Here is a 144,179-nt window from a genome sequence, read left to right as displayed (position 1 = left end):
TAGAAGTGAGCACACCAGACTTGGTCCCCCGACTTCCTGAGGCACCCCAGCCTTACAGACATGTAAACTGCCCGCTGCGATGAGGACTCTGGAGGGAAAAGGTCACAGGAGAGCCAGGGCTGGGGAGGCTTGACCGGACTGGAGCCCAATGATAAGGAGGGGGGAGCTACAGGTGGACAGGAGAGGAGCCCTGGTCTGGAAAAGGCTCAGCAACCATAAAGATAAAAGAAAGCCAGGGTAGCTGGAGGCCAGAAGCAGGGAGAGGTTCAGGAAGGGTCGGAAGAGGAGGAGAAACAGATCCAGTAAATGATGCTCACAGTTTCCACTTCCCAGCACCCCGAGGGTTTACACAAGGTGACACCCGGGACTGCAGAACCGTCAGATTCGAGAAACCTCACCTCTGCCAAAGCTGCAGAGGCTCTTTGATGAACTCAGAGGCACTCTCATCCCGGACCCTGTCCAGAGCAGCACCCAGAGGTCATTCACTCAAGCGGGTCATTTGTGTGGTTGGGACTAAAGAACAGAAGATCGAGGGTCACAGCACCTAGTTTGGGGATCTGAGCTAGCTGCCTCATTTCTCTAGTCTATTTTCTCATTGGCAAAATGATGGAGGTGAATACTAGGTCCGCCCATTCTATCTGCCTCTGAGTAGTAGAAAAAAAAGAGACACTGCCAAACCCAATTGATGAATAAACATGGCAGAGACACTACTTGCCTCTGAGTAGCAGGAAAAAGAGAGCGAGACAAAGACAGAGACAGAGACTACCAAACCCAGTCGATGAATAAACATGACAGAGACACTACTATTCAAGTGCATCAGACTGGCCCGAAAGCCCTTCTCAAGGAGGTGGAGCCCAGGAGCTCCAGGCATCAAGCAGGAACATAAACTGCCACAACACTGGGAAAGACCACTCTCAGTTTCTAGAAAGACTGAACGCAAAGCGTGCGTGCGCACACCCCCTGTGACTTAGCTATTCCGCCCACGGACATATGCTAAATAAAGGTTCACACATACGCACAAAGAAACGTGGATAAGAATATTCATACCAGCATCCTGAATGACAGAATCAAGCTAGAGGCAGCCTGAGTATCAGCCTCGGAACAGAGAGATGTGGCTTCGTCTGACCTCCCTGTTCACGGCATCTGTACCAAGCATGGACAGATGATTCCTGTCATTATCCCCCAGACAATACAGCAGAGTATCGCTGTTAGGCATTGTCTTATCATAACCTAGAGAAACACTAAAGCAGATGGAAAGTGATAAATTAAATAAGACACTACTTTATCTTGCTCATCCTGGAACAGTATTTTTAGCATTGAAGATAAATTTTGTAAACAAGCCTCAATGAAATAATAACAGACTGAGGGGGGTTGGTGAGATGACTCCATGGGAAAAGACACTGGCCGACCAGCCTGAGTTCAACCACCGGAACCCACACAGTGGAAAGACCTTTACTTCTGACCTGCACACACATGCTGCAACATGCAAATGAAATGCAAAGGATTTCTACAAGAACTTGAGATACTTGTGACATGTTTTTATATTGCACTCAATATGGGAAAAAAGATAGAAAATATTTAATACAGATTTTTTTTAAAAACTTAAGTTTATTAAGTTTATTTTTTAAAAATTAAGTTAATTGAAACATAAAACCTGCACATGTTAACGGGGTATCACATGATGTCTTAACACAGGTACACATCATGCACATGATTATGTGTATGTATTTGTGTGTGGTGTGTGTGTGTGTGTGCATATGTGTACATGTTTGTGCTTGTGCCCGCAAAGACCAGAGGTCAACAGCCAACGCCTTCCTCAACTGCTCCCCATTTTATTTCTTAGACGGGGTCTTTCACAGAACCGAGTTCACCCATTTGGTGGGGACGGCTGGCCAATGTGCTCTGGGACGCTGCTTGCTGCCACTCGGTAATGGGGTTACTGACTTATGTGACCAGGCTTTCTACATAAGTGTTAGGATCCAACGACCACTTTACTGAGCATTCATACTGAACCACCTTTCCACTCCCTACATTGTCAATTAAACATGTTTCTCCTCAAAACATTGACCACTTCTTCACGCAAACATTCACTATCTAGTTTTCCCTGTGTGGTACACAGCTAGTCTTTGGTACCCTGCGGGGCACTAGCACACCGGAACCAGCTCATTATGACCTCACAGCCACAGCTCACCTTTTATCGCTTTAATAACTAAAAAGATGCGCACAGGATACAATGGCTACAATGGTGCCAGATGCAAATAGCAGTCCCCTCTAGAGAAAGGGACAGGAATGTGTCCAGAGAAGCAGCGTGACTTGACTGTACTTTTAATATCTTAAGTGGCAGATGCCCGAATGATGATGATCCGAGTCTTTATCCCTATGGATGTGGAAAATACTCACAACAACAACAAGAAGGGGAGGAGAAGAAGAACAGGCCGCTGAGCAAGCCAATCTTGTCAAGTCAGAAGGAGCTAAATGTATGTAGACACGGTCCCGGGGAAGAGAAGGCTGGGGCTAGATTCCACCAGAGAGCAGGAGGCCTGGGTTCGGGACCAGAGGAGCCTATCACTAACCTGGGTAACATCTGGATAAATGTCCATGCACAGCAGGAGCTGGATGCCCCCCTACAAATAAAGTTTGTAACAGGTGATGCCCAAGGACCCTTCCACACCTAGGGCCTCACACTTTCCTACTGTATAGGGCCTGGTACAGCCAATAGAGGAATACGCATTAAGTTTCCCCCGCTCAGGCCATACTTAATCCATACTGACATTTTGAAACTATTGTTTGCTTAATTTTCTCCACATCTCATGTTCTCTGCACATAGCCCCGGCAGTCCTGGGACTCACTATGTAGACCAGGCTGGCTTCGAACTCACAGAGATCCATCTGCCTCTGCTTCCTGAGTGCTGATGTTGAAGGCGTACACCACCATGGCTCATGTTATTCTCATGTTCACACTCAATAGTGAATTCATTGACCAAGCACCCTAGGCTAAGTGGCTTAAACAACAGCAACAAAAACTCCCCGGGCTCTGGAGGCCGAAAGTCTGAAATCTAGGTGCTCATGGGTTGGCTTTCTGCTTGGCTTGTGGAAGGCTGCCAGGTGCCTGGGACCCCCTGTGGGCATTTATGTCCAATTCCCTCTCGTTATACAGATAACGGTCATGGTAGCTAGGGCCCACCCTAAGAACTTCAGTTTATCTCTGTAAAGATCTTTTCTCCAAATAAACCACACTGTGAGGTGCCAGGAATCTGGATTTGAATGAGAGTACAGTTCAGCCCTTAAGCAGCAAGTCCTTCCTATTGACAGGATTGTTAGAAGGTAGAAAATTTACTGATTTACTAACGTAAAGCATATGTTCTGGAAAATTCTGTAACTTCTACTTCTTGTCACCGAAAATGTTAAATGGCTTCCTACTTACCCTAGGAGGAATGAGCATACGTGGTCAACTAGAAATGGTGGGCTACTAAATGTAGACATACGAGCTACTGAAGTAGGGGTAATTCTTTCTGATGTTGAAATTAAACATGGCTTTCCTTTGAACAAACTCTCATTCACTGTCTAGAACTAACCTCGTCAGAAAATACCACACAATTGATTTCAAGGACCAAAATTTGGTATAAAAAAAAAATGGCACACATATGATTTCCCCAAAATGCTACGTCAATAGTCTCTGGTAACTGAGAGAGAGCGTAGTTCAGGAGTTCATGTTCAGCAACACACTGGGCGCTGTCCAATGTCCAGTTGGCCAGTCTGCTCCACACATGCTAGTCAATTAATTTAGCTCACTGAGTGACAAACTGCATTCTGCTGGCTGGCCCAGGGAAGCCTCGGTCTCTGCTAGCTCACACAGGGCCTCCTCTCTTAAGCCTGTAAGTCACAGGCCCTGAGCCAGGTCTCAGGGAGAAACCATCAAAGGACACCAGGAATCATGGAAGTTGGCCATTTGGAACAGTTGATGGGCTAAAAGCCAAAAATGTCCCCATGTGAGCAGCTGAAGGACACTGTCACTCTAAGACTCCGACAACTATTTTTAACTTGGGGAGACTGTGGTTTTGACAAATTCATACCTCACAGGAAAAGACAGGTGAGTACACCATCAAAGAGGATCCCCAAAGAGCAGGTGGATGTAAAATCTAACTGCCCTTGACAAGTAAAGGGCAGAAGAAACAGACACTGGATAAGACAGTCATCGTAGGTAGCCAGTCTGCAACCCAAAGTCCTCCGTGTGGCTCTAAAGGTATCGGTTATGTTCTTCAAAAATGAAGTTCACAGTCTCAGAATAAACTGATGATTCAGAGGCCCACGATTACCATATCACCCACACCCTCAATAACATCTAAGCAGCCACCTCTTCTTCAAGTGGTGGCTTGAGGGAAAAAAAAAAATGAACGGTCAGTGATCTACATAAATGCTGTTTGCAATGGAATCAGCTGGCTGGGAAATCAGTAAGGAGCACTTCCCTTTACCTTGGTAAGAAAAGCCACTATGGTGATCAGGTTCAAATGAGGGGCGGGGTCTCCTGGGGAAAAGGTGTTGACTGTGGGAATTACCCTACTGATATCTTAAGTCCTTGGTCTTAGCGAGTGGTGAATGGCTTTTATATCCATTATTAAAATGATACATCAAATCTGTCATAATTAAAATGATCCCTGCAGAATAGGTCAGGACAAACTTCAGTAATTAACTTGCATTTTAAGTTAATCACACTTTGTAGAACTACTAATAGTTCATACATTTTTATCAAAGTAGAATAGACACACATCTAGTTACTGTTAAGCTTATTTGCTATGCTCTACAAAAAACGAAAAAGATCAGATCCATTTACACACACACACAGAAAACTCAATGCATACTTTACAAGCCATCCACACTGACTCCATCCCTCTGTCTAGGAGGCCCTTCCTGGTTTTCTTATTATGCTTTAGGCTCCAGCCAATTTGACTACAGCTTCAAAGACACTTTATTAAATGTCCTACTTGGGCTTCAGTAAAAACATTCATTTATTCAGTGTGCACAAAGCACCCAAACTTCAAATAGAAAGTCTCAGGTCACTGGATGTGCCAAGGGGCTTTTAGAAAAAACAGCCTAAACAGTCAACAAAATCACCAAAACGTTTACAGTGTTTAAAAGAACTTTAAAAAATCATGCATGCATGTGATGTTTTAAAAATAGCAGGAATTATGGAGAGAAATGTATGTCAGTGAGATTTGCAGAATATTAACTGAGGGCGGGGTGGAGATAGGGTAAACATAGGTCAGAGGAGCAATTCTTTACAAATAGCTGCCTATGACTAGATATAAAATGGGACCGCCATTTCTTTAAAATTATCAGCATATATTAATTAAACATACCAGCAGGTTTCGTTGTGACATTTTATGCATGTACATAATGTATTTTTATCATATTAACTCCATATTGCCTTCTCATGCCTCCCACACACACATTGTTTCCTCCTCTTCTCAACTAGTCCCTCTTCTACATTTCTGTCTTAATTTCTTTCCCCTCATGGCACTCACTAACTGATATCCAATCAAAAATTCTGGCTACATGGATTAACTGCTATAGATGTGAAGTGCGGAGTCTCCTCCCGACCAATGGGGATATATGCTCACCACAGAACAATGTCACACGGAACCTAGTTTCTCAGAGTCACTCAACAAAAACTACTCAGGGCTTAAGCAATTGCTCAGGGGGTAAAGTGAACTGAATTCTGGATCTTCAGAACCCACATAAAAACCGGGTGGGTGAATCTGTTGCCTGTGAACTCTAATCTCAATCTCCTGGAGACAGGAAAACCCCAGGGCAAGCTGGCTAGCTACACTACCTGGAATTGGAGAGCTCCAAGTTCAGGGAGAGATCTTGTTCCAATAAATAAAGTGGAGACTGAGGAATATACCTGACTTCAACTTTGGGGCTCCATATACCATGTGCACACAAGCACACACACACCTACACAGCCATGTGTGCCAACCCCCTCCCCCAACACACACACAGAGGAGGAGAGGGAGGGAGGGAGACAGAGACAGACAGACAGAGACAAGGAGAGGGAGAGACAGACAAAGAGAGACAGAGAGCTTTAATAGAACCTGGTGGAGGAGAGAACTGGCTCCTGAAAGTTGTCCTCTGACCTCCATATGCACATCATGACACATGTACACCTAAGCCCATGACGAAGTCAACAGATAGTTCAGTGGATCAAAAGTGCCCCAAAGACCCAGTAGATAGTATCAGATATGCTTCCCTTAATGACTCCAAGATCCTTAAGACATCCTTATAATTCAGTAAAAATAAATGAACCCAGTGTAAGGAAAAATAAAAGTCAATCACAGTTTCTATTGGTTAAATAATCATTTATGGGCAATCTTTTAAATTTAATCAATGGTTGTATCACTATGGAGACATTTCAGGTGACTTTCTGATTTTTCTGGTTCTTTCATTGAACTAGAACCTCATGCTATAAATATCTGCATTACAGAGAGAGAGAGAGAGAGAGAGAGAGAGAGAGAGAGAGAGAGAGAGAGAACAACAAAACTCTGGTGTGAAGTATGGGGAATTCAACTCAAACCACCTTAAACAAACAAAATGGGAAATTCATGCAAAAGGTTCTTCCTGCCCAGGTTGGGTCTCAGAAGGCTCTGACAGAAATCCAAACCTCTTTCTCTCCATCCACACCTGTCTCATGGTCCTTTCCTCCCATGTCCTTGCTATGGCATCATACTCCTCCAGGTCTGTGGTGAGAGCCGTGGGCATTCACAGAACATACATTTTTCACATCACTGTTGAGACATCCAGACATGCCTTGGTCCTCTGGCCTCTAGCTGTAATGTGGAACTGGTTTAGGTACCCTCCAAGGGCCAGTTTTGACTGAAGGCTTTGTGCTCAGTCAGAATGGTGCTCCTGGGGACAGTGGACTTTTTAAGAGACAAAGTATAATGGGAGGCATTTAGGTCCTTGGGAGATGAGGCAGTTCTTGGGGGAAACCTTGGGCTTTTCTAAGAGTTGTTATGACAGGTCTAGTCTGGCCCCTCCTGGACTCTCTGTTCAGGGTACATGATGTAATCTTACTGCCCCACACACTCCCACCATTGTTATCCCCATCTTAAGGGGATGCCACTGAGTGCCTTGATGCTATGCCATTTTAGGACCTGAAACTCCGTAACAGTGATCTAAATCAACCTCCTCTTCCTAAGTGACCTGTGTCAGGTGCTGCATTTCAGCAATGCAAAGCCAACCAATACATCCGTGTTTCACTTCAAAGTCTCCATGGAAGAACAGTTATTGTCCTCACGTGGCACTGGCTTATCCTTGGACTTCTCATTGCATCAAGTGGCCCTAGCAAATACCATGTGGATGGCGGGGTGCAAGAAGTGATTCCTGGAAAAGGAGGTGTTAAGAGATGACTCCCACTGCATCTTTTACAGGTTCCACAACCTCAGCACCCCCTTTCATTCACCTATCACATGTCAGCACCACTTCCTGTTGAAAGTTTGCCCTTTGGGCCCATGAGGTGGCACAGTGGGTAAAGGTGCTTGCCGCCAATGCTGATGATCTGAGTGAGATCCCCAGTACCCACGTATGGAAGGAGAGGGTCAACTGACCTCCACATACCCACCATGGCCTGCATGTGAGCACGTGTGCATGCACACAGAATAAATAAATGTAAGAAAGTCTGCCTTTCATATTAAGCCATGTGCTTAAGGAAGGCAGGGTGCGTATTACCTGATCTTCACTCTATTTGTACACTAGGAAAATTTTTCTGCCACTTAGATGTGAATGCATGCCCACACGTGCATGTGCACATACACACGTGTACACACGAGATAGGGTCTCAGACAGCCTTGACTAGCCTCAAATTCACTAGGTAACTGAGCTTGACTTTGAATTCCTAATCCACCTGCCTCTACTTCTCAAGTTCTGGAACTATGGGTATGTGCCATCATGGCTTGTTTTATGTAGTGCTAGGAATTCAATTCGGGTTTCATTCATGTTAAACAAGCACCATACCAATGGAGCTACCTATATTTCTGTTGACAAATGAAATCATTTTTGTTGTGGAATATTAGCTTAAGATGTGTTACATTCGTTTATGCTGTGGAATAGTTGTTTAATGATATAAAGAAGTGTTGCATTCTTGTGTTACTTTGCCTGTCCAAAACACCTGACTGGTCCAATAAAGAGCTGAATGGCCAACAGCTAGGCAGGAGAGGGATAGGCAGGGCTGCCGGGCATTGAGAATAAACAGGAGGAGAAATCTAGGCTCGAAAAAAGAAGAAGAGGGGAGAGAAAAGGTGTTGCTGGAGAGCTTCTCTCCAGGCCCCACCAAGTTCCAAAGTCCCACAACCCATATATAAAATAAACACACAGACGCTTATTCTATTTACAAACTGTATGGCTGTGGCAGGCTTCTTGCTAACTGTTCTTATATCTTAAATTAACCCATTTCTATAAATCTATACCTTGCCACGTGGCTCATGGCTCACTGGCATCTTTACATGCTGCTTGTCCTGGCGGTGGCTAGAGAGGAAAGGATGCCAGGGGCCAGCCACCCAGCTACACAGCCAGCCATGGAGTAAGAAGGAAGGGACGTATATAGAATGAAGAAAGATTAAAAAGTCCAGAGGCAAAAAGATAGACAGGAAAATTTAAGTTAAGAAAATCTGGCTAGCAACAAGCCAAGCTAAGGCCAGGCATTCACAAGCAAAAATAAGACTCCATGTATTTATTTGGGAGCTAGGTGGTGGGCCCCCAGAGAGAAGAAAAAAACACTACACATTTTAAAATGAAATTCTAAGATGAAATCATAAAATAAATGCAAAACTCATTAGAAAATTTTTATGCTGACTAATGGCAGATGAAAAACCCTACCAATCCGTTCACTAATGACCCCTCCTTTATAGGAAGGCACCCGGAGCCCATCAATTGGGGACCTGTAATACTGACCCAGACTACCTTGTCCAAATTTCTGTGTACACGCTTGCCTGCTAAGATCCCCACGGGAAGCCTCACTGTGGGCGGCAAGTTAACTGTAGATATTCTATCAAGAAAAGTGATAGGGTTCAGAAAAAAAAAATCTGCAAAGTGGCCACTCCAGTGACAGAAACAGCAAGGGGCAGTGAGGGACGAGGGAAGCATCGAGTTTACAGCCTGACAAGGGGCTGAGGAGGCCAGGGACTGCGCTACACAAGAGCCTTTCACTTCCAAGTGACCCGGCTTAGCTGTGCACGAACCTGCACTTCGGGTCGGAGTGTGACCTTCACAAGACGTGTGCTTCCCGGGGCACATCCCAGACATAGAAACCCTCCAAACCCCGTACTGCATGGTGACCCCAGATATGACCTCACTTCTCACACCTAAAGTCATATCTCTAATTGGTTACTCAAACTACAATACTGAGTAAAAATTAAAATAATTTTCCAGATTCTGGTCTACAATGTATGTCTATATATTTGAAATCAAATGAAAATTACTAAGTCATATTTGTCTGTATCTTAAAAAACACAGCATATGGTCCTATTTTTATTAGCCCCATTTTCAAATAACTTCAGCTAGTATAGTAGTCCCTCTGTCCTCATCCCTGTGACAACCACCAGGCACAAAGCTCCTTAAAGAAGGAATTACTTCGCCTTACACTATAAGGAGACATGGGTCACTGAGGCTGGAAAGACACAGAGGCCAGGGGCTTGCTCACACTTAGGGGAATTAGGAACCAGAAAGGGGAACTACCAGCACTCCTTCCCACAGCCCACTTACTTCGGGGTGGGTGGGTCCAATCTCCAGTTAGTTAGAACGCACGAGAGACATTCTCACCGTCACCCAGAGGAGTGCCTCCTTGACTTGACATCAGTCAAGTTGACGATGAGGATTTACTATCAATATGGCAACACCCAGAGCCATCGAATGGAGAGGAGGTGTGGACTCAGACACAGAAAATGACTAAATGTGGAGTGTGACTGGTACATGCCTGTGATTGATGGGATGAGGAAGAGTCCGAGGCCAGCCTGAGCCACACAGTGAGACTCGGTCTCAGGAACCATCGGGTCTGTACAGCTCAGTGGTTGAGTGCTTGCCTAGCACACAACGTCACCCTGAGTTCAGTCCCCAGCACCACAACGCCAAAGCAAAGTTAGGTAAGAGAAACAATACTATGGGTAAATGGATGATATTTAAAATTAAACACAGCCAGGAAACCTTCAGCTCCAGACCTATTTACCTTTCCTCAGAGAACAAATATTAGAGCTCTATATGTAAATGCTTAGCTCCAACTCGCCTCTTTATTTTTTTATAACATAGATTGGGAGAGTCAACAAAGTGAGGCCACATACAGCCCATAATTTGCTTTCCTAGTTACAGAAACTGACAATATCCTCTACATGTTTTAAAGGGTTGTAACAACAGACAAAACCCGAGTAGTCAATAGTGTGGCCTGGGAAGACTAAATCACTAACTAACTGGCCTACTGTACTTTGCTAACTTTAAGAAAGGTAAAGAATTGGAAAGAATTGATGCCCGGAGAGTTAGCTATCTCTGAACCATGGGGCTCAGCCAAGACTCCACCTCTAGACTCTGGGCTCTGAGTCCAGAGATACCGCTCACCACCACATGGTAGCATTGCTGACATAGCCAGCCAGGCATACATGGAGATGACTTCCATTTGGAGGTGAGAAAAGTAGCCTTCAGGGTTTCTGCCAGAGCCAAGTGAATAAACTTTAAAATTCAGATTCTACTAGGATTACCTAGGGAATCCTGGTTGAGTAACGTGACGTGGACAGGAAGTATCCATCAATGCACAGCACACCCGACAGCCCTCTCCTCCTCACTCTCACTGGGAGCCTCCAGCTGCCTCCTGAAATCTATTCCAGCCTCTGTCACCCAGAAGTAGGATTTCTTCATGGTCAAGCATCATTCATAACTCGACCCATCCACGCTCACCCACATAAAGCCAAGCCATGGAGCCACGTGGCAGTCCACAACTACCACAGCCACACCATCAGTGGTGAAGGCAACAGTCGGAAGACATTTTCTGTTGTTTTAACTTCGGCACAGTGGCTGCAGCTTAATCTACGGCTACTTCTGCCAGCAGTTGCGACTCTGCAGTTAGAGGCCTGCTTCTGTGGCACCTGCCCGGCCACGCAGGCCACTGTCTGGTGGGAATTCTCTTCCCTCAGGCACCCCCGCCCTGTCACTGCCGCTAAAGGTAGCTTTAACTAAGTCTCTGTTGTTCTATTTCTAAATAAGACATGAGATTCAAAGGCTGGAGTGAAAACCTGCTAGCTGAGAGGCTGAGTAGGAACTAGCTGACCTTCTCTCTTGCTGACATCTCCCAAAGAGAGCATCCTTCTGCTCCACCAAACAAAAAAAGCCACCCCAATCCAAATCCTCCCTACTCCTGGTGCATCTCTCTATCTCTCCCAGATGCTCTCTATACCCTCTGATGCTCTATGATTACTTTCTGTCAACTAGTTGCTAACTCAGTCTCCTGATCCAAGGTTAATTTTATTTAATTAATGTGAATGCAAATTCAGGGTTCACAGTGTGATCAAATATTCTCCAACAATTTTCATGTGGTTTAAATGTTAATCCAGGTCAAAATGACTCTTTTTTTTTTTTTAAATTTAACTAGGTTTCACATGCAATCCATTTACTTTGAGGTCTGTAATAATCAAGCTCACCTTAAAACTGCTAAGAAAAGTTCAAATAGGAAACCCCTCCATTCCCACGACATAAAAATTCCTGACAGACAAAGCTGGTTTCCATGTGAGCTCTGTGTGATGGATGCTCACTCATTCATTCAAAAATCCTCTTGTGGCAGGCAGTTAGTACCAGTCACCAAGAAAGGGTAGTGATAATTTATCTGTCTGTATAAATCATAGCATAGCCCTTATCATCTATCTGGACATTTCTCAGTGCCCATGGCTGTAACTGACCCCAACTGTAAAAATATCATAAACAACATGACCAAAACCTTAAATCACAAGAGGCCAGAACCAGAAAACGAATACAAGTTTTTATAGTGTTAGACTGGTAAATTAAAATAGATTTTTTAGAAATCTACCCCAGTTTTTCCAGAGAAATGCTGGTATGGCATCTTAAATGATGGTCTTCAGTGTTCTTTCCATACTATAATAGTCAGGGTTCGCTAGTGAAACAGAACCAACAGGATGAATATATATTACAAAAGAGATTTATCACACTGGCTTACACTTTACAGGCTGGGTAATTAAACAATGGCCAGCTGCACACGGCAGGGGCAGAAAACTCAATAGCTACCCAGTCCATGAGGCAGGGTGCCTTGCCAGGCTCAGCCTGGCACTAAAGGCCTGGAGGGTTCCTGGAGAGTCGCTGGCCTTTAGTTTACATAGGAAGGAGAAGAAGCTGTGCTCTAATGTCAGTGAAGGATGTAGCAGCAGCTGCCACAGCAGAACAGATGCATTTGTCACCGAGGAGTGAAGGCAGGCAGGCAAAAGCCACGAAGCTCTTCCCTCAGACCTCTTTATAGCTGGGATGTGAAAGGTGAGGTCCACTCTAGAAGACAGCCTTCCCTATTCAGTTAATCCTTAAATACCCACACAGACCCGCCTGATACCTTGTCTTTTAGTCCATTCTGGGTCCAACCCAAGATTAACCATCACTCATGGCTAATTAAAGAAAGACTGCAGGCCATCAAGGCAGCTCAGCGGGTAAAGGCACTTGCTGCCAAACCTGATGACCTTAGTCCAGTCCCTGGGACCTACATGATACAAAGAGAGAACCAACTCTTAAACCTGATGACCTTAGTTCAGTCCCTGGGACCTACATGATACAAAGAGAGAACCAACTCTTTCAGGCTGTCCATTGACTTCCACATGTATCATGCATATGCGTGCATGCTCACACACACACACACACACACACACACACACACACACACACAAATAATACATGAATAAAGAAAAATGCCATTTTTAAAAGGTTCATATAAGAATTTTTTAGTGAAAATTGCAAAAGAGAGGAAAGAAGGCAGGAAGAGGAGGAAGAGAGGTAGGACAAAGATAAAAATCCTCTCCAAGGTGTAATACCTGGCTTTGGAGCCCACTCTATTTCCACAGTTTTTGGACACCCTAATGGTTTTGCTGGTTTGTGAGAATAGAGTGCCTTGGCCTTTGTAGGTGATGCAGAGCAAAGGGCCCAATGATGATTCCTCTCTCTGTAGATCTGCCAGATTTCTAATAACAGATTTCTAATGTGAAATCTTAGTTCTTAGACCTTGCTGTCAAATAAACTCATTTTGCAAGACCTTATACATTTCAAATAATATTTTGAACCAACAAACATTTTTTATGAACATTAACAGTGGGTCTCAAATGTCTATAATTCCTATTTACAATAGGTGAACTTAAAAAGGTATTTTTTTCTATTCTAAATGGAGTGTACTTACTTAGAGAGGCTGGGGATGTGGGTACATGTGTTTATACACAAACTCTCACAGCCCAACTTAATCAGCTAATTCAACTAGTCTCTCTCTCTTTTTTTTTTTTTTCTGTAAAAAGAAAGGTCTCCTTGGGGCCCTCTTAGGAGTAAAACTGTGCACACACCAATAACGACATACTTTTCAGGTTGTCACTCAACCTGCAGCTTAGGAATAACACTGCCATAAGAGCCATGCCATCTTAGGAATGCTCCAGGGCGCAAGAGCACAGTATTAATTTCAAGGTGCTATCGGTATAAAAACATGGATAGAAAGAGAGTCATGCAAGTGTGTAATTTGATCAAAGATAATTCTGGTAAGAGAGGAAATGAGTGGACAGGTCTGGTGTGGCATGGGCAATACACACTCTAGGAACTTGGGTTGGTGATGTTGCTACCCCGTATCATGTTCTAAACACACCAGCCACCGTTGTTTATAAGGGTCTGGTGTCCTGGTTACTAAACAGTGGGTGTCTTTAGAAGCAATAAATATTTTAAGCCTTTTCACTTGGACTTGGCACTGAAGCCATCTGTTGATGAGAGAGGGGCACTCATTTCGTAACTGTATCTTCCGGAAAGCTGACCGCCTAAGGAGCTGGCACGTCACCAACACTTACCATAGCAGTGTGGCACAAGGGTTCAAAGCAAGTTCCACGGAGTGGGAGCTGCTGTTCAAGTCAATAGCCAGATTACACACCAAAGAAAACAATTCCTAACCACCCATGCAATGACGTGTACACGCGGACACACACGCACATGCCTGTGAGCACCACTGTAAAGCACTGTAAAATTACTTTAAATGATGTGGGACTTTGGGGGCAGACATGCGATCTAATCTTTGGACTTACACCACAAAACACCCTTGGACACATAAAAATAGGGTACAGTTGAATATTTGATCAAGTGCTTTTGGATACAAATAGTGCAGGCAGAGCTACAGATGTCCCGTTTAGAAGTGTTTGCGCCTTCTAGGAAAAATAGCACTTTCTGGTAAGAACGCGTGACCCCATTTCCAGAGGCCAGCCAATGAGATAATTTGGGGATAATCATCCTGTTTTTATGCCATCATTTCATTTAATGTGGTTTCTGAAATGTGACTTAATAAATGAGACTTTGGCCTAATGAGATAAATTGTAAGTTAGCAGTAACGGCGTTTCTAAATCTCACTCTTCCTTCTCCTGTCGGGTGTCCCCATCCCAGGCTGTCTTCCAGACCTCAAATTCTGATGAATCCAAGTGTTCAGCTCATCCAATGGGGGAATACATACAGCTTTCTGCTGTTACAGAAAAGATTAACCTGGTATTACAGCTTCCACTGAGGATTTTACATTTTGAAAGAAGAAAAGAAAAAAAAATCAGAAACCAGACATGGTGGCACACGTAATTCCAGTATGGGAAGCTGAGTCAGGAAAACTGCCATGAGTCTAAGACCAGTCTGGGCTATGTAGGGAGTACCAGGCCATCCAGGGATACACAACGAGACTATCAAAATAAAAAAAAGAACCAGTAGGGGACTGTCAGATCTAAGCTTGGACTTGACTCAGATAAAATAAATAGTGTTAGTCAAAAAGGACAGACAAAAATACCCCAGCCAGGAAGAGCATGTGGAATGATTGTTTAAGCATGACACATTAAAAAAAATACTTTTAATCTTCCACAAGCAAACTCAAAAGGTGACATCTTTCCATAGACGCCTTTACAGCCGGCCATAACCTTCAGCATCACAGCAAACTGAAAAGCCCATTCAGTCCCCTGCTACAGAGTTGTTTTAGGAAAACCTCCAGAGCCTGGTGTGTGGGCCAGCATGGTGCCTCTAAGTGGCCTCCCTTGCCTTGGCAAGACATGCTAGACTCCACAGGAAAAGAGCCTTCCAGCCCTAGCCAAGAATCTGTAGACTTCATTTCCTGAGAATCCTAACCTCACCTGCTCCTTGTCTCTTGCTCCATCCCCTGGACCAGCAAGCTCCATCCGTGGTTCTGCCTTTACAGTGTGAGCTGGACACTACTGCTCGTCCATCCTACATCACACTTTTCTTCTTCGGCTAAGTGGACCCAATAACTGCACCCACTGTTAACTCGGCTCTCACAAGCTACCAGACAGACACCTTTCCCCCAGGTGGCTCAGGAAAATGCACCGCCATCAAGCCCTGGTCTTGAATCCAGATGAGACCCAGGTGATGGAAGCTCAAGAAAAAGGGAAACTTGCAATCTAATTATCAAAAAAAGAGTCCAGTGGCGAGGAAGGCAGGTCAGTCGGAAAAGCGCTTGCCTTGCAAGCACAGGGATCTGAGTTGGATCCTCAGGCCCTTTATTCAAAAAAAAAAAAAAAGAACAAAGCAGGTGTGGTGGCACATTCTTGCAATCCCAGGCCTGGGGAGGCAGAGTCGGGAGGACCCCTGGGGCTAGACGGGCAGTGGTGCTAGCCTAATTAGTGAGCTCCAGACTAAAGGATGTAGACCGTGTTCTACACATGCATGCACACAGCACTACCCTCCACACACATGCATTCCAAAGAGGAACAAATTTATCTGTCCTATGCCTTCTCCTATGAACTTAATAAATAATTCAGTGAATTATGAAGACCAGCATTTTAATCTACGTGCTAAATTAACAACAAATGTAGACAACACAAACTACAAAATAATTAATTCATGCTCACATTCTGACCCAACACCCATGGGCTTTTACTTCATTTCACTGTGGATGAATCTAATAAAACAAAACAGGAAATTCTGGACAGAGATGCCTCACCGTCTAAGCCTCTCTTCTGCTGCTGTAACAAAACACTCCAACAAAAGCAACCTAAGAGCGAAGAGGTTTATTCAGCTCACAGTTTCCAGTTACACCCCACCATTGGCAGGGAAGCTGCAGCTTGAGGGAGCCGTAGCACATTCAGAAGCAGAGAGTGATGGAAACATTCACACATTTACTCTCCCCATTTCACACAGTCCTAATCCCTTGCCTAGAGAAATAGCGGCACAAAACAGTACTTGATCTCGCCAACAACAGCACTTGCTGAAGATTTTCAAGGGTAAGTTCACAGGTTTGTCTAGTGCCTTTCCCACCAAATTCACAACCTAATCCATTGCGTAAGATGGAAATGCCCCCACTCTGTAATCTGAGGAGCGAAAGCAGCAAAGCTCAGCCTGGCCAGTTGGCTCAGTGGATAAAGGCACCTGCGGCTAAGCCTGACAACCCAAGTTCAATCCCCACGACCTACGTGGTAGAAAAAGAGAACCACCTGCCACGAATTGTCCTCTGACCTCCGTATTCACACCAGGGCATCTGTGTACTAACTCCCCCCTGCACTCTCCACATCCTTACACCTTCATACACACGACACGCAGCACACACACTACACACACACACACACACACACAAAACATACAACACACACACTACACACCACTACACACATACGCACACGCACACACACACACACACACACCACACACACACACACACACACACACACACACGCACGCACGCACGCGCACACACACACACACAACACACACACGCACACACGCACACACACACACACAACACACACACACACACACACACACACACACACACACACACACACACACGCCCCATAAATAAATGCTTAAAAAATGAAAGTGGTAAAGCCACATTCAGCAAAAGGATGTGGTACTGGCACCAGACAGACATGTGGCTCAGTGGAAACGAAGGGACAGCCCAGAAGCAAACACTGACATTTACAGTAAGGTTGACTTCTGTGAGAGATTTTTTTTTGTTTTTCTATCAAGGCTGGCTAGCCCGCCAAGGGCCAATATTCTGTACCATCCCCTCCTCCATCTTGTGAAACTCTTGTGTTCCTGTTTGCCCGACACCTGGACATTCCTGAGATGTGAATATCCGTCCTCTTCACCCCAGTCGTGAATTAGCCACGTGCATAAGATTGTGAGCTGGAGTCCCACCAATGGGGTGTGACACAGCCACTACCTGTGTTAGGACAGACACTTGGTGAACTTCCTGGGCCAGTGTGTGCTCGCTAGCCCACTTCGGGTTGTGACACTCCCTTTTTTGCCTTGCTGGGGTCACGTTCCTTTTGTACACATGTTTCTTTGTACAACACTGGGGATATTCTTTCCCAAGACCTTCAGCAGAGTGTGTCAAATAACAAATGGCACTTGAAACAAAAACAACAAGGTTATAAAGTGGGGTTTAAAAACAGGTTTTTTTTTTTTTTCCAATAAAGTGGTGCTGGAATAAGGACCTACCCACAAGCTAAAGAACAAGGTTGGGGGCTGGAGAGATGGCTTAATGGTTAAGAGCCCAGACTGCTCTTCCAAAGGACCCGGGTTCAATTCCCAGCACCCACATGGCAGCTCACAACTGTCTGTAACTCCAGTTTTAGGGGACCAGGGGACCCACACACAGACAAAACACCAACGCACATAAAATACAAAATAAATTATTTAAAAAAAAATAAAGTTGGAGCCTTACCTTATACCACATGAAAAAGCATCAACCCCAAGTGGATCTCATGCTTAAACATGAGAGCTAAAACTATGAAGCTCACAGAAGTAAGTAGGAACATAAATGTTGATAACTATAGATAAGGTGGTGGCTTTTTTTTTTTTCTCAAGACAGGGCTTCTCTGTGTAGCCCTGGCTATTCTGGAACTCACTCTGAAGACCAGGCTAGCCTCGAACTAAGATCTGTCTGCCTCTGTCTCCCTCCCCCTCCCCCTCCCCCTCCAGTGCTGGGATTAAAGGTGTACACACTACACCCAGCAAGGTAGTGGTTTTTTAATATGACTGAAATGCAAACATGAAAAAAGCAAAAGATTGACTGAGGTGTGTAACAATAAAACTTCTGTGCTTCAGAGTTTAAGATCCGGTGAGTTGATGACTCACAAAAGACCTGCTTGCACATCACACCTCCGGTGATGGATTTGGATCCATAATATATAAAGAATTCTTACCAATCAGTAATGGAGAGACAGCTCAATATAAAAATAGGCAATGGATTTGAGTAGAAAGTTTTCCAAAAATACACAGATGGCCAGTAAACCCATCAGAAGAACGCTCAAGACCATCAGCCATTGGGATAATTCAAATTAAAATAACAGTGAGAACTAGGCACAGTGTAATGCCAGCATTTAGGAGGAGAGGGCCAGAGGATCAAGTTCAAGGCCAGCCTCAGCAACATACCAAGGCTGAGGCTATCCTCTATCTCAAACAAGCAAGAGAGACCGCTCAGTGGTTAAGAGCACTGGCCGCCCTTCCAGAGGACCCAGGTTCAATTCCCAGCAACCACATGGCAGCTCACAACTGTCTGTAACTCCAGTTCCAAGGGATCTGACACCCTCACACCAATGCACAGAAAATATTTTTTTTTTTTTAAGATTTATTTATTTAGTATACAGCATGTATGAGTACAGGTCAGAAGAGGGCACCAGATCTCATTATAGATGGTCGTAAGCCACCATGTGGTTGCTGGGAATTGAACTCAGGACCTGTGGAAGAGCAGTCAATGCTCTTAACCTCTGAGCCATCTCTCCAGCCCCCAGAAAATAAAACTAAATAAATTATTTTTTATTAAGTTCCACTGCTGTCATATTTATATCATCTTAGGAAAATATTGTCACTGAGGTTTAGCATGTTTTATCACCAGTTTTCCTTACAGACCGAAGTGGGGATAGTTTAATATGTATAAGTGCCACCATTCTTACTGCATTTTTCTTGATCGATATTTACTAAGGATTGGATTCAGAAGCATTCCACTAACTCAAAGTTGAACACGTTAGAAGGTGGTTTTGATGGGTGCTGCTAGGCTTTTATTTAGCATCAGTCAGCCTCAGTCATTGGCATACTCTTCAGTCTCGTGTGTATTATGTATGTATAAAATCTAGTAGTAGTTTAGTGAAGGTTATTAACTGTCTGCATTCACTAGAACATACTTTATTCTTTTGACCATGAATAAATTGAATAAAATTGTATTATTCAAAACTTAAGCTGGGGAAAGAAACTAGAAGGAGGTTGGCATTGCTGTTATTGGAACCATAATAGGTTGGTGTTGTGTACAGGGATGGTCGAGGCCCCTGTTCTCACAGTTCACGTGCTCAGCACTGGTGTTCCTGAGAAACAGTGTTGACCCAGTAGTCACTTTCTCACAGTCCTAGCAGACTTATGTTGAGGTTTGTTGCATTTTTGAGCCCACTTGGTATTCGTTAGAAACAGAACATAATGGGAAAGACTTTCTGCATAACCATCCTTAACTTTTCATAAAGTTGGGGGCTTCAAATACCAACAAAAGATGCTGAAAGATGTTACTTTGGTCAAATTATTATGTATGTTCTAACTTCTTTAATTTTCAGTACCTAAAGTCTTGTGTATTAGAAATATATGTATAAGTAGATACATAATTAAAATGTAACTCAGAAATATGAATTAATAATGGAGTTTGTTTTCTGAAAAAGATAGTCCTATTGTATCAAATTTATGTTACCTTATAATGGCTAATATTCTAAAAAGAATGTTTAAACTATTTAAATTCTTGTGCCTCCTCCAAAGGACATGAAAAAATATGATCTTAGATTAACTTTAAATACCTTCTTCATGAATTTTGCCTTAAACATTGTGCCTCATTTTATTAAATTGTGTTATTAGACCCAATTCTGGTTTTTGTGACAGCATTTTATTCTAAACAAACATTTATTTTAAAGAAAACTTTATAATGCCTGTATTTGGTATATCACTGCTTATATGTTTATTGAATTTATTGAATACACAACTTCAAAAATTAAAAAAAAAAAAAAAAAAAAAAACCACAATTTGAGATATTACTTCACACTCACCAGAATGCTTAGAATAAAAATGACGGATGGACTCTGAGGTGTGACTAAGTGATGTACTGCTTTTATAGTATGCATGAGGCCCTAGGGTTCATCCTCAGCACTTAGAAAAGAAGAGAGATAATAAGAGTTGGACAAATTGGAACTCGGAAGCATGGCAGGTAAGCATGTGAAATTATGTAGCCACTTTGGAAAAACAGGTTGGCAATGTCTCCTATCTTTTATTTTATTTGTTTTTGGTGTTTTAGGGTGGTACTAAGAATTGAACCTACGGCCTCACACACGCTCTACCATTGAGCTACAACCCCAGGAATTTCTTACAATATTAAACAGAGAGGTTCCAAGTAGCCCAGCAGTTCTGTTCCTAAATGTATGTAGATCAAGAGACTGAAATCCAGAGCCACATGCTATTTTGTCCCCAAATGTTCAGAGCATTCTTTATAACTGTTTCAGAGTAAAAACAGAAATGGCAGCATGGCTCAGCAGTTAAAGGTGCTTGCCAGGGAGACAGGTGACTTATGCTCAGTTCCTGGGTCCCACCCTGAGGAAGAAGAGGACCAGCCTCTACAAGCTGTCCTCTACAAGCTGTCCTCTGCCCTCTACACTTACTTGCACAATGGCATGCAGTTCTACACACACACACACACACACACACACACACACACACACACACACACACACACACTAAGTAAACACATATAAAAACTGTGAAAACAACTTCTCTCCACTAACTGATGAACAGATCAATACGTTGTGGTATTCTGATGTAACAAAATTTTAGTGTGAAAGGAGAAGAAACAAAACCCCATGCTGTCTATAACATACATGAAACATTAAGTAAAAGAAACCCGTGGTCATAAAAGGTCGCATACCAATATAATGTATCAATTTCACATGTCTATGCAATGTCCAGGATATGAAAATCTATTGAGACAGAAGTGTTTGTCAAGGGTTAGGGTGAGAGAGTTCTAGGGAATGAAGACCAATGGCTTCATTCTCAAATTAGACAGTGATATACACAGCTGTATGTATGCAAGAAAAACCTCAATAAATTATGTGCTTTAAATGGGTGAGTTTTATGGCGTGTGAATTATATCACAATAAAACTTTATTAAAGGAAAAAAGTCAAAAATCTAGACGGAAGAAACGTTAATTCTCTTTCATAATAAGCTAGGAAGCAACAATGAAATGGTAGGAATTAAGACCTTGCTTGATCTGTTTGGGAGGCATCCAGGCAGTGGGACCAGTTCCTGGGCTCATTGCATGAGTTGGCTATCTGAAACCTGGGGCTTCTGCAGGGACGCTTGGCTCAGTCTGGGAGGAGGGGACTGGACCTGCCTGGACTGAGTCTACCAGGTCGATCCCAGTCCTCAGGGGAGGCTTTGCCCTGGAGGAGGTGGGAATGGGGGGTGGGCTGGGGGGGAAGGGGAGGGGGGCAGGAGAGGGGAGAACAAGGGAATCCGTGGCTGATATGTAGAACTGAATGGTATTGTAAAATAAAATAAAAGGGAAAAAAAAGAGTTAAAAAAAAAAAAAAAAGACCTTGCTTCTAGGCCCCGTCTTTAACACCAACAACTTCAAATGAACTCCTTCTCGTTGACTGTGAGAGGCTGCAGCTGCACTGTGCTCTCTGATAGACTATGAAGGTGTTGGCCCGTTCCTCTACTCAAAGTCCTATGAACACTTTCACGGCTCACGCCTAGCCACGCACGAATTGTGAGCGTGTAAGAACTAACAGGAGCACCGCTCTTATATCACAGACCTCGGCCACTGCTTAGATTTTAGTCAGGCCTTATATTCCAACCCGGAAACTTTTGTAAGCAGAAAAGAAAAACCGCAAGTCAGGCACAGTGGTGAACAACTAAAATCCCAGCACTTGAAAGGCTAGGGGTGAGGCTGAGAGGTGGGTTAGCCTGGGCTACCCAAGGAGCCTGTGTCAGAAGAGAGGGAGAGAAAAAGAAGGCAAGGGAGGTTAGGGGAGAGAACCCCTAATTACTAAGTGGAATTATTCACATTCCCCTATTTCCAGGGGAAGGGAAAAGGATCTAAATCTCCCCAGACAAGGTAAACACAGTTTCAGATGGAGGAGCAGAGACTGGACACAAACATTCATTCCAGCCACCATGAAACCAATGATTTCCTGCCTTTGAAACACGCCGGTTATCTTTCTGAAGAGAAACCGGGCAGAGACCTCAGGTGTCCGTCAGGGTTATCAGTGCCTTTCTTGAGACGGTCCAATTTTCTTTTTCTGGCTTATCATAAGCTTTCCCTGGTGCAAAAATGTTAGGAGAATACAATTCTCACCCCACAAAGAAGCAAAGTCTTTGATTCTTGGGGGTCCTCAGTGCAAACAGGGAACTGTGTGAGCTGATTTAATTCAGGTGGTATAAGAGAAGGGTCCAACTTGGAAGGCCACCCAAGGTCTGACAAGGTCATGATGATGGTAAACATAAGACAGGCCTAGCCGGACATAATACACAGACTCTGTGAGCATGGGCCAGGTAAGGACAGTGCCTCTCCGCCTCTCCCGAGACCCCCAAAATCACCTATCTGAGAACCCCTGGGCTACAACGTCTCTCAGAATTAACCAGCAGACTCATCTCCACCAGACAAGAGGGACAAGTGTTCAAGAGAAGAAGGGGGTCTGGAAGCACCTCAATTTTCCTCCCCGGGACCACCACCTGGAAGCAGCCGCAGCCTCACATGTGTCCTGGAAATCAAGCCAGGAGGCTGCAAAGCGGAAGGGAACTGTGACCCTATTTGACTAGGAAAGTCACACACAGCTTTGAACGTGAGCAGCGGCCTGATCAGGAGAGGAAGCTGAAGGCCATGGACCGAGCACAGCAGGGAACAGGAGTGTGCACTGGGGGCGGGGCTAATGCCCGGAGCATGGGTCCTACATGAACCCAGCCTGGGTGGAGAGAGGGCTTTGCATTGATTTCCCATTCCCTTTTCTACCTAAGGAAAACACTATTGGCTCCTAAGCATCTGACTATCAATGTCCCTATCTGTAGAAAGAAAAATGCAGGATTAGGAAAAAAAGCTATTAGTGATAATCATATATTTTGCAAATCCACAGTGCTGTAGCCTAAGTTAGGATGCTCATTACACATTATCTCATTAATTAACCCTTTCCAGTTCCAACCTGCTGTGACGGAGAGTGGCTCAGTTCCCCTTGCCCACACCCCCTTCTCCCCTCCCCTCCCCTCTCATCTCTAATTATAATTCCTCCTTTGATGGGATATGGTTACTCTTCAGGAACAGCGAGAAGCAACAGAGACATCATCATCATTTCTCCACAGTATTCTGCCCCCTTTCTACTGCCATACTCAACAAGATGAAGGGGCCTCCTTGTCCTTTCCTCCCCTAATATGAAACGATCCCTGGGCAAAGTCTTCTAAGGTTAGCACTGAGAAGTCTGGCCTACATCTATTTTGTACTCTGATAAAATTTGACCCAAGGCAGTCTCCATACATAAAAAACCATATCCACGTGTGTGTGTGTGTGTGTGTGTGTGTGTGTGTGTGTGTGTGTGTGTGTATCTTCACACACACGAAATTTGTAACTTAAATCTAGACCATATCCTTGTAACCAAGCAACTGATACCCAATCATTGCAATGGAGCCTCCAGCCAGTAAGAGGCTGACATTTGCCAAATCATGACCAAGAAAGGCAAGTGCCCGCTGCGGCCAATGCGACTGCCCTAGTGTACGGTGCTTCATTTCCTCTGGCTATAAACGCAACCTGCTCCTCTGCTGGAGGGGGGGCATTCAGAACCAACTCCAGTTTCAGATGCTGCTCCAGTTCCAGAATCTTCACTTTCATTCAAGTACATTTTGTTAATATTAACCTCAGATGCTTTTCCATAGGAAGGACTAAATCGGAGCATCTTAAAAGAAGGCTCTTCACTCAGTATACACACATCCTTAGATATTCTGAGAATGGTTCGGGGCCGCCAGAAGGAACTCACAGGCCGGTCTTCCTAAGACCCACCCCCCTCACTTGCTCTGCATGAGCACAAAGGAGAGCCCAGGACCAGCTCCCTGGGAGTTTTGTCTCTAGACGCTCTCTCCATGAGTGTATCCACTCTGCCTTGTTTTAAACACCGCCTCTGCACCAATGGCTTCAAGTCTGTCTCTAGCCCTGACCACTTCGCCCAAATCCAAAGTCACTCGTTACTTTACCATCTACCTATTGGTGTCTGCTGGGCACCTGCTCAGGCTCCTGGGCTGTCAGAGGACCACAGCCATGTGGATCAACGGCACAGAAATGTATTCCTCACACGTCTGAGGTGAGATGTGTAACAGGGCCGCATCTCCTCCCACATCGCCTCCAAAGCTCTTGGGAGAGCCCTTCCTCGCCCCCTTCAGTTTGTCCTGGCTGCTTTGGGCTTGGAGTAGTTAGTATACACTCCAACCCCTGCGTATCTTCACACAGTCCTCTGTGCCTCTCCGGCTCCTCTTCTTGTATCCTAAAACACTAGCCTTTGGATTTAAGGCTCAACCGAAGTCTAAGATTATCTCCGAGATCCTCAACTAAGTCCTGACCCTAGCTTCTTAACTGTTGCTAGGTAACAACAAAATGCTCGGACAAAATCGACTGAATGGAAGAGGGTGTATTTTAGCTCACAGGTCAAAGGATAGCCCGTCATGGCAGGGAAGTCACCACACCCGGAGCCTGATGCAGCCAGTCACATCACAGTCACAACCAGGAAACAGGGGTGGACGCTTCTTCAGCTCCCTTCCTAGATTTTACACAGCCCAGGACCCCCACTATGATGGAAATGGTGCCAATACAGAGGGCACCCCAACTAAAGCGATCAGGACAATTCCCCAAAGCCATGACCAGAAGCTCTTCTTCTGGGTGATTCTAGATTCTGTCAAGTGGACAAGGAACACTGACCATCACAACTCCACCCCTTATCAACTTCACACCTCAACACGTCATTTTTAAAACACGGTATTCCACCTTTTCTGTCTTTAACCATAGTCTTTAACCACGACAACACCTCAAAGTCAATTGCGAGCGCGTCTAAAGAAAAAAAACACGCGACACATTTCTTCCGTACAATGGCAGAAAATAAACCGTTCCATTCCATAAGAGACAAGTGGGGGCACAACAAAGGTGAGATGAAAACATGACCGAAACTAGACCGGGAAAATGAAACCTTGCTATTCCAGAGCTTACAACACAATTAACTGGGCTCCAAAGGGCTTGGGCAGCCCCACACTTCCAGAGAGTCTACCCGTGTGTCTTAGGTTTTCTACTGCTGTGATGGAACACCATGACCAAAAAGCACGTTGGGGAGGAAAGGGTTTATTTGGCTTCACTTCCATATTGCTGTTTATTACTGACGTCAGGGCAGGAACCTGGAGGCAGGAGCTGAGACAGAGGCCATGGAGGGGAGCTGCTTACTGGCTTGCTCCTCATAGTTTGCTCAGCCTGCTTTCTTATAGAACCCAGGACCACCAGCCCTGGAATGGCACCACCCACCATGAGCTGGGCCCTTCCCCACTGATCACTAACCAAGAAAATGCCTTCCAGCTGGATCTCATGGAGACATTTCCTCAGCTGAGGCTCCTTCCTCTCTGATGACTCCAGCTTAGGTCAAGTTGATACACAAATCCAGCCAGTACACCATTGCATTCATCCCCTCTCTCTTGGGCTGACTCCATTTCTTGCCCACGGTTCTCTGTATTGGGTAAGTCTTGGCATCTCCAATATCCTGGAGTCTCCAATGATACTTAGGCTTCATGTACATTTAGACCTCTCAAAGACTCCATCGGAACTCAAATCTTGCCACACTGTCTTGACTAATCTGATCTCTAGGACCCACCCCATGCCTCATCCTCATCTTTCACATCCAAAACCAGTAGCTCGTGGAGAATGCTGCCAAGTTCTGCCACTGGCTCAGGATGGAGCTTAGCTCCCTTGGACCAGAACTACATCAGGTTCTGTGTCCTGACCCTTGGGGAACACATTCTTACCACCTTAGGCTTTCCTCCTCTAAATGAAGTTGAATCTTCACAAGACAGCACCTATAGATGGATGGAGTTTTGCCCTCAGGACACATTTCCTGTCATCCGGATGTAGTGGGGTAGGGGCGGGGCTTCCCTTCAGTGGTGTGAACTTCTTTAGCAATTACAGCTGGTTCACAGCAAGGGCTTGGACGATCTCTCGTCTGGAAATTTCCTCTGCCAAACAAATTTGTTCATGAAGTGTAAATTCAACTTCACCCAGGTTCTCAGGACACAGGCAAAATGATGCAACATTCTTGGCCAAGCATCACCTGAATGGTTCCTATTCCCATTCCTGGTGGAGTCCTTAATCCCCTCTGAGACTTCATGAGCTGAACCTCCACTGCCCATGTTTCCCTCAGCATTCTTGTCTTCCAGGGTCCCATAAGAACGACCCGTCAAGTTCTGCTCCCAGCATTCTGTGACTTTTCTAACCCAAAGTTCCAAATCCTTCCACATTCCAGCCACAAAACAGTTCCAAAGGCTCAAGGACCACATGGTCAGGTACATTGCAAATGCAGCCCCACTGCTCAGTACTGATTTCCGGGTTAATTTCCTGTCCTTAAGTTGCTGAGTCATCCTGGCAAAAGCAACTTAAGGGAGAAAGGTTCTGTTCTGTCTCACAATCCTAGGTTACGTCCATCACATCGGGGAAGCTGCAGCAGGGGCCTGAGGCAGCTGGTCACAGGGCGTCCTCAGTCAAAAGGCGGAGAGGGACAAATTCAACGTTAGCGTTCCCTTTGCTATTTTATACAATCCAGGATTCCCACCAGGGAATGGCGCCACCCATAGAGGGTGAGTCTTCCTACCTCAATTAACTCAATCGAGATCCTCCTCATAGGCATGTCCAGAAGGTGATTCCTGATTCTGTCAAGCTGACAACACTAACCAGGTCAACACTCCCACGAAAACTCTGTTTGCAAATAGAGCCATATTCTAAAGTCCCAGGTGTACACGAGTTTTTTTCAGGGCCACCATGCAACATTCTACAATATCTTAGACCACCCCAACTCTTGATTGCGCCTTCCAAAATCCAAAAACCAACGACGAACAACAATGCCTGCCTGCAGCAATAGTCACTACCAACATCTGATGAACAAAGGTTGCAAACATTGCTTTCAGATTGGCTTTAGACCTTAAAATATAACGAAAAATCCCTCACCCAGAGTCTTAGAGCTTTGCTGTGTACTTAACAATGCTCAGGAAATACTTAAATGGTAGGAAGCAGTAATATGGCTGCCATGTTTCTTATCTCTTGCTTGGGTAATCAATCAGATGTCAAAACTAAACAATTGCCTGAGACAGCTGTACACACACACACACACACACACACACACACACACACACACCTAATTTCAGTATCCCTGCGGCTGGAGCAAGGGGATCATGAGTTACAAGCTAGCAAGGGCAACATGGTGAGGCTGTCTCAAGACAAGTCCCACGGCCCCCGTCACAGCAGAAGGCAGACCACTGTCAAGTGGTGCTGAAGGCCTGAAGCTCCTTCTCCGCACGTCCCACGGCACCCTTCAAAAGTGTCCGTCCAAGTGCTACTCAGGACAGTCCCAAAGCAGAAACCACCCAATGGAATCACATTTGTCCATCAAAGAAGAGCAAAGTTTTGAAGCCTGCTACCACAGGGATGAAAGCTTGACAGCTTTAAGCCACGTGAAGTGAGTCATGGACAGAAGGACACATATTGTACACAGGGTTTGCAATAGCAGAACAGAGAAGAGACGTTACTGGGGCTGCGATGTGGTAGTACTGGGCAGTGAGTGAGCTCCAAGCAAGCATGGGCTGGGATGACGGAAAGGTTCTGGCGATGGAGAGAAGTGATTATACAACATTGTGAATGGATCCAACACCACTGGACTGTGCATTTAAAAATGGGCAAATAGTAAATTGTATGTCATGTATAGTTTGTCACAACTATAATAATAATAATAGTAATACTACTAATAATAATAATAAACAACTAATCATACCTGGCCATGAGCCCAGCTATCAAGTCAGGACAGCATTCACTCAGTCTGACGATACAATGGCCTAAGCCACATGTCACTGAGGTTGTAGGAAGTACTAAGGAGCCAGGACTCACTCACTTGTATATGCACAAGGAAAAGACCAAGACACCTCCAATTGCCTCAACTCACTAGTAAGCAACTATGGAAGGAAGATGAGGGACATGGAAAGAAACGGTCCTCTGTGTAATCACAAAGGGCTATGTCAGCAGGCCCCGGAAGCCTGTGTCTTTCCCAAGGACTCAGAGTTCTCATCTTCCTGCATTTGGATTGTCTTCCGCATCTGTTGCCCAGCAACCACCTGGTCATCCTGAACCTGGGTACCAACCTCGGATGACTCCAGTCATCACATACAACTATGACCAGCCTGTGTCCACACAAGAGACTGCAAAGGAATACTGTGTGCTTGGGGAGAGGGGTGTTGTTGACATTGTGGTGATTCTGGGTGAGGTAGTGTCAGTTCAAGATGAGACTAGAAAAGCCAGATGGGGAACCAGTGGAAAATGTAAAGGATAAGAGTCTTGGGCAGCACCTAAAAATGTGTGAGTGAGGGGAAGAAAAAACAATGGAATGGTATGTCACAGAGAAAGTGCTCACCCACCCGTGTGTGTGTGTGTGTGTGTGTGTGTGTGTGTGTGTGTGTGTGTGTGTGTGTTGACAGAGGACAACTAAAGATGTATGTATTAAGAAAGAAAAGAACTGGTGAGAAGTGAGTAGAGTCTAATTGATGAGGATGCACCTCAGTGACAGGGCACATGCCTTTAGGTTCAGTCCCCAATATGTATGCATGCATGTATGTACACACACATATGTGTATATACACACATACACACAGATACACACACACACACACACACACACACACACACACACACACACACACACACATAAAGCCAGCCTGTACTCCTGTACTCAGAAAGCTGAGGCGGGAGGATTTTCTGCGAGTTCAAGACCAGCCCCCAACAAACAAAATCCAGAGTTGCTGAGCTGAAGGAAGTAATGAGGTTAAGACCACAGGCAGGGGGTTGGGCCTTGGAAGGAGGCAGACCGAGGAAATGATGGTGACTTAGCCCCTAAGTGTATTCTCATGAAGGCCACCTGGAAGCTGCTCAGTCCCCAGGGCAAGTCATCATGAAGCAGATCAGTCGTGCAAAATAAAAATTAAGTGCCACGACAATAACAAAGAGCCACAGAAAAACCTAAGACAGTGGGCGTTATTAAGGGAATGTCTGTGGTTTCGGAAGAGAAACAAATTCTTGTTGGATTTCCCGGAAAGCAAGAGGCCAGGTCACCCAGAATGAAGGCAGTGTCGAAGTGGATGAAAAGGCTTTGAAATTCCGGTAAGGAGTCAAGGGCAGTAAAATCACACGTCACTGTAACTGAAAAGCTCCATCCCTCTGACCTACGTGTCTTGTTTGTTTGTTTGTTTGTTTGTTTTGCTTGTTTTTAATGCCCTAATGTTTTTTTTTATTTACTTACTTTCAGGTGACAACTGTAGATATTTATGGGATACAGTACAATTCTTAGTTTCTATACCACTGAAACCCCTTTGAGGACCCAGAACACAACCTGTAATACTGCAGTGGCCATGAAGACAGCTGGAGGAGTCCTGAGAGGAGTCCCTGGGTCTGCCGACCTGGGGCTCCGGGGCAGTGTTCTAGGAAGGCTGCTGCTGAGTGCTGCCGGGCATGCTCGTCCAGCCTACCCCAGCACTAGGGTAGGTGAAACAGGAGGATGTGCAGCCAGTAATCTAGTTATGGTCCAGCCTATCACCCTCTGGTGGTTTGAATAAGAATGGCCCCCACAGGCTCCTGTATTTGAATACTCAGCCCCAAATGTTGGAACTGTTTGGGAAAGACAAGGAGGTGTGGCCTTGTTGGAGGGGGTGTGTCACCAGGGGCAGGCTTTGAGTTTCAAAACCCCACTGCCTCTTGCTTACCGATCCAGATCAAGATGTAAGCTCCCATCTACTCTTCCAGTGCCATGCCTGCTTGCCTGCTGCCATGCTCCCCGCCACGATGGTCATGGACTCTAACTCTCTGAAACTAAGTTCCAAGCAAACTCGTCCATGAGTCGACTCGGTCATGGTGTCTTATCACAGCAGCAGAAAAGGAACGATGACAGCCCTTTGAGGACACTCACTAAACTTTGCTTAGCTCTGTGGTGGAGCACAGGTGATCCACTTCTGCTGTGGATATCGCTCTATATAAATAAAACACTGATGGCCAGTGACTAGAGAGGAAGTATAGGCGGGACAAGGAGAGAGGGAAATTGGGGAAACAGGAAGAAGGAGGGAGACACTGCAGCCACCGCCAGGACAAGCAACATGTAAAGACGCCGGTAAGCCACCAGCCACGTGGCTAGGTATAGATTTATAGAAATGGGTTAATTTAAGATATAAGAACAGTTAGCAAGAAGCCTGCCATGGCCATACAGTTTGTAAGTAATCTAAGCGTCTGAGTGATTATTTTATACGTGGATTGTGGGACTGCGGGGCTTGGTGGAACCTGGAGAGAAGCCCTCCAGCAACACACTTCTGTCCTCAGCCCAAAGAGGAGTGGGGTTCCTAATGAAGCCAAAAAGGTTTCTCGCTAAGAAAGTAGTGGGGTTGGAGGACACAAAGATTGCCAGAGAGGGGAGCTGCAGTTTGCAGAGCTTGATACAAGTCCATGGTACACTGACTGGAGCCTGTGCTGGTTACTGTCACCGTGATACCAGCTAGAGTCACCCGGGAAAAGGACCATCTATGGAGGAATTGCTTCCAACAGATTGGCCATGGGCATGTCTACAGGGGCATTTTCTATTAATAATTGATGCAGAAAGGCCCAGTCCACTGTGGTGGTGTCATCCCTGGGAAGGTGGCCCTGGGTCCTATCAGAAAGCAGACTGAGCAAACCATAGGAAACAGGTCAGTAGGCATTGTTTCTCCACGGTCTCTGCTGGACTGGGCTGGGACACGTAAGCCAAGTCAACCCTTCCTTCCCCCAGGTCTCTTTGAGTCGTGGTATCTACAGAAACAAACCAGAATAGAGGTCATGAATCCTGTGAGCTCCTACTTCAACCCTGAATCTTAGTTGTGTTTCTTCTCTTTAAGCAATGCAAATAATATTTATAAGCGTTCCACGAAATAAGATCTACTAAGACCAGGGTTGGGAAGGTTCAGTTTAGCGAAAACCTTAAAGTCCTTGTTTCTTTCTTATTGCAATGATGGAGAGAGCTATGAAGTTTACACTGAACTGTTCTTAGCTCCGGGACAAACACTAATGCCTTGATAGAGGGTCAGAAAACACTGTAAGTGCAGAAAGAAACGCTTCTTTCACAGTGAGGTGGTGTTTGGTGCAGCGAAGCTGAGATGCCTACACAGGAAATGCGTGTCCCCCTATTGCCTTTCAAAGGCCCTGTGCTCTCTAATCAACCAAATACAAATACTGTCGTTTGCAAAACTACCTGTCAATCAGGCTGCATAAAAACGAAGCCAGGCAGGCTCCAGAAATGGAGCTCAGGGGTTCAGTGCTTCCCTGGCATGCTCAAGGCTCTCGATTCAACCCCCAGCACTCATATGCGCACACATACACACATGAGTACTCACACATACACACATGTGTACTCACACATACACACATGTGTACTCACACATACACACATGAGTACTCACACATACACACATGAGTACTCACTCTTACACACATTTCAAAATTCTAGTAACCAGAAAATTATTACAGTAAAGTGGTTCATGGTTTCATTTCACTCAGATGAAAGGTTAGCTACATCTAAGAACAACTCTTGTTCATTGACAAGAAAACAAAAATACAGCCTGAAGAGATGGCTCAGTAACTAACAGCCCTGTCTGCTCTTCCAGAGGACCTAGGTTTGGTTCCCAGCACCCACATGGCAGCTCACAACTGTCTGTAACTCCAGTTCCAAGAAATCCAGGGGATCTGATGCCCTTCTCTGGCCTCCATGGGATTCAGGCACACACGTGGTGCAGATATACAGACAGGCAAAACCCCCATGCATGTTAAATAAATAAATAAAGTATTAAAGAAAGCAAACAAAAAACGGTACTGTTGGACTCTCTCTGTGCTATATCCAGGTCAAACGTTCTTAGAGCTGAGATGGCCGCAATCCCATGCTGTGTGGGCAGAGCTGTGGCTAACACCTATATGTGGGCTTTGGTTCTCACCGAACGACCAACGCTAATTCTACAGTCAGCAGAGTTACCATGTGCCAAAAGAACAGCTATTTCTTTGCATCCCTCTGATCACTTAAAGACTAGAGAGCCTGTCTTCCATCTCCGTGTCCCCGCAAGGTCGTGTCAGGAGGCAATGTCATCCTTAAAATTGTCAGTGACCCTCACTCTCATAAAAAATTAAAAGTAAAGCCAAAGGCTCAATAAAAAAGTATACACGCACACACACACACACACACACACACACACACACACACACATACACACACACACACACACACTCACACACACACACACATGTCATTTCACCTGCTGTCACCCTTGAAAACAAGTTCCTACAGATCCACAGGGAGATCTGGCTTAATTAGAAGTTTCACAGATTTCTTTTCCAGATGGAGAGAGTGAGCAAAACATACATGGGTGCTTTCTCCCTGTGGTCCTAGATGCAAGTTTTTGAAAGACAGTAAAGAACTATTTTTTTTTTTCATTTAAACAGTGAAAATGCAGAATAACAGCTTCAGGTTGTAATCAGTGATTTGAGTCCCAATGGTAGACATCGAGGGAGACTTGGCCGTGACAGTTCTAAGCAGAAGCTTTTGACTGGAAACTGCTGGGAAGATGGAACTATGACACTTAATCCCGACTCCAGAAAAAACAGTCCAAGTGAACCAGAGCTGGCTGCGCTGGTGGACAGCTTTTCTCTCGCGAGCATGGCTTAAGGGAACAGGAGAACTCTGTCCAGGGCAAATGGACGTTAGAGCAGCAGCCGAGTGGCCGGGACAGCAGAGGATCTGTGTGTAGTGAGGAAAGTCAGCAGACTAAGAAAGCAAGAATAAGAAAGTTGTGGAAAGTTCTGGAAAGCAACACAGAGGGAAGTACATCCAATGTCACTCAGTGTCCGATGCCAAGAACGCAGGAAGCTACAAATCTCAAAGGACTCACCCATGGCTTTGCCCCACCGACTTCCCAGGAGGAACATCTGTAAACTCACAGGAAGCCTAAATCCAGAAGGGGACTCAGAGTTTGATTCATCTCTGGCACCCTCATCAAATACCAGCAACATTCCCGTCTCTCGGAAAAGGTGAGTGCATGTTTGCTGATAGTTCTTTACAGTGGTCTCCCTTCGGCTTCATAAACAAAGAGTCTAGTAAAGAAAACATGTGAACACTGTCCAGAGAATGAGCAGAAAGCTAGGATGGGAGACGGTATTTGTAAATCATCTACCCAATGATTGGCATCTAATACACAAAGACATTTTATAACTCAACAGCAGAAAAACATAGCAGAAGCAGAAAGAAGAAGAAAAGAAGATGAAACAAGGAGGGAGGGAGGGAGGGAGGGAGGGAGGGAGGGAGGGAGGGAGGGAGGGAGGGAGGGAGGGAGAGAAAGAGGAAGGAAAACCTAATTCAAAAAAATGAGCCAAGGATTTAACAGACATTTCTCCAAACAGGATACACTAACTGCACATAACCACATAAAGGGATACTCAAGGTCGTTAGACTTATGGATGTACAAATCAAAAGCAAAATGAGATTGCAGCTCACATGCTTTAGGATGGCAAAAGATGTCAAAAGACAGGAAATAACAGGTCCCGGAGAAGATGTGGAGAAAGCAGGATCCTCGGGCATTGCTAGCAGGGATAGAGAACGATGCAGCTACCGTGAGAGTTAGCTTGGAAAGCTCTCAGAGTCAAACACAGAACTGCCATGTGGCCCAGCACCACACTCGAGTATATCCCAAGAGTAGTGAGCAGGATGCAGCCGCTGTACGCCAGCTCCATGGCACCATTATTCACAGTGGCCAAACAGTCACCATCGGATGAATGCATATTTTTGAAGAGATAAACGGAGTTTTCATCTGTTATATACATTCAATAGTATCATATGCACTGATAAGAAGGAAAACCTGATACTTACTACAACATGGACGAACCCCCAAAAGATGTGAAATTAATAAATGAAGCCCTCAAAGGCAAATATTATACAATCCCATTGATATGAAATATCCAGAATAGCCGGGCATTGGCGGTGGTGGCGCACACCTTTAATCCCAACACTTGCGAGGCAGAAGCAGATCTCTCTGAGTTCAAGGCCAGCCTGGTCTACAGAGTGAGTTCTAGGACAGCCAGAGCTACAAAGATAGATCCTGGAGAGAGAGAGAGAGAGAGAGAGAGAGAGAGAGAGAGAGAGAGAGAGGGAGGGAGGGAGGGAGGGAGGGAGGGAGGGAGGGAGGGAGGGAGGGAGGGGAGGGGAGGGGAGGGGAGGGGAGGGGAGGGGAGGGGAGGGGAGGGGAGGAGAGGAGAGGAGAAGAGAAAAGAGAGAAGAAAAAGAGAGAGAGAGAGAGGGAGGGAGGGAGGGAGGGAGGGAGGGAGGAGGAAGGAAGGAAGGAAGGAAGAAAACAAAGAAAAAGGAAGAAAGAGAGAGAGAGGGAGGGAGGGAGGGAGGGGTAGGGAGGGAAGGAGGGAGGACGAGCAAGCCAAAATAGGCAAAGATCTAGGGATGGCCCAGCTACCCTAGGGTACCACACAATTGCAGTAAAAAGAAGAGAAACCCTGCCTCCAACTAAGTGGAAGGAGAGAGCCGACTCCCGAAAGTGTCCTCTTCACAAACGTGCCACCTGCCCCCACAATGTCTAGACCTGGAACATGGTGACAGGTGTTTTTAATATTCTGAATGTGCCAAATGCCAATACGGCACCTGTTTGAAGTCGCTTGAATGGCGTTCTGTTAAAACATTTCACCACAGTGTGAATTATTTTTGAATATTTGAAGAAAAGAGACCAGAATACTGGACGTCCAAATGGGATAAGCAAACCATCTCCCAGCACAACCTGTTAGTGAGATGTCCAAGCAGAACTGCCTTTCTCACGCTCTCCCTCTTCCTTCCCTTTCCCCTGGATTGTCTAGTTTCATACAAATTAACTAGACATTCTGAGGGAGACAGATGCATGCAAAAGTGATGACGAGAACTTGACTTTAAAAATATAAATCACAGTCTAACGGGGCCTGGCAGAACAAGGTAATGGAGAGTGGGGACTAGAAATGACAGCAGGCCGAGCCAGAGGCCCAGAAGGTTCCTATCTTCAGCAGAAGCAGCGGAAGGACGTTCGCCAGCCCTGAATGTGCAAGGCAAAGGATCAGGGGAGTGAAGTAATTCCCACGAGGCTGGCTTCACTGGCTGTGAAGTTCTATCCAAGGAAAGAAAACAGCAGAGTCCAGCTTCCATGCCAGCTAAGGTCGGGGGTCATATCTTGGACTGTCTCTGCACACAGTCTTCCCAACAGTGCACACAGTCTTCCCAACAGTGCCGGTGGATGGGAAATCTACTTAAAACTGGACCATCTGTCACGGGAAAATGTAGTTCACCCAACCTAATATCTCCCACCAAAAAGTAGCCATTGTGTCCAGCAGCAGTGGTGCACGCCTTTAATCCCAGCATTCAGGAGGCAGAGGCACGTGGATCTCTGAGGTCGAGGCTAGCCCGGTCTACAGAGCGAGTTCCAGGACAGCCGGGGCTACACAGAAAAGCCCTGTCTCAAAAAATCAAACCAAACCAAAAACCAACAACAAAACACCTAGCCATTGCTTTTGTTGTTGTGTTTTGTTTGGAGATTTGGGTACCGAGGCTTGAACCCAGGACCTCATGCATGCTAAGCGTGCACTCTACCTCTGGGCTATGGTCCCAGCACCAGAACAAGCTCCCCAAAAGCATATCCTTGTACTTCAGTTCAACTCTTTGACATCCCAAGGACAATAGCACTAAAGACAAATGTTTGTGCTTCCATCTTCTCACTTGATTTGAGAAGAATCAGCTGTAGCTAAATTAAGACCTCAGGCTAGACCCTGCTTATTAATGATTCTTTAAAAAAAATCCATAATGACAGTGTAATGATTATAACCGTTAGAGCAGTCTCCAAAGATGTGTTCCAGTTGTAATTAAAACACGATTGTCCCAGGGCTCCCACTTCATTTTAATTTGTATTAAAATAACTTAGGCAGGCTCTCTGATATATCGAACAACTACCTAAAATCCGAAGTGAGACACTAAGTAAGTAAAAACTACTTAGCGTCTTCCCCTTTTGCAAGGCTTGAGGTGAACAACATCCAGGGATCACACTGACCAACCCGAATGCATTTTCCCCCTGCCATGGCACTGGAGACGGCCATCTGTATGTAGTGAGGCTATTTAAAACAAGGACCACTCAGAGACTGCCCACCAGGGACCACATCGGTGGATCTAATCAAAACGGTAAGAACATTTCCTTAGGAATGGATTGTAATCAGTGTTGAAGAGGTTGGACTCCCGTGGCTTTTCACCTAGTTAGACTTAGGCTTTTCGGTTTGAAGGAGATTCCAAATATCCCCGTGGCTTCTTCTATTCCATTCAGTCCTCTCTGGGCTGTTGTGTCTAGGAAGGGCAGAGCACTCTAGGGCCCTCACCCAACCTTATTCCTTTACAACAGGTGCCGTTCATGACCTGACAGCTTATGACAGACACAGGATAAACGCATCGCCTATTACTGTTTATCACCCCTCTCTTCTAACAGAATATCACCTCCACAGTGCGGGTCCTGCATCCAAATGTGCACAACAGTGCTGGGCACAGAGAGCCTCAATTAAAAACTGTGTCTGTGGATCAGCCAAGTGGATAACTCTTGCCTCACCCTTTCACTTCCACATGAGATCTTTGAGGCCCGCGGGTGTAAAGTGGCACATCCAAGGTCATGAGGTCAATGAAGTCAACGCTGGGTCCCAGGACTGGGCCTCTCTTCTCCCACCCATCCCTAGAAACGGGTGTGCTCCTTGCACTCCGTGCCTTGGCACCCCCACAGTAGCTGTTGCTGAGTCTGATCATGGTGCTATCGCAAAAGTTCACAGACTGAGTGACTTATAATAACTACAGTTATGATGGCTCTGGAGGCTGAAAGGATAAGATGGGGGGGAGGGTAATAGGCTTGGTGTCCGGTAAGCGATGGCTTCCTGGTTTAGAGTGCATTCTCACCGTGTCCCGTATAAGCTGTGTTCCCCAGCTTGGTTAGATAATAAATAAACTTATCTGGGGTCAGAGAACAGAACAGCCACTAGATATAGAGGCCAGAAAATGGTGGCACTCACGCCTTTAATCCTAGCATTCAAGAGGTAGAGATCTCTGTGAGTTCAAAGCCACACTGGAAACAGCCAGGCATGGTAACAAAAGCCTTTAATCCCAGGAAGTGATGGCAGAAAGCAGAAAGGTATATAAGGCGTGAGGACGAGGAACTAGAGCCTGATTAAACTTTTAGGCTTTTGAGCAGCAGTTCAGCTGAGATTCATTCTGAATGAGGACCGAGAGGCTTCCGGTCTGAGGAAACAGAATCAGCGAGGAACTGGCGAGCTGAGGTGGCTGTGGCTTGTTCTGCTTCTCTGATCTTCCAGCATTCACCCCAATACCCAGCTCCAGGTTTGATTTTATTAATAAGACCTTTTAAGATTCGTGCTACAGCCGGGCGGTGGTGGCGCACGCCTTTAATCCCAGCACTCGGGAGGCAGAGCCAGGCGAATCGCTGTGAGTTCGAGGCCAGCCTGGGCTACCAAGTGAGCTCCAGGAAAGGCGCAAAGCTACGCAGAGAAACCCTGTCTCGAAAAACCAAAAAAAAAAAAAAAAAGATTCGTGCTACACCTGCCCAAACATCTCTTCCTCCATGAGCTTCCTCCTGCTCTTTCCTCCTTCTACCCTCCTACCCCAGAAACATCACTCCTTCCTCCAAGGTCTCACCACTGTGACCTCGTACGCCCCACCCTGTCTGTCTTCAGGGGCCAAGTGTGAGTTCTTTTCCTATTAACTATCGACTCCACGGTGCTCAGAACAAACAGCTGGAGCAGCAGTGGGGGGCGGGTCACGGGGGCGACCCTGCCATTCCATGTCCAACATGACTCCTGTTGCCAAATCAGATCCCGCCATCCCAGTTGCCCATCAAAACGACCCAAAGGGGAAGATCTCCTCCTGCTAGAAAGAGAGTGTCATTAATCCTAGCTACACATGATATCGCATGATAGCTACACATCATCAAACATCTACCAGGATGCACTGTTCATCGACAACATAAAATTGTGGGTCTTTTTCAAGTTAGAAACTATGACAAGGGGCTGGAGAGATGGCTCAGTGGTTAAGAGCAGTGACTGCTCTTCCAGAGGACCAGGGTTCAATCCCCAGCACCCATACGGCAGCTCACAACTGTGTGTAACTCGAGTTCCAGGGGGCCTGGCACACTTACACAGACATACATGCAGGCAAAACACCAATGCACATAAAATAAAAATAAATCATTTAAAAAAATATGACAAACATTGTAAGTTGAAGTCTACTGGGAGGGTGCCCCGCAGTGGCGCTAAAGGCAGCTAGGAAACATCATAGAGCCGGTGCCAAACCGCGGTGAGGCAGGGTACCCTAGGTGAGTGTGGGTGTGAAGCTGGAGGCCCAACATGCTCCCCTCCGCACTTCCGTTTTGCCACTTGGCCATTCATGGTGAGGCCAGGAACTGCAGCCTCCTCCCTCCTCCCCACCAGCTCCCCAGGCCCACAGCCTGCTCAGGCTGGGCAGGCTGGAGCCAGCCAATCAGAAAAGGGACGATCCTGCAAACCACCCCTGCCCTTTTTTGATACCTCTCTGAGTGTGCCCTGACATGTCCAAAGATGCCATAGCCAATCAAGGTTAAACTTATGTAACCGGTTCTTGCGTAGCCAATTGTGTTTGTTGGAGATGACCTAACTGTCCCTGGAATTCCCGTAGCGGGGCTTAAAAGGAGCCTGTGAGCTTCTCTGGGGGAGGGGGGCATCACCATTTTGTTGTGTGGCTGACCCCTGCATGCAGGAATTCTTCTCTGGAGAAATAAACTATCTTGCTTTTGCATGTGTGAGTGGTGGCCTTTTGTGGGGGGTGATGCTCGGACCCTAACACTACCATGTCACATCCATGTAATCTATCCCCAAATTGTCATTCCATCCATGCTACGCTAGGGTGCCCAGCACATTTACAGTTAGATGGATTTGGGCTAGAGGATGGAAATGGTACTTTTCAGTAAACTTCATAACACAGGACACAGGTACTCGTTTTCCTTATCCCAGGGTAACCAGGTGGAAAGTGCCACCCTGTTTTGTTCCTCTGTACCCAGAATCAACCAGAGCTATTTGGAACCAACAAAAAGCACAGAAAACAATCAGCTAGAAACATGCCCACAGACCACCGTTTGTGTAATCATTTGTCTTCTCCCCAGTGCCCCTTTAAAAGGTTCCGTTTGTGAATATTAGCAGGTCTGGATTGTGAGTTTAAGTGAAGCATCAGAACTCCCTACCAAAACCGTTGTCCCACAGTTGCCCCTGGGAAGTTGATAACAAACTGATAGTCACTAGGAACCGAGCACGTGCCAGAAAGAAATACTAGACTTGACGCCTCCTAACACAGACATCTTTAAGATATTAATCATTGCCACATTAGAGCCACCTAAACCCAAGGCACGGTAACTCTGTCCACAGTTCACCCACGACGACGACTTAGAAGAAATACATGTTGAAGCGCCCACTTGAATGAGTACCCTCTCTTTTATTTTTGTTATTGTGTACATGTGTTTGTGTGTGTGTGTAAGAAGGCCAGAAGTCATCACCACGTGCCTTCTTCATCACTTGTCACCACCTTATTGTTTGAGGCAGGGTCTCTCACTGAACTTTTTTGCCAGTTTGGCTCCATTGGCTGGCCAGGGAGTCCTAGGCTCCACCTCCCCAGTCCTGGGACTAAAGGCATAAATCACTGTGCCTGGCATTTTTACGTGATGTTGGAGAACATGCTATGCACTTAAGCAATTGAGCCATCTCCTCAGCCCCTAATGTCTAATATTTTAATATGCTTTTCTCAGAATCAAGTAAAGCTACAGGACCTCTGACCCACTTTAGAAGGTAAAACGGCCTAAACAACATTATGAGCACAGTGAAACCACCCCATCCTTGGGTGAGTGTGTGCAGAAAAATCAGTATAGTGGAACGAGCATCACATCCATATGCAATGGCACAGGACAACTGCATGCATTGAACAGCCCACTGGCGGGTGTCCTGGGTCCCCACTTTCCTGAGTGTCCATCCTACAGTCAGGAGTGTCCGGGGCAATGGAGAGCTCAGCTCAATTACTCAGCCTCTAATCAGAGGGGTTGGTCTGACCAGTGATGCCTAGCTGAAATACAACACAAGGCTATGTATATATACCGTTAAAAATTTTCCAATGGACACACTAAAAACCATAGAGATAGCCAAAATCAAGACTAATTAATATTTTATTTAATCTATCACAGCTAAAGTGTTACTATCTCAATGTGTAATGAAGATTTTAAAATTATTAATGGCATCTTTTTTACAGCCTTTCTCATCCCAGTAAACAAGCACATATTTTAGAAGCTGTCAGCACATCTCTTGGGACCCGTGAGGCCATATGCCACAGCACCAGTCTAATTAGCCTCGGCTATTTCTCTCATCACTGCAAGATAGCCTAATAAAGAAGACAACAGATTGACAGACCAGGGTACACTTAGAAATGCTATAAAGTAGTTCTCTTCAAAGTCTAAGCAAAAAAACCAGGGTTTTCTGTCCATTGGAACACTGTTCTTTTTAACTCAGTAGCTGTGTAAACCAGTAAATTATTCGGATCTACTACTTTAACCCAGACCCCCGACTCTCTCGCCACTACCATCCTACAAACCCCCAGGTATGTTAAGAACCTGGAAACAATGTATAAGTGACTGCTGAATCAATAAGACGTCTTAAAAAGTAGCAACAGCAACAACAACAAATAGTAAAATGAGAATTCAATAGGAATGACCAAGAAAAATTACTCAGCATCCACAGAGCGCGCCCCCCCCAACACACACGCACCACATACACTGTATTGTTTATTAGTCCCTTTGTGATCAGAGAGTTGCCTCCGCCAGATGGCGGGTCTGGGATAGGAGTACAATAAGCCAATTGCAGAACAAAGCAGAGCTCGATGGCCTTCCCAGGAACTGAACCTATGACCCCGACCTCATTAACTCTAAAAGACAGCTAACCCATCACAAACACAGACTGGCAGGTGTGTCCTAAAGAAAGCCGGGAAACCCCCACCGTGTCTGTCCCTGGGACACCCAAAGAGAAGAAAGTCACTCGAGATGTATTATGTAAGAATTCCTCAGAGCGGAGAAAGGATGCTTCCCTTGATTCATGTATCACGCAATGTGTTATGTATTTGGGTGGTATTTGCACATGGTACCCCACTATTACATATAATTTGTATGTTTTATGTATCAGTTTAAATCTTAAATAAAAATCTTGAGAATTTATTTCTTAAAAAAAAAAAAAAAAAAAAAAAAAAAAAAAAAAAAGGAGGAGATCCTGAAAGAGTGGTTCAGGGAAGCCTGGGTCACACCAGTGTCTAAGCAGCCCTGCTGGTCCTGTCACAGCATCCTGAAGGATCCTCACTGGAATAAAGGGCTGTGACTATGGGGTTTGGTGTAGCAAGGTTTTGTCTTCTAACAGAGATCTCAGGATTATGGTGTTTCTTTCTTTTCCCCCAAAAGAGGAAAACGCAGGCTAACAATGACATGTAGGATCTTTCACTGATAATGTACTGACTCCAGCTTTTCCTAGACTTAAATAATTACCAGGCAGTCCAGCTTCACCCCCCAGCCTGTCCCTGGATCTCTCTTGGTGATGGTCAAAGCCTCCCTGGTGGGCACATGCAGCCGCTTGTTCCTCCCTGACCCAAACGGAACCTTTTGAACAAGCTGGTCCTCTTTTCTGCTCTCTTGGATGAACTCCTCCTCACAGCTGCTACCCGCTTCTCACTCCCGCTCTCTGCCCCCTGACCCCGTGTCTAAGAGGCCACCGACGTCTTACGTCCTCAAGTGTTTGAGAGATGCAGTTTCTATGTTCTTTCCTCAGCCACGTCCCATTGAACACAGCACCAATCTGAGAAGCAAGTGAACTGAAATTTCCCCTTCGTGAGCATGGACGCATCTGACAGCTCCGACAGACATACGAAAGAGCTGCTGAGGATTCAAACACTCATTTGGAAACACACTTCGCATCCCTGGTGCTTTAACGAACACGCACTTCGGAACTTTCTAGAATATAAAAGCTTACACATACGGTAATGGTCTATTTGGCTTCTTTAACATATGCAGTAATGTCACTTTACCACTGGCTAGCTATAAAATATCTCTTTGAGGCGCCTTCTATTTTTATATTGACGTTCTTTAAAATCAAGTTCCACTTACGGATTAGGGGGTCTGCAACCTTGTACTTCTGGTGTGTGTGGAAATCATACATCTAAACTGCGAATACCCACACTTACATGCTTCAAAGTCATCAGTACAAGAAAATACCCAAAATGATTTAGTGTCTGTCTCTAAGAATTTTCACACCAAGAATAAAAAGGGTGAAATGTAACGACAGCCAAATTTATTGTCTCCCTAAACATACAAATTATAGCAGCTGTGACCACCCAACAGCTAAGTTTCTTTTGTTTGTTTGTTTGTTTGTTTGAGACAGGGTTTCTCTGTGTAGCCATGGCTGTCCATGAACTTGTTTTGTAGACCAGGCTGGCTTCCAACACAGACATCTGTCTGCCTCTGCCTCTCAACTGCTGGAACCAACGGTAGTACCACCATGTCTAGCAACTAAGTTTCTTAATTCTCACAATTAAGGGGTCAAGCATTAGAGAATAAAAGGAATAAATTAATACAATAGGCATGAAACCTTCATTGGTGAGTGAACCATGCCAATGGGCCTGGGCTACTACAATAACACACACTTTCATTAGAGACAAAATCATTTTTTTTTATAGCTTGGGAGCATTTGCTTGTTTTGTTTGTTTGAGACAGGCCTCCCTATGTAGCACAGGCTGCCCTTGAACTCCTGATCCTCTTGCCTTGGTCTCCTGAACACTAGGGCTACAAGTATGTCCAGTTTGCAAAGTGATTTTTCTCATAGCCAACCTCAGGACAAAACTGAAAGTTTAACAATAAATACAACCGTATCTACACTCTGTTATACTAATCTCAGAAGATGATGATAATTGACAAGCAGAAATACACAAATTTCCAAAACACATAAGTCATTAAGCTGCTTCTTCAAAGTACCATCATCTATACAAATTTTGATTTCAAAATTGTCAGCTTTGGGGCCGGAGAGACGGCTCTACAGTTAGCATCTCATGCTATTCCTGCAGAGGACCCCAGTTTAGCTGCCAGCACCCAGCCTGGATGGCTCACAACCACCTGGAACCCCAGTTCCAGAGCAACCAGTGCCTTTAGCCTCTGCAGGCACCTGCATTCACATGCATATACCCACACGGACACACATATATGCAATTTAAACATATATGCAATTTAAAAATCAAAACAGGGTGCTAGAGAGACAACTCAGTGATTAAGAATGCTTGCTGCTCTTCCAGAGGATCCAAGTTCAGTTCCCAACACCCACACAGAGTAGCTCACAACCATTTATAATTCCAACCCCTGAGGACAGAAAGAACCCTTCTTCTGGCCTCTGTGGGCATCTGCACACACATGCACAAAGCACACACACACACACACACACACACACACACACAGAGAGAGAGAGAGAGAGAGAGAGAGAGAGAGAGAGAGAGAGAGAGAGAGAGAGAGAGAGTTGAGCATGCTCACACATGCATATAAGCCTTTAAAAATTATAAGTTTTGGCCAGGCAGCGGCGGCAGCGGCCGCCGCCGGCGCACACCTTTAATCCCAGCATTCCGGAGGCAGAGCCTGGCAGATCTCTGTGAGTTTGAGGCCAGTCTGGTCTACAGAGCGAGCTCCAGGACAGGCACCAAAACTACACAGAGAAACTCCCGTCTTAAAAAAATAAAAATTATGTTTTGATCAATTTAATTTAACAAACTGGTTAAGAGAAGGGTCGGGTGGCACATGCTTTTAATGCCAGCATCTGAGAGGTAGAAGCAGGATGAACAAGGTTTCAGGGCCAGTCTCAGTTACATAGAGCTTTGGAGGCTAACCTGGGCTAAAGAGAATTTTTCTCAAAAAAGGTAACATTTTAATAAAGGGCCTCTTTTGTCAATCACCTTTTCTTTTCTTTTCTTTTCTTTTTTTTTTTTTTTTGTGAGATAGCATCCTTCACTGGATCTGGAGTGCATCATCTGGGATAGACTGGCTGGTCAACAGCCCTTGGGATTCTCCAAGCACTGGATGGAATGCCTACCACAGATGCCTGTTACCATGCCTGGCCTTTTATGTGGGTGACGGGGCATCACTCAGATCCCTATGCCCGCACAGCAAGCACAGTACCCGAGTCACCTTCCCAGCTCCCTAAGAATAGTGTTAAGTAAGAATAGAAGAGTCCTAGAAACAAAATACATTAAAATTAATTCTAAAACACAAGAAATGTTGGTTTAAAATTGAAATATATATATATATATATATATATATATATATATATACTCAATATACTATACATATATAATAGTCGATGACAGTTTCTTACATGGACTGTCTGAAATTAAATACTTTCACTGCCTTGTGATTTTGAGACCAATCAATACACTATAAAGTACCCTCTGTGGCTCTTAAGTCTTCATTTGTGCCTTAACAACAGCCGACATTCATTTGTAATGAGGTCTTTTTATAGTTACACAGCTATTTTGAGTCTCTTCTGAAGATATATTAAACCTTTGAGCGCTCAATAAAAATGACCAATTAATTGACTCTATCACAAAAAAACCTGAGAAGCTACTCCAAAAATATTTACATTCAAGACTAGCCAAGTCAAAATGAATTACTGGTCTCCTGTGCAAGCTCTCGTACTTATAAACTAAGTTAAAAATGGACTCCAAATGAGTCCTTTCAAAGGAAGCTATAAAACATGTGCTATATTAGGTATATTTTAAACGTTGCCACCCAAATTTATGGTTCTATTTAAGGTATGAAATATCTGCAGCAGTTACAGGAAAGGGACCCCAAAAGAGTAGGGGAGGTCAAGAGTAGGGACAAGCCTTGGGGTCCAGCAGGACTCAGTATGAACTCCCACATCATTCCTCACAAACTTTGGGTCCATGGGCAAGTTCATAAAAAGCTCATTGAGTCTTGATTTCAGTTATCAAATGGGAACACAAGGCGGCCTACCTTGAGGACTGAATTAGATAACACACACACACACACACACACACACACACACACACACACACACACACACACACACACGGACTGCTTAGCATGGGCCCTTGACCATGAGAAATACTCAAAAATGCCAATTACAAAAAAAGAAATGTTTAAGAAACACATGTGTGTGGTAATTGGGGGAGACTGGGCACCCTAAGACAAACTGGGCAAGCACTTTACCAGGTGACCCTCTAAGAATGTATTTTTATTTGTAAAATTAATATTCAAATTTCCACTCAAGGAAAGATTTGAAGGAAAAGGGTAGAGGCGACCCCAGTTTTTTCCACGTGCCCTTCACCTGATCATCTTTTCCATGAGTGCTTTCATAAGTACCAGAACCATTTACTGGATCTCAAGTAGCATCTTAAAAATTATATGGAAAACACATGTAGGAAGTCTAAACACTACTTCAAGAGTTTAAAAATGTACCATTGGTGCTGGACATGGTGGTATGTGCCAATAACTCCAGCAGGTGAAAGGCTGAGACAAGACTACACAGGAACTCTTTCTCAAAAGACCATAGACTGGGGACATGACTCAGACAGGATGCTTGCTTAACATCTGCAGGGTCCTACACTCAATCCTCAAAATGTTTTATACATATACATACATATATACATGTATATATGTATATGTATATATACATGTATATGCGTGTGTGTGTGTATGTGTGTGTGTGTGTGTGTGTGTGTGTGTGTGTGTGTGTGTGTGTATATAACACAAACCTGCATAAACACAACACACACTCAGTGTTTGTATTTCAGGGAACATACAATACACCTCTTAATTGAAAGCCACCCTTTTACCTTCCAATAATGAGAATAAAAATAAGCTGTCCTTGAGTGTTTAGCTTGTGTATCTAATATTGTGCAAAGAGTGTGTGCATTTGATCCTCACAAAATCCCTCCAAGAAGAAGGAATCTCACAGAGGAGGAAACCAAAATTTTCAACTACTTGCCACAACAAAGGGCTTTTACCAGGACAGCCAGTTTCAAATTCAGGCCCCAATTCAAAACGTTGGCATCTTTACTTTTTTCCTTGTATAAAATTTATCCAGGACGTAGACTTTTCACAAGGCTTTAACTAGAGTGCCGTTGTCTGGGGGTGCTGCACGTCCCAGAGGAGGCTGTGATTCGGGGGCCGAAGTAGCAGGCATGCGATCCAGCTTCTGCCCCTGGCACAGGTACCTTAGTGGCAAGAGTTGGCAAGTCATTTAATCCCGTTGTGTCTGGATTTCCTTACCTACAAATCGGAATGATAACATCCGCCCTGCCCCTGCCTAAGGAGACTGTGAAATAAGCATATGTAACAAGTGAAATGTCCTGCTGTGTTGTCCAGCTATAGGAAGCATACTGAGTCCACCTGAAAGGCGCCATCCCTCATGAATATATACATCCACTATGATCGTAAAAGGCAGGCGCCAGGCTTTCATGAGCTACACGTGGAAACGCTTTTCAGCTCTTCGTACACAGTAGGTCTTCGGCAAATGTTCATTAAAGTCAGCCAGCGGCACCTGCATGCATATTATATTCATTTGCACTGGTTTATTCTTTCCACCGCTAACTATTGAATGCCTCTCTGTGTCATCTATGGACTGCGGTTCAGCATGGAGGCACGCCCCCGCAATCCCAGCATTCCAGAGGTGGAAGCAGGAGGATCAGGAGTTCAAGGCCATTCTTGGCTACATAATAAGTTCAAAGCCAGCCAGAGCTAAAATGAGACTGTCTCAAACAGAAAAAAAGAAATACAGACTGCAAAAACGGACAGTTGGGACTGGGCAGATGTTGTAGCTGGTAAAGGTGCCTGCAGGGCCAGCATGAGAACCTGAGTTGGGATCCTCAGTACACATGTAAAAGCCAGATGTGTTGAGATGTTGCCGGAGGAAGAGGGGGGGGGGGCTGCTAGTCCAGCCAAATTGATGAGTTTCAGGTTCAATTCAAGGAGAGACTCTGTCTCAAAATCAAGGTGGAGAATAATGGAGAATATCAAACCACGAGCCTCCACAGGCTGCACACATATAAATGGGCGCACACACACACACACACACACACACACACACACACACACACACACACGAGTAGTACACACGTGTACAAACATACATAAAAATGGACAAAAAGTAATTGTTACAAAATTGTATAAAAAGCATAAAAATTCGGCTTTTTTCACCTAGCAGTAATAACTTACACCATTGCAATGCTTTGTGGTTTATGAAGAACTTATAATTTCATTTTTCATAGCAATCACCTAAGTCTATCATGTCAGCATCATTATCTTCCTGGTTCCAAATTCAGTGCTCTGCTTATACTTCAAAGTCTTGAAAGTTTCTCAGTTGTTACAGGTGACTCTAAAGAGAAACTCTGGAGTCAAATTTAACTAACCAATGGTAAATATATATATGGTTTAATTGCAGAATTCTCCCGCGCCCCACACATTTGTGAGGAGTTAACATAATCCATAAAGCAACCACGTTCATAATCTATACAAGATACATTTCCAAATGTTTCTTTTTAAAACTGCCCTTGAATTTCTTTCTTCTTATAGGCAATCTGCTCTTGAAAAAAAAAAGAAAAGAAAAGAAAAGAAAGAAAAAAGGAGAAAAGAAAACCGAGCCAGGCTTCTCCCAAGTAATAAAGGCGGTGGCCGTGAAGGTGCCCTCTCTTTGTTGACTCTTTCAAAATTTCTCAACATTGATCATTGTAGTCAGATGCCCGAGTCACAAACAACGCCAAATGACCGTTAGCCATTTTATTATATAATTTCAACAACTACTGTAGGTGATTTTTATGGGGGGACATTGAATTAACTGACAACTTAATGAATTGCTCATTTGCCACGGGATATCTACTAAAACCTTTCACTAAAATTGCCTTATCCTTTGTATCCTAACCACTCCCCTTCCACCACGGCCGCCTCCCCACCACACACACACACACACACACACACACACACACACACACACACACACACACACACACACCCCTACACCCAATGCCAGATCAGTTTCCCAGCCATTATTCGTAAAACCATATTAAAATTTCACAACACATGGTCACTGTTACTAGGTTTCCTCCCCCCTCCCCCTTCCCATGAATCGGTGTCTTAAAATATACCTTCTCCCTTGAAATCCACAATTCAGAAAAGCATTGCGATGTCTCGCGTGTGAAAACATTGAACATAAAATTCAAATGTCTGCTCTTGGCTGATACTCCGGTTCTTTTAAAAAGCCATACCCCACCCACCGCATCCACCGGGTTAGAGGTCCAATCTTGCCACCACAGAGCTCTGCAAGAAAGGGCGGTTATAGCTGCGGGAAAACCATCGCGATGGGAGAAGATAAGGCGAGCCTGTTTCACGCCCTGACTGCCGGCGTGCGGTCCCCAACTCCAGCCCTGGGAGGGAAACCTTTGTTCGCCTCTGCCATCAAACTGGTGGCTCATCAGAACTGGGGCAACAAGAGTTTGTGCGCATCGGTTCGGCAGAGGTTAAACAAAGCGATGCAGCCTGGGGACCCGGCTGAGCCGGTCCGCGTCCCAGCTCCGGGTTGCCGAGGTCCGGCTCTGCGCGGGGCGGGGGAACCCGGGAACCGGACAAGGCGCGGGAAGGGGCGCGGGGCTGAGCGGGTCCCACGCTCTCGGCAAGTTCCCGGGGTGCAGCCCGTCTGCAGATTCCTCGCGGGGACCCACGGGCGCGCACGCTCCGCACAGGTCCGGAGGACAGGGGACCGCGCCGCGCGCGTGGGGTCGCCGCCCCAAGACCTCCCGCCGGCCCGCCCGAGCCCACGCCCCGGGCAAGGTCGGAGTCTCGCGCGGGCCCGGCCGGAGGGAGAAGCCACCAGCTGCCCATTGTCTGGTCCCGCGACCGAGGGGCGCTCACCTGCGGTTTCACCGGGCGCCACGGCGGAGGGAGGGATGACGAGCGACGCGCGTCCCGGGGACGTCCCAGCCCGCCGAGCCTCGGCTGCAGCAGCCCCAGCAGCAGCGCGGCCAGCTCTCAGGCGCCCGCGGCCTCCATTGCTCTCCCCGCCGCTGCCACCGCGCGGCACTGCGCGCCCAGCCCCGCGCGCCGTGGTCACATGCTCCGCCCGCGCCTCGCCTCGGCCGCTCGGACCCGCGCCCGCCCCGCCCGGGGACCGCCGCGCAGCCCGCCGAGCTCGGATGGCGCGCCCGGGACGGTTCCGCGCCTCGGCTGACCCGAAACCAAGAGTTAGCCCAGGGCACCGGGCATGGCGTGCAGGAATGGCCAGACCCAGGGCTGAAGGCAAGGGTCGAGGCACACCTTGCAAGGGGCAGGAAGCCAAGACCATCAGGCGCTACCCCCTCGGGAGGTCCCGTCAGGTCCCGGGTACTTGCATGAACCGGTGGTCACTAACTCAAGTGACCTAGACCGTGGAGGGGTTTCACCGGGCAGGGTGCAAAGTATCCGAATGGGTCAGGTACTCCTTGAGTCGCACGAGTGGAAAGATGTCTCTCCAGAGATAGAAAAGCTAGATTGCATTGCTGAATCTCTGCATCTGACCACAGTGACATTGGTCATTATTGTCCCCATTCACAATAAAATTAAATATTGACTTTGATATCTTAGGGAGAATCATTATCTTTTCCTGATGTAGGCTAATCGGAAGCGGTGAAGACTTAACTTCATACTTTTTGCCATCGCTGTTTCAACGGAAGCCTTGGAAGTCAGTTCTACCAGCCTTTTGTTGCTATGAATACAATGACACTAAAATTAATTTAGTTTTATTAAATACTAAACAAAGCAGAAATCTTCTGTGTCAGAAGATGTAGAAAGCTAACCCTAACATATTCTCCATGAATCAGAGGTCCCAGCACCCAAAACAGCGTGTGTGACTTAGAAGAAATGGATATTGCAGGTACTAGTTTGTGGTGGCTTATTAAACTGAGTTTTTTTCTGGATAAGTTTTGGTTTTGCTTTTGGTGGTTTTGGCGTTTCGAGAAAGGGCTTCTCTCTGTAGCCCTGGGTGTCCTGGAACTCACTCTGTAGACCAGGCTGGCCTTGAACTCTGGGATCCGCCTGCCTCTGCCTCCTGAGTGCTGGGATTAAAGGTGTGTGTCACAACCTCCCAGCCCTGGATAAATATTTTAATTAAGTGACAGTATAAGATTTGGGTGTGGATTTTTGAGAGCATAAGTGTTGTTTCATTAGTCAGGATTACACAAATCCTAAACCGTATCTGCTTTACTCCAAAAATAAAAAATAAAAACACTGACAAGGGGCTGGAGAGGCTAAGACCTCTGGCTGTGTTTCCAGAGGATCTGACACCCTCACACAGACATACATGCAGGCAAAACACCAATGTATATAAAATAATAATTTTTAAAAAGGAAAAAAAAGAAAAACTACAAGTTTTAGAAAGAATTGAGCAGGTTCCTTTTACTTTGGTTTGGTAGTAATAGAAATGTCTAGAAACTCAAAATAAAATCTGGGCAGAACATGAAATTGGGGTCTTTTTCTTGATGCTTAGGCCAACTGCACAAGAACCACTCTGTAAAAAATCAAATTTGCATAAGTGTAGGTCTACTGACTTCATTTTATAAGACAAACATGGCAGCTTACACGCTATTAAATATCCCAGAGTTGATGCCCTATTAGAATGTTCTAGCGACAGACTTTATGTATCAAACTTCAAATCAGAAGCTAATAGGAAACCTTGGCTCACTTTTGAGCTGTTTGCCTTGGCTTTTGACTATCATCAATAACACCTTGGTCCTTGAACTAGTCAGCAAGGAACTGTGACATTTATACCAGACTAACAGAAACTTTCAGACCAGATCCAACGTGTTCAGGGTGGTATGGCTGTAGACTAATGGAGACTTCCAGCTTGGAAGGTGGCATGTTTGACAGACAGAATGTCTCTCTTCTGACTTCTCAAGCATACTGGTTCATAGGTCATACTAACAAAAGATGACATATAAGGACAGCTGAATATCTATGCGCAAAAGAATTATACAAGATTTAGCTCAAAATACATGTTAAGCAAAAAAGTAAGAGCTGAGAAAAACTCCGAAGTAAAAGCAAGACAAAGTTTCTCACAGGTGAAAGGAAACATTGGGCCAGTCCCACCAGTGAACTAACTCTTTAAAAAAAAAATCTGAATAAAGCCTTTAAAAACAAAACCATGTGTACCTTAAGAATGAAACAGTTGTGAGCCACGCCCGAAGCTGTCAGCATGGGAGAGCTGTCCCCATTGCTCATCTGCCATGTAGTGGCATGGGCAGGAGAGAGGTGCTACCCCTACCCTTCACCCCCATCCATCAGTGCCTGAGTCAGGTGGGAGAGCTGACCCTGAGGTCAGAAGGGCAGGAGAGCTGCCGCTGCCCGCCACCAGCTGCAACACTTGGGAGAGCAGGCCCTGCACCTCGCCTGGGCAGCACAATTGCCAACCCCACTGGCGGAGGTGTGAGTGAGCCAGGCCCGATTTTGTGAGCATGGGAGAGCTGTCCCCATTACTCACCTGTCATGTGGTGACAGGGGTGGGAGAGAGATGCCCACCCCCCATCAACACCCCAGGCAGGTGGGAAAGTAGGTCCTGAGGTCACAAGAACAGGAGAGCTGGCCCTGCCCCTAGTCTGCTGTGGCTCTCGGGAGAGTGGTCCCTGTGCAATGCCTGGACACCACAGTAGAGCTGGCCCTGAAGGTGTAGGTATGAGAGATCTGACCCTGAGAACATGAGGGCAGGAGAGCTGGTCCTCTCCCCTGCTCATGGCTGCAAGGCGTGAACTCCCCATGGTAATTCAGGAGAGCCCACCCTGGTGGCCAAGACAAGAATGGGCAGGCTAACCACCCACCCCAACATCCACCCCATCGGTGATCTGCTGGAGCATGTGAAGGGACTGGTCCTGCAGACCCCAAGCTGCAGGATCTCCACGACACAGGGCAACAACAGGACATCCAAGAGGAGTCCCAGTGAGGGCCCAGCATCGACAGTGTAGCAGAGACCAGAGGCCTCGACCAGACCAACGACTCTCTGCAATGAACACTCGCAAGTAAAGATGATATGGACGAGAGGGTTTAGTGTGTGACTCACTGTGTCACACCACAGCTGCCATGATGAGATTTTGTTTCTCTTTTAAATTTCATCTGAGGGGAGCTGCAAGGTCAGAGGATGGATATGCAGGGACAGGAAGTGAATGGGATCGAGATGCCTGATGTGAAAGATACAAAGAATAAATAAAAAGAAAGTTTGTTGTTGTTTTTTTTTTAAAGAATGAAACAGTTCAGGAAATGGGAAGTGATGGCAGTTGTTTAACATTATGAACATGCTTGATGCCGTTGAACTGTACACTAAAAAATGGCTATTGTTGCATCCTTGTGTGGCTCATGTGTAGGCCGTCGTGTTGATGAGACTTCATGGGCGTAGCTTCTGACATGTCTAAGAGTCACAACTTCACAGCAAACTCCCAGCTCCTTTGAGTTTTACCATCTTTCTGTCCCCTCTCCCCAAACGGTTCCTGAATCTGAGGTGTGGCATTTGTGGCTGGATCCACTGGGACTGGTCTCCACGACTGCATTTTCATTGGCTGGGGTTTTCTATTATCATCTCCCTCTGTTGTAAAGAAAAATTTCCTTGATGTGGGGCGAGGACTACCCTTCTCTGTGGGTATAAGGACACTCATTGAGAGTGTGGTTAGGAATTAGTAGAGCAGTTGCTGCAGGTTCTACTTCAAGTCCTAAGCTTTATGTCTATTACAATAAAAAATAACATCGTAAGTGTTGGCGGAAATTCTCCATCTACACATCTTTTCTCTATTACGTAAGTCCCATGAAGGATTACCCCAGTCACAGCCTAAAGCAAGAGATAGGTCAGAGGGACAAACTTCACACCATTTGTCACCGGTGAGTGAGCCAAGATCTGGCAGAAGGGCCTCCGTCCTCTGAGTTTAGACAGTGTCCTGTGGGCTGGCAAGTCAGAGGCATTAGCCTCAGTGCCCCGCCCAGGAGTGTTCTCACTGCCCCGGAAGCAGAGTGGCTAGTAACCCAGGATGTGCAGAGGTGCTGGCCAGGACAGGCGTCTGGAGAACAATGTGTGCAGCTTTATGATGTACCTAAAGTAACAGACACCAAAAGGGAGGCTTTGTTTCCTGTCAGAACTTTTAGGTACTGAGACAGAATGGGCCATACTTGAGCATCCGGTGTGATCCCAAATCAGCATCCTTCGAGGGGCCCAACTCCATAGCGGTGAATGCTCCTTTTATTCCCAGATCCAACACTGCAGTTTCCTAGCTCATCACATGATGGGCCTGAATCAGGAAACCGCAGTGGCTTGGCATCCAATCTGCTGCCACCACCAACCTGCTGCTCTTCAGGCCCCGAGAACAGACTCATGTGGCCATAACTGTTCTTTAACAATGTTGCTCCCCCTAAATGCTTTGAGTGGAAGGCTCCCAGCCATGGCCTCTGCCTTGCACACCCCCAAACACAGACTAGCATCACGCTTTTCTAATCGGACACAGATTCATCCACTTCTCCTTGCTGCCGAGCTGCCCAATGTATTAGTTACTGTTCTTGTTTCTGCGATAAAATGCCCGACTCCGGCTCACAGTTGGACAGAGAAGGCACAGTGGCAGGAGTCCAAGGCAGCTGGTCATGTGACATCCACAGTCAGGAAGCAGACAGCGAGTGATAAATGCTGGAGTTCAGCTGACTCTATTATTCACCCCAGGACCCCAGCCCATGTAACGGCGTTACCAACATTTAGAGTGGATAGTCCTACCTCATTTAACTCTATATAGAAACTCCCTCCTAGACATGCCCAGAGGTTTGTTTTCATGGTGATTCTAAAGCTCATCAAGTTGACAAGATTAACCATCACACTTGAGATGTATCATGTATGGTTGACAAGGCTAAATTTGGCCAGTGATTGACACTGCCCATGTTTCTTACCTAGACAATGTAATGATGATGTAGAGCTGTTTGACATCACAACCCAAAGGGGAGAGACGTTAGGCTCCATCCTGGTTGTATGAATGATGGTATTCACAACCTCTCCCCACGACAGCTAGTTGTTTCTAGGATCTTGGGAGGTATGACAGAGGTCAATCCTGCCTGATTCTGGGAATCCTATTGCGATAAGTCGTTAATATTGGACAGGTTTGCTCCCAGCCTTTGGTGGCGATATAAGACAGTGTGTCCAATGAAGCAGGGGTGAAGGCCCTCCCTGATGCTTACCCAGGAACGTCTCAGCACTTGTGTTTGTGGTAAGCCTTGAGGGGTGAGGCATTGTCTACAAAGAGCAGGCTTACTGGCACCTGCTAGGAAAGTGATGGGTTTGCAAAGCTCAGTGTAGCTGTGATGTGACCCTCTGCATGACTGATACTTATCTGGACCTCTCTACATGCCTCAAGGGCCTGGGAGTCAAAGAGACCAATGCAGACATGCTGCTTACGGTGCCCACTGTGCCATGAGTAATATGGGCCTTTATTCCTGACCCGGGAATCTTGTTTCCTGCCAGCATCCTTGAAACATTCAGATACTAACACATCACTTTGCTCATAAACTCAAATCCTAGACCCACTGTCTTTCCTGCATATTGTTCCGCCTGAATTTCATATTTCTTATTCTAAATTTCAGCATTTTAAATTTTCTTGGAACTTACCCACTTCATCCATCCTTGGTTTTGTTGATCTTACTTTTTGTGGTTGGTTTTGTGATTTCCTATTTTCTGTCTTGTTTCTCAGCAGGCAGGAGAGGTTGCTGTGCATTTTCCTAACACTGAGGTAAATGTTTACACGTTTGTTAGTGGTTTTCTCCTAGCGGATTTGAAGTTGTGTATCTTCTGATGACGTACCATCTGTCCCCCAGATGATCCATTACCATTCATTCTATGTCCCAAATAATCTAATTTCTTTCATGATTTCTTTTTTTTATTTTGGCTTTTTGAGACTGTAGACCATGCTGGCCTTGTACCCACTACAATCCTCCTGCCTCCGTCTCTTGTATGCTGGGATGAAATTATGCACATTACATTTCATTTGATCTCTTATGATTTCTTCCACCCAAGGGAAATTTATGCAATTTAGTTCCCAAGTGCTATAATTCCCATCTTTTAATTTTATTTAAAATTTTTTATTGTCAGAAAAAAAATAGTTTAACCCTTTTGACTCCTAGGTTTCCTTTGTGGCTTGAGTTGTATTTGTTATTGAGAATTGAGTGTAGGACCTCATACATGTAGGCAAGAGGGCTGCCACTGGGCTCTCAGCCCTGTGGTCTGTCTATTTTATTTTACTTTTTTCAAGACAGGGTTTCTCTGTGTAGCTTTGGAGCCTGTCCTGGATCTCTCTCTCTGTAGACTAGGCTGGCCTCGAATTTGGATCCACCTGCCTCTGCCTCCTGAGTGCTGGGATTAAAGGCATGCGCCACCACTGCCTGGCTTGTGGTCTATCTTTTAAATGCTAGCAGTCTCATAAAAAATGTGTGGTTTTGGTTGGGGTGGAGTTTTACATACATATATGCCTATAAAGCCATATTGTTGTGATGGCTGTTTTCTTGCTCTGTTGTTACTTTTACCAGCATAAACACTTAAAAAATATTTTAGGTTAATATATAAACTAATGGCTTTGTGGCATTTTCATATACATGTATATGAAATATATATATGTACATACATGCCTCATTCTACTTTGTTATCGTCTATTGTCCCTCCCCATCCCTGCTTTGTTCTCTCTTCCTCATTCTTTCTGGTTCCTTTCTTAAAACCCTGACAGTTTTTTTCTCTTTCTGCTGGTGGGTCATGTGAGGTACATTCCCTCCTCCTTGCTCAACTCCTGGAAGACCCATCCTTCTCTTCAGGACTCCCATTCTAGCTTCATCACACACACACACACACACACACACACACACACACACACACACACACACTTTTACACACACAAATATTTATATAGAAATATATATGTATGTAATTTTAAATGTCGATTCTGCACATGAAAGAAAACATGTAGTAACTGAGCCTCGCCCTGTTTAATATGATTTTTAGATTGACTCATTTTTTTCAACTATGACATCATTTTTACTTATGGTCATCGCATACATGCACCACATTTTTATTATTCACTCATCTATTGATGGACATCTAGGTTGGTTCCACATCCTGCCTGTTAATAGTGCAGCTGTAAGCATGGATGTACATTCTGTGGTAAACAGAGTCCTTCAGGCATATGCCCAGGAGTCCAGCTGGGTCCAATGTTGTTCTCTCCTTTTAGTTTTTGTGAGAAACTCCACACTGAAGTGAACACTGCCACCAGCAGTGTGTAAGGAGTTGTCTCTCCCCATCCTCACCAGCACTGCTGCGTTTTCTTGATAGCTGTGCTGACGGGGACAAGCTGGACTCTCAAGGCAGTGTTAACTTCGTATTTCCTCGATGGCTAAGGATGCTGAGCGTTTTCTCAAGTGTGTATTGCCATTTATACGTCCTCTTTCGCGAACTGCCTATTCAGTTCACTAGTTTATTTATGGATGGATGATTTTGGCTCCGAGTGTTGAATATGCGTGGTTCTTTATATATTTTACAGATGCTGCCTTTCAGTTTCCTCTAATCCCTTCAGATACCCTGGCCTCTTGGGCATCCATGGGCCCCACTCACCCCAACTCTCTTCAAAGTAGGATAGGAATATCATCAAATAATGAAACAAGCACCACAAGCCACTGGTTTGATATGTGAATTCTGTACCCAGCTGCTTTGCTGAAAGTGTTCTTAGAACTAAGTTCTCTGGAGTTTTTAGGGATGGGATTATGTTGTTTGAAAATAGGGATCTGACTTCTTCCTTTCCTATTTGCATCCTGTTTGTCTTGTTGACCTAGCTAAGGCTTCAAGCAGGACACAAAATATTTATTCCTTCTACTATTTTTCTTCTATTATTTTTACAGACACTAGATTCTCCAAGCCTTTATTGTTTAACCAGCTCCTTCTTGTATCCTCACAGATTCTTAGGTTTGGTCATTTGACTGTATCCGAGAGGTCTAAACATGTGATCAGGCTTGCTTATTTTTCATTTGCTAATTTTTTTCTTTTAGGTTGCCTTTACCTCTGTCTTAGTTAGATTTTATATTGCTGTGAAAAGAAATTGCTGTGGACTAGAGAGATGACTTAGAGGTTAAGAGCACTGACTGCTCTTCCAGAGGACCCAGGTTCAATTCCCAGCACCCACATGGCAGCTCACAACTGTTTGGAACTCCAGTTCCAGGGAATTTGACACCCTCACACAGACATACATGCAGGCAAAACACCAATGTACATAAAATAAAAATAAATCCATTATTAAAAAATTGCTATGAGAGACACCATGACCACAGCAACTCTTATAAGGAAAACATATAATTGGGGTGGCTTGCTTATAGTTTGGGAGGTTCAGTCCATTATCATCATGGCGGGGAGCATGGAAGCGTGCAGGCAGACATGGTGCTGGCCACATGTTGATCAGAAGGCAACAGGAAGTGGACTGTGTGTCACACTGAGCTTGAGCATAGGAGACCTCAAAGCCCACCCCAAAGTGACACATTTCCTCCAATAGGCCACACCTCCTAATAGTGCCACTCCCTGAGCTTATGGGGACCAATTACATTCAAACCACCACATCATCCTTTGCTGAATGTCTCCCTGGTTCCACCATCTTTTGACATTATATGGATGACTTTTCTCTCCAGCTCCTGGATTGAATTAATCTGCTTCTTTGCATCGCCTTTCAGCACAGTGATTATTTTGACCAGAGAAGTAGGAAGAAAGTTGCAGCTGCTCACCTCTTGATGGGAGGATGGGAAGGAGAAGCTGCTTCCAAAAGCAAGTTCTGCCCCATTCCTATCACTGCCTAGTCTAGGAAACTGAGGTTTCGAGACGAGGTTGATCCAGTTAAAAAAAAACAATGACATCATGAAATTTGCAGGCAAATGGACAGAACTAGAAAAAAAATCATCCTGTGTGAGGTAACCCAGACCCAGAAAGACAAACATAGTATTTACTCACTCATAAGTGGATATTAGCTATAAAGGATAACCAGGCTACAGTCCATAGCCCTGGAAAAGCTAGGTAACGATGAGGATCCAAAGAGGGACACATGGATTTCCCTGGGAAGGGGAGATAGAAGAGACCTCCTGGGTAAACTGGGGGAGGGGTGGTGGTGGTGAATGGGAACATTGGGGATCAGGTTGGGCAGGACAGATGGGGTGAATAATGGAAGAGACATCTTAATGGGGAGCCATTTTGGGGAGAAACGTGGTGCCAGGGAAACCCCCAGGAAAACACAAGGATGACCCCAACTAAGACTCCTAGCAATAGTGGAGAGGGTGTCTGAACTGGGCTTCTGTAATCAGATTGGTTATCTAGTAACTTATGAGTAGATGCAGAGACCCACAGCCGAGCACTGGGCCGAGCTCTGGGAGTCCTGTTGCAGAAAAAGGATTGTACAAGCTAGGGGGGGTCAAGGTCATGACGGAGGAACCCACAGAGACAGCTGACCTGAGCTCATGGGAGCTCACTGACTCCAGACCCACAGCTAGAGAGCCAGCATGGGACCGACCAGGGCCCTTTGCATGTGTGTGACAGCTGAGTAGCTTGGTATGTTTGAGGGGCCCCTAGCATTGGGACCGAAATCTGTCTCTGGCCCTTGAGCTGGCTTTTGGGAACCCAATCACACAACCTTGATGCAGGGGGAGGAGCTTGATCCTGCCTCAACTTGATGTGCCATGCTTTGTTGACTCCTATGGGAGTCCTGTCCCTTTCTGAACAGAAACAGAGGAGTAGTGGATGGGGGGAGGGGTGGTAAGAGGGAGGGGAGGAGGGAGGGGAAACTGTGGTCGTTATGTAAAACAAATGAAAAAAATTAATAAAACAAACAACAACAACAACAAAGAGGTGCATTAAGCCCTGGACCTTTCTCTAAAACAGATCCTGTAGTAGGTCACAAAGCACATCTTAATAGATATAGAAAATTAAAATAAATCCTTCAATTATAGCTGATCACAAAGGAATAACATTATAAATCAGCAGCAAGAGAAATTATGTGTACAAATCAACAAGGTAAAGAAAAAATTTCCTGGAACTGAATGAAAATGAGAAAACCACATGCCAAATTCCATGGGCTACAGTAAAAAAAAGTGCTCTGCAGCTCTTGAGGGAGAATTGTCATCTTCCTCAACCAGGCATGATGTGCCCACAGATTCAACAGCAGCATGACTGCTGTGGGGGAATCCAGTCACTTTCTGATTATAGTTCAGCCCCTCTCACAGGAGCTCGTCCATGCTGAGTCCTGCGAACCTGCTCAAGCACAAGACTGCCCTATTCACGGAAATTCTCATCTATTTGTTGTGGTGTAGGGGTTTTCCTGGGAAGTCCTCCAGGTAACTATAATGTGCAGATCCAAAAGACACTGACATAAACAGACTGATGTTAGGTAGAGCCAATGGTAGAAAGACGCAGTAAGCCATGTGGTAGAAACTTCTAAATGGGGAGAAGGCTGAGCTGTTTGATAAACCGCAACAAGGTGGGAAGACAGGTGGTACAGGTAAGGGGAACTGTCAATACAAAGTATTTACAGTGAGAAGACTAACTATGAACATAGGTTAGTGCACTGTGTTCACAGGGTACCCAACAGGGACTTTGATTTAAAGTCTTATATCTTGAACTGGAAATAAATGAGTTATTTATTTTCTAAATGAGTTATTTAAAAAGGTGGCCGGCACCAAAGTTGAAGGATTTTCCCAAGTCCCACCATGATGAAGTTTGATTTGAGTAAATTTTACTTGATTTTAGAATTAAGAATATTACTAATATAAAATTATAAAACAATTGGAAAGAAAGAGAAGGCAAATTGACTGGTATGTTTATTGGTAAATCTATAGTTAAGCTCCATGATTTAAAATTATTTAAAACAAAAGTAAAAAAAAATCTATAAAAAGAACACGATATTTTAAATTAAAATCATTTTTTAAAAACTGTAGTATGATGGTTATAAAATAACAATTATGAAAATGACACATAATTACAGAAAACATTAAAAATGAACATTTAACACAGTGTGTCTTGCTGCTGCTTTGGGGGAAAAGGTGGGGATGAATATTTTTTTTATGTGCATTTACTAAAAAAAAATTTCCAAATGACATTGCAAATGCTGCCCCCCACCCCCTGGTATTTTGCTATAAAGCAGGAATTTACTCAAAAACAGAGTGAATAAAATCCCAAAGAGGGTGGAGAGTAAGTCGTCCTATACTCAAATGTGCAGGAAAGAATTGCAAAGGGCACATCTTGAGCATCCCAGGCACACTAGATACACAAGGAGCTCTACCTACCTCCAGGTCTTGCACAAAAACCACTTTCTTAATCCAAGAGGGAACAAAACAAGTTGTTCACAGTTGATCTTTCACTTGTCTATGCTGACTTTTAAATTCTTTCTCAATCATAATGAAATCTAGTTTGAAAAGAGGATTTTCTTCAAATGTGAACAGCTGAAACATGATTAGTATTTGTATCTTACATTCTATTTTGTACTTCTCTTCTTTTCTTGATGTTTACATACACCTAATTCTTTAAAATTACAACCCTGAAAGTGAGTTTGTAAGAAGCTGTTTTTAATTTATATGCCATAGGAATGGCATTTCCATACTACTCTGAAAGACCAGGTTAAGTTATACATACTAGAGGCCACAAATGGTGTTGTCAGATGCATATCAGACTTTTAACAAAAATATTTGTTTATGTTTACATTAAATACTTCCATATTTTGAAATTTTAGACCAGTACACTGAAGAATTTAATTAGTTAAAAAATACCCCAAATTTCCACTTTATTATTTTACAAAACTCTGAATATATTTTAATTTAATTCTAATAAAATATTGTATCATGTGAAGAGTCCACATGACAGCCAAAAAAATGTGTATCATAGACAAATGTATCTTTTCCACCAGAGTTCTTCCAGATTGCAATAATTAATTACAATAACTACTTTATCAGGAGTTCTGCTAGGAGGTCACTAGGCACATTAAAAAAGTCACCTCTTTCAAAGGCTCAACGAAAGAAATATCCTATTGGCTAGGGCTCTACATCCAGGGAGACACTTTTCAAAGTTGATGGTAACATAAATAATTTTAAACAAGTAGCCGAACTTCTTGATCTCCAGGTCTGAAACTTCAGAAATAACAAAGTATCTCAGGAAACCGAGAAATGGTATCAGTTACATTTTTGGTTACATCAACAAAACGTGATGGTTTGAATGAGAAACCACCCCACAAGCTGAGAGACACCTCACACCTGGCCTTACTGGAGCAGATATGTCCCGGGGGAGGGCTTCCGGAGCACACAGTTCCTCCCTACCTCCTGTTCATTCTCTGCTCTGTGCTGCAGTAAAGACGTGATCTGGGTACTCAGTTTCCTGCTCCGGCTGCTATGTCTGCCACTCACTGCCATGTGTCCCTGACGGACTTTACCTTCTGGAACGGTAAGTTCAAATAAACTCTTTCTCTTATTAAAAAATGGAGTTCTGCTATTAAGATGATATTTAAATATATGCCCCTGGATGATAGACAGCAAATATGGATTGATGTTATTTAAGAGAAAAGCATCAAATGGACCATTCTCTTAGTTCATCAAGCTATGGGCTATACACATAGGTATGAAAACTGAACACATCTAAATAATGGAAGGATATTTACATGCAGATACTATGGCTCATTAACAAACAGATTATTAAAGCATAATGTGAGTATATTAAATTAATTCACAGTATAAACATTTTAAGAAGCAATTTTAGTTGGGAATAATAAAAATACACATATCACATCAGTTAAGCACTATTATTAATACATATTTCCTTTTTTCACATATATGAAAATATACATGTAGGGCTCTTTTAAACTAAACATTTTTACATAAATATCCACTGATTTAAATAAAGGCTGACAGAGGTAGAATTTGTGTCCATGTTCATGATTCACAGGAACAAGTGCTTCAATATTTCATTTCTCTTGTGCTCTCATAAAAATCCCCATGGGAACTCACTGAAAACCACTCTCTGAAAGGTGAGTGAAGAGAAAAATGATAGTTATTTCACATATTAATAAAAAACTTAAAGTCAATAGTGTCTTAATTACAGTCGCTAATAAAAACTTGTTTCCCAAACCTCTTCACATGTAAGAAGCACCACCCTACTTCCCCAAGACCTGGACACATAATGACGAAAGCAGCAAAAACATGATCTGGGGCTGCTTCCTCCCAGGGTGCCTCAGTGTGCCCGTGTGACCCTGGGTTAAAGGAGAACTACATATTTGGTCTCTGCCCCTTGGACCTGGCACAAGGCTCCCAGGAAGTACCTGAGCAGTAAGAGTGATTCTGAGGATGCTGACGAGAAGACTGATGGTGAGGACTGTGGGGGAGGGGCCTTCACCAGGAAGGCGATGGTGGGTAGAGGAGGAAGGCGATGTTGGGTAGAGGAGGAAGGTGCTGTTGGGTAGAGGAGGAAGGTGCTGTTGGGTAGAGGAGGAAGGCGATGGTGGGTAGAGGAGGAAGGCGATGATGGGTAGAGGAGGAAGGCGATGGTGGGTAGAGGAGGAAGGTGCTGTTGGGTAGAGGAGGAAGGTGCTGTTGGGTAGAGGAGGAAGGTGCTGTTGGGTAGAGGAGGAAGGCGATGGTGGGTAGAGGAGGAAGGCGATGGTGGGTAGAGGAGGAAGGCGATGGTGGGTAGAGGAGGAAGGTGCTGTTGGGTAGAGGAGGAAGGTGCTGTTGGGTAGAGGAGGAAGGTGCTGTTGGGTAGAGGAGGAAGGCGATGGTGGGTAGAGGAGGAAGGCGATGTTGGGTAGAGGAGGAAGGTGCTGTTGGGTAGAGGAGGAAGGTGCTGTTGGGTAGAGGAGGAAGGCGATGGTGGGTAGAGGAGGAAGGTGCTGTTGGGTAGAGGAGGAAGGTGCTGTTGGGTAGAGGAGGAAGGTGCTGTTGGGTAGAGGAGGAAGGCGATGGTGGGTAGAGGAGGAAGGCGATGGTGGGTAGAGGAGGAAGGCGATGGTGGGTAGAGGAGGAAGGTGCTGTTGGGTAGAGGAGGAAGGTGCTGTTGGGTAGAGGAGGAAGGTGCTGTTGGGTAGAGGAGGAAGGCGATGTTGGGTAGAGGAGGAAGGTGATGGTGGGTAGAGGAGGAAGGCCAAGGGCCCAGTGGCCAATGCTGAGGATGCATCAGTTTGCTGTGCCATGTACAGAAGTCTCTGTAAAGGCCCCAGTGGACCTTCCAGAGAGCTGAACACTTGCAGGTTGTGCTTGGAGAGAGAATGGAAGCCGTGACACCTCCCTGTGCCTTGTGCTTGTCCCGCCATTCATTGCTATCTTTTGTAGTAACTGGGTAACCATAAGCAAAGTGTGAGCCCCTGGCGGGAGGAAAACCTGTAGGACCCTAGGTTTAACAGCAGGTAGGTCAGAAGCACAATCTCCTGGGGCTGTATTGGCACCTGGAGACAGGAGGAGCCTGGTTGACCGACCCTTCCCAATGGGGTCTGACTCTGTCTCCAGGCAGAGCAGTGTAAAGAGTAAAACTGTAGGACACCCAGCTGGTGTGTGACGGAGAGTGAATTGCCAGAAGGGTTGTGTGGAGTGGGTGGCACTAGGAAAAACAGGTTTTCCTATCGCCTGTGCTGTTAGTGAAAAGAAAATCAGAGCAAAAATTGGGTTATATATTTTTCCTACTAGAGACTCACTAAACTGAGAAACTGTGTCACGTGTGTGTCGTTTGTTTCTGAGTGCTCAGTGGGGAAATCCTGTCAAGTTAGTTTCAGTAACATTGCCCAGAAACAGCTCCAAAACTGGATTACTGGTTAATAAACAAGTTGCAATGCTGAGAATTGTCAATTATTACAAAATTAAAAGCTGTGAATCTGTTAACAGCTGTGAAGGTTTTCTAACCACATAGACTAGGAGGGGTGTAACTCTGGAAAATGAGTGCTGGTGAGGGTGAGGAGAAGCAGGCCTGGACGGTGCTGATGGGCACCAACAGTGGACTTACATGGAGCATGCCCCGCAGAGGCGGGCTAGCAGGTAAAGTGCTCACCACGAAAGATGAGGGTCTGAATTCAGATCTCTAGCCCCCCTCCCATAAGCGCTGGCCCCTGAGTAACCCCTGAGATGGGGGCACAAAGAAAGATGGATTTCAGGGGCTCACTAACCACACAATCTAACTGAAATGGTGAGCTCCAAGTTCAATGAGACCATGCCTGAAAAAGTAGGGTGGAAAGCAAGAGAGCATCCAGCATTGACGTCTGGACTTCACATGTTCACATACAGGCTAGCACAACACACATGTACACAAACGTTTACTTTAGATGCTGGGAATCAAACCAAGGGCCTCGTTGATGCTTGGTGAACACTCTCCAAAAGTGTGTGTGTGTGGTGGGGGAGGGTCCCCAGCCCTGTTATCAGAGGCTCTTTAAGAAATCCAAGAATCCCTGAGTCCCCAGGAATTTTTAAGGGAATCTACAAATCTGCAATAACTCAAGGTGAAAGAGAAAAATAAATGTTGTAAGAATGTAAACATTAAAGCAAAAAGTAGCAACCAGGCATCTTTAAACCAGGGCCTTAAACACTGGCCTCAGTATGTGAAGCACAGAGTAACCAGTGTTTGTAACCGGACTTTGAGCCTCTGAGGAAATGCTAATTATCTTCCACACACAGCACTTCTATTAAAAGAGGCAAAAAATGCATCACTTTAAAGAAACTGACTCAACCATTTCTGTCAGTGAGTCTGCGTTCTTCGTCACTATCTGGGACAGCCAGGGTCTGACTCAGGCTTCTTTCCTATCTCCAGGGAATTAGTACACCCCTCAACTCTGTCTCGGCCCAAGGTATCCCAATATCAACTACTTGGGATCAGATCCTCAGGTCTATGGAAGCTTGGACAAAAGTGACCTCAGTAATTTCAGTCCTAAGTCTATACTCAGGGCACTCTTCCTAACGACTACCAAATGCCTTTCAAGTGTAGAGTGCAAACCAATGGTGTGTGTTCCCATCAGGGTGCTCCACTGTGCAGCAATAATAACCATCCATAGCTCATGTATCAGTGGCTGAATCTCATAAATGCACCACTGAGAATAAGAAGCCAGAAACGTACAATTTCACTGATAAAATCCAAAAACAAACAAGAAAGATTCTAGGCTTTCACAGGGAAGATGCCTGCTTTTCAGAGCAGAGCCTGCGCCAGAACCAAGGGAGGTAATACGAGTTGTCTTGATGCACGTCAGCTGTGTTCAGTTTATTCCCAGTGAGCCATGCACCTCAGATATGGCGCCTTTTCTTGATTGTCTGTCTGTTTGAGGCAGGGTCTCATGGGTTGGCCTAAAACTCACTATGCAGCTGAGGATGACTTTGAACTCCTGACCTTCCTGCTTCCACCTCCTAAGAACTGGGAACACAGCTTTCTGAACTCATCCTGAGATCCATTTCAAACTCTTCCTGCTCTTTCTATGTCTGGTTCCTACACTTCCTGTGTGGCTCAGGCACAGCTGTGAGGCAGATCCACCATAGACAAGACTCCACTCAAGCTCTCTGGATCCACCCTACAGTGAGGACAGACTCAGGGTCCCTTCTGAGTTAGACTGAAGTCTACATCTGCACGTGACCTCACCGCACATACTACCTTTCAAACCTTTCTCCCACGTTATTTCCCTACAGCCCACGACTCCTGCCCATCTGAGTGCACCCTGCCTCACCATTCTGTCCCTAAGCCTTTCCCTCTCTCATCAGTATTGTTTGTACTTGGTACTTGGTTAATATCATCCTGTGACAGCTCATATTTCTTAGCAATTTGCTGTGGCTTTGATTCCAACCCCGTGACTCCTCTGCAGGGCTAAGAATGACCCCAAGGTTCCTGCATGCAAGGCAAGCGCTCCTTTACAGACCCACATTCTGAACTCTTCCCTTTGCAGTTGAGTAAAACTGACACACAGTGAAATGCACAGATGTCATGATCAGTTGATAAGTGTTTACAAGTGCACAGACCAGGTAACAGCTGCCATGTCCCCAACACACAGAACATCTCCATTGCTCCCGGGAATTCCCCTGAACGCCTTTCCAAGCTACCTCTTTTTCCAAGACAGGGACAACAGTTCCAAAATTTTTACAACTACAGATTAGCTTTACCTGTCCTTGGTATCTGATACATACCTTCCTGATGACTATGCATTTATATGTTCAGGGGACTGTAAAGGAGATCTCAGAGTAGAACTCAGAGGTGACATAGGAAGACCAAGTCGACGCACCTCTTGGATTGCTCGTTCTCTGTGAGTGAAGATCACAGAAGAGATTATATGTAAGCACCATGAAAACTCACAAAAATGGCTACCGGGGTTATTAGTCAATTAAATAACATATGTTAGTACATTGGTGTATTAGTATTCCTACTACCTTTATTTTAGTTTATTATTATTATTATTATTATTTAGTTTATTATTTTGTCTTTAAAATGAGGCCTTACTAGGTTACCCCAGGCTACCCTAGACTACTCGGGGACTCAAGTGATTCTCCTGTCTCATTCTTCCCAAGAAGCTAGACTACAAGTGGATAAAGATGCCTAGCCTAGCTTTATATACGTTTACCAAATCTGCAGGATTAAAAATATATTTATTTATTTTTATTTCATGTATGTGGGTGCTTTGCCTGCATGCATGTCTGTTCATAACACATGTGCCTGGTGCCTGTGGAGACCAGAAGATGGTTAGTTACAGAAGGCTGTGGTCCACTAAGTAGGTATTAGGTCCTCGGGACGAGCAGCCAGTGCTCTTAACCACGGGGCCATCTCTCCAGCCCTCATCTGTAGTTCTTTTTTTTTTTTTTTTTTCCAGGAGTGGGTAAAATATTTCAGTTAAAAGAATATGCATTAGAAGAAACTGTTCAAGGCAATTATGCTATAGCCAAGTCATAACATTAGGACATCAACAAAATAATATATTAGAAACATAATGATCACAATATATCTACTAAAAAAAAGTAGGATAAAGTACACATTCAGAAACAAACAGATCCACATAGCCAGCCAGGGTGGCACATGCCTGTAACACCAGCACTTGGGAGGCAGAGGCAGGAGGAGAGAGACCTTGTCTCAAAAACCAAACCAAAGCAAACAAAAAACTGATATACAACTAGATATTAAACGAAAAATATTAATAGTGACTCTAGGAGAGCTTACCTTTTTCTTTACGCTTTAATACATTTAAAAATGGATTTCTCAAGGGTTCTGTTAACGGCTCTGCCTTTGGTCTGCTTCTGTGGCACTTGGTACAGTCAGCACCTGTTTCACGTCTTAGCCCTTCCTGGTTACCCTCACAGCCAGGTCTTATCTTTACTGGAGCCTCAGCTTCTGCCTATTCCCACACCAGTGCCTTCTCCAGAGCCTGCTTTACGAGGTCTTTAATGACTCCAGCAGAGGGGAAATTCATCCTCCAATAAGTCAATAAAATTTTACACTTGCCTCTGCTCCTGCAGTTACACACTTCTTATTGGCTTCTTGAGATAGGTTAGGGCAGGCTGGCCTCAAGCTCACAATCCTCCTGCCTCAGCCTACTGAGTTCAAGGACTGCAGGTATGCACCATCATGCCTGCATATGCTGTTTACATTTGTTATTGTATGTGTGCGCATGTGTGTATCTGCTCAAAGGCAGTCATTTACACATCTACATAAGAAGCAATCACATGTCCTGTGCATGTCCCTCACTTGTCACTGCAGTCCCCGGCTGAGTACAGTGCTTCCACATTGGAGGCTCCCTCCTCATCTCTCTCTACACCTAACGAGCCTTCTCTGTGCTCAGGTCTCGCAGACGTCAGAGACCAAAGAGCCCTCTTCTCCGTCACATGTTCTATCCTGGTGTCTGGAGTCTGCCGGTGCCCACGGTCTCCTCTGGGGCTCCCCAGGCTCTGGCCCGGGCCTTTTCTTGAGTTACTCAGTACGGCTTTCCTTCCTAGCCCAGCCCCTCCACCCTTTCTTCCCTCAGTATCACGCTGTCAAAGAAACTTTTGGAATACTTGTTCTTTCCAGATTTCTCCCTCAGTCCAAGAAGTGTGAACGAACACCCGGGACCCTGCTAGTGCACTGTGGCCTCTGAGGGTCACGCACTGAGTTACTACATTATTTTGCTGTCTCTTCCCACCCACAAGGACCAGGTTTTGTCTTGAGGGTGGGGTGCTTCTCTTAGTCTGATGGTAAAGAGCAGGGAAGGCATGTTCTTGAGGCCCAGGGATAGGGAAAGGGGATGAGTCTTTAACTCTGGGCCATAGAGAGCGTGACTGAGGGTCTTGGAATTACAGAAAAGTGCAGTTATCATTAAGAAGGAGAAATCTTTTTATACAGCTAACACTCTACCTTCCAAATTTCAGAAAATCAGCACAGCTTTCAGACCAGTGCTGCAAGACAGCTCATTTCTATCTGAAGTCACCACTACTGACGACACAGCAAATCCCCCGTACACTTCAGACAGTAGCCCATCAAGTTGTCATGCAAATGGGGAAGGATTACATCCTTTAAATGACCTAATAGGCGATTTTAGCCTACTTGAGAACAAATCTTGGGTGTCTAAGAAAGAGCAACAGAGAAATACAACTTGGCTGTTGACTTGCAAATTTAGACTTTAATGGTAACTCATTTCTTTTTGGACACTGGTCTCCCAGGCTGGTCTTAAGCTCATGATTTCTCTGTCTTAGCCTCCTAAACGCTGGAACACAGGTGCATGCCACTACATCTGGCGTGGTTTAACTGTTTAAGCAATATTTAGGGACTCAATGTTTTAACATAAAGCAAGTGAACTGAACTGTGAGCATGAACAATGACTAAGGGGCAGGGAATACATTCTAGAGGTTAAGGGCACAGGCTTTGAACTGAACAGATATGTTTGCATCATTACAAGTGTGACTCTAGTTTCCCATCAAGTAGGCATAAGAGACTGGGATAATCGGACACGTGCTGAGTGCCCAGCTCATACCTGCCAGCTGCTCTTATGGTACGATCGTATCATCATCTCATAATAGTATGCATTCAGAGCTTCCGAATGCACTGTATTTGGGGGGCTCTCGCAGGGACCTTTGCTATCTCCCTGTCTACACCGCACTGTCTCCCTGCAGGATGCTCCGCATGTCTACAGCAGCGCTGTCCTTCCTGCAGGGATTCAGTCCTTCAGAATCTTTTACTCTGTGGGAGAATCATCCAAGAAATTCACTTTACATAGTAATACTAAAGAAGCCTGCTATTTGCAAGCCACATGAAATACTCATGGAATAGGAATAGAAGACGCGTAGGAATACTGTGTAATGTTAAAAAGGGATGCCTTACCGTTCATATCTCTCGTTTGAAATCTGCCTTTTCAGAGTATCATAATCTGCCTGCAACTGCGTCACTTTAGTCCGAAGCATGGAGGTTTCTCGGCTCTGGCTAGTCCTTAAGAACAAATGCAAAGATCTCAGAAATAAAAAATGAATGATCTATTTGTAGACTCAAGTGCAAATATAAACAAAGGTGCCGCATAAGAACAGATATGGATCCTGCTTCTTTCACATTCTTCTGGTTTACCGTCAATTATGGAGTTGGTAGCATGCGCTGTACATGCAGCAGAACCCATGAACCAGAAACACAGGATGTAAAATGTCTTCCCTGGTTCTTCCTTGCCTCCTGCCTCAGGAAGAACCCTGTTTTTAATTCCCTAAATTAATTTAATTAATTTAATTCCCCATAAAGATCCCATTCTTCTGCACGCTCTCGAGCCCGGCTCTGCCTTCTAGGATCACCTGGTCCTCAGTCTCCTCGACGGTGATGAACACACTCATGAGGAGCGGATCTCACCTGCTCTAAGCCTCTGCTCACTACAACACGGCTCAGCCCAACATGCTTTCCCCCATGGAGGCCTTTGCTCTCCCCTCCAATTCAGGCTCTCCCCTGCAGCTCACTCCCCCCTCCCACTGCCACACACCACTTAGGGGAAGATGTACACACCTCCAGCTTCAAACCCCACGGCTCCTGAGCTAGTCCTCTGGATCCGGAGGCGCCAGGCAAGAAAGCCGGGTACCACGGTCTGTGTGACACTCGCACACGGCCCTCGCTACCACAGAAGTGGAAAAGGCACCTGTGGTCAACACTCCCCACACAGACTGCTCCCCGACACTTACAGTTTGCTCTCTGAGAGGCTTAACTTCTCCTTCAGCAGCTGGATTTCTGTCTCCTTCTCGTGGGAGGTTAAATGGGAATGAAATTCTTTATCTCTGTTTGTAGCCAACAACATTTCAAGATTTTTAATCGTCTGTCTCTCACTCGTCAGTTGTTTTTTTAACAGTTCTGATTCTGATTTTACATTTTCCAAATCTGCTATTGTCTACAGAAAAAAAAAAAAACAACAAAGATAAATGTAGTAAAAATTTAGGTTTAGTCTGAAAATTACTTATCTCAAAATATAACAGTGATTGACATCAATTGTTTCATTTTTTGAGTAATGGTTGAAGACTTCAAAACATTTCTTTAGTCATAAGAAAAGCATTACAAATTTAAAGCTATCTTTGCTACTTTTATTAAGGGCTTATTTGGCTTCAAGGCATACTTCACCCCTCCGATGGTTAGCACCCCTCAGCCCCCGGGGCCCATCAGCTAATGAGGTTCTCTTGGTCTACGCAGTACCTTACTGTTCGACCACACAGTCAAACTAGTAGTATTTTTACCTCTCAGTATTGTTACTTTAGGCAGTGAACCCTAAAGACATACTCCTGTGAGAACACACACCAGCTTGCTCAAGGTCATGTCTCAATGTGGGAATGGGGAAGTCCAGTAAAAGAGATTTAGTTAACTAAAAATTTAAATGCCGTTAGATTTTTTTTATCAAGAAAAATTCAACTTAGAAAAAACCAAACTGTTTAATCTTTCAAATTTTACTTTGAAACAGAAAAAGAACGGATGTTCCTGATCCACAGTTAGAAAATGCCTACTCCCTTAAGTACCATCTATCCCATCCTTCCTACTTTCTTGCAGCACGGGGACCAGACCCAGAGCATCAGGCATGAAGGCGAGGACTCCGCCCTGGACTACAAGCCTCCCCACCCTCTCGCCTGACAGACAAATCTTGGCAGAGAATCTGTAGGAGAAGGGAACGTAAAGTGAAACCGTGCTTGAAGGGCTCCCCAACGTAATGTGCCCGACCATCTCTCTCAGCACCTACCCTCTCAAGCTCAAGGCTTTTGGAATTCAGCTGTTGGGTCATGAGGTCTTTGCCCGAGTCGAGCTTAATGCAAAGTTCCCGGAGAGATGACAGATCGTGTAAGGCTGTTGCTTTCTCATTTTCAAGATGTCGCAGCTCCTCCTCTAACCGAGACATGGCTTTGGCCATCGATGAGATCTGAGCCTCGTAAGCGTGGTGTGCGTTTATGTGCTGAGTAAAGACAGCAGAACATAAAAGAACATGATCATCACTTCAAGGGCAAGCCTTCAGAGACCGCGTCAGGAACCTGTGTAGCCACAAACTGACTTCAGAAAAACAAGGACCAGTTTTTGCATATGTTAAAATATTCTCAGAAAATAATGTGCTATTTTAAGATGGCCTAGTTAATGCATAAAAGGAAGAGCATATAATTATTAATCATAACTAAATATCTCATGTATACATTTAGAAGATACAAAGATGAAAATCATGCTAAAATAATGTGAATGAGTGATTTTAAAGTTTTCTTTTCTTCATAAATATCCCTTGTTATAATAGTATTTTCTCATCAAATAGCAACATTTTAAAGTATATAAGTATATTTATATATATTTACAAATCACTCTTTTAAATTCTAAATTTTAAAACTAGTGTTTATTTTTATACTAAATACCTTAATGTATATTTAAATTTAGTTTAGTTTCATTGGCCAACTTTGTAAGGTTTTAGTAATTTTGAAATAATGAGAAAAATTTGAAATACTGTTAAAAGACTTTCCTAAAATAATCTACACCTTAAACTTATCATTTAATTTTTACACAATAATTATGAATTTATATAAACTCTACTTTGGGGTTTTAGGAAGACAGCCACTCTTAAAAAGCAAAATGACGCTATTGGAGTTCACAGAAATCAATCAATTAAAAACTAATATTGCGCAATGAACATTATTAGATATCACAACTATGGAAAATAAACAGTTGAATTTCCCAGTATTCGTACACTAAGCAAACAGCAGTTCCCTCAAACAAACTGAAGAAACACATAAAGCCAGGCTAGCAGGGCAGTTCACAGGCAGGATACTTTCCTAGCATGCAGAAGCTCCAAGTTCCCACCTCAGTGCTACAGAAACAAATAAAAACAAACAAACAAAAAAAAAAACCCTATAAAAACTCATTTTGCCGGGCGTTGGTGGCGCACGCCTTTAATCCCAGCACTCGGGAGGCGGAGGCAGGCGGATCTCTGTGAGTTCGAGGCCAGCCTGGGCTACCAAGTGAGTTCCAGGAAAGGCGCAAAGCTACACAGAGAAACCCTGTCTCGAAAAACCAAAAAAAAAAAAAAAAACTCATTTTATATACCATATAAGAATATTAGCAATAATAAAGAATAAAAAAAGTTAAGGAATCACTCCTGAGAAAATCTAAGAGCAGAGAAGCATTTCTTGAATAAAGAACTGTGGTTATTCTATTAGTTTGGAGGCCTGCCATTACCATGGCTGCAAACTGGGTGTGGAGGTGTGATTTGGAGGTGTGATTTGGAGGTGTGATTTGGAGGTCCGCATAGGCTCACAGAGTTGCACTGGTACCCAGTCGGTGGCGCTCTTGTGGAGGCTGTGGAAATGCTGGACGGGAGGCTCCTCAGAGACTGGGACCGGCTGGAGAGTTTACAGTCCTGCCCACTCCCTGCTCAATCTCAGGTGTGACCTTAGCCTCCTGTTCCAGCCTCCTGCTGCCAGGTCTCCCTCAACCCGTTCTGGATTCTCCCTTTGGATCTGGAAACCAAAATAAACTCCTTCTTCCCTAAGTTCCTTCTGGTCATGGTGTTTTATCACAGAAAAGTCACTAATGACACTGAATGTCATTATTTCCCCGTCAGATCTGGAGGCTCAAGCCATTACCCTTTTCTTTCTTTCTTTCTTTCTTTCTTTCTTTCTTTCTTTCTTTCTTTCTTTCTTTCTTTCTTTCTTTCTTTCTTTCTTTCTTTCTTTCTTTCTTTCTTTCTTTCTTTCCTTTTTCTTTCTTTCCTTTTTTCTTTCTTTCTTTCTTTCTTTTTTTTTTTTTTTTTTTTTTGGTTTTTCAAGACAGGGTTTCTCTGTGTAGCTTTGCACCTTTCCTTGGACTCACTTGGTAGCCCAGGCTGCCTTTCTTTCTTTCTTTTTCTTTCATTTTCTCTCTCTCTCTCTCTCTCTCTCTCTCTCTCTCTCTCTCTCTCTCTCTCTCTCTCTCTCTCTCTCTCTCTTACTCTGTGTTGGGGTATTTTGCCTGCAAGTCTGTACATGGTGTGCATGCAGTGCCCACAGGGGCCAGAAGAGGGCATCAGATCCCTTGAAACTGGAGTTACCCACTGTTGGGTACCAGGCATCAAACCCAAACTCTGTGAAGAAGAGCTTAACAACTGAGTCATTCCTCTAGCCCTGCAAAGCCAGATGTTATGTTATCAAGGCTAGCTCCTTGAGGAGACTCTGAAGCAGACAGTTATCTGCCTCTCTCCTAACTTCCTTTGGTGTTTGCGGCAACCACTTTGCCTTGAAGACATCTCTACCTCCTCCAATTTCACAGTGCTCTCCCATGTTTCTCCCAAACCTGCCTCATTTTAGAGACATGGGATGTTCACTGGATTGTGGTCTGCCTTACCCAGCATGATCTAATCTTAACCACATCTACAAAGACACTCCTTCAACAAGGTCACATTCACAGGTAGTTAGGCACTCAGAGTACTTTTTCAGCCGTCATAATTCCACCTGCTCTGAAGGCCTCCAAAGTTTAGGTTCTTCTCGAGCAGAAACACCTCCACTGCATCCAAAATTCTTTTCTTTAATAGGTTCAGTTTTTTTGAATATGTGTTTACTGTGGGGCGGAGGCGTGTGTGGAGACCACAGAACAACTTGCAGTGGTTGGTTGTGTCTCCCCATCGTGTGGGATCTAGGGATAGAGCTCAAACCATCTGGCTTCCTGGCCAGTCCCTTTACCCACAATAATAGCATCACCTCTCACCTCACTTAGGCATCATCTAAATTAGACAGAAATAGGACTCTGGTGCACTTTGGGGTAACATGTTTCTCTAATCAGCCTCTAGTGCTAGAAAACAAGACAAGGAGCAGATGGCTCCATTCTCAACAGGAGAGGAGAGGAATGAAGGGGGCTGGCACTTGTGTGTCAGCTGTCACTCGCTGTGACAAAATTCTCAAGAAGCATCTGGAAGGAAAACTGTACTCAGGCTCTCAGTTGTGAGATTTCAGTCCACAGCCACTTGCCCCACTGCTTTCAGGCTGCGGTGAGGCACTCAGTGTATCATGACGGGAATGCACGGCCAGGGGACTGCTCACCCCATTGCATCCAGAAGTTAAAGGGGATAAGGAAGGACCAAGGCCCAGTATCCCCTCAAAGATGCAGCCAGTGAGCTGACTTCCTCAGTGAGGCTCCAATGCCTTGCAGTAAGTAATATCACAGGCTGGTGACCAAGTCTCCAGCCCACAGAACTGTAGGAGATGTGTGAGATTCAAACCATAACCCTAGTCTAAGGTAAGTCTGGAATCAAGCAGGCCACCTTCGATTTGATTTCAAGTCTGAAGAGTAATAATTATCTGTGACACTAACAGACTGTCCCCTGGGCCTCCCAGGATGGTCTGTCTCACTTTCTTAATCATCAGGGACAGTCACTACCTTTATCCCCAAAACTAGGTCCCACGTCCTCTGCTTCTGGTTGCAGTGGAAAGAAGACCCGCCAGCCTCTGAACTGCCCTTGGGAGCTCCACTGTGGCTTCTGAGCCACTCACAGTCATTCTTCCTTTTTTTGTTTTTGTTTTTTGTTTTGTTTGAGACAGGGTTTCTTTTGTGTGGCTTTGCGCCTTTCCTGGAACTCACTTGGTGGCCCAGGCTGGCCTCGAACTCACAGATCCGCCTGGCTCTGCCTCCCGAGTGCTGGGATTAAAGGCGTGTGCCACCACCACCCAGTTTCTTCCCTTTTCTTAAAGGTGACTAGCCATCAGAAGACAAGTAGCCACAGTGGCCCATCTTCACCTAGTAAGACCCCAGAGACCCAACAGCCTTTCTTCCCATCTCTTCATGTCTGCCCCTTTTGATCAAAGCGGGCAGTCTCTGCCAAGATGGCTGACTAGATCTGTGGCTTCCATCCTGAATCTAGTCATACCACCGGGAAGCCTACAGGCTACTATGTGATGCGGAAATACTTCTGAACGCCATAAGTCCTGGTTCCTTCGCTTGATAGCTCTGTCTGCACCCTCCATCACAATGAGGCTTCCTTCCCCGCTGCGTGGACAGCTCACTGAAGTGTTCGAGCTCGTCTCTTTCCTGCTCTACTGTGTTCCCAACACTGTTCATAGTTTAGCCACCGTCCTCCTAACAGGGTCACCCCTTTCCCAGGGTCCAGTAATATGTTCTTCAACTCTATTTGCGACCTCTTTAGAAGAAATAGTCCATATACAATAACACATGTATTCTGTACCTAAAAACCTTCTCTCCTCTTTTTAAAGTTTACTTACTTAGAGACAGTGTCTCCTGTAGCCCCGCTGGCCCAGAACTGACTAAATCAGTGACGATCTTGAACTCCTTTGAGGTGCTGGGAGAGGAGGCGTGTGCCACCACACCTGCGCTATGTGCTTGTGGGGCTCAAAGTCAGGAGGCACGCATGCCAGGCAGGCATTCTAGCAACTGAATTACATCCACTCCAGGTCAATTTCTCTCCTTTACGAAGCCCACAGTATCAAAACTTCTGGGAATTGTCTCTTTAAACAATCTAGGCTTTTCTCACCACACACCTCAAAGCTTTTCCAGTTTCTGTTACCCAATTCCCCAATTCTAAGACTTCCATATTTTCCAATGTTTGTTACTGCAGTAACCCTCTTCTGGATCCCCAAATCTGAGTGACGTCCTGGGGCTGCAGCAGCAAAGGGTCACAACTTTAGTGGCTTAAAACAGAAATGTCCTCCTCATGGATCCAGGGCTAGAAATGTAAATGTCAAGTGAGTCGGTTCCCTGTGGAAATTCTGAAGCACAATCCACCCCATGCCTGCATCCTAGGTTCCAGAAGGTACCAGCTGGGATCCTAGCATTCCGGCCCCGGTCTTTGCATGGCGATTGTCCCTGTGTCTTTGTCTAAATCGCCCTCATTTTGTAGGGGTATTAGTTTTAGTTATGGCATCGCTTTACTTGATTATATCTGCAAAGACACTACTGCAAAATAAGAGTCTAAGGTTTAGGACCTAAATAAATATATATTTTTGGAGGCTCTAACTTTTTGTACTACAGAGTCATTACTTTCTTCTGAAAGATGAAAATTCTAAAATTATACTAAGAAAACAAATAGGCAATTTATTTATATCAAACTAAGAGTCCTTATTAATTTAACTGAACTCAAAACTGTATTAATGAGCCTAGCGGTGGTGGTGCATGCCTTTAATCCCAGCACTCAGGAGGCAGAGGCAGGCAGATCTCTGTGACTTTGAGGCCAGCCTGGTCTCCAGAGCGAGTTCCAGGAAAGGCTCCAAAGCTATACAGAGAAACCCTATCTCAAAAAACAAAAAAACAAAAAACAAACAAACAAAAAAAATCCAAAACCAAAAACAAAACAAAACACCACCACCAACAACAACAACAACAACAACAACAAAACCCTGTATTAACGAAATTTTGACTTAACTGTCATTACAGCGTAGGCTTATTTCTCTCTAAATGCTGGGCCAGCGACAGTGCTCTTCACTCCTGAGCCATCTCTCTAGCCCTCTGCTCGCTCTTTGTTTTATCACAGCAACCACGACAGTAGCTAGCACACCATGTTAACAGCAACATGCCTATCAATATCTCAAATATGGAAATAAACAACTTCACCGAAAGGTGAATGGCTAAAGCACATTCTAATGTACTCTCAGTCAGCCTCAGGAAAGGACAGGACATGACTCAGGACAGATAAATTCTGAGATTAAGTGAGCCTGGGGAAGACGGAGTATTAGCACCACAGGGTGGAGATTAGTACGGTGTTACAAATGTGTCATGTCACAGGATCACACACTTAAGAGGAGCGAAATGGCAAATCTCATGTCACCCCCTGTAGTGGGTACCTGTTCCACCTATGACCTTGAAGTACCAGCCTCTAGGGAGTGGCCTCGTGGTTAGCTTAAGCTGAGGGGCTTGTATGGCGTGGCCCTTCTCTCCCTAGTGGGCTTGGATGGAGCGGACTGACGCAGGCGGCAGGAGCAGCATGGAACAGGACCTCAGCCCTCCAGGACCCTGTGACAATTTGCCTATTCTGTTTAGTGAGTTGTTTTCTCCAATTTATGTTCTAACAAACTCCATATACCCCATAAGCAGACTCCTTTGGATTTCTTGCTATAACCCACTGTGGGAGTTTGAATGTAACTGTTCCCCATAAGCTCATAGGGAGTGGCACTATTATGAGGTGTGGCCTTGTTGAAGGAAGTGTGTCACTGTGGGAGTGGGCTTCGAGGTCTCCAATCTCAAGCTATGCCCGGTGACAAAGTTCACTTCTGTAGATGAATTGCTAAACAGTCTTATTAAATAAAAAAAACACAGAGCCATATACAGGGGTAAAAACCTGAGAGATCAGAGGAATAGGAAAAGCCACAAGCTAACCTCACCTCACAGACACACAAAACTTAGATTAATAAAAATGGGTTAATTTAAAATATAAGAGCTAGCTAGCAAGAGGCCTGTCATAGACCATATAATTTGTAAAAAATATTAAGCCTCTGAGTGATTATTTTATAAATGGCTGCAGAACCTCGGGGCCGGGTGGGACCGGGGAAATTTCCAACTACACACTTGCTGTTGCCTATGGATCAGGATGTAGAACTCTCAGCAGCTTCTCCAGAACCACGTCCGCCTGCACAAAAAGTTGCCCTGTCCTACCATGATGCTGATGGACTAAACCTCTGAAACTGTAAGCTGCCCCAATGAAATGTTTTCTTTCTAAGAGTTGCCATGGTCAGGGCGTCTCTTCACAACAGTAGAAACCCTGACTAGGACACCCACCTCTTCACTACAGTGACAAAGGTAACGGGCACCCAAGCAAGTTATGAGTGCGGTGGCAAGGCCTTAGCTGAGCTGGAGGTCCGCAGCGGCCACAGCCTCACCGCAAGCGGTGCCTCCAAGTGCGTCACTTCCTGAGTGGTTTCCGCACTAGGCAGCGACAGAGCATTACCTCCTGGATCTCCTTCTCTAGGAGATCCACTCGATCCCGCAGGTGTCTTCTCTCCGTGTCGATGGACAGCAGCTCCAGGCGGACTGAGCTATTCTCGCCCTCGGCTTGCTGGGCTTTGATCTCCCAGTCCTCAGCACGGTTGTGAAGCATCTGGAATCTATCTAGTAGGTCTTTGTTTTCATTTTCCTGGTTTAAGAACAATTACATTATTTCTAAGTCAGTGCTGTCAATGGAACATCTCTATCATAAACACAGACACCCAGACAGACACACAGACATACACAGACACACATACATAGACGCAGACACACAGACAGACATACACAGACACACACAGACACACATACACAGACACACACAGACAGACACAGACACACAGACACACACACATACACAGACACACACACAGACACACACACACAGACCTACACCCAGACATACATACACACACACATAGACACACATACACACACAGACATACACACACAGGCACACAGACAGACATACACACACAGACACACAGGCACACACACACACACACACACACACACACACAGAACGGCTTGGATTTAGGAAACATCAGCATGTGTACAGGCACTATATAAGGTCCACGGGGAATATCAAGTTAGTAGGAAAGACTTCTACTCTCAAACATCTAATGTCTAATATCGAACCTCAAGTGTCCAATATCTAACACTGGAGAAGAATTAAGGACAAAAGGGCTCTCAGAAAGCTCGTCTTAAGTGCAAGCTGAACAGTGTCTTCACCTTCGCGGCCATTAGGCTCTCCCACCGTGACACCTCAGTGATGTACTTGTGGACGCGGCTCTTCATCTCCTCTTTCTCTTGCACTGCTGCTTCCAGTTCCATTGAGATTTCCTGTAAGTCAGCAAGGCAGAAAGGAGCAATGTCAAGTTCTGGTCACGTCCAGCAGAGTCTTTGGGATCAGAGAAGAAACAAAGGGAAAACCTCTACTGTGTGATTTTCACGTATTCCCCTGACTGATCTTGTGTGAGTGTGTGTATGTGTGTGTGTGTGTGTGTGTGTGTCTGTGTGTGTGTGTGTGGTATATGCATATGTGTGTCTCTGTGTGTGTGTGTGTGTGTGGTGTATACATGTGTGTGTGTGTGATATATGGGTGTGTGTATGTCTGTGTGTGTGTGTGTGTGTGTGTGTGTGTGTGTGTGTGTGTGTGATGTATGGGTGTGTGTATGTCTGTGTGTGTGTGTGTGTGTATGGTGTATGCATGTGTGTGTGTATGTGTGTGGTGCATGGGGCACAAGCTCATGGACAGGGAGAGCGTAGAGGAGGATGTCAGGTGTCAGGTGTCCTTCTCTATCACTCTCTCCCTGTTCTCTGAGACAGGCCTTCACTGAAGCGAAGATCCCATTTCAGCGAGGCCAGCTGGCCAATAAGCTTCTGCGATCTGCAGTCTATGCCCTCCAACTCTGCCAGGCATTTTTATGTGTGCGGGGGATTTGAACTCGGAACCTCTTACTTCATCTCCCAGCAAGCACTCTTAGCTACCGAGTCATCTCCCTATCTGTGATCTGGACTTTTAGCAAACTTTTCTACAAAACTCCCGTGACAGTCTTGACCGTGTATTCCATTTTACATCAGGGCCGGTTATGGCCAGTAGTTGACATTAAAGTGTTGACATGTCTACTGTATGATTGATATTCAATAATACTAAGAGTCATTTTCTAAACATATGACATCATTGGTCTTTAGAGCATAGTCCTATAATAAACCAGTACAAACAAAACCACTACCTTACAGTACCTGCCATCTAAAATACTCTTTTATTACTTACAGCTATGTCTAGGACAAGGGAAGTGAGTGCAGATTACTAAGACCTGCCATGGGTGCTTTGTGATCAGAGAAAAGCTGCCCTAAGAGTGACGCTGCTGTCCTCACCAATGCTGTGACAACGACTTCTATCACAGAGAAAGCCACGCTCCTTAGCAACAAAAAACAAATGATATCAGGCCTGTCATTACTACACTTGGGAGGCCAAAGAAGAGGATCAAGATCAGCCTTGGCTACGCAGGGAGTTCTAGGCCAGCCTGGGCTATATATATAAATAAAATAAGTATGAGGAAAGTTCCACTCAAATGGAGACTACAGCTGAGCTGATTCGATGCCCGTGACACTCCATTCTAAAAACTGTCCTTGTTAACACTCAGCCAGCCACCATCCCCTCAAGGACTTACACTGCTTCCATTCAATACCACAGCATTTTAGAAGGAAATATTTAGAAGTTGAATACTTAGCAAAGGAGGAAGTTCTGTGCAAAATCTCTGCCTGGCTTCATACCTGGTTTTCCCTTGCCATTGTGGCTAGGTCATCTTGTAACCTTCTGTTTTCCTTAAAAGAGATCTCTCTCGACTTTCCAACATCATCAAGCTCTTTGTGAGCTGCATCCAGCTGCCGTCGGAGGCTGCTTATCTCTCGGTCTCGGTTAGCCAAGGTGTCCTTTAGCTGGCTGTGAAAGAGTGTTGTGGCAATAATAAAGCATTATGGAAAACTCTAGCTTACTTAAAATAAGACTCTGGCAGTCTCAGTACGTGTGTGAACACAAGAGAGTACAGCAGCTGCCTGTGGAGACTTATTAAAATGCTCAGGTACTTTAGATCCTATCATTCCTATATGCTGTTATATGCAAATAAAGCCACAAAATAAATAGTATTAGTCCACAAGTTAAGCAAACACAACATCTTCAACTGTTAGGAACAAAATAGAATATAAAACTGCATTTAATATTTGGTGCTTACATTTCCATTATTATATAAAACATAAAGGCATGTAAAATAAATATAATTAGTGACTTTTGTTTTTAGATGGCTTAAATTCTTTCTGGAGATCAGACAGAAAATGTAAAATTTTTAGCGTGCTTAGGACAGGTTTAATTAAGAACAAATGCATCCCTGATGAGACGATCGGGACTCGCACAGATGACTATGTAACACACGGAGCACGCAGATAAAAGCACAGGAACAGGATACCACAGGGGCAGAGAGCAGGGCAGAGCACGCCACTGAGAAGGCAAGGCTGCCCCTGGCAAAACCGGGAACGTCACCGGAGCCTTTTCTTCTCGCCAGACTGCTAACTAGGCAAGACCTCATTCACTGAAAATTTCTCAACCACAGACTTCCCTTTCACTGATTACTTACCTCAAAGATGTTTCATACTCTGTGATTGTGACCTTCACCTGGGCAATAGTTTTCTCCTGAAGAAATTACAGAAACATAAAAGATTCGAAGTCATTCATACAGAATCCTCCTTAGCCAAATTTGCATAATCTGCTACATTTAGATAGTAAGTAGTTAAATATACACTTCAATTACATAAATCATACATAAAAGCAAGCTCTAAGTAAACATAGTTCTATATCCATCTGTATGTCACATCTTGGCATGTTTCTACCCACCTAAGAACTGAAGTGGTTTCTTTAAAGTGTGCTGTAATGAGATAAAAAATCACACTCTAGAAATAGATCAAATCCCACCTGAAAGGTTCCAACTGCTAGGCTAGAAGGAAATTGAGATCTGTCGAAGACAGCCGTGGGTCTCAGGCATTAGCCATGGGCTGTAAGAACTGCATACTTCAAGTAGAGAATGACATGTCTCCTGCTGAGACTCGGGAGGACAGGTGACAGACACCTACTTTACTGGTGAGGCTGTCTTGCAGGCTGGCGATCTTCTCTGTCTTCTCATCCACAGTCTCCTGGAGGAAGTCCTTCTCTTTGTCAATCACATCAATGGTCTTCTTCATGGCTTGAGTTTCCTCGCTCTGGGACGCCATCTTACAGCTTAGTTGCTCTACAGAGAGAGAGAGAGAGAGAGCAATGCTTGTTAGGCAGAGGCTACTGAGGCTGGAAAAAGTAAAACTTCAAAAGGCTCACCTAGTTTTTCCTCCAGAATTTTAATTTCTTCTTGGGCTGATTCAAGTTCACCTCTTTTTAGGGCAAGCCGGTGCTGATAGTCATCTAGTGACCGCTGCAGCTGATCGTTGACCATCCTAAATCAGTGGACAAAAACAAATAGCATTCTTTATCTCTCACAGAAACAGCTTTGTTAAAATATTTTGATTTATCTAACTTTCTTTTATTTCTTATTATAAAGCTCTCCAGTGTAATCAATGGTATTTTATTATACAATATTATTCTTGCTGTCCACCATTTTTCTCCAATATGGCTCCATCTTTCAAAAAATAATATGGTATAAAATGAAATTAATTGTATATTCTCTTCTAGAAGTTTCTCGGTAGTAAGGGTCTCCTCAGTTTCCTAACATCAACCCCCTTTTCCTCAAACTCTATTCCTGATAGTGGAGGTGAAAAGAAAGCCCTGTCTTTTTAACCTGGCTGGGCGCTCCAGACTCTTCCTAAGCCTTTGCCATTCTGACCATGTGAGCTCACCATTTGGCTTCTTTGACTCTGAGTGGCAGTGGCTGTAGGGCACAATAAGCTGAGAAGGCAGGCGGGCATTTCTTACAGTGCAATGGGTTAAGACTAAAGGCTGGTTTCAGGGAACTAGGGAAAGGATTTATGGAAGCGGGGGCAGTCCCTGGTAAAGAGTGTCTCCAGTCTGTTACTAGTTGGAAGTGACTCTTCTTCTTCAGAAGGAGCATCCTGTGACAGCACGCCTTGGCTCTCACAGTCACAGGTTTCCAAGTGCTTCTAGCTCTGAGTGGGAAGCATTTACCCAGCCTGGCTGGAAAGACCGTTGGTTGGGAATAGCTTCCTTTGGGTTTCCACTGAGGACAAGACACTGAAGAAGATACTAATGGCCGCTTGACTTAGAGATGCCTAGTGAGGAAGAGGCTGGTTCCCAAAGTAATGAGTAAAATGGGACATTTCTACAGAAATATAGACGTTGTACAGCAATATGGGGTATTCCGACAGAAAACATTCACACTGAGCATTCTCACAGCAAGTGAGACTGAATGGTGATGACTGACAGGCAGGAAGGGCCATCAGACTGGACTGACTTCTGGAGAACTGCACAGCTGAGCCAAACCAGGGAAGAAAGACACCAGGTCCAGGCAGTTTTACTTGAGAAAAGTATCTGCAGTCCACGTGGCTACTCCCAAAACCTAGGGCCATCGTGTGCAGGGACAGCATAAAGGGGAGGGACTGTGTACATGTGAGTTCACTGGTCTGGAGGAGTTCCACTGGGACTATTATCTAAAGCTTACACACAAAAAAAGTCCTTGTCCAGGGTCACAAACTTCCAGGGCAAAGGCAAAGGTGCAATGTAGACTGCCTCATATCGTTTTCTGCTCAGATGCGGAGACCGATGCCTCCAAGCGGACAGGAAAATGGAGTGGCCACAGAGGCCTTGCTGAAGAGCCAACGGTTGGAAGCACTTCAGACTCTAGGCAGATAGCGTCTCCTGCAGACGTAACTTCTGAATGGGGGCTTTGCTCGTGGGAGAGGAGCTGGCAGGGGCAGCGGGGTAACATGGGGACTGACAGAAAGGAAGCCCTTAGTGAGTCCTAGCAATGCTTTGGCTCTCGTGCCCCAGTCCAGAGAAGAGAAGGACAACACAGTCTCACTGAAGTGCCACTGCCCAGTCTTCCTGACAGAAACTGAGAGGGGCGGGTGCTCACGAGGGAGAGCTGAGTCACCGCCATTTTACTCACTGTAAACTCGAAGAGAAACTTTGCAAACCAAGTTGTCGGTAAAAATGAACCAGTTTCTTAGCTTTAAAAGTTACATACACAGAGGAAAGAAATGATCTCCCAGCAGAAAAAAAGCGGTAAAATTGAACTTAATTCTGGCTCTCCATCGAACAGACCTTTGTGTGCGTGGCTCCAGCCATCTCTCAGCCTCAAATTCCATGGTTATAATGATTATGCATTCTCAGTTTACGGGACAAAACTAATTATTTCCTTTCATGACAGAGTACATCTAAAGCATCTTTAAGACATTTCTTAAATGTTCCTTCCTCCAACATAAATGTTTCAAATTCTATAATGAAGCTCCATCTAAGCGAGGTAGGTTTGGAAATTGAATGGCCTATTACAGGAAAGCGATGGTGAGCTTTCTTGGAGGCTCTCCTATGAGACCTAGGTTCTAGCCCATTACGAAGGCTGTGGATAGCATCATGTGGTACACCAGAAGAGGAGGAGAGATGGAACAATTTTATTATTAGCTCCACAAGCTCAGCCACTGTCCTTCAGTAGCAACATTCTTGTTCTCATTGTTAAGAAAATATGGCAGGCATGCCCCAGAGAAAGTTTTAGACATCCCGCACAACCTATGAATCTTCTTTTCCTTATCTAAAATGATTCCTAATTCCTTCACACATATTTCTCAAGGGAAACTAGCTGTATGTATCTGAATATATCTAATATTTCTGAGTATATCTAATATTTTTAACATATCTGCATATTTCTGAATAGATCTAAACAAATTCCAGTAAAACAAATGATACCTATTGGCATAATCACAGATCCACCTAGAGTTCATGGGTCATTTCCAGGAAACTCTTATAGCATGTTTTTAAATAAATAAATAAATAAATAAGTGACACTCCTGGCTTTAACTGATGTACAGAAGGAAGACTAAGGTAGCAGAGGGCTGAGCTGAATGCTCATGGTTCCAGGACTCCAGATGTCGAGTGGGCAGAGCACTTGAGCACAGGACTCCAGATGTTGAGTGGGAGGAGCACTTGAGCACAGGACTCCAGATGTTGAGGGGCGGAGCACTGACTTGAGGTCAAGTCTGGGCAATAGTGACAACCCACAGAATAGTGTCTTGAGAACACTATGACAACTTTCATGTGTCACTGTTTGCCAGCAGTTACAAAGATCAAGGCTGTGTGCTATGGAGTGACTGAGAAAAGTGAGTTGTATAATTGGTCTGGAAAACAGTCTGTCCCCGAGCAAGGCTTGACAAACCATGGCCTAGTGCTTATTTCTTTCCTGCTGCAAAGAGTTTTTATAATTAAGTGAAAAGAATCTCCACAGGAAAACATTTTGTGACATGAGAATTAAATGAACTAAAAGTATCTGTATTATTGGAAGAGAACCATAATCATCAACTTACACATGGTCTACAGTGACTTGCATTTCAGAAGCCGGTTTTCAAAGGTGAGGAGGAACTGCCTGGCCACAGTCTAAACTACTGAGCACTGACAGGAGGCTTGCTGACCCGGGCTCTGGCTGGCATGAGGAGGCATCAACTGCCATCATCCCAGCACACAGACATTTCCTTTTCATATCGTGGCGGTTAGGGTGAGCCTGTACACTGCTAGACCTCATTAAATACTGCAGCACAAGAGAGGCAGGAGTCATTCACATTTTCAAAACTGCTGTTTTAACACTGTCTTCTGATGCTCCACCAAGAAACCAGACCAAATAGCCTCTCTGTCTACAATCAGAGCTGTGCCTGATGCAGGAGGCCTGTTTGGAAGAATGGAAATTTGGTGAAAAAAATCCTAACACACAGGAAGGGAAAGAGAAGATGGTCCATGAGGTAGAAGAGCATGAACCTCGTCCACCTGAGAATCAGCTTCCTGTATGGGACATCATGTGATCGGAGTTCGGAGAATCTACGAACTCCATTGGAAACGGCACAAGGTCTGCTCCGTGTTCTACCTCTGTAAGGGTTTGCTGTGGTTTGTGTCGGGTTTAGAGCTGAATTTGGATCTGACAGCTCGAACTCAAGTCTTATCAGTGTTTACCAAGGGAATGTGAAGACACAGTTCTTAGAGATAGTGTCTGTCTGTCTCTGTCTCACATACACACACAGACGGGGCGGGGGGGGGGGGGGAAGAGGGGGGAGAGAGAGAGAGAAGGGGAGGGAGAGGAGATTTGGTTGGTGTAAAGCAGGGTTCTAAGATCATGCAATATGCCAGGTTATACAGGCAGAGGACAATTCTCATAACCCTCTCTTCCCGCCGGTGACTGAATGTCACGTAGGTGAAGGCAGAGCAGGCTGAACTCATAAGAGAAAAGAGTATTTTCATAGTATCGGAACAAAAACTGCAAAGGAGCTAACCACCGGACTAAGGCATCCAAAAGAGGCCAACCACAGCGGCTGTTTCTAAGGTCATCTGTGAGGAAAAGAAAGAGGTGGTTAGGATCTGAAGGTAAAGAAAAATGCCAGCTCCAGGGAGCCGGACACAAAAGCAAACAGGGCGGATGAGCAGTCCTGCAGGCACCACACCTGTCTGTCCTCTGGAGCTGAAGACCTGGCGGGCGGTAAGGCATCAAGGGAGAAAAGCTCAATGAGGCATCGGCAAGCCTGTTCCTGGTCAATGATAACCTTGGCCTTCCTTCTGCTAAGGACTCTTCCCAGGGCAGTGCTGCTGCTCTTCTACATCCTGCTGTGACTCCTGGTTTGGGATGTGGGTCTGTCTGACTCTCCTCACCTCTTTTCGTCTTTCTGAATTTAGGTGAAATTCCTGAACTTGTTCTTTATTTCCCAACTCAGTTTTCTGCAGTAGCCCATCCAGTTACTGCTCAGGAACCTTCCAATGGTAACCTTAATCAGTCTTTTTTAAAATGACCATCACTGCCCTCCTTTCTGATCGCAGTTACTGCTTCATTACTGAGTTTCATAGATAAAAATTTTGTTGACATTTGAAAATTTCTTCCTAATTTTTATGGTAAATATAATTAAGAAAAAGAGATTGCCCAACTCTTCAAAGCAGAGCCTTTCTGCTGATCTTCACTTACTTTTTGTTCTATTTATTTATTTACTTGTTTATTTGTTTGTTTGTTTGCTTCTGACAGCTTTAAAATGTGGGGGAGGGGGTTGATGGTGGCTAACACTGTTAGCTTTTATTTCTTTAAGTTTTATGTACTTGAAACTAACAAACGGCTAACCAGGGACCTAGTATCCCAATGTATTCATTATGGATTACTGTACTACTATTTTATTCCCATATATGTCACCTTTGGATTTCATGAAAGAAACATTTCTTTTTTTTTTTTTTTTTTTTTTTTTTTTTTTTTTTTGATATATATTTTTTATTTTACAATACCATTCAGGAAAGAAACATTTCTTAAATTTGCCTTTTGCCCTTAAAGTCCATCGCTACTGTCTCAGTCCTCACTGGTGACCTCATCGCCCGTCTCTACGACTCCAAATCCATGCTCTATGTGCTATCAGAGTTAGTTTCCCTACCTCTTGGCTAATTTTTCATTTTCTAAATCAGAAAGGGTTAAAAAAGGACAGAAAACATTCAGAATTTCTATTATTTTAAAAGAGGAGAGAAAAGGGAGTCAATGACTCATAAGGCAGAAGTTCCAGGAGCTCCAGGAGTCCTTCCTACAGAGCACAGCGTCTTGAATATTTACTAAAGAACTTCTGATGACCACATCAACTTGTGAAAGCTCCAAGGCTACGGATACCCAGATCTCTCCAGACTCCCTCAGTAAGTCAGAGCACATGCAGACCTCCCCACATCCTGCCTAAAAGCTCCAGGAAGACTGTCCCATGAGGCCAACTCGGGAAACCACTGTGCCAAGACACAGAGCACAACAGCATGGTTATGAATCTCGCATAACCAGAAGAAGCGTGTCCCGGGGTGAAGGAAATCTTTAGCAGACTTACCTGAGAGAGTTCATCTCTGTTTTCTGATGAGAGGAGTCCCCAGTCACGTGGCTAAGCTTTTGAGCTTGGAGCTTTGACTTGTTATCTAGGGACTCGACTGTTTCTTCCAACAGTAATATTTTAGATTGCAATTCATATTTTTCATTTTCAAGCTATAATTTAAATTGAAAACATTAGTAAGCATATATATGGCAATGTCTTATTTTTCATAGGTACTCTTTACTAATATTTCTAGAAAACAATTATGGAAATATATTCAATTATTAAAACCCTGAACGTCAACTATACTCTTATGAACGAGACGCCAGGATGGGAGCATCCACCTGCCTTCCCTCACTATCACCATGACAACGCAAGAAAACACGTAAACACAATGACAGAAAAGAAACAGGAAGGGAGGGAGACTAGGCAGGATGAAAAATAAGAGGTGCTTCCTAAAACACAAACAAAACCCACAAAAAACCCTCCATGGTAATCTCCAGCTTTTGGAACCAATAGAACCTCTCACCACCACCACCCCCCCCCCCAAAAAAAAACCCTCAAAACCTGCAATAAGTAAACAGGAATTATACAAAAATGAGAGCTGAAAAGAATGTAACCACAAGATGGTCAAGATTTTTGTAGGAAACACAGTGAAAGCTTTCCTTGAGTGCATAAAATAAGACCTGACTTAAGGAGATGGCCAGGCTTCGCTTCTCTGGTAGGAACATAATGCTATAAATGTGCTAAAATTTCACCAAATTATAAATTCAATGAAATGCCAATAAAAGCAATTCCTAACGGATGGTATCTTACACTTTATGCTTAAATTATTTTAGAAGAAACAAAACAAAACAAATTGGGAGTGAAAGAATGCAAATAAATTTACCATAAGAGATACTAAAATAAACAATAAAGCTATTGTAATTAAAACTGGACTTCATGTAGAAATGGACAAGCAAATACACCTAGTTTTCCCATGTAAGAATATGTACAATATGAAGAAATCATAAAACAAAAATAATATCCCTTACGTGGCTTAAAAAATATTACCTGACCCTCCGTGGGCAGGCCTTAGTCGTACCCTTTCTCTGCCACACGAACCCCCAACCCTGAATCTTGTTTCTTTTCTGTTTTGTTTTGTTTTTTTCAGATGGAATCTTGCTATGTTCCACAGGCTATCCTTGAACTGCTCTGCTCAAGTGACCCCCTGCCTCAGCCTCCCACATGGCAGAGTCTGCAGGAATGCACACCGCACCAACCATCTTGCCTTTCTTCAATGCATCACAGTGACACTCCTTCCTAAGCCACGGACTGCTCCGTTTCACTTGTTTCTGAACTTTACACGAATAGACTCACACTGCATGCTTTTTCAGCAACTTACTGCATAGGTACAACATGCATTTGTACTAGTCATACATGTGGATGTTAGTAACTTTCCTATTTCCGCTCGACAGCACTCAGTATGATTTATAATCACATATTTGTTCACATAAATACTCCAGGCTTTGTGGGACCTATGGTCCGTCACCACCACTCCAGGGAAGCACGAGAGCAGATACAGAAACACAACACGTGAGCCGGTCAGTCTGCACTAAAACCCACTCTACAGAGCAGTTAGAGCGTCTCGTCTAGGAACCACAGTTTGCAGACCTTTCCTATACAGTAACTGTCTAGAAGTGAGCTGCTGACTTGGCAGCATGCAGCTGCTATAATGGTGACTGCTGTGGTTTGAACATGTTTACTACAGACTCAGGGGTGAAGGCTTGGTCCCCAGCCGGTGGCACTGTTCGGGGAGGGGGTGGGAACTTCAGGAAGTAGGACCTTGTAGAAGCAAGGAGGTTGCTAGGGATGACCTGGGATGATGCCTCATGTTCCCCGCCTCCCGGCTTCATGGCTCTCTGGCTGTCGTCTGAGCAGTGCTAATCTCCCAGACCCTCTACACCATCAAGTTCTGCTCTGGCTTCAGAGCCACGCAATGGAAGCAGCCATGGACTGAACCCAAATAAACCTTTCCGTGAGTTGCCTTGCTCACAGACATGAAAGGCTGACACACAGAAAAGTGGAGTGGGCTGCTGTGACTCCCTAACCGTGTGGTTCAGAAGCCTTCGGGACTAGCTGATAGAAGTCTGGGGAAGTGAGCTACGAAAACCCACGACTGTTGTAATGCAGAGCCGGTCAGGCAGTTCTGATGGGGGAAGAGCAGAATGCTGCAGGACCGCGGACGGCTAAATGCCAGGTTCATGGGTTTCAGGTGGACAAGGACTCTGGGGAAAAGGACTAGAAGCCATGTGTGTTACGCTGTGGCAAAGAATGTAAGTTCTGTACGTGCCCTGAGACTTGCGATAATGCCCCAAATATCGAGGAGGAAACTGGAGGCTGCCAAGCATGCATGCTGTGGCTTGGTTATTTCCGGCAGTCTTCAGCCAGGTTTGCAGTGAAAGCTGGGAGCAAACACCAGAGTGGAGAGCTTGAAAACCTCTAAGTTCAGGCCAGAAAGGAAAGGAAAGGAAAGCGAGGAAAAAGGAACGGACAGCCACTGAAGAAACTAGCCACACCAACAAGAAGTCAGACTTTGTAACAGGATAAGAAGCCCTCAGAGCTTGGCTGGCTCGCGCTCACCTCTGGCTGAAGGGCAGAAAAGGACGAACAAGTGTAAACCCCTGTGAAAGACTGGGCTTTGGGGGCTGCTTCCCTGTTCGCACGGTGGGAAGTGTTTCTCAGTGGCTGCTGCAGCCAAGGTCCAAGTCAGCCTGGCTCGTGCTCAAAGCGGCAGCAGGCATTGTGTGAACCTCATGCTTCGGCACTGAGGAGCTAGCTGTAAACAATCTTAAAATTTCTTATTTTAAGCCAATTTCTTATTCTTGGTATCTTAATATATGTAGCCGTCTATTCAGGAAAGAACTGCTAAATAATCACTCTTGACTCACTGATCTGGGTTTCTGTATATGTTGGATTCCTTTATATGGATTTTTACATTTGGTTTCATCAGATAAGAACTAAGAATTAGTCCCTATCTTAATTATAACGGCCCTAAACACCCAGTACCAGTGTTCCTTAAACTTCTATGTGACTTTTGGCTCTTGGGTTCTATATAAATCCTGGAATTTCAGAGTAGCCAACTGTAGAAAATGTGTACTATCTAGTTAGTCTAGAGTGGTTGCTTCTGTACTGAACATATACAATAGTTTTCCTATCATTATTTCCTAAACAGCACAGTATAACAACTGTTTATACCTCTACACTGTGTAAGGCATTATATAATTAAAGTACTAAAAGAAATCTAAGTGTGCTTTAAAGAATATGGGAGGATGTATAGGTTATATGCAATATCATGCCACTTTGTACAACTAACTTGAGAATCTTCGGACTTGGGTATCTGGGGAAGTCCAGGAAGCAATCTCCTGAAGAGACTGGGGGCTAATTATAAAGAAAATTAACAATGAGCTTCATTTTGCAGTCTGTCTGTATTCTGTAATTACTTTTATAAGACCAAACCACAATAATCATGGCTAGCTACTACCAATGCCCATAATATTCCAGGACTCTTGAGTGTGGCATGTGTGTTATTCACCCATCACATTTTCACAGAAATCCTGAGAAACGGAAGTGCCAGTCCTAAGTCATAAATGAAAAACACTGGAAGACAGAAGAGCCGAGAAACTGGTCTAGACAGGAAGCTAGATTTGAACCAAGTAACAAGTCTCAGAGCACACACTCCTCCTCGCTGCATATTAGTTTTCAAAAACATACACTAAAAGCATCACTGGCAGTCGGTCATCTAATAAAATATGCCCCAAATCCTTTGATAAATTACCTGGTGATTCATGTATGTCAAATCTTCAATAGTTTTCTCTAATTCTGATTTTCCAAAAACATTCATTTCTTGGATACTCTGAAAGAGAATTTTATAGAAAATGTTCATTTGTACCAAATAATCACAAAAGTAAGTAATGCAAGTTTGCAGAGCTTTGTCTCCCATTTCAAAGACTCTATGAGTATTCTAGAAAGGTCAGACATTTTATAAAAGCATTCTTTCACTTAGAAAAAGTCACATTTCCAACCTTCATGTGCCGCACAGAAAAGAAAATGGAGTGGACTGGTTTAAAGAGACTTAGGTGGATGGACCCTTGTTAACACCGGGGTCACACAGAGAACAGCACACTAAGTCCCAAGTGCGGGAGTGTGCCCTCACAAGAGGAGATGTAAGGCCCCCACCGCCCGTTTACTTTTTACAGTGCTGCTGACTGAACCAAGAGCCTCACGCCAGGTTAGAGCTCTGCGGCCGAGCCAGAACTCAGACGGAAGAAAAACAGACACAAAGAAGAAAACACACGAGCAGGAAGACAAAGGCAACAGCATGGAGAAGACCAGGACTAAGAACTGCCGGTCAGGATGGGAGGAAGGCGCGCTTTCAGCTCCCAATGCTGCCGAGTCAAGGACACACAAGGCAATGGTGACTGTTTGTCCAGGGGAGATGTATGCTCATGCTCACGCTATCCATTAGAAAACTATAGTCGATATGACTGCACATCCAGTTCAAGGGATCAATTAACCAGTGCTGCTATATGCTCTCTACCGAGGACCAAGCAAGGTGCAGCCAGGAGTAAAGTCTCTGACATCATAGATTTGATACAGCCTCAGAAAAAAGACAGACCTAAAACAAGAAACTAAAATAAAGCCATGAAGGCAGGAGGCCAAGAGTTCAAGGTGATCCTCAGTTCTAGAGCAAGTTCAAGTCAGCCTGAGCTACTTGAGACCTTGTCTCAAAATAAATAGATCGTGCTAGAAAGTGCTATGCAGGCTGCTGAAGGGAGAATGACATCCAGAGTTGCAGCCAGTCCTGGACCTTGCATGCTGCAACACTCACTTGCCAGGTAAGATATGATGGCTGTCACAGGGTAACTCCTTATCATCAGAGTCAAGGCCTGCTCCACAGAGCGGAATTGCATGTCTGATGCTGGAAGCCTGATCAAAGGCCCAAGGCTATTGAGGTCAGAGTCTGTAGGATAGAACCTGCTGTTGCTCTAATGTTCTAAATGCCCATGCTGTCAAAGTGCCTCCAAATATTTATGCTCACACCTACACACCTGGGCAGCTCTCTCGACCTTGGTCAGAGAGGTTCCTTTTTGCAGTGACCTCAGTCAATGGAGAGCTGCAGAACTGCCTAAGTGCTGAGAAAAAGAGCCTTACACTGTACATTTATACAGTTCCCCTCCCCCACCTAGGATAAGAGGACATTATAGAGTGGGGGTAGAAAAAATGTGTGAGCTGGGAGATGTGGGAGGGTGCCCCGAAACCCCGTCTTCTGGACATGGCATGCCATCACACTCAGGAACTCACAGCTGCTGGGGTTAGTGCACAAGGCCTACACACACTCAAGCCAGCCCGCACTGCAGCACTGACGGAGTGGATGGTCTCAGGGTCGCACCCCTCACTGAGGACCTACTGGCAGCTGACAGTCTGAGGAGGGAGACCATCGTTTTGTAAAGATGTGATCACTGTAGGACCCCAGGCCCCAGCGGACGGCCCCAAACCATGAACATATGAGCAGCAGTAACTGGAGTTAGTGGGTTATTAAAAAAAAGAGAGGAAGAAATTGAAACATGAGGGGAGTTGGGAGAGGTTAAGAAGAACATGTTTGATCATATTTCATTGTATACATGCATGAATTCTCAAGCATAAAGGAAAATAAATATAAATAACTAATTTTTTTCTAGGCAAGGGGCTTTATTTTCATATGTCAAAAGGAATCTAGAGCCTGGATGTTTACCCTGGAAATAAAGGTAAGAAAAGATAGAGAAGGACATTAGAAGAGGTGGCAGACTCTTTCAGTCGTCTGTGCAGAAGACCCGTGGCAAGAAAAGGTCCCTTAAGCCAGGAGCCTTGAAAAAAGGGAGTAGGAAATAGCAAAAATGAGTGTCGGGGAAAGATGTCTAATGATCTTGTAACAGGTAATGAACTTTACTAAAGAAACACGAGCGGATTTGCATCTATGAAAGACGAGTCTAAAATCAATGTTATACATGTATCAGAGAACAAAGGCCCCGCTATAGTAATGCATGTGAGAATAACCACAACAGGGTGGGGGCAGAAGACAAAGGAGCAAACACCGGAAAGGAAAGGAACAAGGACTCAAGGAGACTGTAAACACAGATGGGTGAGGCTAGGCAAGTTATTTAAATTCACGGCTCTCATCTGTCAACAGGAACGATCAGAAAAGGCTTTTGTGAAGATCTACTGTGATGGCTGTTTAGAAAGCAAGGAACAGACCCTCCTGGGAAAGGCTTAGTTGTTCCGGAGACAGCACTCATGGCCTTGGCTGACAGCTGTCTGTGGAGCTCTCAGGGAGAGCTTAGTCATAATGGCTGCTGGAAAGCAGAATGGCCAGGAGAGCGACAGGAAACACTCCAGAAGGCCGGAGGAGTCAGATGAGCAGTGCTATTTGTGAAGGAAGGGTCTCTTGCAAATTCACAAAAGCCCACCTCCTACAACCCAGAAGGGTTCTGCTCATCTGAATGCAGCCTTTCTGAGTTGTTAGTACTAATACGGTTTTCAAGAAGTCTATTTTAAGTGTCTGGTCATTACAACAGATATGGAAAGGGTGAGTGAGTTGCTGTGCTAAAGGATGCCATATTCACAGAAGCTTTCTCACTGGTAATTTTAACTGATTTTTTTTTTTAATTTCTAGAAGGCAGCATTCCAAAAGACTCCAATTAAAAACATTCTCACACTGCCTTTGGGTATAAAACTTTAACTAAAATTTGTAGTATAAAGACTATGCTTAAAGTGTTTAATTTTTTTTTTGTTCCTAATTTTAGTGGCCACTTTCAAAGCATTTATTTCATAATATTAACTGGAAGTGACCACAGCTTCCACAACAAGAACACTCAGAACTTACCGTGTGGATGTACTATAAGACAATGCTTTGTATGTATTAACACAATTATTTGGGAGCAATTATAAGAGTTATAATCTACCAAAGCGAACTGAAAACATCACACAAATACTCATATGAGCATTACTCATGGATAAACCTTAAGGATGTCCTGCTGAGACACACCAAAAATTAAAACACACAGGTGGATTGGGGATGTAGCTCAGTGTTTGTCTTGTATATGCTAGACCCTGGGTTCAGTGCCCAACATCACAAAACGAAAGAAAATCCCATATTTAATGATTCAGTTCATATGAAATGTCCAGAGAAAGCACAGAGGCAGAAAGTGAATCAGTAGTGCCTACAGCTGAGGAGGCCTGGGACAAAGTGAAGCTATTATCATGGACACAAGGTTCCTTACTGTGGTAATGAGTTTCTCTAAGATGAATTATGGTGAAAGTTATAAAAGACAGGGAGAAAAAGAAGAGCAGAAACCACCGAACTGTTCCTTTCATTAAATGGGTAAACTGTCTGCTAGGTGAAAAATAACCATTGTCGTTAAGTAAAGAAGAAAAGGACACCACTCTGGACCTACAACAATCCCGAGTTCAGGGTGCGGCATGCTGCTTCTGCAAGGACTGAGAGCACATGTCTTGGGCTTTGGGGTCAAATGTGTCTGCTGTGACTTCCCAACTCTGCCACCATGGTACGAGAGAAGCTATGGACAAGACTTTATGATGATGGAATACTCTTAGCTATGGGCCACACACACACAGTGGTTCAGACTGGGCTGGCATGCTGCTGTGTTAGCTCCGCCTCCATGTTTAGTCTAAACAGTAACTTCACAGGACAGTGCAGTCATAAAGGGAGGCAGCGGGGGAGGGGCATACGAACGCACGCCTTTTTCACTTCTTTCCAAATCCTTAATAAATTACCTTTCAAAAAGATGTAAACTGAATTACTTACTTCCAATTTTTCTCTCAGAGCTTCGTTTTCTGCTGTAATTCTTCTTAAGTCAAATAGTACACGCTCTTTCTCCTTTTCCATACAGCTAACAAGATTGCTGGAGACTGTCATGTTAGTGGACTCCTGTTTTAGTGCAGATAACTCTTCCTTCGCCTTAAAGCATTAAAAGACATAAAAGTACTTTGGATATATTCCATTACTTTAAAAGGGGGTGGGGCAGGGATATATTAAATACATGCCACTTTCCCTTTCTTCCCAAATCCCAATAAAAAAGAGGGAAAGGATTAAAATTAAATACTAAAGTCCCAAAGGTAAGAAGATTGAGAGAAGCTGCAGCCACAAAACACTGGAAACTAGAAGCAGACGGACAGAGAATTAACTAGGTAGACTAGAAAGCTAAAAGCTAAGTCTACTGTGGGGGAGACTCCAGAAGTGGATCCATTTAATGAATGCACTGCCAAGTCCTAGAAGAGCTCACAAAAGTGAAGGTGCCTTGTGACTTACGTCTCCCCCTCCTGTCCAAACGATAAGGGACATCACGAGAGACAGGGGTGGAACAAAGCGGCTGCAGGCCCCAGGACTTGCTCCGTCAACTCGCCATCTGCCAGCTCAGCTCCGCAGCAGGGCCAGGCTGTGGCAATGCTGGCCTCCCCAGAGCAGATTTTCCCCAGGAGCTAACCTCAGAGTGTGTGTGCACCACCGGCTCTCACTGACTGGCCAGCCTGTGTAGTGGGTAGCCATTCCAGCTTTGGTCTGGAAGTTCCAACCCCCATTGAGGCTTCAGTAACTGTCACGCCCACAAGGCGGGGCCAAGGGAGGACCCTGAGATCCGGATGCGCCGGCTCTCTTGGTTCCTGGACCCTGGATGCTGGAGGTAGATGGAGCAGAGTTCTCCAGAGAACACGGCCAGACTGCGCCACACCTTTCCCAGACCCTGCAACCTACCTATCCCTTCATTTGTAAGTTACGCCACTAAATAAACCTCCCGTTTAACTACGTGGAGTGGCCTTAATAATTTCACCAATAACTGGCACCCAACGTGGGGCAAATTCCAAAGACCTGGGTGGCTCCCTGGGCCTGGGCTAACAGGCTCTAGAGACTCACCTGTCTTGACCCAAGTGCTAAGGCTACAATGAGAGCCACCATGCCAGGCTGTCAGGTGTGCGGCTCTGACCTCAGGTCCTCACGCTTGTGCAGCAGGCACTCTGACAGCGGAGCCATCTCTTCAGACAGAGAGGCTAACTTAAGAGCCCATGTTTCAAACAGTGGCTGCATCTCCAGTCTGTCCCTGGGATTCAGATAGGTGGTAGCACATCTAAAGCTGCCACAGAGCCATCTAAGATCTGTTCAGTTACTTTCAGAACCAAGAGACAATCTCTAACTGACCTCATACGCTGATAAGAAAAGAGGGAGTACAAACAGGAAAAAGAGAGAAGTACCTGTTTTGAGAAGAAGATGACAGAAAACTACTACCACGTATCATCTTAATTGGGAAAGAAAATCATGGAGTCCCACGTGTTAGGAAAATATGCGGGACACAGAGTGGTTCTGTTTTAGCTAACTGATTCGAAACAACCTGCTGGATTAATTGGACCAATTTCTTACCTCGTTATACAAGACACTTAGTTTATCCCTTTCTGCTGTGAGCAGTTTCACGTTGCACTGTATATCCTCCATGTATTTTTCAAATCTTTCTAGCATGCGCTGAAGCTCATCTCTTTCTCTCGTGACCAGATGAATATCTGAATTGTGATCACCCTGAAACAATTAAAAAGATGCACATTACCATTTGTTATCATTACAACCGTGTGGTTGTCACAGAGACGCTGGCAATGAGGCTGGCTGAAGCAGGCTCCCAGCCAGCAGAACAGAGGTTCTTCCTAAAGGAATGAATACATTCCATGAGAGCAGCCAAAGGCATGTGCAGGAATGGTGCACATTCCCTGGCTCTGGGTTCTCAGGAAGGTCCGAGGCTGCCAACGCCACCACCTGTGCAGGTCTCATTAGATGCTTCCACGGCTGCACTCCTCAGCTGTTCCCATGACACACTGGTGGCACCTAATCTCTAGACAAGAAGGTCAGCAGCACTTAGAAGCCTGTACACATGAAGTCAAGGGTCCATGCTGGAATCTTCGGGAGAGTATAGGACATTTGGTCAAGTCTTCCATGTCAGTCTGATGCATGGTAAGTTTTCAGAGTCATTATTGTATAACTCTCTGCCAAGGAGAGTCCAGGAAGGCATGTGTGTACCTGTTTTCTATGACTGACCATTAAGGCTGGCGTCTCAGGTATAACAGCCCCAGCTGACTCAGCTTCATACCTACATGGGGTCTGTCTGTGCAATGGTACAAGTTTAAATATTTCTACCAGACAGCACATATTAGGATGTTCACCAACTAGGCAAAATTTCTTCCAACATTCCCCTGATTTCCAACATTTCTAAGAATGTATCTACTATCATTGTATAATTCAAAAGATCCAGTCATCACTGCCATGAAAATGAGGATTGTAAATTTACATCATGTTAATGTCAATGACCTAAATACAGAAACTCTGATAAACCGCTACACTAGTGTGGCAGTTTAAATGAGAATGACCCCTGTAGGCTCTTATGTTTGAATATTTAGTCCTAAGTTGCTGGAACTGTTTGGTAAGGATTGGGAGGTGTGGCCTTGTTAGAGGAGGTGTCACTGGCAGGCTTTGAACTTTCAAAAGACTCCCTTTCCCAGTGTGCTCTCTGCTTCCTGCTTGTGGATCCAACTGTGAGCTCTCAGCTGTTCCTGCCACTCCTTTGCTCTGCTTCCATGAACGCGCTCCTGTGGTGGTATTGTGTTCCCCAAAATATTGTGTACCTTAATAAACTTACCTGGGGTCAGAGAACAGACAAGCCACTAGTTAGGCAGTGATAGCACACGCCTTTAATCCTAGCATTCCAGAGACAAAAATCCCTCTGGATCTCTGTGAGTTCAAGGCCACATTGGAAACAGCCAAGCATGGTGACACACGCCTTTAATCCCAGGAAGCCAGCCTTTAATCCCAGGGAGTGGTGGTAGAAAGCAAAAAGATATATAAGGCGTGAGGACCAGAAACTAGAAGATTTTGGCTGGTTAAGCATTTGGCTCGTTAAGCTTTCAGGCTTTGGAGCAACACAGTTCAGCTGAGATTCATTCTGGATGAGGACTCAGAGGCTTCCAGTCTGAGGAAACAGGACCAGCTGAGGAATTGGCAAGGTGAGATAGCTGTGGCTTGTTCTGTCTCTCTGATCTACCAGCATGGACCCCAATAACTGGCCTCGGGTTTGATTTTATTAATAAGAACCTTTAAGATTCCTGCTAAACGCTCCCTCTGAAATCATAAGCAAATTAAACGCTTTCTTTTATATGTTGCCTTGGCCATGGTGTTTTGTCACAGCAGAAGTAATATACAGCTGGAAAGAGCCTTGGCTTATATTATTTGATATCCACTGAGCATATACAACACCAGTGAAGACTCAGTGAATGGTAGAAATGTGTGAGGTGGCTCCACAAAGGGATCAGCTACCCTTTTTGTAGCTCACAGGCACATGTGAGCATGATGGACATGACTGGATAGCACGGACACACTGAAGGGCAGGCTGTTTACACGACAAGAGCAGAGAGCCCGTGACCTAACATTTTACAGAACGCAGTCTGCACAGACCCCAGAGAAGGAGTGCAATGAATAAAGATCCACGACTGTTCTCATTACTGTCTACACCTCAGCTTAAATGTCACTCTCTACAAGGAATCCCTCCAGATTCTCCACATAATTCAGATGTAGGAAAAACTCGAGTGTTCGGAATTGCTCCTGTACAATCTTCATTAGCACTTAATATAAATGAGAACTTAAAAGTTATTTAGCAGTCAGGGATGTAGCTCAATGGTAGCTACACCCCTCAAATTTATATGATGTTTTTAATGAACTTATTACACTGAATTTCTGTGAGACACAGGAAGCTCCTGTTCCTGTCATTTTCTGTTCAGTACTTGGTACGGGATCTGAACATTTCCTGACTTGTTTGCTCTGAGGGGAATACTACACTTTTCCATAAATGCATCTTGTATGTAATATTTACAGTACTATCATGCAATGTATGCTAATTAATGCCCTTTCTCCACTCTGTTATTCTCAATACATTAACAAGCAGTATGCACAGTACTGAAGGTACAATATCAGGAACTACTTTTCTTCTTCTTTTGGGAGGCTGGGATAATGAAGACCACTGATATTAAAAGTGATTTATTGTAATTCCAGGAAACTGTAAGTAACAACTTACCATAAAGCAGGAAGCTGGCAGCCACAGCTGGTACCAAATCCAGATCGAGAGAGGCCTTTGCTGTCTGCTAACAAAGTGCTTCTGCACATGCCTACAACACCGACTTCTCACTGGGAAATGCACTCCCCAGGTCTCCATGCTCACAACTATCTCACACACACTCCTTTCCCTCATGGGCTTACGCACAGTCACCCAGCATGCCTGCAGCTTTTTACTGGCACTGTGAAACAGGCCCTGAAAGTGATGATGCTCCTAACTCGACTAATGAACTGGGAATGACATAAAGGCATGTTGTGGGCCGTGAGGACAGAGCTGCTCTGTTAGCAGAAGGAAAGTGCAGCTGTCACAGAACAGAAAGCCTGGAAAGAGCGGAAATGTACAGCACTGTGAGCTCTGAGTTCTAGTTTCTGAAAGCCTACAGGCCTCTACATGACTCAGCTAGTCAGCCTAAATTTATAGGAATCAAAATGTTGTCCTTTATTGTTGGGGAGTTTTCCTGATTATGCAAGGTTTCCCACAAGTTATAGAAAAAACAAAAATCCAGATTAGGACTTTTGAAAACATGTATAAATGACATTGATTTTAATACGCAATAAAGTAAAAAGGTTTCACACACACACACACACACACACACACACACACCCTTTTGATTACTCCTCAGTATTACCTTTTCTGAGCATCTGAATGTTGGATTTTTCTCCCGGGCATAGTAATTTACAGAACAAGTTTTTCGCTGGATGATATGCTGGAGTTTCTCCAGCTCTTTTTTGTAATAGTCTCGCTCCTCCTCTATGCCTTTCAGGAATGTGTCTAAACGAGAAGGTGATTTGTCTCGACGTGTTATCCCATGTTCTAGCCTCATCCTCTCAACTTCCAAAGTCAGTTCTCTTTCTGCAAATTAAAGTGGTTAAGATAACATTGTGTGTATAATGTGAATTAGTCAAGTAAATAAATAATTTACAGAATGAAAACTACTAGCAATCCTGAGAGGTTCTATGTGTAACCCACAAAGATCAGACATATCAAGTAAATGGGAAGAAGACAAAAGCAAAACATTCACAGTAAATACTGTCCAACAAATGAAGGTCACCCTCTGTGACGTTAACACAGCTGGACACTGTTTTGTACTATAAAAGAAAGCGATGCATTTCCAAGTAGGGATTCCTAGAGACCCTAAAAGAGCACTGAAAGAAAATGTACCTGTAAGCAACCCAGCAGGTGCATAGTTCACTGAACTTGAATTTAAAACATGCACAAAGAAACCAAAAGAACCCACTGTTTTCTTCCAATAAGCACAATTATTAGTTTTCTGCTGTTGTTTTTGAGATAAGATGTATAGACTGACTCAAACTCCTGTGCTCAAAAGGGCCTGTGCCTGTCAAGTGCCTGGGACTGTAGGAATATACCACTATAAACAATCCAGGTCACAATGACCAGTTTTTACCATAAAAGTTACTTTTTCATGGTCTAAAACAAAGCAAATACTAGCAGCTTCACAGAGCTCAGCCTGTGGAGCCGACACCCACACACTGACTTAGGACTCATTTTCATGATGCATCCCACGCCGCCATCTTCCTCTTCATTCATTCTGCAGATGCACAAGGTACTACATGCAACTAGCTAAACCATGACATTAGAAAACTTATGAACTGGCCATTTCATCCTGAGAAGGAACGAGCAGAGAGGTAGGAGAGCGAGAAGGAACGAGCACCTGTGGTAACTGTTCAAGAGTAACAAGCTAACAAGAGAAGAGCACTGGCTGGTTCAGCATCATGCGTGAACAGGTTGGAAGGGCAGTTCTGCTGGTGATGAGGGAGAGAAGCCTCCTGGAACGGGCTGAGGAGCTACAGAGTAGCGGGTAATCAGAGACACAAGTGCAGACTGTAAGGCAATATAACGGCATTCCTTAAAAAGACTGTACTTCCATTCCCGCCATCCCAGAATGGTCTTCTCAGTCCACCTTCAAGAAGACACTTCCACTGCAAGATATTCAAGCAGCCTCCTGTGCCAGCCACTCAGATACAGGGAGGGCTTCCTATAATGTCACACTGCCTAGCGCCACCTCTGGTTCACAGCAAATGCTCAGCACATAGTTAGTAAACAAATGCATGGAAGATTATCTATTAATAACAACAACACAAAGAGAGCAAAATCACTTTTTTAACCTACATTTGGCATCTTACCTGTGACTGCAAAATTCTCCAGTTTTCTGCTAAGTCTGTGCTTTTCTTGCTCAAGCTGATGAACAACAGTTTCCAGGTCTGACTTTAGAAGGAGTTCATCATTTAGTCTCTCCTTTTCCTTATGGCATAAGTCTAATTCCTGCAAAATGGTAATTCTATAATTAAGTATTCTAATAGCTTTATTAAATATTTATAATACTTATAGGTAAATGGGTACTTTTGTAAGCATATGTATGATTATACCTATATAATAGCAATTCACATATACATGTGTGTATGTGTGTGTACATGCACATACTTTTTAATCACTTCAATTGTGTCAAAATGCACCATAAAAGAACAATCTTCCAAAGGACACGGTGAATAAGACAAAATGGCAGCCTACTGAATGGAAAAAAGGTCTTCACCAACCCCACATCTGACAGAGGGCTAATCTCCAAAATATATAAAGAACTCAAGAAATTAGACAGCGAAATACCAAACAATCCAATTAAAAAATGAGGTTTAGATCTAAACAGAGAATTTTCAAAAGAAGAATCTCAAGTGGGTGAAAGACATTTAAGGAATTGTTCAACATCCTTAGCCATTAGAGAAATGTAAATCAAAATGACTTTGAGATAAGATCAAAAACACTGAAGGCAGCTTATGTTGGAGAGGATGTGGAGCAAGGGGAATACTCCTCCACTCTTGATGGGAATGCAAACTTGTACAGCCACTTTGGAAATCAGTATGGCAGTTTCTCAGAAAATTGGGAGTCAATCTACTTAAAGACCCAGTGATACCACACTTGGGTGTATATCCAAGGGATGCTCAATCATACCACAAGGACACATGCTCAACTATGCTCATAGCAGCATTATTCATAACAGCCAGAACCTGCAAACAACCTAGATGCCCCTTAACCAAAGAATGGATAAAGAAAATGTGGTACATTTACACAATGGAGTATTACTCAGTGGTAAAAGCAATCACATCATGAAATTTTCAGGCAAATGGATAGAACTAGAAAATATCATTCTGAGTAAAGTAACTCAGACCCAGAAAGACAAACATGGTATGTACTCATTCACAAGTGGATATTAGATGTAAAGCAAAGGGTATCCAGGCTACAATCCACAGCCCCAGGTAACAAGGAGGACCCTAAGAGGGATGCATGGATTGCCCTGGGAAGGGGAAATAGATGAGATCTCCTGGGCAAACTGGGGTGAGGGGAGGTGGAAGGGAGGGGATGGGGGTTGGAAACATGAGGTATTGAGATGGTTGAATTGGGAGAAGTATGGAGAGGGAGAGCAATGAAAGAGATCTCTTGATAGAGGGGGCATTATGGGGTTAGGGAGAAACCTGGTGCCAGAGAAACTCCCAGGAATCCACAAGGATGACCCCAGCTAAGACTCCTAGCAAGAGTGGACAGGGTGCCTGAATTGGCCTTCTCCTGTAGTCAGACTGGTGACTATCCTAATTGTCATCATAGAGCCTTCATCTAGTAACTGATGGAATCAGATACAGAGAGCCACAGCCAAGCCCTGGGCCAAGCTCTAGGAGTCCAGTTGAAGAGAGAGGAGGGATTCTATGAGCAAGGAGTAGGGGTTAAGATCATAATGAGAAAATGCACAGAGACAGCTGACCTGAGCTTGTGGGAGTCCATGGACTCTAGACCTACAGCTAGGGGACCTGCTTGGGACTGACCTAAGCCCTCTGCATGTGGGTAGCAGGTTAAGTAGCTTGGTCTGTTTGTGGGGCTCCTAATAGTGGGTCTAGGATCCTGGCACACGAGCTAGCTTTTGGAACCTATTCCCTATGGTGGGATGCCTCTCTCAGCCTTGATGCAGAGGGGAGGTGCTTGGTCCTGCCTCAACTTGGTATGCCATGCTTTGTTGACTGTCATGGGAAACCTTAACCTTTCTGAGGAGTGGATGGGAAGCAGGGTCGAAAGGAGGTGAGGCGGAGGGAATAGGAGGAGAGGAGGGAGAGGAAACTGTGGTTGGTATGTAAAATAAAACAAACAAACAAACAAAAGAACAGCCCTCTACCAAGGACCCACAGTCTGTACACTGGGCTGGGACTCTGATCCCCGCCACCACTTAACTCTCAGCAGAGAAGTTTCCTCTCACAGCAGATGGGAACTAACACTGAGACCCATAATTGGACAATGGGCAAAGAGTGAGAGACTTTGGCACACTCAGTTCTAAATGGGATGTCTTTATTAAACCCTCCCCTCAAGGCTCGGGGATGGATCTATGTGGAAGAGTATCCAGAAAGACTGTGAGAGGCAGGGGTGGCGAATGCCATGAGGAAACAGCCACACCGCAGCACTGACGCACAAATGAACTCCGAGACTGTGGCTGCACACGCAGGGCCAGCTCAGGTTCACGGCCAGATGTGGTCCCAGCAGAGAAGGAAATGGATAGTCTCCTACGCCTAACCAAGAAGCCAACTGCAATCAATCCCTGCTGGGAAAGAGCAGTATCCTCCATGGAGTGCTACTTTGTATTTTAACCACACTCCAGGGCAGGCCCCATGCCCAGTTGGCCAGACAAAATGGGCTCTATGGGTTTTGTGTGCACTTTTTGCTTTGTTTTGGTATATATATATATATATATATTTTGTCTTACTGGGTTTTCATTTGTTTTGACATTTGCTTTTGTTTTGTTTTGGAGGGAGGGATGGAGAGAGTGAGAGAGAGAAAGAGTAAGAGAGATGAATGTTTAGTAGGGAGGGAGGAGCTGGGAGGAGCTAGGAGAGAAAAATATGATCAAAATATATATTACACATAAAAAATTAAAAGAAAGCAAAAAAAATAAATAAACAAACAAAAAAGCCCCCACACGAACCAAACATACCAGCCGGGCGGTGGTGGTGCATGCCTTTAATCCCAGCACTCGTGAGGCAGAGCCAGGCGGGTCTCCGTGAGTTCGAGGCCAGCCTGGGCTACCAAGTGAGCTCCAGGAAAGGCACAAAGCTACGCAGAGCAGAGAAACCCTGTCTCAAAAAAACAAAAAAACAAACAAAAACGAACCAATCATACCATGATTCCCACACTAACAAATGCTACCCATGCTCTTTTGTGGAAGGCAGAGCCCTTCAGTTCATTTGCTCCTCATTTGTTTAGCATATTGTCCTACTTCTCCCTAAATGAATATGTACGTGCACAACACAGTTTATTAATGCCTACGTTTAAAGAGTGCAGCAGCGCAGGCCCAGTGACAGTCACTGTTTCTGCCATGGCCAGTGTGGAGTGAACACTGGTTATCAATATCATTATTATCTCAGGAATACGTAAACTACAAAACTAACAGAAAACATCAGAAACTGTTGACAGTGTCAGCCACCATCACAGAGAATCGATCACGGATCTGAGACAAGCACTGTCAATCATTCTCCGCACTCACAGTGTGCAGACAATAGTGAACAGCAGCAAACCCTCTTGCACACACAGGCATGTGTGAGTTTTCTACTCTCACTTTCCCTTTCAAAATGCCTTTAGCATACTGCTTCAAAGATGCATAAGGTGAAATCTCTTGTTATAATATTCATCTCTTACAAGTCCTGCTATTATTTCAAATGCAGCCAGTGAGTCCAAATGACCTCTTTTCCCTGAAAGTCGATCATGAAGCCACAATCATGTGCTCTGCTATTCATACTATGTGTACAAAAATCCACAAAGAGTGAATGCAGGCTACCACACCATAGAAACGGCATGTCACCAGAATACGGCAGCATAGATTATACATAATGAGGAGATACAAGTTACTGTTGTCTCTGCCTCTAACCTTACAGGAACCCTTCCAACGTAGCAGGCTATCCCAAGATAGAGAGCCCTCCACCTCTGAGTGACCGCCACTTTTAGCCTGTGGGCATTCTCCTAGTTCCACAATGAGTCCTGCATCAGGGGTCTCTAGGAAATGAAGCCTGTCTTTCTCACCGAAAGCTACAGGGACAAGCTTTATGACTGGGAAAATGGCTTGAATTATACCAAACAAAGCAATTAAAAGAAGAATGAGTACTTCTAATAACAGTCAACAAATAAATACCAGTTCTTAATCTTACTGTTGCTAGTAAACTGCCAAGCCATAAAGTAGTTAGAGGAATACAGAATTCCTACAGGGTCTCAGATTTTCAATCTTATCTATAATCCCATGCTATGGAAGATTAGAGAATGATAAAACTATGAAACTGCATAACCATACTGTGAAACATTTATCACTCAGCTATAGAAAGGAATGAAGTTCTCACTCATGCTATGACCTCACAAACCTTGAAAACACACTAAGTAGAAGAAGCCTGATACAAAAGATCACACAATACATGATCCATCTATACAAAATAGTCAGAATGAGAACTCTAGAACCTGAAGGCAGGTGAGTGGCTGTCAGGGGCTAAGCAGAAGGTAATGGGGTGACTGCTGATGAAAATAAGGTTTCTTTCCAGAGTGATTATGTTCTGGGATTAGCAGTGATGGTTAGACCATTCTGTGACTGTGCCAAAACAACAGAGTCCACTAAAAAGACGGAATGTTATCCTTACACATTGTTTCTCAACAGACTTACAAAATCAGGCATCAATGCCATGCTGAAAACACTGGCAAGTATGGGATCAACTTACCACATGAAGTTTTGACAGTTTTTCCTCAAGGTTCCGCATTTCACAGAGGTTTCTTTTAATCTCTTTCTAGGAATAAAAAGCCTATTATTAGGTGAGCATCTAAGACCCTAAAGGTATACATTACAATGGCATAAGGAGTAAGATCAGCTGGTCTGCACTCTGTCAGTAAGGTCTAGGACTCTAGCCTAATGCTCAGCTTCAATGACTGGAGAGTGAAGTTGAGATAAAGGTTGTTTAACACTGTGGTGTCCTGAATGCCTGTGTGGACTCACTTGTCAAGCAGAGAACCACTTCAACTTTCTCTTCTGAGGCCTTAGCTTTGGGAAGTGATGGTGGCCATTTCCTAACCACCCTCTTCGCTGCTCTCGGCCTGCTTTTACCAACCTGGATCTCTTTCATTACAACTGAGAGAGCAGAATGCCACTGAAACACTGTGATCCAGCAGCAATCTTTGGTTGCAACAAGTTGACATCTGGGGACCCTGTCAATAGGCCATGAGGAGCCACGTTCAATGTATTGCACAGAAAAGCACAGCACGTAAAAGGAGCAGAGAAGAGAGGGAAGAGATAGAGTGCAGCAACACACTAAAACCAGAAAAGCAAAATCAACACCAGAAGAATTACATACTCTCACATCTTTTCCCCCGGGGCCTCATGCACGTGGGACAAGCACTCTGCAAACTGGGCCACACCCCAACCCACGTCTTCTTTCCAGACTGTTCGTTCGGTTAGGCAGGGTCTGTTGAGAGTCCATACACACCTCAGGACTATTTCCCACTTTTGTAAAAGCTGACACTGCATCCTGACAGGACTTGAGTTGCATTCACAGACCGTCTCCTAATGAATGCACACAGGATGCCTTTCCACTCATACATCCTTTACTTTTCATTAGTGTTCTATCATGTCTGAAGTTTTCACCTCACTGCTTAAGTTAGTTCTTTCTGATGTATCTGCAAATGAGATTAATTAATTTTTGTTGATTTTTTTACTCTTATTACACAGAATTGTACCTGGTGTGTGTGTGTGTGTTTAAGATGCAATTTTGTTGAACTTGTTTATTCTATTTCATTGTGCGCAAATCTTTGGATTTTCCACAATTAAGGTCGTATCACATATGAACAAAGATTTTTTATTCTTTCTTTGAAAATTGTATGCCCTTTACTTTTCTGATTTATTTTTGTATCTAATCGCTGAGGTCTTCCAGTACTGTGTTTTAATTTAGTTTTATTAAGATATAGTTTCACAGAGTATCCCAGGCTAGCCTAGAACACAACCTTCCTGCTTCAGCCTCCCTGCAAATGCTGGGACATCTAGGCATGCGTCATCACTTCTGACTCAGGACTATGCTAAGCAGAAATGATAAAAGTATCCTAGACTTGTTCCTGATTCTAGAGGAAAAGATTTGAGTCTTTTAACACTGCGTATGTTTGCTGTGGACTTCTTATTGATGGTTGTCTTATGTTGATATAGTTCCCTTCTGGTTCACTAACGATGGGGTTAGCATTGCCTAACACGGATTCAGTGGTACAAACAATGGTCTTCACACTGGGTCCCGTCTACTCTTGGCAGGAAGAGTTCCCAGAGATGCTATCAAGCTATGGGTAAAACCAGCTCTGTTTTCTTCGGTGGGCTGGAGATGGAGCCCAGGCACATGGACACACCAGGCAAGCTCTACCGCTAAGCTGCACCTCCTTGCACACAGCTTTTAAAGAGCGGCATCTAGTTAGTTAATTTACGTACAGTGCTCCTCAAAGATGACCGAGAGAGAGCCTGCTTGTGGTCTAGGTGTGTGTGAGTTCTCTATCCTCACTCTCCCTTTCACGACTGCCTTTAGCACACTGCTTCAAAGAAATCTCATCCATGTTTTATCAGCACACTTTTTCAGGATTAAAAAAGACCATGAAGGCTGGGCTGGGGCTGCTTGAAGGCTTGTTTTTCCCCCATTCCATTTCACTGAGATGTGTTTCAGACACTTGTCAGCACTGTGAAATACCTGCCACTTCAACCTAGTGATTCCTAACAATCGTAATGATAATGCCATGTGGAGGAATATTGTAACAGTGATCCTTACAGCCAAGGAATTAAAAAAAGAAATCCATACATGTTTTTATTCTAGGCCAGTATGATACTGAGCATAAAAGGGCACCAAGTATAAAATGGGTACAATTTTGTGAGACTTTCAAGGAAAAAAGGTCACCTGGATTCACTGGCTGCACCGTAAATAACAGTACGACTTGTAGGAGAGCAATATTACAACAAGAAATTTCACCCTGTGCATCTTTTCAGTGGAAAGATGCCGAACGGTAGGTAGCTACCAACTATAAAATCTGTAAGGAAAACATTTTTAAAATACCTTTAGGGGCTAGGGCGATGTCTCAGTGGAGAACATGCAAACTGCACAGGCTTAATGACCCGAGTTCGGATATGACCCAAGAACCCATATGAAATCCGGGCAGGCATGGCAACCACTAAGGAGTCAGAGCTGGGATCCCTGGGCAAGCTCACAAGCTAGACATACCTGGAACAGCGAGCTCTGGGTTCAGGAACAAACCCTGCCCCAATAAATAGAGGAAGAGTGACTGAGGCAGACAACCAACATCAGCTTCAGGCCTCCACACACATGCTCAGACGTGCATGTTCACCAATGCACATACACATGCCTACACATGTGAACACACACACACACACACATGATATAAACATACTCACATGCAAAAATAATCTTTCAAGGATTCTTGAGCTAAATCTGACAAGAGGACAAACTTCAGAGATAAGACGACAAGGCTAGAAGCCACAGAGGAAACCAGGACCGGATGTGGACGTTTACTCTGGGCACAGGTGTGATTCAGGAAAACTAAACTAACTAGGGCAAAGGCCACCTTTTAAGGGTGAGAACAGCGTTGAAGAAAACCTTGGATTATTAAACACAGAACCCCACCCCCACCCACCCACCCCCACCCCCGAGCAAACCCCAAAGCTGAGCACGTCTATCCGGAGCTGAGCGCTAGTGAGATCCCCCAGCTCGGACTCGGCATCACCTTTGCCTCCCCGAGCTCCTTGTCCGCGGTCTCCAGCACCTCCTCTTTATGCCTTTCCATCTGCTGTGCCAGCTGGTCGATTTCGGTCAGCTCCTGGCAGAGCTTCTCATTTCTGTTGCTCAGGTTCACGACCTCACTCGTCACCGTCTCCTTGGTCTCCGTGAGCTCCTGAATGTGCTTCTCGAGTTCTTTATTAGCTTGCTGAAGGAAGTCAACCTGTATCCAACGTGCAAGTGCAGTATGGTAAAGTCTACAAATGGGAAATTATCTGATACTCTGAACTCTGAACTAAAAGTTCTAAACACTGTGTTTGAAAAGACCCTGAAGTTAAATCCAGCTGTTTTTGTATGAGTAACCCTAAATACTATTTTTTTTTTCCAAACTGACAATGAGTACCTTAGTGAAAATATAGGTCCACTGGCTTTGATTTTTCAAACAGAGAAGAAAAGGATAAGAAATTTGTGCGAACTTATTCCCAACAGAGCTCTAAAATATGACAAGACTGTCACAATGACATTAGCTTGTGCTGCCCAATACAGCAGCTACTGGCATCTAGATGGAGCTGCTGAGCACTTGAAGTACAGGGGTCAAACTGAGATGTGCTAGAAAAGCAAAGCGCAGGAGGCTTCCAAGTTCTGGGGCTTTGTGGTTGTTGTTTTAGGACAGTAAAACTATTACATGCTGAAAGAAGTTCTGGATATATTGGGATAAATACATTTTTACAATTATAATGTAGTCTATCTGTCTGGATTCATGTTTCCATTGGACAGTGCATTTGAACAAACTCCACCTGGCTACATACAGACAGCCCAGCATATCTAAACTTTCAAGTTCACATGTCACACCTTATAGAGCTCATCTGCTTCTTTATCTTCAGGTCACAGCATGGTGCAGGCACACACCAGATGCATGCTTTGTTACTATTTCTTGGCAGTGGTGAGGACTGGACTTGGGACTTGCATGTTACACAAGCCTTTTACTACTAAGCTACATTCTCACCCCATTAATATATCAATAATACATTACATGTTACTATATGCTATATATAATATGTATGTAAAGTATAAAGTGGGTAATATTGTGAATCATATAGCATATATTATAGACAGTATATATACTCTATAACATATAGTATAGATAAGCACATGTATACCTTAAAATCATCTTTTACAGAATAAAAGTCATTAAGTTTTTAAAAGTACAGAGCCATCAAGAATTCCCAACACACAAAGATAAACTTTGTTAGTATATTTTAAAATATCCCTTCTCGGTTTTCTCTCCCTATTTATATACTTTGTTGTTCTTTTGTTCTTTTGAGATAGGGTCTCCTGTAATCCATGGTAATCTAGAATTGACTCTGGGGCTGAGGCTGGCCATAAATTGATCTTCCTGCCTCTCTCCCTCCCAAGTGCAAGATTAGAGTAGTGTGTCACTATGTCTCACTCATTCATGAGATTTTTAAGAACAAACTGAGGGCACTGCCCAGGGTTTATGGTCTTCCTTTAAGTTTGGAACACTAGACCTACCTTACTGCTACCCTTATTAATATCCTGATTTCTCAAAGCTACCCCTTATTTCTGCTCCTTCAGAAACTCCCTAGAGCCAGGCGTAGTGGTCAACTCCTTAATCCCAGCACTTGGGAGGCAGAGGAAGATGGATCTCTGTGAGTTCAAGGCCAGCCTGGTCTACATAGAGGGTTTTAGGCCATCCAAGACTATATAGTGAGACCCTGTCTCAAAAAGAATACAATAAGCAAACAAAAACTCCCTTAGAAATAATACTTCAGTGAACAAGCCTGTCACTTTTATAAACCCATAGAAAATTATAAAAAAAAAAAAACACCTCAGATTTTTTATATGCTTAAAGAAACAACCCTAACAGCCATTACCTGAATATTTAAGTGAGCAATAAGCTTTTCGTTGGTTTTATTTCTAGTCTCCAGAGACAGGACATCAGGGGAACGACCACCATCCAAAGCAAGTGACAGCCGTTTTATTTCTCGTTCTCTTAGTTCAATCTGAGGACATAAATTGTGCTTTCAGTTGATCAAATTGGTTGTGAAGAAACCCTTCACCCTGCACTTTCATTTAGACACTTCCTTATATCCCAACAATGCATACAAGCAGCTACCATTTATACTGGAATCCACACATGTGTGAAAACACAGAACATACCAATGTTAATAATATCAACATAGCTCTTATTAGTGCTTTTATGGAATTGATTCTAATTGAATTTTTGAGGGTTTTTTTTCTCTCCTCTAAAATTAGGCAAGTGTTTAATATGAAGAGAAATGTTTTGGTAGATTATACACATGTTCAAGTACTGGACTAATGCTGACATACTTCAGTGCTTGCCAGAATGAAGGAAGGAAGGGAAAACACTGACAACTGAGTTATTATCAAATTCATCATTAAAAAGGATATGGAATGGGGTGAACTTAATTAATTATTATTCACATATAGTCAAAAGATGACTATTAACCATAAATTGACACCAATTCACATGCAAGAATTGGAAAAATGCACACACACACACACACACACACACACACACCTTTTTTGTTTTCCCCAAAAATAGAAAAAAAAAAAAAAAGATTCAATTCAATAATTACTGAACACACACTGAGCTATTCAAGGATGAATAAAACAATAGACTCTGACTTCCAGGAACAGAGAATATAACAGGGAGTACTAGCAATCACCCCAATAGTTGCCAGATAACAGGTCTTCAACAGAAGAGTGAATGAAATGGTCCATGACTGCACCAATACTTAAAGGAATGAAGTGCCCACTCTGCATCCTATGTCTGTGCCTATGAAGTCACCAAGACCTTGTAAATACAAGATGTCCATAAAGGTTATTATAATGCAGTATCAAAAAAAAAAAAAAAAAGAGGTGCTCCAGGCAGGGACACCAATGCACAAAACCTTGGGAAATATCAGAGGCAACAGAGATGGTTCAGCATGACTGGACTGTAACATGCCAGGAAGCTCATCCCTGGAGAGAAGTGTGAAGAATTGAGCATTGAACTAAAATAACCCTGTAGCCCAGGTGACCCAGCCTCTCAGAATGCCTCTGTTTCAGTTTTCTCAAAATTCTGTGTCCAGAACAGCTTCAAAGCTGCTGGCTGAGATGGGCCAGCCTCACAGACTATCCAGCCAAGACTTCAAATAAGCTCTACACTTTCCTAACACAGAGAGACTAAACAAAAAATAATACAGCCAGCTCTCCCAGACTTGCCCACTGTCCCAGTTTTCTCAGGGTTCCCTAGAGATGCTGTCACCCCCAGACAACAGGAAGCAGTCTAGAGAACATGAAGCCCACACTCCCAAGAGGTGGGGTGGATGGTTTTTGGTCACTTAATGGAATGTGGTTATTTATCATCGTTTAGGAGGGTTGGTTACAAGTTGTTGTTGGTCATGGTCAGGGAGAAAGCTAAACAAAGGAGGTTAGATTCAGCGATCTTGTTCTAGAAAGAGAAGGGGATATAAAAATGATAGAATAAAAGGGTAGATTATTGAATCTCCTTTTGAACTAAAAAAGCAAATACTAGTCTTAAATATTTTACATTGGTATGGATTTTTGTATGTTGATACAAATTTAAGGTTATTTTCATTATATATCTTTCTACTCTTGTTTAAGTTTTAGTACCTATGCAACCCATTTAACAATGTAACGTGAATTTCTAGTCCTTGAAAGTTATTATTACAAACTTTTTAGGATAATAAGAAACGCATGTTAGCAGTTAGTCACCTATTACAATCACACGTGTTATCTTAGGTATGTTTTCAAGGTCAGAGATATATTTTAGATAGACAGGTCTCCAAATATTTCAGAGACCTACAGAATATGGCATTTAAGATGTTTTAATAACATAAAGCATTTCATGACAGCAAGACACATCTGTTCCTGACAGCATCAATTTATTTCAAAAAAGGATGATGGGCATCCAAGAACCTCCATATGGAGTTTGCTTTCTTTGTGTCAAAGCTAGCCACTGAGCAAAAAACTGCCCTTACCTTGACTGCTGACAGTATGCTAACCAAATTGGACAATCAGGACACAAAAGAAGGTGACTGCCAAACTTTGCCAAGACAAGGTAGGACAGTCCTTCAAAATTCCTGCTTCACTGAAAAGTCTGTCATATATTCTAGGCCTGTAGGCCGAAGATGGATGCCCCAATGTTGCAGAGGAACCTTGGATGGCTGTCCAGGCAGCCAGATGTCTGTCGTTTCTACAGTTTTGGAAGTTGCTTGCTCTGTACTTCCTGTTTACTCAGGTAATATTGTCTTTCTGGGGTCATTGATGGAGTTGAAGAGTAGACAGTTATACAGTTTTCCTTGTTACCAAATTCAGTAAAGAAACTTACAATAGAGATGTAAAGTTTATAAGGTTGAGAAACATTAAAGCTTAAGTCATTTATCTAAAAGATGTTTTAAGGTCTAAAAAGATATTTTTAGAATGGTAATACAAATTAGGATAGAAAATGGTTTAGATATAAAGCTTTGGACTCATCATGATGGGATAGATAATAGAGTAATTCCTCCAAATTTGCCAAATACAAATGGATTGGACATTGTAAATTTAATTCTTCCTTGATAACTGTTCTTAATGTATATAGTTTTACTGTATTGGAGTTAAAATCTTCCCTTTTTATTAGACAAAAAAGGGGAATGTTGTGGGATATTTGTACCCTGTATAAAGATATATTGCTATGACTGGTATCATAAAAAGCTGAATGCCCAATAGTTAGGCAGGAGGTATAGGTAGGACTTCCAGGCAGAGAGAACTCTGGGAAAAAGAAAGGCAGAGTTGTCAGCCAAATGTAGAGGAAGCAGGATGGGCACTACAGAGATGAGGCAATAAACTACATGCCATAATGTAGATTAAAAAATATGGGTTAATTGAAGTTACAAGAACTAGTTAGGAACAAGCCTAAGCTAGGGCCAAGCATTCACAATTAATAATAAGTCTCTGTGTCATTATTTGTGAGCTGGAGGTCCCGAGGAGCAAGTACTGCTACACAACACCCTGTCCGTTAAGTCTTAGGAGACCTTGAGTATGTTACTACTTAAAGGTAAAAACAGGAAGCTGAAACAAGGCAATACCCAGAGAAGGGGAGGGAGGGGGGATGGACGACAGATGGTCAGAGGAGCTTGGGAATAACCAATGGGGTGCTGTGATTGCTTTCAGTTCAGGGCTTTGAGCACACTGGGTAAGTGCCTCCCACTGAGCTGACCCCTAGTCCTCACAGCCCGGAATATGTTCTGAGAAAAACAAATACAAGCAAAAGAAGAATCGACAGCAGCTAAGATGGAAGGGCAGTCAACAGTACTTTCATTAGAATGGCCAAGCAATGTCCTCCAACACCTCCGCCACCTCAGAGAGACAGCAAGGTTTGGGCAGTTTCTGTTCATAAAGTACTTGGGAAAATGTGGCTATAAACTGAAAAATAACAATGATATTCAATTTGTGTTTTTTGGGTTTTTTTTTTTCTTCTTCTTCTTTTTCTGCTATGCTAAGAATTGAATCCAGTGCCTAATGCTAGGCAAGTTCTTTACCCCTAAGCCACCCCGCCCCCCCAGTGTAAAAATTTGATACTTTTAGTCCAGTGGTTCTCAACCTTCCTAATGCTGCTACCCCTACAGTTCCTCATGTGGTGGTGACCCCTCCCAACCTTAGAATTATCTTTGTTGCTACCTCATAACTGTAATTTTGCTACTGTTTTGAATCATAATGTAAATATCTGACATGCAGGATATTTGGGATGTGACCCCTGTGAGAGCGTCATTTGATCCCAAATGGGTTATGACTCACAGGCTGAGAACCAATGCTTTTAGTGTTTTCATAAAGGAGGTTTTTGAGTTTTGTTTGTTTGTTTGTTTTGTTGTTTTTGTTTTTTGATTTGACAATATTAGAACTTCCTTTTTAACTCCTTTCTAATCCAAATAATTTTCAAAGCACTTTACAAACTAGGAGTTATTATCAACATATTAGGTACCTAGAGAGTTATGCGTACAGATCGTGCAAAAACAAACACAGCCCTGCACATGAGAAAAACGTTACACAGTTTAAACGTCAGTGAGCACAGTAGGGAAGAAGTGTGGTGTTTAACCAAGAGGCCAGCACACAGAGCAGGAGCACGAAGTGCTGTGGTTAGGATCTCAGCCATCTGCTGAGCCCTGGCTCCTCAGGAAACTGTCACGCTGCAGAAATGCTTCCAGAGGAGCCACACGGAGACACACCAACCCAGAAGAAGAATTGTCAAAGGTTTCTATTCAGTGAAAAACAAACGAATAGAAAAATAATAAAACAAGTTGGAGAGATGGCTCAGTGGTTAAGAGCACTGCCTGCTCTTCCAGAGGTCCTGAGTTCAACTCCCAGCAACCACATGGTGGCTCACAACCATCTCTAGTGGGATCTGATGCCCTCTTCTGGCATAAAGTTGTACATGCAGATAAAATACTCATACATAAATAAATAATAAAATCTTTTAAAAAAAATAATAAAACAATTATTTCCTTCTGTGCTTTAAAAAAAATTTATTTATAGTGTGTGTGTGTGACCTCATAGATGGAGGTCAGAGGACATCTTTCAGGAGTCTTGGTTCCCTCCCTGCACCGTATGGGTCCTGGAGATGAAACTCCTGTGGCCAGGCCTGGTGACCTGCACCTCTCCCTGCTGAGCCATCTAGACGGCCCTCCTAACAAATATAAAACATTTAAGTATAATTATAAAAGTATGTTGTCATACTTAAATAAAATTATTCTTGAGATGAACATAGTAACACACAATTTTTATTTGAGGCAATTTTTTTTATTCGGGGAAATAGATACTTTAAAGAAAAGAAAAACTAAAATTACTGGTCACCTCAGTGAATAATGAAGGGAATGGAACAAGTACTCTGGAGCTACTCTACCTACTAACTCGACTAACAAGCTTTTTGGAGAAGATAAAGGCTACATTTAAAACTAGGGATCTGTAATATCAAGGGTAAGACAATTCTACAGATGGTCAGAGCACACACATCTCAACCCAGACACACACATAAGCCAAGTCCTACCTGTTTGCTGTAATTTCTCACTCCGTTTTCCATCAGCGCTAACTTCTCTTGCAGCTGGTGGACTTCCTCCTGAAGTTCCTGAATCCTGAAACATGTAGAACCAATGTCAGCATATGTGAGGATTTTGGTTAAGAAACAAACATGAAAGTGATTTTTGTTGCATAAAATCCCACTTTTATGTGGGGTTTTAGGTGGGGGAGGGAGATGCAGTACTGTGCTGAAGTGTACTACAGACTCAGAATAAATAAGGTACATCACCTTGGAGAGCTAATTTTATAGCAAAAGATACCAAAATTGAGGGGCAAGTGATTTGAAACTCAGATTCATCCATGCAATATATCACCTCACTGTTCTGTTGGGTCCTTAGAGCAACTCTGAGGTATTGGAAACTCAAGGTCTAGATCAAAATTCACAACATCACTAAGTGAATCAAGGAACAAGTGTGTGTTTTCTGACCCTAAGCAACCCTGTGCTGCCTACTAAACTACTTTACACTTCTGGAGAGGAGAAACTGAGAACACGGCCATTTTCTAAGTGACCCCAGCAAAGCTTGCTTTTCCTAGAACCTGTAAGCTCTAACAGAATCAAGACTTCGTCCAAACCATCTGAATTCCACATGGATTCCATTGTCTCAGTATGGCATAACCCACTTTTGATGGGAAAAGTCTAAAGTGGGTCTGCTTTAAAGAGAAATTTTTTGTGAGCTGCAATAAGGGGGTTGCAGAGAGCTCACCCCAACACTTATCGAAGGCAAAAGTCTCTACTGATCTACTAAGGATAAGAACATGTATGCAAGCACTCTAAGATCAGTGCAGGAGACTGTATGCAAACCGTGTGTACGCACACCAAAGCAAACAGACACGGGAGACGGATGGCACTTGTACAGTGTAAACAATTCTTTAAATACTACTGCCTGGGAGCCTAGCCATAACCTTAACAGATGAGCAAACCACAAAAGGTCAAGGGAGACATAAACACAAGCAAGTAGTATTAGGAGAGAACAAATGATTGGAGTGGTCTTCAGCAGATCTCAACCAATGCGTTTTTAAATATTATGAGTGGCTGAAAAACCTCTGTATTCTCTACATGAACCACAAAGTCCTTACCTGCACTGGCTCCCCATGCACCCCACAGTTTTGAAGCCTCCCTCAGAATCACTAGTGTCCCTGGAGCTTGCTTCTTGCCCTTAAAGCCTTATAACTCTCTCAGTGACATCTGGACTGCAAGCATTTCCAAACAGCAGCATGACCTTACCTGACAATCTCAGGGCATGTGCTCAAGGCCTTGCCCTAGAGGCCTAAGGAACAGTTAATTAAATGGAATTTAGGTCTGATTCTGATTTATATAAGGAAATATAAATATAGGGCTAAAGAATGCATGAGAGAAGGATTTCAGATCAAGACAGCAATCTATTCATGTCCAGCTGGCGTTTTGCTAGAAGTCTGAAGCAGTAGAGATTCCAGCAAAGTTAACCTACTTAGATGAAACCGAATGTCAAAGCGACTCTATTGAAAAAGGTTCCTAACAGCAATAAGTTATTGTACAGCAAGTATGGGCAGAAACCTTAGATGCATGCCTTATTTGAAAGTAAAGTTTTTAAACAAGTAGAAAAGTCGGGCGGTGGTGGTGCATGCCTTTAATCCCAGCACTTGGGAGGCAAAGCCAGGTGGATCTCTGTGAGTTTGAGGCCAGCCTGGTCTACAGAGCGAGATCCAGAACAGGCACCAAAAGTACATAGGGAAACCCTGTCTTGAAAAAAATCAAAAAAAAAAAAAAAAAAAAAAAAAAAAAAACAAGTAGAAAGTATCCATATCATTCTGAAAATACCTATTAAGTACCTATGCAAAGTTCTGTGCTAGGCAGGAGGTACAGGTGGGACTTCAGGCAGAGAGAGAGAGGAAGTAGGAGATGATCAAGGCCCATGAGAAAAGCCTATATAGATGGGTTAATTTAAGTTTTAAGAGCTAGTTAGGAAGAAGCCTAGGCTATAGGCGACTTTTCATAATTAGTAAGAAGTCTCTTTGTCATTATTTGGAAGCTGTCTGGCAGGACAGAAAAAGACTCATTACAAAGATGAAGCTGAAGAAGATGATGATGATGACGACTGAACTCAGTTCCTTGAGCACACTATGCATACCTCCACCATCCCCAGCTCAGCAAAGTAAGTATGTAACATACCTGTTATCAGCTACTTGCAGGAGGTCCGCAATGTACGGGTCCTCTGGCTGGGGAACTGGGTACGAACTGACCTCAGAGGGTGGAGCTGGTTCATCAATTTGCATCCGCTGGCGCCTAAATGCAATGTTTCTTTTCTTGCCACCTAAGAATGCAGATGTACGTCTTAACAATCCAAGGAGAACCAGAACACTTTTCTCAGTACTGAACAGCACAGATCAACCTTCTCTTCTTATACAGTGGGCTCATCTGTAAATATTCACCCTGATCTCCGACTGAGCAATGTATTTCTCAAACATTTAATAAGGCTATAAAACAAGTTTTCTATGCCTGCAGGCTTGGCATATGCACACAGGTTTAAACTGTCCCTTGGCTAGATTAGATTTCGGCAGGATTAAATCTGAGTGTGCCTTGCCGTGAACAATGTCATGAGCTAAAATATCACCATCAGATAACTGTCAGAGGATGAGGACTGCCAGTAAGAACTCAAATACACATGCTTATTAAACAATGTCTAAGGACAGATAACTGGAACCTGGGAGACTGCTCAACAGGTAACATGCTTGCCATTCAAGCGTGAGGATCTGAGTTCGATCCCCAGAAACCATGAAAAAAAAATCAGTTGTGGATCCATGCCTGTAATCCCAGCACTGGAGAGGTAGAGACAGGTAGATACAGCCTAATAGGCAAGCTCAAGGTTCAGTGAGAAACCTGTCTCAAAACAATCAGGTGAAAAGCAACAGAGGAAGAAATCAGAAGTTGACTTCTGCTCTACGTGTGCACACGCACACATTCCTACACGTGCACAAACGTACAAAGAGCAGAAACACACACAAAGAGCACATAATTGAAACTCCAAAGAGCACAACTAAAATATAATAGGACGTCACCTGTAACCCAGTCATACTATAATCTGAATTAGTACTCAACATCTCCGTAATTATCTTTGTAGGTGGCAGGAATGTTTTTAAATGTTTTAATTATTGATCTTGGGGTCATAGAAAACTTATAGCCCGTTTACTTTTTCCAGCAGCTGGCAAGATTAGAGATGCACTTTTTAAATGAATAGATTCTCATGAAAAGAAACACAGCCCAGTCTGTCTTCAGGAGCTCGCTGGCCAATGGGTTTGCGACGGAGAAGACTCACCGGGAGTTTGCACTACAGCTTGTAAATTCTTTTCTTGAAGTTGTTGGATTTTTTCATTCTTCGCCTTGCTCTCTTTCTCCAGGAGTTTGAGCTTATGGACGTACTGGTTATTCAGAAATTTCAGATCAGCTGTCTCATGTGAACACTTTTTCAATGCAGTTTTCAACTCTTAAAGTGAGAAAGACGATAGACAGATAACTCTAAACGTCGAGACAGCCATACCAAGCTGAGAGGCGCCACCTGTGCCTTACAGGTGGGGGAAGCCAAATGCACTTCCTACCTCCAACAAATCTGCACACAAGCCACTAATCACAAAAGGCAACTTAATTTTTTTGTTATTATTGTATGTGACTCATGTGTACCATAGCTTTGATCCAGTAAGTCGACTTTAAGCTAAAGAATTATTGAGTATAAAGTTTATAGTAAGATACCTAATGCCGGGCGGTGGTGGCCGCACGCCTTTAATCCCAGCACTCGGGAGGCAGAGCCAGGCGGATTTCTGTGAGTTCGAGGCCAGCCTGGGCTACAAAGCGAGTTCCAGGAAAGGCGCAAAGCTACACAGAGAAACCCTGTCTCGAAAAACCCCCAAAAAAAAAAGATACCAAATAATCACCCTTTACCTTTGAAACCTACTGACTGGCTCAACACCGCCTAACAAGTGCTGCAGGGCTTTCACCTCTTCCTTCCTTTCAGTAAGAGAAACAACAGTTGCTTCAAGAAGATGCTTCCATTCTGCCGGTTAATATTCTTTATACCAATTTCAAACCAAAACCACAATCCGCATATAGTGAGGACGGTCGTGGCTAAGGACTGCACACGTATGCCCACTCTGAAGCGTTCTTCAATACATCGTCCTGTATTTAGGGAGCTATTAGTGGGACTACCAGTTTCCTCATAAAGGATTTTAAAATGAGACTTTCGCCTTTTCCACTGACAAAACAAAGAGGACAGGGATCCTGCAGCTTACAAATTCATCAGTGGGTCGCGTACCTTTAATGTGCTGGTCTGAGTATTCCCTCAGCTTCATTAACTCCAGATACAACTCATTATTCTCCCTGCTCAGTCTCGCATTCTCGAGTTTATACGGTTCCAAAACGAAGTCGAAGTTGGCACTTTCCTTCTCGGCCTTCGTCGAGGCCAGTCTGCACTGTCGCAAGCTCTCTGTCGTGTGGACCAGGTCGCTGGAGTCGAAGGACAGGAAACGCAAAGGCAAGGAAACGTCCTATTAGTCTTCCAGTCACTTTAACCATTTCTTCAAAGGCTTAAATATAATGTTAACGTTAAGTAATATCAAATTTACAAGAAGAATGAGCAGTTAGGGTCTTTCAAGCTATCAAAAGGTCCTCAAAAGTCTCTCAAAACAAGCTAACTGTAAGTTATAAAATTCAAACACATTAAATTGCTGTTTGTTTTCTTCCCCAATTCTGAAAGTACTTTTAATGATATTTTTACCTTTAGTTTAAAGGTTGTTTAGCAACATCCAATTTGGGTTCCCAACAAAATGAGTTACTGTGCCAAGTAAGTCACTGTTCAAGCTCCCTTCTTGCTCATTCTCGAGGTCTGTGGAACCCGTGAAACTGGCTTTTCATTGAGTAAATACGTACTGATAGTCTGCTGTCGCTAAGTCCAGGAAGACAGCAAACCAGAGTCACGCTAAGAACATCACTCGGTAAATGTTTAGTGAGGAGAAAACGCACACCAAATGCACTAATTAATGAAGAACCTATATTCTACAGACAACCGTTATCAAAGACACATAGCACACGATGAACCACACATTTCCGTGCTTATGATATGAGCAATCTACAGCAACTGTAAGTGATCGTATCTTATGAAGTTCGCAATGACGGAAGGATAAAACCAAAATGACAGTGACGCACGGCGGCTGTCCCACACAGCATGGAGAGCAGGACAGCGAGGACAAGGGCGAGGACGGGGAGGGAGGACACGAGTTAACGCTTTCAACCAGCGTTACTCGTAGTCCTACTAATCAACCTTCTTAAATACCTGCTCCAATCTCAAACCTCCCGCTACAGCTCTTCTGGAGGATGGGAAATGGCCAGGAGTCGCTCAGTTAAGGTAACACGTGACAGTAATAACAACAAATTAGAGAGCTCTCTAGAATAACAGAAATGAAAGACCAGCGTGGCAGACACGGAACTTACGGGGAAGCTGGGTGGGAGCAGAGCTCAAAGGTAGAGCGCCTGCCCAGCACACTCAAGGTTATAGTCAGTCCTACCAATGACAAGACAGAAAAGGGAAAAGCGCCTCTGACCCCTGTCCCTCCCTGTCGGGGGAACCCTCAGAAACGGGGACCCGGAAGAGCACAGTGAGTATGGCAATCCCTAGCATCCTGCACCATGAAGGCCCTGTGTGGGGGACAAGGCTTTGGACTGAAGAGAGAACGGACAGGCTTCAGCGGACTTACAGACTTCCCCAAAGGCCACTTGCTGCTTTACTGAAGCAGGAAGGTCAGCCACAAACCCAGGACATGCATTAAGGATTATAGACATTTCTAAGTGTATTTGTATCTTTACCTGAAAAGCTTCTCTACCAAAGGCAGACTCTCCACCGTCAGAGTCTGGCGGTAGCCCAGCTGGTCTAGCCTTTTCCTGATGTTCACGTACTTCCTTTCGGCGGCTGTGGTCATCTTGTCTCCCCAACCCAGATTCAGTCACTCTCCAAAATTAAAGCCCTGAAAGAGAGGATTAAAACACAGCTGTTAAAATTTCACAGCAAGAGGAAGTCCTTTAATATGAAAGAATTATTTTGTTTCTTTTCAGGTAGTCATTATCCTGTAACATTAACATCGATTTAAATCCAATACACATGATCTCTATGTTCCTACATTAAAACACGAATTTCTTCATAAACCTGAATATAAAAGTTAAAACAATGAAGATTCTAGAAGAAAACAAAGACTTCCCAGAGACAGGCAGGGGATCCTTAAATGAAACTGTTTTCTTACATGTGGACAGCATCCAGACATCTTGCTCATGCTGGGCAAGTGCCCTACATTAGGGTGTGCCCATAACCCACAGGGAATTCCTTAATAGCAATAAACATAAAATAAAAACATGATAGGTAGGGCCTCATAATAGGGAAAAACATCAATCATCAAAACCCTCCATTGAGGAAATGAAAAGTCACAGCTGGGATGTTCTTGTTAAGTATTGTGAGGCCCTGGGTTTATACCAAGGAAGAGGAAAAGGAGAAAGAAAAAAGAAATGAAAACCATAGAGTGCCAGAAAATACTCATAAGATCTAAAAAAAATATTTAGATAAAGAGCAGAAAATAAACTCTTGGAGCTTAATAATAAAACAATCCAGTAAGAAAATCAAGGTTAAGGCCGGGCGGTTGTAGCACACGCCTTTAATCCAAGCATTTGGGAGGCAGAGCCAGGTGGATCTCTGTGAGTTCAAGGCCAGCCTGGTCTACAGAGTGAGTTCCAGGACAGGCACCAAAACTACACAGAGAAACCCTGTCCCGAAAAACCAAAAAAAGAAAAAAAGAAAAAGAAAATCGAGGTTAGGCCCAGTGTGTGGAGGCGCACACTTGTACTCCCAGCATTTAGGAGGCAGACATGGGGAGACTTCCCTCAAATTGAGAGGAGTCTGGTGTACACAGTAAGTCCTAGGCCAGCCAGGGATACATGGCAAGACCTGGTCTCAAATTATCCTCCCAAATTTGCTAAAACTGAATTTTAGTTGTACAAAAACTTGAAAAGGCACCTTGCAAAAGATACCTCGAGAAATACATGAAAAGGTGTTTAGCATTAATCACCAGGAAAATACAAATTATAACCACAATGAGGTGCAACTTTGCCTATACCAGAATGATGAAAAGGACTGATAATACCCACTGTCAGTAAAGGCTCCCAGCAATGAAATCCACACGAGCCTGAGAGAGCATAAAACCACCTTGGAACAAGCTGGGGGTTTCTTACACTTCAACACACTCCTAAGCCTGCAACGCTATAATTCTATTCCTGCATATTGACAAAAGAAAATGGGCGCAAATGTCCATGAGGAGACTACAACAGTGTTTACAGCAGCCTAACTCACAACTGTACCAAACTGGGAAAGGGATAAACAAGCTGTCTTACCCTAGACCAGACAGTGTGGCTCAGATGAGAGGTAAGGAGCTGTCCATACACATTGACAACGGGGATGGCCCTCAGTAGTATTCGGGCAAAAGAAGCCAGACACATACACTGTGTGACTCAATCAAGAAAAGCTCAGAAACAGGTAAAAAAGTCAACGGTGGGGCTGGCAACAGTTTCACGGCGAGGAGAGTGTCTGGGAAGGACGGCTGTCTTTTCAGAGTGATAAAAGCATTGACTGGGGTAAGTCACCGGGCACAGACATTCATGGAAAGTTTTCAAATGTGCACTCACACTCAAGGTCTGTGCATGTCAGCACGTGCATTTCACTCTCACTTTTGTACTTTTTATCATTTTGAGACCAAGTCTCCTCATGAAGTCCTGACTGGCCTGGAACTCACTTTGTAGACCAGGTGGCCTCAACTTTTCCCTCTGCTCTACCTTTGGAGTGCCAGGATTACGGGTGTGTACTACCATGCCCACCTTTACTTCCTTTTTTTTTTTTTTCTTAAAGTAACACATATAAACAGCTCTGTATGCATTTTTATAACTTGTCTATATTGTTTGTTTTCAGTGTTGGGAATCAAACCCAGAACAAGCACTCTGCCACCAGGCTATACCTCCAGCTACTATACTTCTTTTTCTTTCTTTCTTTCTTTCTTTCTTTCTTTCTTTCTTTCTTTCTTTCTTTCTTTCTTTCTCTCTTTCTCTCTCTCTCTCTCTCTCTCTCTCTCTCTCTCTCTCTCTCTCTCTCTCTCGGGGTGGGAGTTCGAGACAGGGTTATGCCTATCCTTTTAAACACCTACGACTACTTTTTCTATCAATCTACCCTAAAATTGAATTATGCAAAGGTCACTTCTTTAGAAATGAGCTCCTTTCTAACCTTTGCCAAATAAATATAGCCATAGAACTCATATTTCTAAATCAAGGGAAAAAATTATGTTCTTCACCACTGGTAAAATGTTTAAGTGCTTAAAAATGAATACGTGCAAAACCTGATGTTCTGGACATCCGGTCTGAGATAAAGGACCAATGATGGCTTCTTCCTTATTTAAGCACTAAGCGAAGAAAGTAACTTCCCAGGCCACAAGGCTACTTCTGAATTAGGACCTCTTCTTGATTACTGCCGTTTACAAATCTACCCTCGTCGAGAGGCTTTCCCCTAGGACTTTCTAGTTCCTTCCACAAGAGGGACTTGACTGATGCCCGCCGGGTGTTTTAGAGAAACTCCTGTGGCCACAAGAAAAAACACCTGACAAGCTAGCCTTGCAGGGCAAACTCCAAAAAAAACACGTCCCCTCTTTGACAGCGGCCAACTCCGGGTACCCCGAAACCATCCCTGTCCATCCTTCAAGAGGAAGAAGACAGAATGTGAACGCGACGTACAGTCCTCCCAGGACAAAAAAACAAAAATATGTACCTGTCAGGTTTCCCCTATATTCCGGACGACAACGTTTTCAAAACAACCTACAAGGGTGGGTTCGGCGTGTAGAACTAACTAGCCGTCTCCTGAACCCCGGGGTGGGGGGCGTGGGTGTCTTAAGGAGGGCACCCCTTACTTGGTACAGAAACGTCCAACTTGTGGATGCCGAGGGGTTTAAAAACCCAAGCCCGCAGCCCCGGCAAGCACAAAGCGGGTGGGCCGGGGCGGCCTGGCCGTCCTTCCCGAACTCAGCCTGGAAGGTGGAGCCACGGTGCTCCCCGACCCAGCGGCTCGCTCGCTCGGTCGGACGGTGGGACGGACCCCGCGCCGCCCTCCCCCACTTCCTCCCGGCAGCGCCCGGGCGTCCCTCGTGGGGAGGACACCGCCCCGGAGGCCCCGCGACCCCGCGATCCCGCCCGCCCGCCCCCCGCTGCCCCCCGCGGCCGCCCCGGGCGCGCCTCACCGCCGTTCCCGCCGCCGCCGGCTCCGTCCCGCGGCGCATCGCCCCGGGGACCCCGCCGTCCTCACCGGCTCCTCCCGCTGCCCGCCAATGGCTCCGGCGCTGAGCGCAGTTTGAAAATGGCGCGGAGAGACGATCGCGGCCCACCCGGAGGAAGCGCCGCCGTTGCCCCGGTAACCGGAGCGGACCACAGTGGCGCCCGCCGGGCGGCGGCGATGGCGGCTCTCCCCGGCCTCGGTGCCCGGAAACGTAACGGCCCGGCCGAGGCGGGGCCACAGCGCCCCCTGGCGGGAAGCCCGGGCCTCTGCGGTGCCCGAGGACCTGTCCACCGGCCCGCGGGGGGTAACCATGGGCTGTGCCCAGCCAAACCTGCGCCCCAGCCTCCGCCCCGCCTGCGTCCCCGCAGAGAAGGACCTTTCACGGGGGGGGATTCTTGCTGACGACCCACTATTCCCCCCTGGACATCACCCAACACAGTTATTGCCCGTAACCATGTAAACCCCAGAATAGAATCCGACCACCAAAACATACTTGTTTATGTGCCAATCCCGCCCCCCCCCCACACACACACACCCGCTGCCTCCAATTGTGGACTCCTTCAGTCCGAGATGATTGTATTCAGCTCTATTTCTCTAGCTTCTAATTCAGTATTTGTAAATAGTGAGTTGAAATAAGTCGTTTATAATAAATAGCCTGCTCGCGGATGGAAAGACCAGGGTCAATTCCCCAGGCCATCACTCCCCTAAAAAACTTTCTAGGTGGTTAAGAGCTGGTTTTTGTTTTTTTCCTCTTTAGGTTCCTTACCAAGCCGGCTTTCCTCGGAACATGGACTTTGTCGTTGCTTGGCGTGTAAAAATGGATTGTTTTGTGCCCGTTCCATTCATTGCTTTCTCCATTTTGTGTGCTTCGTCCGCTTTTATATGGAATTTCTAAGGAACTAATGAATTCTGTAGAGAATTTTTTAGACAATCTTGCAAAGATACAAGTTAGCATATTTTTATTTTTTGTAAAATAAAAGACAAATACATTTTTTTTAAAAAAGAAGTAGCCATAAATATCAGAAATTGACTGTACAATAGCCACCTAGTCAAGATGAACTGTTGGCTTCCCTTACCCCCAAACACATACCAATTACAAAATGCAAGAACGAAACTCAATGAAGAAATCCAAAAGGGTAAATGGGATTGAAAGCCACAGTTAAACTCTGAGTGACTCTGATAACCCAGAATCAGTCAGGTTCACTGCTGACCTCCAAGGCCTGAGGTCAGGGATCCTGGCACACAAAAAGTGAAAGCAGAGAGAACAAAGCAAAATGCTGTTGCTTCCCACCCAAACCCCAGAGATTTCAGCAATCTGTGGGGCTGTGGAGACCGGAAGAAAAAGAAATACCCTCACAATAGAAAGTGAGACTTCTAATATTACCACAAACAGGAGTCCAGAAATACTCCAATGAGACTTACCTGGAGTCGGGGAGATCCTGGTTGCTGGAGGAAGTAAGCCAGATGTAAAGGTGAAAGAGTTATTTCACTGAAAACTGGTGCTGTAATTCAGAGCTGGTCTGGAATGTTGTGGTGGTTTGAATGAGAAAAGCCCCCATAGGCTCATATATTTGAATAACATGGTCCCCTGTTGGTGGAACTGTTTGGAAAGGATTAGAAGGTGTGGTCTTGTTGGAGGAGCTTTGGCACTGGGGGTGTGATGGTTAAGGTTATGTTGAGGGCTAACTATGTTCAAAACTTTAAAAATTTCTGTGCTTAAGAGAACAATAAAGCAACATTGGACTACTAAATGTTATGTGCTGTTAATGATTAATTTTTGTAATTGCCTGGTCTTGTACAGCTTTTAACAAAACTGCTGTTTCTGCTTCATAAGCAAAAGCTTGCTTTGCAGGACCTTCTGCTTGCATGTAGACAGGATGTAACTTGGTGGTTTTTGCCTTTAAAAGGCCCTGACTGAGGTATCTGGGTGCTGTGTGCACTGGGGAATCCTGAGTCCTGGGTGTAGACCTGGAGCCAGTATATGAATAAAACCTCTTCTTTGTTAACATTTGTTAATGGTCAGACTGGTGAGTCTCTGAACTACCTAAGGCCCATAACAGGGCCCAGCTTTGAGGTTTCAAAAACCCATTGCATCTCCAGATCCTAGAGCCTGTGGATCAAGATGTGAGCTCTCAGCTGCTGCTCCAGCACCATGCCTGCCTGCATGCCTGCTGACATGCTCCCAGACATAATGGTCATGGACTCTAACTCTTTGTCTTGGTCACGGTGTCTTAAGCATAGCAACAGAAAGGTAACTAAGCCAAATGTTCTCCAGAGGTCTGAGGCCTACGTGTTATAGCTTGCTTGGTCTGCAGCATGGCACTACTGAGGGGTGGTAGAACTTTGAAGACATAGTTTAGTGGAAGGTAGCTAGGTCACTGAGGGTCTGCCATTGAAGGGGATAGTGTGACCTGTGCGGGCAGAGTATTCCGGTCCTGGGAGCTGCTTCCAAACTACCACCCAGAGACTTATATTAATTTTAAATGCTCAGCCAATAGCTTAGGCTTATTACTAACTAGCTCCTACATTTTAAATTAACCCATATTCTTTATTTACACTCTGCCACGTGGCAGTACCTTTCATTGCATTGCAGGTTCATCTTGCTTCTCCATGTCTCCTCTAAACTCTCTGACCCCACCCTTCTTTCTCCCTGTATCCTCAGTGTGATCACCCCACCTATACTGATTGCTATTGGCCAATCAGCTTTTATTAGCCAATGAGAGTAATGCATATTCATAATGCACAAAAGGTTTGTTTCCCAGCAGACCTCTCTGCCTCTTTCATCTCTTTCCTTTTTTTTCTTTTTCTTTTTTTTTTTTTTTTTTTTTTGGTTTTTCGAGACAGGGTTTCTCTGTGTAGTTTTTGGTGCCTGTCCTGGATCTCACTCTGTAGACCAGGCTGGCCTCGAACTCACAGAGATCTGCCTGGCTCTGCCTCCCGAGTGCTGGGATTAAAGGCATGTGCCACCACTGCCCGGCTATCATCTCTTTCCATCTTGGCCGTCATGAGGCAAACAGTTTTATTATACCGTGTACTCCAGCTGCTTAGCCACGGGTCTCAAAGCAACAGAACCAACCATCCATAGATAGAAACCTCTGAAGCCAGAAGCCAAAATAAACGTTTCCTCCCTTTTAATCTGGTAATTTAAAGGATTTTGTCACAGTAATGGAAAGTTAACACTGTGAGCTTGCCTGTCAAAATGCTAGAACAAGGAAGTATAATGCTTACAAAGACAGCAAGCCATCTAAAATCAAAACCTAAATTTTCTCCAGGTGAAAAGAGTGTAGTGGATCTATAATGATCTAGATTAGGGTTTCTCAGGTCACCACTTCTAACACTTGGATGGACAATTCTTTATTGAAGGGAGCCTTTCCTGAGTATTGTGGAATATATAGTATCCTTCCTGGCCTCTCCACACTGCATGCCTGCAGTAGCCTCCACTCCAGATGTTCTTATAGTCACACTGGATGCCTGCAGTAGCTTCCACTCCAGATGTTCTTATAGTCACACTGGATGTCTGCAGTAGCCTCCACTCCAGATGTTTTTATAGTCACAGTGCCTTCAGGACTTTCCAAATGGTCTCTGAGACAAAACCACTCCTGATTGAGAATCACTGGTCAAAATAGATGAAGGAATAATTGTCATTAAAAAATGATAGGAACAGGTGGCTATGAAGAGGACCAATCAGAAAACTGGGATATTAAAAAAATGATAAAAATTTAAAATATTGGGCCAAGGTGGTTCGGCAGGTAAAGTAATTTTCCTACAAGGCTGACAACCAGAGTTTAATCCTTGGGTTCCACATGACAGAAGAGAACCAGCTCCTGAAATTTGTCCTCCGACCTCCACACATGCACTGTGACACACTCAGCCACACACAAAATAATTAAATAGATAAACATAGTAGACAATTAGAATATCAACTGGGATAAACTATGGCTCTGATGCAATTAAAAGAATTTATATAATTTAACTTAATCTTAGGACAGGCACATAAATAAACTACGAAAAAGTGGTTAAGAAATACAGATAACTTGACAGTCCCTAAGAACGTATTTGAGGTGAGGAGGAAGGTAAATAAAATACACTGTATGCAAAGAATGTATTTGGGGGGCCAGAGTCTATAATAAGCAGAATAGTCCCCCAAGGTGGTCCATGCTTATCTGTGACATTTGTGAACAGGTTTATAGTTTTTTTTTCACTGTTCGGACAAAATACCTGCCAGGAACAACTTAAAGAAGGGAAGATCTATTTTGGCTCATTATTTGTTTATTTGAAAACTTACATTATTTATTTGTGTCTGAAGAGGGGCATGTGGGTGGTGGCAACTGCTATTATATTATTATTATTATTATTATTATTATTATTAATATTTATTCCCCAAGCCATCTTGCTGTCCCTGTCTCCACTGTTAAAAGGAACAGTCCATCATGTCAGGAAGGAGGCATGGTGGAGTAGCAGGAACACACTGGGGAACTCTTCACATGTTGGCTGGCCCTGGAGGCAGAGACCAGGACAGGAAAGGAAGAAGTTTCAGGCCTGCCCACAGTGACCCAGCTCTGCCATGCAGGCCTCACTTCCTAAATATCCACAAACTCCTGAAACAGTCCCAACCCAACAAACTCACTGAGGGGTCAGGATACTTCACTCCGGGAGGCAGGTCGACAGGGAGGAGGGACTGCAGGTAGATTAGTGAGCTTTCACTTAAGACAGACTTCTCATACCTTCTCCCTCCCCAAGACAATGACTTGGTGCGCTTTTTCCCACTGGAGAGAAATGTTGGGTGGGACTTTCCAATCTCCCACAAAGGGGGAAGGGAACTGCTGTGATCGGGGACCAAGCTCTGCTTTCCTGTCTGGATTATCCAGCCCTCTGTGGTCACCCAACCAGCCAATTCTGAGAGACAAAGTGAACTCATCTCACCCCAGACACACAAAAATTTTGGCTTTGTCAAGACCAACCCTGGCTTCTGGGTCCAAATCCCCTTCCCACCTGGGAAACCTGTCGTTTAAGTGCTTTACAGCTCTCTCTCTCTCTCTCTCTCTCTCTCTCTCTCTCTCTCTCTCTCTCTCTCTCTCTCTCTCTCTCTCTCTGTGTGTGTGTGTGTGTGTGTAAAGGAATCCATTCCTACAACCCTGGATGATATCACTGCTGCAAACCATGAGCCACCAGGAGAGAGACACATAAAAGATCGTTCCTTGTGGTCCTCAGGTGTGAAGGCAATACAGACTCCATCTTAGGGAAGGGCCACCATCTTAGACCACCTGCTGTACTCAGTTCTGGGAAGGACCTCAGGAACGTGCCATAACAACTCGGAACAGATGTGTTAGGATTCTGCCGCCACTCCAGCTGCATGACCGCACATGCGCAGTTCAGGAGCTAAGCAAGGGGTCTTGTGTCTTATGTCATCCGTGTGCTGCGTGATTGCGAAAATGCGCACAATATCCCTTCTAGCCAATCCCACGAAGCCAAAGCATGTAATTCCTGCCTTGCGGTTTTTCCCTATAAAAACTCTACCCCTGGGCCCACCGCCACTGCCGCATTTCCCTCCATCTGCCGCGTGGTGGCCCAGGTTCAAGCCTGACAATAAAAGGACGCTTATGTGCTTGCATCGGAAACCGGCTCCTTGGTGGTCCCTGGGGGTTTCAAGAAATGGGTATCACAAAGGAAGTAATACTTCAGTGTAGCAAGCTTTCTTGTTGGGCTATCTTGGGATCACCAGCCCCCAAATAACAAAGCAGAGACTTCTTATTCATTGTGAAAGCTTGAACTTTAGCTTAAGGTTGTCCACAACTAGCTTTTATAGCTTAAATTAACCTGCTTCTATTAATCTACATTCTGATGTCTGACTTAGTTCAGTCTTGATGGCATCTTCCAGGACCTAGATTCATCTCCTCCTCCTCTCTCCCCGGAGATCCTGCCTATCCTCTCCTGCCTGGCTATAGGCCATTCGACTCTTTATTAAACCAATCAGAAGGTGCCTTGGCAGAGACACATCATTACAGTGTACGAAACGATTTTCCCCCAGCTCTTCAGGCTCCTTGGCCTCAGAGTTGGAGCTTCAGAATGTGAGAGGATGCCTTTGTGGTGGTTAAGCCAGGCAATTTGTGCTACTTGGTTAATTTAGTCCTTCCAAATGTGTTTGAGTCTCAATTGACAGACAGCACGGGATGAATGACAGGAATTCGGAAGCAGAAGGACATCTGGGACTAGAGTAACTTTTCAAGGTTCCCCAGCAGATGGGACTTGCATTTGGCCCCTGAGGTGACGAGAACTTAGAGGCATTAATGAAGAGAAGAGATTTGGGAAAGTGGGGGAAAGAAGATGACATGGCCAAGAAGAGATAAAGAAGAAACATTTCTGTCAGTAATAAACGTAGCAATCTGGTGTCATTTGGGAAAGGTGAGAGGCATACATCACAATAAGTACTCACCAAATGGGAGATTTCCGAGTCTGACTTTTATCCACTACATCATTGGACACTATTAAGGATTTAAATTAGATAATCATTTAATGAAATTAATTGGGGAAAATTGATCTGGGTTGTGGAAGGATGAATGCTGAACAGTGAATGTTGTACACAAATGATGTTGCCTAGGAGAAGAGTTCAATAGTCCTCTTAGCAGCGTGATAAAATGCCTGCGGGACAAAGACTACAGAAAAGAATGGAAATCGTGCAGGGTCAGCCTCTCGGAGTGAAGCCATGAAAGAATCTAGACCACTGTCAAGTGTTGCCCTTCAGAAATGGAAGCCCCCAGATGGAACAACCAGGAAGCCACATGAGCATGCGTTGGTGCAGGAACAGGGTGGGAACAAAGATACAAGTGGGTTCTGATGTAAAGTGGTTTGCAGAGATGTCTGGGAGACTGCTGGGCATATACAAGTGATGTGGCTTTGGGTGCTGTTGTGGCCAGCATACTCACTGATTTTCCTGTATGTCCCCCACCCCTCAGACTATGGACTCCTTATGAGCTAAAGAGACTAATATGCCTTTCTCTGTAGGCATAACCTACTGAAGTGGCTGGCACCTAACAGAAGAGTGATATGAATTGAATTGAATGATTCGGTCTTTAATCTGATATTCCTTCTAGTATCCCAGTTGCTTCCCTTTAACACCCAGAAATCATGTGTGGTGGTTTGAATGTAATTGGCCCCCCCCTTACTTAGGTCCATAGGGAGCGGCACTATTAGAAGGTGCAGCCTTGTTGGAATAGGTGTGGCCTTGTTGGAGGAAGTGTGTCACTGGGGGTGGGCTCTGAGGTTTCAGATGCTCAAGCCAATCCCAGTCTCTCTCTCTCTCTCTCTCTCTCTCTCTCTCTCTCTCTCTCTCTCTCTCTCTCTCTCTCTCTCTCTCTCTCCCTGTTGCCAGCAGATCCAGATGTCGAACTCTCAGCTACTTCTCCAGCACCATGTCGGCCTGCGTGCTACCATGCTTGCCGCCATGACCGCAATGGACTAAACCTCTGGACCTGTAAGACAGCCCCAATTAAATGTTTTCCTTTATAAAAGTTGCTGTGCTCATGGTGTTTCTTCATAGCAGTAGAAACCCTAACTAAGACATGATGCTAAAATGTCAAAACTATCAGCTATTCAAGTCCTTTTATTTAAGCACCAGAGACTCAATTTTCCTGTTGCCAAAGAAGTGTAGTTTGGCTGGCAACATGCTTATCACTGTCAGATAAGGAACACGGTCATGGCAGTTCCAGTCCATATAGAGAGCTTAGTGACAGAAGATTTGTAGTGACCTGGCCACAAAAAATGTCTACTCTGTGTAAATGAATAGTTGTTATGAAAAGCTGTTCTCTAGCAGAAGACACCGGAAAATTACTCTCAGGAAATGATCACCTTTAGAGAGGACAGGGCCGGAGCATCTCGGTAACATAGGAATTTCATTTGATATCTACAAAGACATGGGAGCATTTACACCTCAAATGCTAGTGCAAAGAACCAGTACTTCTTCACCTTTTGGATTGAGAAGGAATAGAGGTAAGTGTAGAGGCTCTGGGGGAATGAAAAACTGGATAAATATTACTGAATTAAAAAGCCAACCAAGGAGCAAGCCTTCTACAGGTCAAACATTCCATGCCAAATGACCAAGAATAAGCTAGAAAAATATTTACAACTAATACCATAGGCCTAAAATATACTTCATTTCTGTAAATTGATAATAAGATGTCTGAGAGCAGAATATATTAGAAAAATAATTTTAATCTAGGTAACAGCCTGAAAATACAGCTTGCAAAGTGTCTATTGTATCAACCCCTGAAAATGATGGACATGCACATCTGTCGCTTTTTCATCTCGGTGACAGATACTTGAGGGAAACAATTTCAAGGAGGAAAACTTGAATTTTAACTTGAAATTTCAGAAGTCTTAGCCTGTGGTGGCAGTGTGCACATGTGGCGGAAGAGGATGCTCACACATGGCAGCCAGAAAGCAAATAGAAACAAAAGACGGAGCCCAGGACAAGCTAGAGCCCCAAGGAACACAGCCCAACAGCCAGCCTCCTCCAATAAAGCTCTCCCTTGGAAAGTTGCCACCGCATCTCAGTGATGCCATCACACCAGGAATCCATCCAGGGAAAATTTTCTAGGTCAGCACCCTCACGAGCTGATCACTCCTTAAAAGCCCATCACCTGGAAGTTAAACCTTTCACAGCCGAGCCTTTGAAGGGATGCTTCCTAGCTCAATCAGGACAGCACACAAATGAAAACTGAGGTGTGGAAGAGGGGTGGCCACGTGGAAAAAAAGGATGGATGAGACAATATGCTACGATTCAAACAATTCAACTTCAGCTAGTGTGTTAGCGCTTGTGAGGTTGAGTGTTGGCTTACACAACTGGACGCTGAACAAGCACTGTCATCCCATCGCAGCCACCTTAAACCGTCACTAATGTGGGCATCCGCATTTTACACATGGCCTTCATGACTTACCAAAAGTCATCAAATGCTAGAACTCTGAAGATTAAAGCAACTGTGAATTGTGCAGACCACTACGAAAGTGTGCCCTAAAGTATAGGGCACACAGATACTATTCAGAGAAAGATCAATTAAACTTTTTGAGGACATAATTTCCAGGATCCTCAAAGGTCAATTAGATCGGCCTACTAAATAGGGTACAGATTTCCTCTCCCCTAAAATGTCCATGGTAGTTGCCATAGAAACATCTCCATGACAACCAAATTCCACTTTTCAAAGCAACCCATTGCATTGCTGATCATCTTTGGTCAAAAGAGTTTCTTTTGTGCAGCTGACATCAGCTTCCCTTTAAGTGCTCATAATTTGTTCTGAGCATGCTCACGATGACCCTTCAGAACAGCACTGTAATTTCCAGTTTCTCCTCACGGGCTCTAAAACTATTATTTATCTGGCTATATCTTCTGGAGTAGAGACACTCCAGTTTCTTAGTTTTCTTATTAAAATGTGTCCCTGGAAATGATTTGAGATGAGGACCAGGATATATTTATTTCCTTTGATACATCTGCACAGAATTCTCCATGCATAGCAACCCAGACTAGTATTAGACTGGCCTTTTTAACAGACATGTTATAGTCTCCCGTGAAGAAACATGCGTGGTCCTCTTTCTGTAGCTCATAGGCTTTTAATATCTACATTTGTTTCTGTCATCCTTGATGCAGGAGTTTTGAGTGTGATAGGATCTCTCACTGCCCAATTGTGCATGAACCAAAGGCCTAGGGTGCTGGACAGTCATGATCACCAAAGACCAACCTAAGACAGCAGCTCCAGGTTTACTTCTCACACCCATGAAGATTAGAGATATGTACTCTCACGGGCATATGCAAAGCAAAAACAAGCTTTATTAAGAATTACAGAAATTGCGGGGCGGTGGTGGCGGCACACGCCTTTAATCCCAGCACTCGGGAGGCAGAGGCAGGTGGATCTCTGTGAGTTCGAGGCCAGCCTGGTCTACCAAGTGAGTTCCAGGAAAGGCGCAAAGCTACACAGAGAAACCCTGTCTTGAATAAACCAAAAAAAAAAAAAATTACAGAAATTGAGAAATTAAAGAAAAATACATAAATTGGAAACACCTAAGACTGGAAGGAATTGAACTTCCTTGTCTAAGATTTTATAGGGTTTTGACAGAAACTGGACAAAAGCTGAGATAATTGCAATGTGATTGGTTGGTTCTCTGGGCTACTGTGGACCAGGCCAATGAAGGACCCTCCCTGCATCCCTCTTTTTCTTATCACAAGTTCCAAGGACTCAATGTAAATAAATATCGGCCAAAATGTGTTTGTCTGCCTCCAACAAAGACGGATTTGTCAGAAGGCCTAGAAGTTGGTGAAGTAACAAGCATTTCATGCCCTATCCCCACCATGCACACACCTGTCAAAATCCCTGGCGGCAGCACGCCTTCATTTGAGTAGTTCAGTGGCAGCATCAAAGGCCACTTGTCTCCCTCTTTCCTCAGTGAGTGGGTTTTAGCTTGGACCCTTAGTCTTACAGTCACAAATTGGTTGTCAAAACTCTAAAAAGCAGGTTTCCATGCAAGGGTACCCAAAATAAGAAATGAGAGGCAGAGGCAGAGATTGCCCAGCATGAATAAAGATTAAAAAATATATATACAAATATATTATAGGCCTCTCTTTTCTCACCAGGGAGGACAATGTCTCCCAGCATTCTCTGGCTGAGTTCTTGAGTTCTTGTTATTGGACAGAATGGCATGGAATTTAACCCTAGAGCAATCACTGGTAAAGAAGCTAGGAACAGTTACAGTTTAGTACCAGACACAATCAGGGGTTTATGAGCAAGTATGACAAAATATTAGAATCCATTTAGCATGTTTGAGAAAGTTCCCTTCTTCATCTCAAGGCAAGGCAGAAGGGATTTGAGGAAAATCACTCAATAGATATCTCTTGAGTGGAGGGTAGTCTTAGGTGAGGATGCTTACTCAGGGCTTTTCAGAATAAAATCTGTTTTTCCCTTAACCAGACCTGCACCTGCCATGAGAGCTGATTTCAGTGCTGGAGCTTTGGGGACACCTCGGAGCAGGAGCATGGTCCCCACAGTTGGGAGCTGTTTCTAAGAGCTTCTGTCTGGAATCTATTCTACTGGCCTTTCCCAGCAATTCTGTGAGCCTCTTGCAATCTGCTTGTAAGACTTCCCTTCAAAAAGGTCTTGAGTGTCTGCTGTCTGCAACTAAACCCTGATAAGAAAGGATCTGGGGAGGTCTTTTCTGCCTAGAGAAGTGGAGACCCTGCCAGTTCCAGGGGCCAAGGAATGAGTAATGGGACCAATGGGAATGGAGAGGCATGTGCTGCTAGGAAGGGGCTGGAGGGAGAGATTTTCAGGGAACAGAGATGGCTTTTCACAGAATACAATGCAGACAAACAAGGCCAGGTTTGAACATCTGGCAGAGGGCTCGGGTGATGTCTCAGTAAAGTGCTTGCTATATGAACGAAAGCATGAGGCCCTGAGTTCGGAGCTCCAGCATCCATGAGATAGTTTACAACCACCCATAACTCTAATTCCAGGAATCCCACACCCTCTTCTGATCTCCGTGGGCATCAGGCATACATACTTGCATGAAAAATACTCACATAAAATAATTAAAAATAATTTTAAGCATCTAGCAGAGACAACTAAAGTAGCCTGTTCGAGAGTGCAAACCAAAGGTAACATCATCAAATTGAGGTTAACATCATCTAGAAGGAACAGATCAGGAAAACCCCACGGAAGCAGCCAGCTGGAGTTCTGGGCTGAGAGTCCCAGGTGGAGTAGTATCTCCTCTCAAGTGAGGCTCCAAGTAAATGAAGAAATAACAAGAAAGATAGCATGAGCAAGTCAGGTGCTTCCTGCATCCCTCAGAAACCACCGGGGAAGCAGCACACTGCTCAGTCATGCCGGACGGAGTTCTGGGCAGAACACATCTCTCTCCGTGCATCGGCGCAAGACACCCAAGTCCAAGTTCCTAGCACCAAGGAGACTTATTTGCCCCCAAAGGACAAGAGGCCCTGGGGGATACTTGAAATAAACATGCTGGGGTCTGGGACAGGAGAACCCTCCTGTGTTTATAATAATAATAATAATAATAATAATAATAATAATAATAATAATAATATTAAAAGCCTTTTAGACATATAGAAATAGCTTAGTCAAGAACTCCACTACACTCAAGGCTGCACCTGAAAGCCAGAGCCCTGTGACACTATTTACTGAAGATAACCAGACACATGATGACACCCACTTGACAGTATATAACAGAAACCAAGAGCGACACATGGCTCCTCACTTCTTCAGGACTGCTGGAGACATTGGAGAGATACCACCTTGATCTTCCCTGCAGCTGGAGCGTCTCCCCCAGGGTCCTGACCCTCAATTTGAAGACTACTGTGAGAGACTGGACCGGACTTTCAGCTAAGACACCAATGTTGCATTGGTGAGCAGTCTTGCGGACATAGGCTTAGGGTGATATTTAGGAACTTGGGAGTTGTGAACCTTGTGTGAAGACCTTCAGCATAATAAAATATAACTTTTGTTATGCCAACTACCAGTACCTAAGTTCTTGCTCCAATGCCTCCTTTCTCCAAGAGTCTGCTGTTAACATGTCAGTTTACATATATGCCGATTTGTCATATAATGTATCTTATCGAGGAGCAGTACCCTGCTCTCTCATACTTCACCTCACTTCTTTTAGACAGTCACCCACTGCATTTTGGCTAGACAAGATGGCTGGCAAGCCCCAGTAATCCTGTTTCTGCCTCCCTCTCACCCAGCACTGAGGTCATGTGTATGTGAAGCCACATGGCTTTTTACATGGAGATTTTAACAACTATCTGATTTCACTTTTGCTGTGAACTTGCAAAAATAAGCATAATTGCTTACATTTCATGTATAAGGAAACGAAGACATTACGCAGTTAATTTGTTCATTTGGACAAGCTCAGATGGCCTGCTAAAAGCCGTATTTTAAGCTCACTTCCCTTTTGACGTCAGAGCCTGACTCCTTAGTCTAGTGCTAAACTGTATTGATCTTTTATAGATGTTCCCAACAGGGGGACAGCAACTCATTCCCTTTATAAAATCTTCCTTGACTTCGTCAGACCCCAGAGAAATCTAGATATCTCATCCTGAACTTTTACAACATGTGTTGTCTATCATCCATTTGTTGTCGATTATTTACTGTCTCAGTTTGTTTTTGTGTATATGTGTGTTTTGCGCCTGCATCATCTGGAGTCCTTGGGTCAGGAGGTTCAGAAACTAACTTCATCTAACTGGAGCATTCCCAGCTCCCTCCTACCTCAGACAGGGAGACTGTCCAGGACCGCGAAGGGAAATGACGGGCCTGACTGTGGGAGGCATAGAAACCCCGGCCACTCTGGGGTTTGTCATCATGACATTTCTGTTTTGGTCTGACTGCTGGAATGATTGATGCCACATATTGTAGTGATGAATCGTGTACTCTAATAGAATCTGCCTAGAGATCAGAGAGACAAAGGAACAAGCCACAGCCCACCTTGGCAACTCCATGCATCCTCTTAACGAATGTCTGTGAGTCCTCAACCGAAAGGGCTCCAGCTGAAAAAGCCTTAGTTCCTGTCTCCTCATACCTTATAAACCTTTCTCCGCCCAGCCATATCACTTCCTTCTTAGTGCTGGGATTAAAGGTGTATGACTCCCAGGTACTGTGATTAAAGGCGTGTGCCACCACTGCCTGGCTCTGTTCCTCTCCTAGACTAAGTCAATCTCAAGTAGTACAGGGTGGCTTTGAACTCACAGAGATCCAAATGGATCCCGAGTGCTAAAGGTGCATGACTCCTAAGTACTGGGATTAAAGGTGTGTGCCACCCCTGCCTGGCATCTGTGTTTAATCTAGTGGCTTGTTCTGTTCTCTGATCTTCAGGCAAATTTACTAGGGTACACAATATGTGACCACAACATATATCCCTTCCACCCAGTGCCATTCTGCTCAAGATGAGGTCCCTGGTGAGCAGTGGACAGTTTGCCTTGTCCTGATTATTAGTCATGTGTCCAGTCTTTGTGGAGAGTAGCACATGAGTATTTCCCCCGGGACCTGGAAAGCACCCACTGTGGTAAAAACGGGAGGACAGTTTAGCTCTTTCTAGTAACTCAAGTTTTAGATTCCCAGTGAAGGGAAATACAACTTTTCACACAGCAGAAGAACTGGGTACAGCACCAAATCCGAGGCTAAGGGGCAAGGAATCATTTAAAAGATAGGAGAGCCTAAGAGACAGCAGAGGAACCTTAGTTCTTAGGATGAATCAAATCCAAGGAGGATCTCAAATGAATGATGTCTCCTGTAAAATTCAGATATGTGCTCATTGGAAGAGGGCCTGTCTACATATACCTCTGTAAATCCTTCTAGAGACAGGGTCTGGGGCTGCCCAGTCTTCACTAATAGACCTCTCCATTGCCTGGGGTAGAAAAATGCCCAACAAATGTAATAATCACGATTGGCACAAACCATTGGCTCTCAACCTGCTACATATGAAAATCATGGGCAAATGTTTAAAAAATGCCAGTTTGTACTCCACCGCCCAGCCAGGGAAACACTGTCTGAAGATGGAGCTGGATGCTTCACAAATCTCCCCGGTGGTTCTAACAGGCAGGCCAGCCTGAGTCAACCATAGAATCCACTGGTTGCTGGATAGGTTAAGAACTACGTGCAGGGCACATTTTCTTGTCCTTGAGGGTAATTTCCTTACAAGGATTCCCAGCACGAGTGGACCACTGCCCACAGTGCTCAATGTGCACACTTAAAGCAAGGTGGCACACTAAGCACTGGACTTACCGCCACCCGGAACCTCAGTGGAGATTGTGGCTGTGTCTACCACTGCACTCTATGAAGGACACTCCTGCTTTTCCCCTTCCATGAACGAGTGTCTGTTTACCTTTCACTTTTTTTTTTTTTTTTTTTTTTTTTTTTGGTTTTTCGAGACAGGGTTTCTCTGTGTAGCTTTGCGCCTTTCCTGGAGCTCACTTGGTAGCCCAGGCTGGCCTCGAACTCACAGCGATCCGCCTGGCTCTGCCTCCCGAGTGCTGGGATTAAAGGCGTGCGCCACCATCGCCCGGCACACCTTTCACTTTTAAACTCAGGACCCAATAAGCAGTTAAGTGCTACAGATAATGATTCCGTGGGGCAGCCTTGACCCTTGATACCAAGCTGGTGATGAACCAGGAGACAAGTAAACAGCAAAACCCCCAAGTCAACATGTCTCAAAATGACAAGTGTCACGAGGGATGACAACAGGTGCTCATGAGAACAGGGCAGTGAAATGAAAGGGACCAGTAAAAGCTGTTGGGAATTAAATGGAGACTAGTACAAAATGCAGACAGAGCACAACCCATCGATTTCCCAGGTTCTTCCTCATTACTTGTTCCTCCAGGCAATTAGCAAAGAGACCCACCTTCTAGATGCCACATTGTACAAAGTCCAGATGGGCAGGGATGCCAGCTGCGATGGTCTGGAGCTGCCTCCTCCAACATTTCTACTGCTCACAGATTGGTATTGCTTCTTGTCTGTTAAGTCTGTTGCCTCTAGCACCTCCTATGTCCACGTGTCCCTCTGTCCTGTTCCGCCCACCCCACCATTTTCCGACTCCTCTCTTAAAAAGGAGGATTGCCCCAAATAACACTTAGAAGTATATCACTCAGAAATTTAGGTAAGTGAGCACTATTAGCACAAGTATACTGACAATAACTAGTGGACCTTGCTTAAACTGCTGGTACAAAAGCCAGCTGTCCCGAGGGAGAAACGGCACATAGTCCTGACTTGTTCAGAGGAAGGATGTGACTGCTCTGTGACACTTTGCACCTGACTGTGGGCAGCACGACAGCAGTACTGGAACGGCTTAGAGACTGTTCAAACTGCAGACCTGGACTATGCAAAGCCCAGTTCATCATGCTGGCTAGGTGCTCCACAAGGATACTAAATTCTGAGAGGCACTGGTACCCAGGATCTAAAGCAAAGGACAGATAATCTCTTTGTTCATGTCACTGTGATATTATGTATTAATAATGCAATAAATAATAATGTAATGGGGCTGGAGAGATGACTCAGAGGTTAAGAGCACAGACTGCTCTTCCAGAGGTCCTGAGTTCAATTCCCAGCAACCACATGGTGGCTCACAACCATCTGTAATGAGATCTGGTGCCCTCTTCTGGCCTGCAGTCATACATGCTGCATACATAATAAATAAATGAATCTTAAAATAAAAAAATAATAATAATGTAATAATGTCCTCAGCTATTTTTCATCCACATACAAGAATTCTCTCATGATTTTTTAGGTACATGCTTAAAAGTTCTACTTTCTTCTTTCTAGTAAATAATAGTATTGTTCTATAAGGTCTGGAAAAACAGGGAATGGGAGCTTTTACCTAGAGAAGAGCCAGACAACCAGTTAAAATTAGCCTTCATCCATTCATATGGTTTAGATATACTTGGTCTTTAGATGTATTATAGTACAAATATTTATCAATGTATATCTCTATCTATCTATCTATCTATCTATCTATCTATCTATCTATCTATCTATCTATCTATCCATCCTATCATCTGCTACCAGTAGAGAAAGCAAGTCCAGCACTCAGAGAGTTTCATGTATGGAACTTCATTTCTATTAACTAATAACAAATCACTGCATCTCTCTGTTCTAAATTTTTAATCCTTAAAAGTCCACGTTTTGTATTACTAAGTATGTATGTATATATACACACAAATGAATTTGAGTTTAGAAATGTAAATGCTGAACTGACAGAACACCCACAGGGTACAAGTGGATATACGTGTGTGTGTGTGTGTGTGTATGCGTGTGTGTGTGTGTGTGTGTGTGTGTGTGTGTGTATGCATGTGTGTAAATAATACCACAATACAATGAAGTCTGTGTGCCTTACCATGTGGACCCCCTCACCCCACCCAGTTATCTGAGGCTGTGTTATCCAATCCCGGCTGGCCTGGTACTTGTTATGCAGCTCAGGCTGGCCATGAACTTTCAGCAATCCTCCTGTCTCAGCCTCTTAAGTGCTAGGATGACAGGCATGTGTGACCACATGACTTTTTAATCCTCCATGTCCCTCCCAGATTCACACTCATTATTTTGCAGTTATCCCCTGCTTTTCCACTTGGAACCCCAAACCACAAGGGCTTAATTTGTTTTTCAAGTTTTATATTAAAAGAATCCCAGCACAGATGGATGTTCCTGGTGATGCCTTTTGTCACCTGACAGTATTTTCCTGGCCTTTATCTACATTTTCATTCTGGTATCACTGTCCCACGAAG

The 144,179-nt window shown here is 44.3% G+C and overlaps 1 protein-coding gene across 4 annotated transcripts; it reads right to left on the bottom strand.

Annotated features, from left to right (window-relative positions):
• Window positions 1–60,500: 60,500 nt before the first annotated feature.
• Window positions 60,501–127,083, bottom strand: Cep135 (centrosomal protein 135). 4 transcript variants are annotated; one of them, XM_042257539.2, is made up of 26 exons: window positions 126,950–127,083; window positions 123,433–123,590; window positions 121,886–122,076; window positions 120,896–121,063; window positions 119,752–119,893; window positions 117,574–117,658; window positions 112,397–112,525; window positions 110,509–110,724; window positions 107,472–107,537; window positions 102,870–103,008; window positions 101,354–101,577; window positions 97,998–98,150; window positions 96,393–96,545; window positions 92,367–92,444; window positions 88,571–88,722; window positions 82,908–83,023; window positions 82,670–82,824; window positions 82,177–82,232; window positions 81,320–81,488; window positions 79,772–79,882; window positions 79,005–79,190; window positions 71,850–72,059; window positions 70,813–71,015; window positions 69,983–70,087; window positions 66,829–66,942; window positions 60,501–62,707 (listed from the first exon to the last, which is right to left on the bottom strand). In XM_042257539.2, exons 2-25 carry the CDS (start codon window positions 123,543–123,545, stop codon window positions 66,840–66,842), a joined length of 3,423 nt encoding a protein of 1,140 aa, XP_042113473.2. In that variant the 5' UTR covers window positions 123,546–123,590; window positions 126,950–127,083; the 3' UTR covers window positions 60,501–62,707; window positions 66,829–66,839. The 4 variants fall into 4 exon arrangements, with proteins under 4 accessions (XP_042113473.2, XP_076402587.1, XP_042113472.2 ...); XM_076546472.1 differs by having other exon boundaries at window positions 126,885–127,034; XM_042257538.2 differs by lacking the exon at window positions 126,950–127,083 and adding an exon at window positions 126,419–126,780.
• Window positions 127,084–144,179: the final 17,096 nt, after the last annotated feature.

This window comes from Peromyscus maniculatus, chromosome 10 (assembly GCF_049852395.1).
Source record: "Peromyscus maniculatus bairdii isolate BWxNUB_F1_BW_parent chromosome 10, HU_Pman_BW_mat_3.1, whole genome shotgun sequence".
Classification (NCBI taxonomy): Eukaryota; Metazoa; Chordata; class Mammalia; order Rodentia; family Cricetidae; genus Peromyscus; species Peromyscus maniculatus.
Note: the sequence above shows the minus strand (reverse complement) of the source record. Positions and strands in the feature narration are given on the sequence as shown.

Excerpts from the sequence above, each read along its gene's own strand:
- Cep135 (XM_042257539.2), bottom strand. The coding sequence starts at position 123,545 with ATGACCACAGCCGCCGAAAGGAAGTACGTGAACATCAGGAAAAGGCTA. Across the intron at positions 121,064-121,885 it reads CTCAGACCAGCACATTAAAG|AGTTGAAAACTGCATTGAAA; the intron begins GTACGCGACCCA and ends TCTCACTTTAAG. Across the intron at positions 70,088-70,812 it reads AGCCTCTCAGAGAGCAAACT|GACTAGCCAGAGCCGAGAAA; the intron begins GTAAGTGTCGGG and ends TTTGTTCTTAAG.